Source organism: Mya arenaria, chromosome 8 (assembly GCF_026914265.1).
Source record: "Mya arenaria isolate MELC-2E11 chromosome 8, ASM2691426v1".
Taxonomy (NCBI): domain Eukaryota; kingdom Metazoa; phylum Mollusca; class Bivalvia; order Myida; family Myidae; genus Mya; species Mya arenaria.
In genome coordinates, this window is record NC_069129.1 from 15,615,989 (window position 1) to 15,754,663 (window position 138,675).

General features: G+C 35.2%; 2 protein-coding genes and 1 long non-coding RNA gene across 6 annotated transcripts; 1 reads left to right on the forward strand and 2 right to left on the reverse strand.

Moving 5' to 3' along the window:
- Positions 1-18,195: 18,195 nt before the first annotated feature.
- LOC128243191 (uncharacterized) lies at positions 18,196-99,877 on the reverse strand. The gene is made up of 50 exons (XM_052960795.1): positions 99,793-99,877; positions 94,372-94,459; positions 90,866-91,021; positions 90,091-90,179; positions 89,365-89,412; positions 88,929-89,048; positions 87,472-87,527; positions 82,753-82,896; positions 80,844-82,416; positions 78,581-79,147; positions 78,283-78,339; positions 75,999-76,053; positions 74,955-75,074; positions 73,995-74,186; positions 73,315-73,449; positions 72,019-72,120; positions 67,406-67,535; positions 67,105-67,211; positions 65,710-65,892; positions 65,093-65,192; positions 64,576-64,727; positions 63,823-63,960; positions 62,618-62,679; positions 54,583-54,676; positions 54,097-54,259; positions 53,632-53,686; positions 50,216-50,282; positions 49,672-49,761; positions 49,029-49,091; positions 47,538-47,729; positions 45,726-45,796; positions 40,774-40,893; positions 39,829-39,948; positions 35,780-35,955; positions 35,376-35,605; positions 31,044-31,136; positions 30,736-30,800; positions 30,181-30,315; positions 29,861-29,921; positions 28,660-28,727; positions 28,087-28,162; positions 27,099-27,151; positions 26,670-26,801; positions 26,309-26,384; positions 25,652-25,752; positions 23,008-23,151; positions 22,159-22,284; positions 21,839-21,998; positions 20,990-21,077; positions 18,196-19,517 (listed from the first exon to the last, which is right to left on the reverse strand). The coding sequence occupies exons 2-50, from the start codon at positions 94,402-94,404 to the stop codon at positions 19,348-19,350; spliced, it is 7,308 nt and encodes a 2,435-aa protein (XP_052816755.1). The 5' UTR covers positions 94,405-94,459; positions 99,793-99,877; the 3' UTR covers positions 18,196-19,347.
- On the forward strand, positions 41,683-47,363 carry LOC128243192 (uncharacterized). Its single transcript, XM_052960796.1, has 2 exons — positions 41,683-41,750; positions 43,455-47,363. Exon 2 carries the CDS (start codon positions 43,455-43,457, stop codon positions 45,624-45,626), a length of 2,172 nt encoding a protein of 723 aa, XP_052816756.1. The 5' UTR covers positions 41,683-41,750; the 3' UTR covers positions 45,627-47,363.
- A 7,434-nt stretch (positions 99,878-107,311) lies between the features above and the next one.
- Positions 107,312-114,519, reverse strand: LOC128242744 (uncharacterized). 4 transcript variants are annotated; one of them, XR_008262691.1, is made up of 8 exons: positions 114,290-114,304; positions 114,116-114,182; positions 113,417-113,455; positions 112,966-113,053; positions 111,102-111,184; positions 110,590-110,711; positions 110,093-110,205; positions 107,312-107,479 (listed from the first exon to the last, which is right to left on the reverse strand). It is a non-coding gene; the product is annotated as an uncharacterized LOC128242744 (long non-coding RNA). The 4 variants fall into 4 exon arrangements; XR_008262689.1 differs by lacking the exon at positions 113,417-113,455 and having other exon boundaries at positions 114,290-114,519; XR_008262690.1 differs by lacking the exons at positions 113,417-113,455; positions 114,290-114,304 and adding an exon at positions 114,447-114,461.
- Between the last annotated feature and the right edge of the window lie 24,156 nt (positions 114,520-138,675).

A 138,675-nucleotide genomic window follows, 5' to 3' on the forward strand; every position in this document is an offset into this window, starting at 1 on the left:
GTTGTGTGTGAGAATGCAGTTTGTGTGTGAAAATGCAGTTGTGTGTGAGAATGCAGTTGTGTGTGAGAATGCAGTTGTGTGTAATGATGCAGTTGTGTGTTAGAATGCAGTTTGTGTGTGAGAATGAAGTTTGTGCGTGAGAATGCAGTTGTGAGAGAGAATGAATGCAATAATGTGTGAGAGTGTAGTTGTGTGAGAATGCAGTTGTGTGAGAGAATGCAGTCATGTATGAGAATGCAGTTGAGTGAGAGAATGCAGTGATGTGTGAGAATGCAGTTGTGTGAGAGAATGCAGTCATGTGTGAGAATGCAGTTGTGTGAGAGAATGCAGTCATGTGTGAGAATGCAGTTGTGTGAGAGAATGCAGTCATGTGTGAGAATGCAGTTGTGTGAGAGAATGCGTTGATGTGTGAGAATGCAGTGATGTGTGAGAATGCAGTAGTGTGTGAGAATGCAGTTGTGTGAGAGAATGCAGTTGTGTGAGAGAATGCAGTCGTGTGTGAGAATGCAGTTGTGTGAGAGAATGCAGTGATGTGTGAGAATGCAGTTGAGTGAGAGAATTCAGTGATGTGTGAGAATGCAGTTGTGTGAGAATGCAGTTGAGTGAGAGAATGCAGTGATGTGTGAGAATGCAGTTGAGTGAGAGAATGCAGTAATGTGTGAGAATGCAGTTGAGTGTGAGAATGCAGTAGTATGTGAGAATGCAGTAGTGTGTGAGAATGCAGTTGTTTGTGAGAATGCAGTAGTGTGTGAGAATGCAGTAGTGTGTGGGTATGCAGTTGTGTGTAAGAATGCAATAGTGTGTGAGAATATAGTTGTGTCAGAATGCAGTTGTGTGTGAGAATATAGTGATGTGTAAGAATGCAGTAGTTTGTTTGAATGCAGTTGTGTGTGAGAATGCAGAAGTTATTGAGAATGATGTGATATGTGAGAATGATGTGAGAATGTAGTAGTTTGTATGAATACAGAAGTTTTTGGCAATGCAAAACGTAGTGATGTCTGTGAGAAATCAGAATGCAGATGCATGAAAATTCAATTTTATGTGAGAATGCCATTGTGTTTGAACATGCAGTTATGTATGAGTATCAAGTTTTCTATTCTGCCAGGACAATCATGTACAAACCTTCACTGTCCATTTTATGTCCTTGTCTTTTGGCTTCACTCTTCCAAGAAACACCTCCACAGCCTGGGAAATAGAGTTGTTTGTACATGCTTAATGGATGTGTCATGCAGACGTTCATAACATCTTTAACATTATTATGAAACGTAATAACAATCATAAAAATAAGCATGAGCCTGCAAGCATAACAAGGGTTAATATGCTTTTTGGAATTGCTCAAATGCTAAATTTTACATAGCAGGACTAGTTACACATATTGATGCCAAGGGCTAGTGTAAAAAGTGGAGATTGTTCAGTCAAATTGTGTTATTTGGATGATTGTTGTAATGAGAGTGTTCTCAGAGAGTCACATTAAACTTTCAATTTCTTGTTGGTGGTTGGTTGTCAGACCTTTTAATTTAATGCATTGGATTTTTAAACTAAAGAATATATTTATTCCACGAAACAATATCTAATTACAATATTAAAGTTGGTTCATTTGGGGCAAAAATTTTCAAGACATATATCGATATCCTCTACTACACTTATACAACTTGAAAGCTGGCAAATCAATACATCAAGATCCCCAATTTTCTTACAACTGTTCCATTACCTGAAACGCCATGTATCTCAAGTCAGGGTGCAGCTTATAGAGTTTGGACAAGCATAAAACAACATAAACTTATTTTGGACGTTTCCATTACCTGAATGTTCACAGCTTTCAACTCCTCAGGCAACTTATACAGTTTGATGACCGAAATCTGTTCTACCCTACCACTGTCAATAAACATGATCTGAAACACAAGGAGAGGTTTTGATTTATTTCAATTAAGTCTGTGATGATTATTTCAATACAAACTATTGGAATAAAACATTAATATTTCCAAGGAAATTCAAACAACATACCTCAGCATCAGTGGTTGCAGCCCCTTTTTCATGGCTCCCTTGCTCTATCAACTGTAGAACCTGCACCCTATAGTTCATAAAATGTATAATTTCAATCATGAGGATATTTTGTAAAGTAAATATCTCCCTATTCGCATCATGGCAATATATTTACTATAGACATATGACCTATCCTCTCCATGTGACAAACAGTAAAGGCAGAATATTTAAAATTCCTACAAGCAGTTCAAGAGAAATGGTGCATGGTCATATGACCTTTGACGAGTAAGTGCGATCTTGACCTGAAACTTATCTGGTTGTTAATTGCCCCATACACATTGTTTCAATATGGTAAACATTTCTGGTAGTTTCTTTATCTTTCAAGCAGTTCAATAGATATTGAGTGGACATTAAAAGTATTCATATGACCTTTGACCTATAAGCATGGACTTGATCAACCCAGATGTTTGTAACAAGTTCTAGATGTATGTTGTCTCCATATGGCGAATATTTGTGGCAGGTTATTTTAAAACCAGTCAAGCTGTTTAATACATATTTAGTGTACACAAAATATATGACCTTTAAATATGACATATGACCTTTGACCTGTAAGCATGACCTTGAACCAAGCTGGTTGTAAGCTGGGCTCTGACCACTGCCTCAATATAATGAACAGCATTCAAGCAGGTCAAGAGAATGACCTTCAACTATTTAGTGTGACCTTGACCTTGAATCAAGCTGGTTGTATCATGTACTCTACAGGTCATCTTAATTTTTTTTTGAACACTTATGGGTAGTAATTTTCAAAAATCTTTTAGCAATTCAAGCCATATGGTGTGGACACAGTTTAGGATAGACAGACAGATGGGCCGTTTAAGGGGAAGACTGATTACAAGGGAATATGTAAGTGAATACAGTTGTTGTTTGTCTGTAGGTTACCATAAATGACTGGGTATAATACAGTTGTTGTTTGTCTGTAGGTTACCATAAATGACTGGGTATAAGACAATAGGGGGTATTAGACGCAGGGAAAAAATCTGTGAAAAGTCCAAGAAAAAAACTTTTAATCTATGTTTTTGGTTAAAAGACGCATAGAAAAGATGTCAAATTGTCTGGCATTTTCGGCCACCATGTTTGTTGGTCATGCCCAACTTCCATGTCAAGTTTGATGATCATAGGTTCAGACATTGTTGAGATATCACTGGGAAAAGATTTGTGAACTTTTTTGCATTAAAGATTACTATGACCTTGACCTTGGCCCGATGATCCCCCAAAGTCAAGAAGGGTCATCTACTGGTCAGGCCCAACCTTCATGTCAAGTTTTATGACCATAGGTCAAGGAATTGTCGAGCTTGCTGTCAAGGTCACTGTGACCTTAACCTTTGACCTCTATAATCAAATAGGGGTCATCTACTGGTCAGGCCCAACCTCGAAGTCAAGTTTGATGGCCATGGCTGCAGGCATTGTCGAGTTATCACTTGGACAACCTTTAACCATTCAAGGTGACTGTTACCTTGACCTTTGGCCCTATGACCCCCAAAAACAATAGGGGTCATCTACTGGTCAGGCCAAACCTCTAAGTTAAGTATGAGTGCCATGCGTGCAGGCATTGTCAGAAAAATCAGATTTTTCTTTCTTTGAAAAAGAAAAAAACCCTGACAATCTGTATATTTCTTTTTAAAAACAACAAGTACATGCCGCATGCAAATAATATAAAGAATATATTTGAAGAATTCATAATTTCAGGATGTCATATCTTGGTTTAACAATTATTAACAGAGAATCAGCTAAAGAGATTTAAAAACAAATTGTAAAATTAAGTCTTGTAAATATCTGCATCAGAGTGACTGGTATTTGATAATAAGCAACAAAATTTAATAAACATATACATGGATTTTTGTCCAATGTTCAAAAAACATAGTTCATTTTTGTTTATGATAAGGAACCTCTTACCTAAAGAACATCTCATTTTCCTGATATCCACAAATTTCACCAATCTTGGCATCAGCTGTGGAAAACAAAATATACCAGGTACAAACATATCAAAATATAGGTAAGTTAAAAAATATCTTTGATACAAGTGGGTTTACATTTTGATATAAAATGCTTGAATGACAATGTTAAGGGCATAATATTACATTCCTATGCTGAAGAACTTTCATGTGAAGATAGAAATGAGAAAAACAAGAGCTGTCACAGACACAGCGGGCTCGACTATTCAGCCGCTTTTCAGTGTAAGGATTGAATAGATTTGGCGCAAACAAGCATGGGTCACTGTGAAATTAGATTTCAATGCAATACATGATATTCTTGCTGAGATATTCACTTAAATGTGGTTTCATGCAAAATCTTAACCAAAATTTCTAAGCTGAATAATAAAGGGCAATTATTTTGCATTAAATACAAACTACAGTTATCTTACTTGCTTAATTAAGTAGGTTGGGTGGTTGAGTACCATTGTATATAGTCTCAATGCAATACATCAAGTAGTTGCTGAGATATTAACCTATGTGTGCTTAAATGCAAGACCTTAATCAGAATTTCTAAGTAAAATAATAATTATAATTATTTTCGTATGCAAATAATTTGATTTATTGCGTAATAAATTACTGTGTTACGTTCTATATTTTATCGTGAGTTAACTTCCTAGAAACGCATAAGCAATGACGTAACTAACTTTGCCTGGAACTCTGGGAAGAAGTTATGTCGTAACTTCCACTTCCTTTTTAAGAAATCAGTTAACGAGACATGGCCTACTGAACTTTCTCAACCAATCACCCAACCCCAAATAACCTATATATATATATAGGCGTATACAGTCAAGCATGTTTTGTCGTCACTTTATTAATGATTAATAGTTGTATCGTCATTTCCTCTGTCGAAAATGTATATAGTATAATGTACTGCGGTTTAGTTTTATATACTTTCAGTTATGGCCGGCATTTGCCGCTTACTTTTCCCAGGGCTGTGAGATGAAGCACGTCTGTCACAAGTGTCTGCCAATAGTACCACAGAACAGACCATGAATTGAACTTTGCAATCAACATCTAACTGGGGACAGTTTCACTAATTAAATGTGTTTAAAAGATTTGTGTTATGACAGTCAGTGACAAGCCAGTGTTTATAAAAGCTGATAAAACAAGAGCCGTCGTAAGACTACGCGCGCTCGACTACGCCGCTTTGACTTAGAAGTGAATACAATAAGGATGTAATATTACCAAGTTTGGTCTCTTTATGTCAAACCTAACTAAAATGATTTGATAAAAAAGGTGACTTTGATGCTGCCCTCCAACCAGCCTGCCTGAACAATGATGCAAGTAATTCAAATAACTTTTCCCTTTATGCAAATGTGGTTAAGAATATACAAATATGCCTTTCAGAAGAAATTAAAAAAAAAATCAAATTTGTATTAAGGGTTAAAATTGAGTTATGTTTCTTGTTGTAAGATGGCTGTAAATAATTTTGAATTTTATTAAGTGCATTGAATGAATGGTATAGAAGTTTTTTTTATTAAAATCCCAACTTGCCCTTAACTTTTACTTGCCTAAAACTTTAACCTAAGTCAATCAGGGGCCATCACTTGTATTAACGATATTGAGTTATGTAACCTAATTGGGTGATGGTCCTGAACAATTGTGTGAAGTATAAAGTCAATTGAATGAAGGGTATATAAGTTATTAATAAATATCCCAACCTGCCCTAAAACTTTAACCTAAGTTCCATAGTCAATCAGGGGCCATAATTTGTATAAAGAATATGGAGTTATCTAACCTCATTTTATGATGACTCTGAACAACTGTGTGAAGAATTAAGTCAATTGAATAAATAATATTGGAGTTTTAAAAGAAAATCCCAACTTGCCCTAAAACTTTAACCTGCCCTAAAACCTTAACCTAAGTCAATCAGGGGCCATAATTTGTATTAAGAATAATATGGAGTTATGTAACATCATTGTGTGATGGTCCTGAACAACTGTGTGAAATATAAAGTCAATTGAACAAAGGGTATAGAAGTTATTAACAAGAGATGTTTGTCAAACATTATGCCCCCCCTGAGCGCCATGTTGTCAGGATTATATGGACAATTGAATAAAATATGCATGGACCGAAATGACAGCTGATTTGTTGCCGTTAAGGCAGTTTTAAGATTATGACCATTAAAGTGTGAGGATAGAGTGTGTTATGACCATGACCTTTGACTCTATGAACTCAAAATCCAGAGTCATCAGCTGGTCACCAGAAACCTAAATGTCAAGTTCGAGGGCCATGGGTGCAGGCATTGTCAAGTTATCACACAGACAAGTTTTTTTTTCGTTCAAGGTCACTGTGACCTTGACCTTTGACTTGAATCATAAGGGGTCATTTACAAGTCAGATGCAACTCCAAGTCAAATTTGAAGGCCATGGGTTCAGGCATTGTTGAGTTATCACTCGGACAACCTTTTACCATTCAAGATCACTGTGACCTTGACCTTTGGCTCTATGAATTCTAAAATCAATAAGGGTGATCTACTGGTCAGGCTTAACATCCATGTCAAGTTTAATGATCATAGGTTCAGGCATTGTTGAGATATCAGGAGAAGATTTGTTAACTTTTTTGCGTTAAAGGTTACTGTGAAATTGACCTTGGCCTGATGACCCCCAAAGTCGATAAGGGTCATCTACTGGGCAGGCTAAACCTTCATGTCAAGTTTGATGACCATAGGTCCAGGAATTGGCGAGTTCGCTTTCAAGGTCACTGTGACCTTAACCTTTGACCCCTAAAATCAATAGGGGTCATCTACTGGTCAGGCCCAACCTCCATGTCAAGTTTGAGGGCCATGGGTGCAGGCATTGTTGAGTTATCACTCTGACAACCTTTTATCATTCAAAGTCACTGTGACCTTGACCTTTGGCCCAATGACCCCTAAAATCAATAGGGATCATCTTCTGGCCAGGCCCAACCTCCAAGTCAAGTTTGAGGGCCATGGGTGCAGGCATTGTCGAGTTATAACTCGGATAACCTTTTACCATTCCAGGTCACTGTGACCTTGACCTTTAGCCCAATGACCCCTAAAATCAATAGGGACCATCTTCTGGCCAGGCCCAACCTCCAAGTCAAGTTTGAGGGCCATGGGTGCAGGCATTGTCGAGTTATCACTCGGACAACCTTTTACTATTCCAGGTCACTGTGACCTTGACCTTTGGCCAGATGACCCCCAAAAACCATAGGGGTCATCTCCTGGTCAGGCCAATTCTCCAAGTCGAGTTTAAGGGCCATGGGTGCAGGCATTGTCGAGTTATCACTTGGACAACCTTTTACCATTCAAGGTGACTGTGACCTTGACCTTTGGCCAGATGACCCCCAAAAACAAAAGGGGTCATGTACTAGTCAGGCCCAATTCCAAGTCAAGTTTGAAGGCCATGGGTGCAGGCATTGTCAAGTTATCACACGGAAAACCTTTAACCATTCAAGATGACTGTGACATTGACCTTTGGCCCGATGACCCCCAAAAACAATAGGAGTCTTCTACTGGTCAGGCCCAACCTCCAATTCAATTATGAGGGCCATGGATGCAGGCATTGTCGAATTATCACTCGGACAACCTTTTACCATTCAAGGTCACTGTGACCTTGACCTTTGACCCGATGACACCCAAAAACAATAGGGGTCATCTACTGGTCAGGCCCAACCTCCATGTCAAGTTTGAGGGCCATGGGTGCAGGCATTGTCAAGTTATCACTCGGACAAACTTTTACCATTCAAGGTCACTGTGACCTTGACCTTTAGCCTGATGACCCCCCAAAACAATACGGGTCATCTACTGGTCAGGCCCAGCCTCCATGTCAAGTTTGAGGGCCATGGGTGCAGGCATTGTTGTGTTATCACTCGGACAAACTTTAAAATTATTTTACCATTGAAGGTCACTGTGACCTTAACCTTTGACCCGATGACCCCCAAAATCAATAGGGGTCATCTACTGGTCAGGCCCAACCTTCATGTGAAGTTTGATGACCATACGTCAAGGAATTGTTGAGTTATCACTTGGACAAGCTTTGGTCTACCGACGGACCGACCGACCGACCGACCGACCGTCCGACATACCGACATGCCTGTGCAAAGCAATATACCCCTCTTCTTCGAAGGGGGGCATAATAAATATCCCAACCTGCCCTTAAACTTTAACCTAAGTTCCATAGTCAATCAGGGGCCATAATCTGTGTAAAGAATAATATGGAGTTATCTAACCTCCTCATGTGATGCCCTAAACAACTGTGTGAAGTATTATTTCAATTTAATGAAGAGTATTGGACTTATTAGTGAAAATCCCAACTTGCCCTAAAACTTTAACCTGACGCCGACGCTGGGGCGAGTAGTATAGCCCACCTATTCTTCGAATAGTCGAGCTAAAAAGAAAGAAGAAAATGTTAATCTCTATGGGGATGTACATTTAATTATATGTTATCATTTTGTCCAGGGATGGCTGAAAATTCTTGCAGCAAGCGAACAACAAAACTCAATGCTAAAAAAATCATTAAAAGAAAATTAAATAACATGTACACATAATTCAGGGTCTGCGATTGTTAGCTCCTGTGGGCAGAGGAACCTCCAAAAGGGGTTCAATAAGCACGCTCGCGGATATGGGATCACACACCAATCTGTTCAAGTTTGTGTAATTAGGCCTTGCCGTAAATTGTCTTAACTGTGTTCATACGTAATGTCTGCTAGGCTTACATGCAGGTGCCCGTTCTGTTGTTCACGAGCCAGTCATGTGTTAAGCAGGTCTATATGCAATTTCAGGTGCTCGATCATGCTGGGGTTCATGAGCCAGTACATGTGTACCCAGGCTTGCATGTGGCGGCAAGTGTGTCAGCCCATTCAAAACATGTGTCAAGCATAGGAAAAGTTTTTTCAATGTGTATGTCGTGTTCAGTACCGCATGGCTATACTTTAACGTCGGGCACTTCTTTAACGTGGTACAAAACTAGAAGCGTTCACCTGCCGTAGGGGATTTCCGTCACTTTCGATGTGACCATACGCCAATACATTTTAACAATAATTCTTATATCGTGCTAAGAAGCAATTTAAGACATGGATAATAAATACAAAGAAAACGTGTTTGTTGAATTTATTGTAATTCGTCAATAAAGGCCCAATATTTGCTTTAAATTGAAATGAGTGTGTTCTAACTTCATTAATTGAGTTGGTTACATAGTTGGGAATATGACACGAACGCTTGGTTGAGTAGTATAGCTCTCCTTATTCTCCGAATAGTAAAGCTTAAAATGGAGAAATAGAAAGACTCTGCTAAGGGACTGTACGACAGACTTGAACCAAACAGAAAAAAAACAACCAAGTATCAACTATCATCCATAAATATAGGTAAGAAACAAATTTTGGTCATCAATTACGGTTAAAATTCAATTTTAATCCCTAGCAGTGCAACATCCATGCAGAGCTGATGGTGCATTAGCATGATAAAACAATAGAGAACAATAGCTGTTACATGAGGTAATAAATATCATGCTGGGACATATTTAGACTGAGTTTCTAGAAGATTAGATTAACTCTGTTCAATGAAAGGAATACCAAAAGTCTACTCACAGTGCCGTTTCTGGTGAGCCTGATCACTGTACCAGAGGGCAAGGTTTATCTGTAGCTCAGAAAAGTCAGCCGATAAATCCTGCATCTTGCCCCCCTCCGACCTCCTCACCCCTAGAACTCTCACTCTCTTATTTCTTAATTACAAAAGTGTTACAAGCAGACGCCAAATTTATTCTATTCATAATTGTTCTGGGTCGTTTTCATATATATTCTTATTCTGCCAAGAATTCAATTATTTTAACAACTTTAAACATGGACAAACCAAAGTCTTTCATTTGATGTTCGACTAAAAATTCTTTAGCTTTTTAGATGAAGACATGAAGACATTAATGCTTATAACTGTCATTAAGAATACAAAAATGACAACAAATGTCCAAATCATCTAACAAGCATGCAACAGGAATGGACAATATTATGCACAAAACCATCAACCTTGATATCCCCTTCATTTGGCAACCAGTCTGTACTGGGGTCGACATCCACATCAGGCATCACTGGATGGCGGTATCTGCACCTCCAAACATCCCTGAAGATCAACAAATGTTTTATACTCAGTGATCAAGTTGTCATGTATTAATGGACCGAGTTCTTTGTTTTTCGTTGTTGTGTTATCAAGAACTGAGTTCTTTGTTGTTGTGTTAACATGGAAGGAGTTCTTTGTTGTCGTGTTAACATGGAAGGAGTTCTTTGTTGTCATGTTATCATGGACTGAGGTCTATGTTGTCAAGTAATCATAGACTGAGTTCTTTGTTGCCAAGTAATCGTGAACCAAGTTCTTTGTTGTCAAGTAAACATTGACTGAGGTCTTTGCTGTCAAGTCATCATGGACTGAGGTCTATGTTGTCAAGTAAACATTGACTGAGGTCTATGTTGTCAAGTAATCATGGACTGAGGTCTATGTTGTCAAGTAATCATGGACTGTGGTCTATGTTGTCAAGTAATCATGGACTGAGGTCTATGTTGTCAAGTAGTCATGGACTGAGGTCTATGTTGTCAAGTAAACATGGACTGAGGTCTATGTTGTCAAGTAATCATGGACTGAGGTCTATGTTGTCAAGTAATCATGGACTGAGGTCTATGTTGTCAAGTAATCATGAACTGAGGTCTATGTTGTCAAGTAATCATGGACTGGGGTCTATGTTGTCAAGTAATCATGGACTGAGTTCTTAGTTGTCAAGTAATCATGAACTGAGGTCTATGTTGTCAAGTAATCATGGACTGAGGTCTTTGTTGTCAAGTAAACATTGACTGAGGTCTATGTTGTCAAGTAATCATGGAGTGAGGTCTATGTTGTCAATTAATCATGGACTGAGGTCTTTGTTGTCAAGTAAACATTGACTGAGGTCTATGTTGTCAAGTAATCATGAACTGAGGTCTATGTTGTCAAGTAATCATGAACTGAGGTCTATGTTGTCAAGTAATCATGGACTGAGGTCTTTGTTGTCAAGTAATCATGGACTGAGGTCTATGTTGTCAAGTAATCATGGACTGAGGTCTATGTTGTCAAGTAATCATGGACTGAGGTCTATGTTGTCAAGTAATCATGAACTGAGGTCTATGTTGTCAAGTAATCATGAACTGAGGTCTATGTTGTCAAGTAATCATGAACTGAGGTCTATGTTGTCAAGTAATCATGAACTGAGGTCTATGTTGTCAAGTAATCATGAACTGAGGTCTATGTTGTCAAGTAATCATGAACTGAGGTCTATGTTTTCAAGTAATCATGGACTGAGGTCTATGTTGTCAAGTAATCATGGACTGAGGTCTATGTTGTGAAGTAATCATGGACTGAGGTCTATGTTGTCAATAATCATGGACTGAGGTCTATGTTGTCAAGTAATCATGGACTGAGGTCTATGTTGTCAAGTAATCATGAACTGAGGTCTATGTTGTCAAGTAATCATGGACTGAGGTCTATGTTGTCAAGTAATCATGGACTGAGGTCTATGTTGTCAAGTAATCATGGACTGAGGTCTATGTTGTCAAGTAATCATGAACTGAGGTCTATGTTGTCAAGTAATCATGGACTGGGGTCTATGTTGTCAAGTAATCATGGACTGAGGTCTATGTTGTCAAGTAATCATGGACTGAGGTCTATGTTGTCAAGTAATCATGGACTGAGGTCTATGTTGTCAAGTTATCATGAACTGAGGTCTATGTTGTCAAGTAATCATGAACTGAGGTCTATGTTGTCAAGAAATCATGGACTGAGGTCTATGTTGTCAAGTAATCATGGACTGAGGTCTATGTTGTCAAGTAATCATGGACTGAGGTCTATGTTGTCAAGTAATCATGAACTGAGGTCTATGTTGTCAAGTAATCATGGACTGAGGTCTTTGTTGTCAAGTAAACATTGACTGAGGTCTATGTTGTCAAGTAATCATGGACTGAGGTCTATGTTGTCAAGTAATCATGGACTGAGGTCTATGTTGTCAAGTAAACATGGACTGAGGTCTATGTTGTCAAGTAATCATGGACTGAGGTCTATGTTGTCAAGTAATCATGGACTGAGGTCTATGTTGTCAAGTAATCATGGACTGAGGTCTATGTTGTCAAGTAATCATGGACTGGGGTCTATGTTGTCAAGTAATCATGGACTGAGTTCTTAGTTGTCAAGTAATCATGAACTGAGGTCTATGTTGTCAAGTAATCATGGACTGAGGTCTTTGTTGTCAAGTAAACATTGACTGAGGTCTATGTTGTCAAGTAATCATGGACTGAGGTCTATGTTGTCAATTAATCATGGACTGAGGTCTTTGTTGTCAAGTAAACATTGACTGAGGTCTATGTTGTCAAGTAATCATGAACTGAGGTCTATGTTGTCAAGTAATCATGAACTGAGGTCTATGTTGTCAAGTAATCATGGACTGAGGTCTTTGTTGTCAAGTAATCATGGACTGAGGTCTAGGTTGTCAAGTAATCATGGACTGAGGTCTATGTTGTCAAGTAATCATGGACTGAGGTCTATGTTGTCAAGTAATCATGAACTGAGGTCTATGTTGTCAAGTAATCATGGACTGAGGTCTATGTTGTCAAGTAATCATGAACTGAGGTCTATGTTGTCAATAATCATGAACTGAGGTCTATGTTGTCAAGTAATCATGAACTGAGGTCTATGTTGTCAAGTAATCATGAACTGAGGTCTATGTTGTCAAGTAATCATGGACTGAGGTCTATGTTGTCAAGTAATCATGGACTGAGGTCTATGTTGTGAAGTAATCATGAACTGAGGTCTATGTTGTCAATAATCATGGACTGAGGTCGATGTTGTCAAGTAATCATGGACTGAGGTCTATGTTGTCAAGTAATCATGAACTGAGGTCTATGTTGTCAAGTAATCATGGACTGAGGTCTATGTTGTCAAGTAATCATGGACTGAGGTCTATGTTGTCAAGTAATCATGGACTGAGGTCTATGTTGTGAAGTAATCATGAACTGAGGTCTATGTTGTCAAGTAATCATTGTCTGAGGTCTATGTTGTCAAGTAATCATTGTCTGAGTTCTATGTTGCCAAGTACTGTAATCGTGGCTTGAGTTCTTAGTTGTCAAGTAATCATGGACTGAGTTCTTTGTTATCAAGTAATCATGGACTGAGGTCTATGTTGTCAAGTAATCATGGACTGAGTTCTTTGTTGTCAAGTAATCATTGTCTGAGTTCTATGTTGCCAAGTACTGTAATCGTGGCTTGAGTTCTTACTTGTCAAGCTATCATGGATTGTGTCTGTTGTTGTTATTTGATAATGGACAGTCTTTTTTGTTGTCATATTATTTTAAACTGAATTCTTTGTTGTCAAGTTATTATGTACTGAGCTCTTTGATATCATGTTATGATTGAACGAGTCGTTGATGTCAAATTCTCATGGGTATATCTGTCTTAAAAATTGGATTAATTTACGGTTAAACAGACATCATTATTAGTTAACCCTTTAGCGCATGTATATGAGATAGGCCGACATAGCTCATTAGCAGATGTAAACGCATCTGGCCGACCCTATACACTACTGGATGTATACGCATCTCTTGCATATTTCAATAGGGTCATTTAAATACTTCAATTTTGCATCTTTCTTTTTGTAAACAATATCCCGGATGTTTATAAAGCTGAAGCTTAACCTTTTGTGTATTGATTTTCCCTCGAAAATGTCGTCTGCTAAAACTTGAAGGTTATTATTTATACTGCCAATCACAGGTGTGAGATCCCACTTTGACGTAATAAAAACTTGAGGAATAGCAGTACTGTACAGTATGGAAATTCCCCCAAAACACTGATGCGTAAATCATTGAATATATTATGTCAGTTTAATTTACCATTAAAATCAATAAAGATTATAATTATTTGTAGATAATATTTTGTGTTACAAACAATAGAAACAATAAGTAGCTGAGAAAATAATGAGTAAATTTTCTGCTGAGCTAATCGATGGCCAGCATGGTTCCGGTCGTAAAATAGGTCAAGTAAACAAATTAGTGCAAGCATTTGATGATTTAGCTCATTTTATTCATTACTTAGAAAACATTTATCGGCTTTCTTTTTGTAAAGAATTTTATGAGGGGGTAATAAAGTTAAACAGACACTCTGGACTGGATTTCTCAGATGGATGACACCGGATATTCCTGCCACATTTTTGTGTATTATACACAAGAACATCAATTGTCGGCTTTTGAATCCAGATGGGTTTTTTTATGATAGGGGTAATAAAATTTAGATCGATCCCAGCATTTTATTACCCTTTGATTTAATGCAATTATGACATTTAAAAGAAATGTTACAAATTCCATCTTGGAAATGCATTCACAGATGAAGTAAAATAATTTTATATTTCATCATTGACTCCATTTATTAGATAATTTAATTATCTATAAAAAATGTATTCACATAAAAAAGATTTGGAAACAATTATTTGGAGTAATATTGATTTTAAGGTCATACTGCTGTATTCATTTGCTCATTTTCAAATATCCTGAGAAGTACCTATAGAGATAAGGACTGCTTATCAGTAAAATGGCTATTGACTGGGAGGTGTAATCTGGCTATGTGCTAAAGGGTTAAACTGTTAGAAGCTGAGAGTTTTGGAAATAAACAAAAACATCTAAGTAGCTTTATAACACACATGAACAAACCAGACTTACATGATGTTTGACAGAAGCATTTAAAATTGAAATTCACTAAACATTTGAAATATGTACTCCTTCTGCTTCAGTGGGCTCCTATCACAGGAAAGCGAAATCTATGCTAGAAACCTACCCTGACCTACATGTAATTAAATCTTGGGCTATAACTTATATCATCTAACATAAAGATACCTGCAGACACCAAAGGCAAGTTTTTGGTCACATAGATCACGACTTTCGTCCTCTTCATGTCTCTGGTAAAAGAAAAATATCAAATATTAGAATATACTTCCATTTTTTATCTAAACTAATAACAACAACATTCAAATGAGTAAAAACTACAAAAAAATAAGAGCTATCGTAGAACAGTGCACACAGCTATTAGTCTCTTTGTATTAGAATTGAATGCAATAATGGTGTAATATGTGCTTGTCAAAAGCAATTAAAAAAAGTCAATAACAAACGTAAAGGAGAAGCCCTGCAATGTGTCAAAACCATGTTTTCATTAAATGACAGAAGAACTTCAACCTTTGATGTGGGATTCAGTTTCAACCGTTATTTCTTTGATAAGTAACAGTGACCTTGACCCTAGTGTCACTTCTGTAGCTCTGGAATTTGTTTGGTTTCTGAGCGCACAAGAAGGTCGTGCACGGGTTTGGCCTGCCACCAGATCTCGTCTGTGAAGATCAGGTGAGATATTGCTTGTATGGGGTGGATCTACACGGATGAAAAATGATCCAGTTATATTGAGCTTAAACAAGATAAGACACACTGGCGGCTATGGCCAACTCTCATCTGTCATACTAAGGTCAGATACTCCTTTTACTAGGGCCTACATGATTAGAAAATGATCCAGATAGGCATATTGTGCTAACACCAATACTAACAAATCTGGGCCTGTCGCCAACTCTCCCCTGTCATGCTTAGGTGAGATTCTCCTTTTACTGGGGCCTACATAAGTAGAAAATGATTCAGGTTATCATACTGCCTTGACACAGTATGGCCAGGCTTCTCAAATGACCAAAAATCAAAATGGAAAATAATATTTAATGGGTCAACGTTCAAAAGTTTTTATATCTTAGAATGATTTTTTCAAAATCACAAATAGTTGTGCCCAAGTAATGCCAAAAATATTTCAGGCTCTTAAAGCATTTTATGCCAGTATGGATTTTAAGGCTGCAAAAATATATAGATGATACTTGTTCGTAAAATATTTACTTTAGGTGTGCACGAAGTGATATATATATTATAGTTATAAGTACTGAGTTTGGATCAGGTAGGTTTATTTAACTTATATTATTTCATAATAAATGTCATTTACATGATGCACTATTTTGTTTCATGATGCTATTTAACATTGCGCAATTATACGTGTTATGGCATGATGTCAGCAGTGTCGAATACGTCCAAATTGCACTGGAGTGGATTACAGATTGCCATAGTTTGCGATATGTATTGCGTGTGGATTTATTAAAGGTGTATATTGAATTGCGTTCTTACACTGAAATAGTCCATAAATGGTTATTAAAGTTTATTTAAGGATATAAAAGGACAGTTAATTGTAGTTTGTCAAAGAGAGTTCCTTATTGTATGCGAATGCTACCGGTACATCTTTTTGGAAACGAAGTTGTTGAATTTGTGTCCCTGTCCTGTGTTCGCCTACGATTGATATATTCATTGTTGGTAACAGTCAAATCTCGTTTTCATTTCATTGATAAATCCATATAAACGACAAGAAACAATACACTACACAGATATACCGTTTTACGACAATATTAAAAAGCAAATATAATCCTTGTTGGCAGTTTTATTTAATATTGAATACATGTTATATTGTAATAAGACTGTTTCAAGGTGCAATTGTGTAAATAATGATAACCGCATGTACACGGTCGTGGATGAAAAGGACTTCAAAATACAGATAGGAAACAGTGCTAAATATCGTTTGACTGTTCATGTACATTTGTAAGATAGAAGCGAAAGTTTTGTTCATGGTTTCACTGTTTGGCTAGCATCACAGCGATTTTTCAAATGATTGCAATGTGTTTTGTTTAACTGTATTCATTTTTTTTAAATTGAGGCAATCACATAAACCATTCTCTATTCATTAATAAATATGGTTTTCTGTATTAGTCTTAGAGTTATACACATGTTTATCTAAACAATTATGAATAAAAACGAAGTGTAGGTAAACAGTTTTAAACTGAACAAAACCTAGACGCATAACCATGCTGTTATGCTTACGGTAGGGGTTTCATCAGTCAGTTTGTTCCTTTTCCTATCAGTATGTAAAAGAAAAACGTGTTGATAATGGTGCGAGTTTACCTGAGCTTTCTTTACTTGAGAGGGTTCAGCCCAAGACCATTGCCGAGACAAAACACGATCCAGCCCTCCATTGCTCGACATTGAAGCTTAATATAAACAAATACACTCGCCGGTTTGAAAACAAACATTGAAAGTTTTTTTTTTCAATTTAAGCTCCATTTGGGAAACTGTTAAAAGCGTTATTATCTAAGAAGACAATGGTTCATTCATAAAAGAAAGGATTGTCTTTGACTTTTTAAAATGAATTATTGGCCTTTACAGCAGCAGCAGTAAAACGTCGATATTTTTTTATAATGGAATATAAACTATGACGCACGCACGCATGAACATACACTAAACCATCTTTGTTGCAACCCAAAAGGGATAAAGCACATTAACTTTTGAACTATATGGTGGTTAATTTGGTGTATAGATAATTTGTGAAGATTTACATTGTTTTCCCTTGTATGGTCAATGCCAAAGTTACTTAAAATCAAAGGCTGCTCAATATATTCCTTTATCAATGATGTTTTAACAATATAGTTTGGTATTCTAGTTAAAGCAATCTCATGTCGATATTATAATAATGGTTTAAGGGGCAAGGTCACTGATGCTTATTTTATGAAAGCAGTTTCCCCTCAATACATTTCAAAATTACCCGTGTGTAGTGGGGGGACTTCTTGTTAAACAAAACCACGTGGAGAAGTACCTTGAAATGTCTTTGTGGTAGTTTTGACGATAAATGGTGCGATATTGATGGGGACAATTTTTTACCAAATGCTGATAACTAAATTCTTGTGACATTTTCTTTCCATAAATCGGCTAAAAAAGTTCAGTCAGAAATGATACATAGTGTCGAAAATCAAATTTTATATTAAAGTAACAAGTTCGTAAAGATATGAATATTATGTTTGGAGTGTAAGGTAACATAAAGGTCTTAGTCGCTGCTTACATTTTCAAAAACTCTCAAAAGATTAAGTTGTCACAACAGTCCAATTGCTCAAATAGAAAACCTGGTTTCATTGCATTGCAGCCCATTTAGATTCAGCATTTATTTAAGCAAGAGCTGCGGCACTGCTACAGAGATGTGTACTGTTGCTAGCAACACAAGGGTCATACATGATACATCAACTATTTGTGTTTGAAAAACTGAAACACACAAGCTAAAATGAACATAAAGCAAAAATAATTATTCATGTTTTTTTTTTATTTAAGAAATTAAAAACAATGTTACACTTTTTGTGTTGAGTAACATAAACATAAAAACGTAAAACAATTCCGTTGCAAAATGTATAAAGAAAAATTAAAATCAAAATCAATTACGTTTTTTATGAAAATGACAAGAAAAAACTTCAAACAGGTTGATGAACAAATCCTTGGCTCATTGTTAACGAAAAGTGTCAGTTTCGATTTTAGAGTCAATGATTCCATCATTTTTATTGCATATTTGTTTCAAGCATTGTTAATGTAAAATAATTTACTTTACTTCTCAATACAATTGTTTATCCATTTGTATAAATAGGATCTTTAATATTTTGCGTCCTGAGGTCCCCGAGTCACCTGCAAACAAATTGCGAATTAGGACGGAGAATTCCCGACAGGAAAGCGATACATACTTGATCAGATATTATGTCGAAACATTTTTTTTATGTTCAGAACAACTATGTCCCTTTTGATCCCGCTTCAGGATTGGGACCTGACACAGGCCAATACAATATTTACAGTTGAGAAAAAAACACTATTATACAAACATTTCAGTGTATCATTGACCACAAAAAAACTCCACAGGATGAGAAAAATATTAACAAAGAAAAAAGTTTTCAAACACCTATTCCTAAACCTGGCTAAAACAACTGCCTGAAAACGAACATTGTTTGTTAGTTATCACAAAAACATTTACCGACATGATTTTCAAAGCTATACTGTGATTTTACAGATCATTGTTACAACTTACGATTCATTGCTGATAAAAGTCAAAAGTTTTTTTAAAATGTATAATGTTAACAAAAGTGCAACATAGTGAACGCCAGGCGCATCCGTTGTTTCAAGGCGAAAAGGGGACATAAAATAAAATTGTTAAAGCCAGAACTATAGGCATTGCTGTACATGTTGGAATTGTTTCTGGCAACACTTGTTTTATATGGGTTTTTTTATTTGATAATATTAGAATGTCACTGATATATTGTCAGGGCAATTTTGTTAACACGCAAACTCAATACTTCAAAGTCATGGAACAGAAAAGTTGGTGCAAATGTCTGGTTGGCAATTGGTCAGATTTGCTTTTGTTTTTTTTTTCCAACAAATATCGATCCACAATCTCAGCTAGGTTGTGTAATCAGTGTGCTTATCATAGTCGTTCATGTTTTCAAAGTGGGTTTTGGTAGGCAATGTTGTCAAAATCGAAGTCAGTGCGGTTATTAAAAGGATCCATGTTTTCGAGGCTGTCGCTTGTGTCCGTTTCCGTATCCTCGGGTTCTCCCACCTGAACTGTTGACTGCTTCATCCCGCGGAACATGGATTTCTTCTTCTTTCCCTCTGTAATTGGAAATACTTTTCATTAATAAGATGTATGTCTGGCAAGAAAAAAATCTTCAGTATTCCTTCCATCAGGGATGATTTTTATGTAAATTGACGAAACAAATTGTGTTTTATATTTAGGGGTAAAATACTAATCGTACACCAGAGCGATAAAACTTTCCGTAAAACATGATCATTATAAAAACTTGGATGAATGAGATTGTTCAAACCAATGGCAATAATTTAATTTTAATAAAAAAAATATGACGTAATAAAACTAAGTGCCTAAACTTGTTCGTTGCTGTTTTTCCTGATGCACAAGTTGCAAAACTCGACATTTAGTAGACCAAGAGTTATGTTTCTGGCAATATGTAAACCGTGCTTCTTTTAAACATCTTGGAACAGTTTGTGATTTATTGTAAAGGTTCAAGTGTTTGAAAAACATCGCCGATGACGACGACACCATGACTATTACAATACCTCAACTGAATTCCTTCTAAAATGGTTTTTGTCTTTGAAGAACAGTTAGCTAAAATCAAACTCAATGGTGGTTCAATATATGTTCATATATCCGAATTACGGACACTACGGACCACGGACATTACGGACCAGATTTAGGGACACTATGGACCATCTTCAGAAACTTACGGACCATGTTTTAAACATAGATTTTTTTTTAATTATTCACTCATTAGTTTTTAATTTGTTAATAAATACTTGAATATGAGTGCTCAGTATGACGTTATATCTTCCATATAACTGTGAAAAATCCCGTGAAAATCGAATACATCAATGGTTCAATATAAAATCTTGTGAAATTCCAAAAGGTGTTAAAGACCTATGTATTTATAACAACTATGTTAAAATGATGTTTTAAACACAAGCTATTGGTTAATCAGTTTTAATCATTCCTGGAACTGAAATTTGTCGAAATTTGAAAGCTATGTTAGTTATATGTTTACCAAGTTCATCATCCAATCTTATAAGAAAACTGTTATACCTGTACCACAGCGTAGATGTTGCCAACGTTCACAACGTGTGAAAACGTGTGTTGCAATTCTTGCAAACTGATGTTTAAAACTGGCAATTTCTGGGGATTTTTCAGTTACATTAAAGATAATTGTCTTACTGAGCACTCATATTCAAGTTTTTATTAACAAATTTAAGACCAATGAGTGAATAAATTTAAAAAAAAATGTTTAAAAACATTATAAATCATGGTCCGTAAGTTTCTGAAGATGGTCCGTAATGTCCCTAAATCTGGTCCGTAGTGTCCCTAAATCTGGTCCGTAATCTCTGGTCCGTAATGTCCATGGTTCGTAGTGTCCGTGACCCATATATCCTACCATACTACTAGGGCAAAGCTATATTGCATTAGCGAAAAATAACAATACATGGATTTCTTCCAAACAAAAGGCTTTAGTTTTACTTGTTGAAACGGCTTGTAGAAAATAACAGCAAACTAACGAAACTGAACAACAGCGTTTTACTTGTGAGAAGGAAGGGTCTCTGATCATCTTCCTCTTCTGAGTCGGAACTGTCCAGAATATGCTCGCAATCGGCCACCACATTCCCATGCTGAAGTGAAAACAAATACATACATACATATTATTGTTTGCATTATTGTGGTATCAGTTTTATTTCATGGAGAAGTAATTTGTTAAAAGGAAGCTCAGCTTAATCTGAAATTACATTGATATCTCTCTGAAAATAACAAATTTTCTTATTATTGTACATATGTATGCTGGAGAAAAATAGTGGTTTAAACATTTGTTTATAAACTTTCATGAAAATATATGATTTTTCGACATTTGAGTCACTTGCACACACCTCCAGTTTATGTATAAATTCCTCTAAGAGCATATGTTTTCAATATTAATTAATAGCAGATGATATTGAAATAATTCAAACTATTTCTAAAAAAACTGTAATCATGGCACAAATTTGAGAAACAACAATCTTTCAATTCACAAGATTTTTTCATCCAGTCAGATAAAACTCAAAATATATTTCAACCTAAGCTATTGATCATGACATTCAAAATACCCAGTTTTGTCTTAATGAACATTATAATGAAATTAATGCTACATTTAATGGTTTCCAGTTTACACCAAAACATAAGTTTGGCTTTAGGCTATAAACATCCGTTTTCAAATCTTCTTGAAAAAAATCAAGCTTTAATTTATATAAATCCCTTAAAGCGTTGTGTTCCAAGGAAGGGGCATGGATTTCCAAAATAAATTCTACGAACCTTCACAGTGACAGCAGAAGTCATATTCAGTATTGACAAGAAAGCAAAAACTTCTTTCAAAAATGTTTAACCCTTGTATCACACTAACCTTGATCTTGTCATGAAGAGGTCGACTCCACATGCCCTTTTCCTGTTTCTTGAGTGACACAAGGACCTCCCGTTGTTTAACATGCCACGTACACTTTTCAACACACACTCGGTCATACAGCCGGTAGGTGAACCCGTAGTTGACACCCCTGGATAGGGCCCTGTCAGGGAAATGGAAGTGGAAACACTCTTAGTTACATAGTTGATAGTTAAAGCTGTAGTTGACGCCACTGGATGTGGCTTTGTCAGTGAAATAGAAGTTATATAGTCGGAAGGTAGAGATTTACAAGCAAAAAAGTTATAGAAACGACCTTAACACACCTGAATGAGATCGTATCCTCAGTGAAGGTGACAAGATCATGGGCTGCAGGGATGACATCACACACCTTTATCACCAGCAACATTACGAAAGAGTTTTGATTCCAGCGGACCTCCGGAGCAACCAAACTGAAAAACAAGCTGGTATCAATTTCACGTAACAAAACATTATTTCATTGTAACAATTTTAACCATATCCTATCCTCAAAAACACTCTTCTTTTAATTTATACACCATTATTACCATAGCAGTTTTTCGGCAATTTTACATTCCCATCAGAAATGACCAACATATTACAAATCATGATTATGGCCCACAAAATTTAAAGCAATATTGACTCTAAAACTTTTAATTTTAAATGGACCGCATACTTGAAATTGATAATTACTCTTATAATTTGCGTTTATGTTAATGAGACTCGTAGTGGTTGCTTTTATACTTACACACTGAATTTCGATGCAGAAGCTCAAAATAAAATCATATTTTACCCTAAGAGTTATTTCTTGAAAAACCTATATCTCTGTACATTCAAATACGGGCCCATATTGAATTAAAAAATATATACAACCATAATTACCAACATCCCTTGCTTATTATTTCAAGCAGTTCAAGAATTTACTATATAATTTAAGTCATAATCGTTTGTGATTTTTAAGGTAACTTAATCAATAAAACCTAAGAATCAATAAAGATTAAAACTGAAAACAAAATAAGTAGTTATTAAGAATATCAGGTAACTCTTAGTAACTTTGCGTTACATAAAAACTTTTTAAAGGTTAAAACTGAAAACAAAATTGATAGTTATAAAGAATAGCGGAGTCTTTACCAGAAGTCAAACAAGAAAAGCAATACCTGTCTGACATAGGACCCATATGTTGCATTCCTGGTTTCAAGAGAAGCCCTCTGATCGGCTCAGAAGGGACCTTGAAATCAAGGGAAGTCTTAAGGTCTTTACAAAGCTGTTTTGTTGCAGGAGGCATCTCTAGGTCTAAGATTCTGTAAAATACACACATATTCAAAGTCATTTAAAGTCTTAAGAACTTAAAATGTTGATTTGTGACTAGTGGCAGATCCTCTGAAAAACAACAACAACAACAACAACAACATTTGAAATCAAGGTAAGTTTGAATGATGAAGCTGCTTTATGGCTGGTGGTAACTCTTGGTCGCAGAACATTTGAAATATATACTCATAGACATTAAAAGTCGATGGAAGTATGTGAGCCCCTTAATAGCTGCTTTGTGGCTTGTTGTAGCTCCGTATCTAAGATCATGTAAAAATACTCGGCATTTGAAATCAAGGGAAGTATATGAGCGGATACCAAACTACTGTGGTGGTAGATCATGGTCGGTCTACAAACATTTTAAGTCTATGGAAGTATGCCAACACATACAGGTGCTGTGTCATATAGGGCAGGCCTTTGTCTGAGATCAGGGCAAATATGAGGTTTGCAATCATGTGGTGATCTTGTTGGAGGGTCTTGTGTTAACACAAGGCATGCTACCCTAACCATACAAGAGCAGTGATAAATTGTGCCTTATGAGGAAGGCCATGTGTGTTTACATTATTTGTGTCACCCTAACCTCCTGGGAATACATATAGTGATCATGTGGTGATCAATGAGGAAGGCCTTGTAATTATGTCGGATGTGTTTACTTTACCATTTTGAGAGTGGTGATTATGTGGTGCTCTAGGAGGAATGACTTGTATTCAAACTAGGTGTGTTACCTTGATCTGTTGAGAGTGGCACCTATGTGGTGCTCTAGGAGGAATGACTTGTATTCGAACCAGGTGTGTTACCTTGATCTGTTGAGAGTGGTGATTATGTGATGATCTAGGACAGGGTTGCCAGCACTTTGGTGAAATAAAATTCCCTGACTTTTCCCTGACTTTTCACTGACCAATTCATGTTTTTCACTGACCAAAATCGTCAAACACATAAACGGCCTCCTGACCTCCCCTATAGCCGTCCAATCCTCCCATTATCTTTTTGCATGTAAACTTGTATTTATTTTCCAAAATATAAAACATTTACATTGTACATCAAAGTAATGATTCAAACATAGTGTTCTACTATTCTTAACTATTTCTATTCAAACACAGTGTGACTGTTGGTCAGTGAAACATGTGAAACATTAGCATGAAAACAAGAACATAGGGCTCATTTTGGCATATCATGAAATAATCACTATAAAATTAAAGACTTTGAATGAGTATGGTAAGTAAGTGTGAAAAAAAGTTAGTGTGAAAAACATAGCATTGCATAATTTAACCAGTTTCCATCATGTTTGCAAGACAAATCCTCTTGTACAATTTCTTAGTGTCAAAGCAAAAAGCAAAGCAGGTTATATGCCAATATGGTAGTTTGGTATACATGTATACTGACTAGATTTTGTTAGTAATTAAAAGCCCTTCTAGTTCTACCCAACACTTAAACTCTGTGTCCGTAAGCCAGTTATTATTGAAAGATGTCTGTTTTGAACTCATATTTGTTAATTTGTCATGCTAACAAGGAAGAGCCTGAAACAGAGTAATTTAATTATATTATCTGCCATCAAATCCCTTTATTAGATGATATAAAGAAACCGCAACACCTGAAACAAGGATAATAACCTATAGATTAGAATATAATGTCAGGTAAATTCTCTTTTCTGGTGTTATATTCCTACAATACAACAGAAATTACGTATTAGTCAGCTCTGGAGGCAAGGGTTGCAAAGCCTTTCAGTCTTTAGGCTGAATGATGTTCTAAGGTAAATAATGGGTATTATAATCACTAAGTTAACATATAATGCTTCTTAATATCACAGTTTACTGTTATTTGAATTTAATGCTTAACTGTGAGAGTGATAAAGTCAAATATTAAATGCCTAAAGACTGCCATAGCCAAGAAAGACCTTCAATGCGTATATTTTTCGACCTTTGAAATAATTTTTCCCTGACTTTTCCCTGACTTTTCAGGATTTTCATTTTTCACTGACCAGATTTCAAAATTCCCTGACAATTCCCTGACCTTGAAAAAATACCCAATTTCCCTGACTTTTCAAGTCCGCTGGCAACCCTGTAGGAGGAATGCCTTCTAGGAGGAATGTCTTGTGTTTACACTAAGTGTGATACCTTTACCTGTTCATTGTGGTAACCACATGATGCTATAGCGGAGGGTCTTGTGTTTATACAAAGTATGTCACCCTTACCTGTTGGGAGTGTGTTATCCTGACCTGTTGTGAGTGGTGACCGTATGGTACATAAGGAGGGCAGTTTTGTGTTCACACCAAGTGTGTCACCCTTACCTGTTCAAAGTAATGACCATGTGGTGCTCTAAGAATTAAGGTCTTGCGATTACACAAGGTATGTCACCTTTAACTATTGTGAATGATTATCCTGCTCTAAGAAAAATGTCTTGAGTTCTGACTAGGTGTTGTATCGTGATTTGTTGAGAGTTACATTTTGCTCTTTCAGGAATGTCTTGTGTTTACAGCATGCGTGTTACCCTTACCTGTTGAGAATGGTTATCATGTGGTGCTCTATGAGGAAGGTCTTGTGTTTACGACGGGTTGAGGCAAAGTGGTCACATTGCTGTACACAAAACGCAATACACTGAAATTAAATTAATAGGATTTTATTTGAGTCTTTAATTCAGGTTTGTTTCCTTAAAGCAAAATGTTTGTGCTGGTAGGAAATTCCACAAGAGTACCTTGTAGTGGACGCCAAAGCATGTCTGTTTTTTTCCATTCTAAGAAATGCCATGACCAAAAAATCATTGAAGCCGAAGTTATGCTATGTATGTATGCATGCATTGTCACCGGAAACATGATAACAAGAGTCTTTTGAATATCTAAAGAAGTCTTAAATTATGACCAAAGTTAATGTTTTGCACACCTAAGTCACTTAGTACAGCCCAGCCTATGACCTTGACCTTTTTCTTCGAAAAACAGACATTAGCTAAAAACCTTTGAATAAACATGTGTTATTTCTGTTTTTAGATATTTTAATAAATACTTAGAATATTGGCATATATATAAAAATATATCAAGTATTATGTATTAAAGAAAGGTAATGCATAATTACCACATCATCATCATCATATATAGTCTGACATAATAACAGAGTTTGATAATTTAATCCTTAGGTTTCTCACAATAAACATACCTACCTTAGGACAATCAGTTTTCTGGAGATTCTTAACAATGGCTTCCATTAATGATTCTTTCTTGAAATCATCATGACCACTACAATATTTGACAAAAATAAAGTTGTAACTTGAAGTACAATTCTTGAACAGTAGGCATATACATCAATATACTTGTCTCATTTACATAACATTTGTTTCTTACAGACTAAAATACTTTTTTTCATTACACACAGTCTGCCTTATAAAATAAAAGGTTTAAAACTGTGTGATTATAGAGTTTCATAATAAAAAGCACCATTTAACTAAAACTTTAAAAAAGAAACTCTTGTTAGCCCATAAGTTTTATTAATTTCCTAAAGAAGAACAAGAATAGTTTGCTAACCTATCATGTTGACTAAGAGCTGCAATAAGAGACAGAACTCCTTCAGAAACTGAGTGATCTGAAGCCTTCGACAGGAACGAGACAACCTTTTGTACAAGGCCATGTCCTGGGTACATCAGGTACTTAAACAGTCTGTGAATGTAAAATTTCATTATGTTCCAGTTAATTGAATCAACAAAAACTAAAACATCAACACTAACAGTAATTTGTGTATTTCAAGGCGGCACATGTACAAACGTTTCAAGCAAGAACTCCTGCAAAATATTTTCAATCATGTACTGACCAATAATTAAGCAGGATAAAGTAAGCTTTCACAAAAACAGCAAGGATAGCGTTGGATATGGAACCCACCAACTGTTGTTAAAGAAAGGTGTTATTTAACTCTTTGAAAATATAATCATGTCTTAATCTAAAAGCAATGAACTTTACCCGTCTGATCCTGAGGTCAGAGAAGCAAACGCCTGGCACACAGCTCCCTGCACCTGTAAATATATGGCTTCATACAGATGTGTGCATGGTGATGACATATAAAACAAATGGAAATATGAGACTTACAGGGATCTAGTTTAATTATTTTGCCAGTTTGCTAGTGCCATTTTTACAACAAGCAGAAATGGTGGGTTCCTCTAGCAATTACTTAAAGGTTGTTTTACTTCCAGTAAGTTGACAAATCAATAATTTGATATATTGTTGCATTATGTACAACTGTTTACCATTTGTATACAGCGACAAGCGTCTACACACGGTCACGTTATTGTTGTTTTATAAACAACCTTAAAGGAGTTTTAAAAGAGAAAAGGACAGTTTGAGCCAATACGTCGATTTGCTTCACATTGGTAAAAATATTCGAGTGCCAGGAATTTCAACTCGCATTTTTTTTATTCTACTTGCGTTTTGAAATTAGCAACCGTAAAATTCGATCCCCGACTTATATGTAACAAGCGTGCACAAGTTGATATCAAATAAAGATGAAAATATGCGACTCACATGGTACAATAATGCAAAGTTTTGTGACAAATAATGAATATAGGAGACTAATAAAATTAACTAGACATTTTGAACTTCATACAATGTAATGAATGTTGTGCTTGTTGTGACAAGTAAAGCCCGTAATTTTGATATAATATGTTATATGTTTGCTCCAGTATTCAACTCGTTGTACAGCAACCATATTCGGTGAAAACAATGTAAACATCAAATGACAAGAGCAACTAATATCATAATGCTAGCTTTTTAAATTAAAAAAATCAATTCTACTACTTTTAACTAGTGTTCGGATTGAATGTATCTAAAACAGCTTCCCATATGGCACAAAACAAGACAATTGGTTGACCAATAATGAACAATTTTGTAAAGTTTTGATTGTGTATAGACTCTTGTTAGCACATCTAATGATAATGCTTCTATATTTTCAAACCTTCTGACACATGGTGGATTCCAGTAGTTCAAATAGAACATCAGTTAAGTCCTGACCTCTGAAGGCTTCCTGCAGTCTGAAGCAAAAGATAAAAAAACAATAAAAATAAAAATATTTTTTTTTTTTTAAAACATGTATTCTGAAACTGATTAAACATATAGGCTGAAGTATAAAAAGGTTAACTGGCTTCCAACATCTATGGTGACCTGGGTAAAAATCCCGTCCTGGGCACACATTTAAAATTGGTATGTGGTCATAAAGCTGGACAAGTGGGTTTCCTTTGGGAACTCCGGTTTCAGAGACGCAAAAAACGAAATTCTAGAAACTTAGGGCCCTATCATGCACAAAATTTCGAACTTTGTCCACAACCAACTTACATTGATAATCAGATATTTGCACATGAAAAAAACTAAACCTACCCATTCAATTTAATAAATATGATAATATATAACATCATTATAGGCAGAAAATACAATGTCATGTAGAAAGGGTGAAAAACGTGAATTTGAAATAAGTATCAGAGATGATACTTTTCACCTAGAAATTACACAAGTTCTAGGTTTCATATATTACCTGACTGAGATATTAGCAGCCTGGGTGATAAAGTCTGCAGCCTGGCGCTGGTAAATTGAACAAGAATTCTGGAAACAAACAACAGCATAGTGATTAGTCATTGCATTTTTAAAAATCAAATTCTATACTTGAAAATGAATTTGTACAATAGTATACATGTAGTTTTGCTGTGGACACATCAAATCAATCAGATTTTCAAGGGGAAAATGGGTGAATGAGCTTAAATTATAATTCCATTTCTATTTCAAAGATAAACGTCGGTGGCAAAAGCGATTTTGATGAAATTAAAAAACGCATTCTGAAGTTGTATATACATATTACCATTACATTTTTAATGAATAACACATTTTGCTTTGATGTGTTCAAGTTTTGTGAGCATATTGTCATTATTTATACAGGTTCAGCATGAAATCAAATCACTTGTAATGAAAGGAGTATCGACTACAATCGAAAATTCTTGATGTGTTCATTTTAACAAGGGATGTCACTCTCTTACACAAATGCGGTTAAGTAAACTCTTTTGCTCAGAAAACTTACAAACGCTCACAAAATTACAAATTGTATTTAAAATATTTCATAAAACTTCAATAATCTGTCTCTATAGTGTAGTAGGTCCGGTCTTAACTACAATTATCGGGCATCCTGCTTCGATGCATTCTGTTTTTCAAACCTTTTTGGTATGGTTCGTTATAAACAAATTTACTTTTTTTGTATTATGATATTAATATATTTTAATGAAATCTTCAATATAACAGGTTATTAAATGTAAAGCTGGATAACAAATATTTAATATGCTTTTACATGGATAACATGCTAAGATAACATACTTCATGTGGTGTGCATCTTTTTGCAATTTTGATGTGCAATTATTTTCATGAAGTGTGTGTTTTTGTGCTATTTTTTAATAGACAGACAAAGGTTATGGAAATTAACTTACTGTTGCATAAAGCATGACTATAGCATATAAAGAATGTATTCCTAAATTATATTATGAACTTTTGATTATTGTCCGATAGAAAATTGAAATACTTGGTCCGATTAGATTTCGCATTTCGATAGGAAATGGAGTCCGATTTTCAAACAGTACAAATCGCCATAGCAGTAGCTTAACATGAAATTTGAAACTGAAAGTACAATTTTCTCATGAAACTATTTTGCTGTAGAGTAAGGTGATAAACAAACAAAAATAATGAAACCTCACCATTTCTAGGCAAGAAGTTGAAAGTTGAACAATGTTCTCTTCCAAAAGGATGTCACACATTCTACAATAGAATGAAGATATTGATTGAACAGTTTAGAAACAATCTAACACTAATTTCTAAATAATTCCCGGAGACAAGATATATTTTTGGAAAAACTACAAATAACAATGCTCTTTTCCAACTGCTTAAAAAATGATATTGTACGCATTCATAAGTGCATGTTCTCCACTAACAGGCTAAAAATATAACGTGAAACACAATAGCAAGTACAATTCATACATTGTTTTATGTACTCTGTATGCAATCAACAATGCATTACCTGTCACCCGCTTTGACATAACACAGTAGACACTCAAAGATGGTTTCGTGGATTTCCGGCAGTGTTACCCTGCCCACCATCTTTACCAAGCTCACAAGTCCTTCTTTTGCAACTGACTCCTGAGTGGTGCTTAAACTGAAATACACATGATGTACATAGGTATTTATGAAAGATAATCTACCTCATTGTCTACTTCATTGATTGGATAAACTAACTCTGCAGCTCACTTGGAAGCTGTTGACAATGTAACAAAATATGTATTTCATTTCGTAAAGGTATGGCCAAGTTTAAAGTCTTTGTAAAACATTGCCATTTCAAAATTGATAATGCCACCAGGGCAACCAGATACCTCAAAATATTATCTTCAATCAAACAGACACGCAAAAACTGCTTTATTATTATCACTATATGTTCACAAAATTTCCGCAAAATGGTTGCATCGTTTTAACAAGCTTTTCAACAAACTAACGTTAGAGATCAAACCCAAACGTTTGACACCACAGACAAAGGCTGTTATCCAGACTTAACAGGTGAAACGAAAATTGGAGAACTTACCTTCCAAGACATTCTGAAAGGATGTTGTGAAGCTCTTCGGCAAGTTTGGTAGCCTTACCAAGGTCCTAAAACACACATTTATAGACATACATTAACAAAACTTACTACACTCATATACTTTTCTTGCCTGCATCATATTGCATTTAACTAATTACAGTCTCCAGATGTGATTTAAAACAAAATACTAGCTTTCTTGGGATTCAACAAGTAATGTTTGGTAGAAGATATATAATAAAGTGAAAACTATGAAAGTATATGCAGTACTTCAACTCTTCTTTCTTGAAATTACCCTAAATAACCAGTTTTACCTTTTCCCAATACACAGCAGAACAGAGGCCGGGAATCTTATGGAGTCTTGAAGGGAACACTCTCTTTCCCGGGGTGGACCGGGGTAACAAGAACTGTAGACAAAAAAGAATGTAAACTTTAATAGGGAACAGGGGTTGTGTGTATAACTCAAATTGTAAATTTGAACACAAACATTATTGAGCACTGTAAATTGTACTATTTGGCACAAATTTACCAACAATTCAGAATACATCTTATTTTTTCAGCCAATTAAATTGCATAAAGACAATCATTAAGTACTAGCTAAATCATAAAGGATGTTAACTCTCGCAGGTGTTGGAAGTCCCCCCTTCTGACACTCATACGATGCACCCTAAGTGCAGATAGATTTTTTTTCATTTTTGCAATTAGTACTTTGTAATTAGTAATTGCGAAAAGTTTAGAAACAAGAGCTGTCACAGAGACAGCGCGCTCGACTATTCCGCCGCTTTTCAGTGTAAGGATTGACTTGAAAGTGGTTACATGCAAAACCTTAACCAGAATATCTATGTCAAATAAAAAAGGGGCTATTATTTGAATTTAATGCAAACTAGAGTTATCTTACTTGGTTATCTAAGTAGATTGGATGGTTGAATACCATTTTATAAAGTCTCCATGCAATACATCCAGTAGTTGCTGAGACATTAACCTATGTGTGCTTACATGCAAAACCTTAACCAGAATTTCTAAGTCAAATAATAAAGGCCCATAATTTGCATTATATTCAAAAAGTGTTACCTTACTTCAATAATTTAGTAGGTTATATAGTTGGGAATACATATGTAAAGTTTCAATGCAATACATGATATATTTGCTGAGATATTGACTTAAATGTGGCTACATGCAAAACCTTAACCATAATTTCTAAGTCGAATAATAAAGGGCAATTATTTTGCATTGAATGCAAACTAGAGTTATCTAACTTGATTAATTTAGTATATTGGATGGTTGAGTACCATTGTATAAAGTTTCAATGCAATACCTCAAGTAGTTGCTGAGATATTAACCTATGTGTGCTTACACGCAAAACCTTAACCAGAATTTCTTAGTCGAATAATAAAGGGCAATTATTTGCATTAAATGCAAACTAGAGTTATCTAACCTGGTTAATTAAGTAGGTTGGATGGTTGGGTACCATTATATCGAGAATCAATGCAATACCTCAAGTAGTTGCTGAGATATTAACCAATGTGTGCTTACACTCAAAACCTTAACCAGAATTTCTAAGTCAAATAATAAAGGGCAATTATTTGCATTAAATGCAAACTAGATTTATCTAACTTGGTTAATTAAGTAGGTTGAATGGTTGAGTACCATTGTATCGAGTCTCAATGCAATACCTCAAGCAGTTGCTGAGATATTAACCTATGTGTGCTTGCACGCAAAACCTTAACCAGAATTTCTAAGTCAAATAATAAAGGCCTATTATGCATTAAATGCAAACTAGAGTTATCTTACTTGGTAAATATAGTAGGTTGGATGGTTGAGTACCATTGCATCAAGTCTCATTGCAATACCTCAAGTAGTTGCTGAGATATTAACCTATGTGTGCTTGCACACAAAACCTTAACCAAGGGGTGACGCCGACGCCGACGCTTGGGTGAGTAGTATAGCTCTCCTTATTCTTCGAGTCGAGCTAAAAATCAAATTTGCTTTAAAAGTTTCTCAAAATAGAGCAAAATTTTATTATATATTCCAAGGACGAACACAAAGGCCTACACTACCAGCTTTTAAAACATGAGAAAATAAGCAATGATATTACAAAACAAGAGCTGTCACAGTGACGAGCGCTCGACTATTCCGCCACTTTTCGGTGTATGGATTGAAAAGTTTTGGCAAAACATGCATGGATTACTGTTAGATAAGATTTCAATGCAATACATGATGTGCTGAGATATTTACATAAATTGAATGGAAAATATTTGAGGTGATACGCAAACTTTAACGTCAATTCTAAGTCGAAAAAGGGGCATAATTTTGTCAAAATGCTTGATAGGGTTACCTCCTCTTGTGTACAGATTGGGGGTATGATGGTGAACAAGCACACAAAGTTTCCAAGCCAGATGTCAATGGACTTTGAAAATATATGAGGTGGTACGCAAACTTTAACATAAATTCTAAGTAGAAGAAGGGGCATAATTTTGTCAAAATACTTGATAGAGTTACCTCCTCCTGTGTACAGGTTGGGGGCATGAAGTTGAACAAGTGTGCAAAGTTTCAAAGCCAGATGTTAATGGACTTTGAAAATATTTGAGGTGGTACGCAAACTTTAACATAAATTCTAAGTTGAAAAAGGGGCATAATTTTGTCAAAATGCTTGATAGTGTTACCTCCTCCTGTGTACAGGGTGGGGGCATGATGTTGAACAAGTGTGCAAAGTTTCAAAGCCATATGTCAATATTTGAGGTGGTACACAAACTCTTACAAAAACTTTATCATAACATAAAGCTGACGCCGACACCGACGCCGACACTCGGGTGACTAGGATAGCTTTTGTATTTTGTACATCCTGACATAAGCTTCGACACAATACGTTTCTTCCACTTGACATAAGCTTTCTCTTAGGCCAAAAAAATAAATACCTGTGTTTCCAGTAACATGGCGATTCTATTTTTTTTTTTACATTTTCCATATATCATACAAATTTCTGTTGCATCAGATCAATTATGTTATATCTACGCGTTTCCTAATTTACAAAAAGTCTGATAAAACAGCAATGTCTGAAATCATTTCCTTACCTTCGACTAAAGTATTTTCCCGCCAATTTTGCCCATGAAATCTGGTGCTTTTTTGTATACAATGCTTGTTTATAAGTCGTGATCGGTTTTTAGGAAAAATCCAGCACTTCAATTTCAACAAATCTTTGATAATGTTTTAGTCAAACAGTCAATTATCAACTAAATTTTTAATTTGCTTGAGGAAAATCGCCGATTTTCTTGTCAGCTCGTGCTCTGACGTCACAAATTGTACCGTTTGATCTGCAGCCAACCCATTCCAATAAATGTGTTAACTTTCACAGGTTTTTGTTTGGATTTCAGTTGATGGGAATTAAATAAGGCGAAATAAATAACAATTGATAATTGCGGATAAATTAATATAACGATAAATGAAATGTGTACTGGAACCTGGCAGTTAGCCTGCATGAATTCGCAAAGCCTAATCGTAAGAAGCTTGCATGATATACGCAAAGCCCTATCATAATAATGTAAGTTTTAATTTGGACATGGATATGGATAAATAACACCGCAAACTATAATTCAAAATATTTTCATTAAAAAGACAACAAAATATGTTTCCTGTGATCAATCACGTGTTTTGACCGTAAACATGCGTTTGCCAATTTTAAGATATCGGACAGGGTTCGCCGCTCTCCGCCATTTCGTTTTTCTTTCAGTCTCGGTAATACACAATCAGGAATGAAAGTACATTCTCCGGGGACATTGAAAGACAAACAACGAAAATAATAACGATATATTTGAAGAAATATTACGAAATAATTTAAAAATTCGTTTTTTTTTTTACTTTAATGTCTAAAAAAAGATAAGGGTCGGCGAGGAAAAAAATAGGGGGTCGGTCGGGTCACCGGAAACACAGGTATTTTTTTTTTGGCCTTAGTGTCTTTTGTACATTCTGACATAAGCTTTTTGCTGTGATTTTTGTAGTCTGACGTAAGCTTTCATACTGCGTATTTAGTACATACTAGCATAAGTTTTCCCTCTTTGTAATTTGTAGTCTGACATAAGGTTTCTCACTGTGTATTTGGCAATCTGACATAACCTTTCTCATAGCATTTTTTTTGTAATCTGACATAACTTTCTCATAGCGTTTTTTGTAGTCTGACATTTACTTACTCACTGTGTATTTTTAAGTCTAATATAAGCTTTATCACAATGTGTTTTGTAATCGGACAAAAGCTTCGACTGCATAATTACTACAGCCTGCATAAGCTTTTCACTGTGTTTTTTGCAATCTGACATAACCTTTCTTACTGTGTATTCGGTAGACATTTGCTTTCTCATTGAGTAATTGTAGTCTGCCATTAGCTTTCTCGCTATGTATTTTGAAGTCTGATATAAGCTTTATCACATTTTATTAAGTTTTCTGACATAAGCGTTTTTATTACATATTTAGTACAGCCTAACGTAAGCTTTCTCAGTGTGTATTTTGTAGTTCAACATAAGCTTTCTCCTGTTGTAAACGATTTCTCAAGGTTCATTCTGTGCAGCCTAAAATAAACTTTCTCCTGGTTTATTTTGTAATCTGACAGAAGCTTTCTCACTTAGTTATTCGTAATCTGACATTAATTTTCTTACGGTGTATTTTGTACAGTCTGGTGTATGTTTGGCAAGCTGTCTCCACACTAGTTCCTGACCAAGATCCCTCTGTGTTGTTCTAAGCTCTACCACAAACTTCTGGCGTCCAGCGTATTTGGTCTCTTCTTTGGCCTGTACTACCGTGGCAACAAGCGGTCGAAGGTCCTTTTCATTCACAAAGTGTGACATGTCCCACAATGCATCTCCTGCCCGAATTTCCCAGGTGTCTCCTGTTATAAGTAGTAGTTGATTTATGAAATGTAAGCGAACCACTTCCATGAAAACTTCAAAAATAAACTTGGAAAAGTTAGGAAATATACGCTCACTAGGTAAGTTAAATGCAAGCTGTGTATGTATATTTTAAGCATTCATCCCCTTTCATACATTTTAAGTTCATAACATACCTATTTTCTCTATGTTGGCCAGCTTGCATTCAATTGCCTGTAATGGGAGCTCAAAGAACTTGTCAACTGGAAATTCTCGCACCTTATCCCGTGGGACAAAGTCAAGGTCGCCATAGTCTAGGAAAAATATCTCTACTGTGTCATCCTTCACTGTCTGTATATGGCCCCGGTACCATCTGATACAGAATGATAAAACGTGTAAGTTTTCTAACATATTTCAATAAAACTTGCATCAGTGACAATTGATATAGGAAAGACATGTTCTATTTTCTAATAATTTTCAGAAATTTTCCATATAACTGGCCTTATTGCTATCTGATATAGGTAAGAAGAAAATCATGTAGCTTTTCATGTGACTTTCATAATATTACCATATGAATGGCCACATTGCCATCTGATATAGGTAAGAAAAAACACATGTAGTTGTTCAAAGGACTTTCAGAATATTTCCACATAACTGGCCTCATTGCCATCTGATATAGGTACGACATATGTAGTTCATCATATGCCTTTCAGAACATATTGATTTAAATGGCCTCATTGCCATCTGATATAGGTTAGACATATGTAGTTCATAATATGCCTTTCAGAACATATCTATTTAAATGGCCTCATTGCCATCTATTTAGGTAAGACATATACAGTTCCTATTAATATGACTTTGAAAACATATTATTTGAATGGCCTCATTGCCATCTTCTATCGTAAGACAAAACATATGCATTTTTTACATGAAATTTTCCATATAACTAGCCTCATTGTCATCTGATATAGATAAGACAAAACATATGCAGATTCACATACATCTTACATGCCTAAAATAGTGATATATCTCTACATGCTTACAGTAGTGGCCTTTAATACTTACAATAGTGACCTACCTCTCCATGCTAAAATAGTGACCTACCTCTCCATCCTAACAATTATGACTACCTCTACATGCTTACAATAGAGGCCTACCTCTCCATGTTAACAACTGTGGCCTATCTCTCCATAATACTAACAATAGTGGCCTACCTGTCCATGCTTACAATAGTGACCTACCTCTCTATGCTAAAATAGTGACCTACCTCTCCATCCTAACAATTATGACTACCTCTACATGCTTACAAAAGAGGCCTACCTCTCCATGTTAACAACTGTGGCCTCTCTCTCCATGATACTAACAATAGTGGCCTACCTGTCCATGCTTACAATAGTGACCTACCTCTCCATGCTAACAAAAGTGATCTACCTCCAAATGCTTTCAATTGTATTCTACCTGTTCATGCTTACAATATTAGCCTACCAGGTTATGCTTGCAATCATGACAAACCCCTTAATGCTAACAAAAGTGACCTACCTCTCCAAGATGACAAAAGGAGCCTACCTCTTTATGCTTACAATAGTGACCTACTTCTCCATGCTAACAACAGTGACCTACATCTCCATGCTTACAAGTTTGATCTACCTACCACTCCTTGCTTACAATAGTGACTTACTTCTTCATCCTAACAACAGTGACCTACCTCTCCATGTTAACAATAGAGACATAATACTTCATCCTAACAACAGTGACCTACCTCTCCATGCTAACAATAGAGACATAATACTTCATCCTAACAACAGTGACCTACCTCTCCATGTTAACAATAGAGACATAATACTTCATCCTAACAACAGTGACCTACCTCTCCATGCTAACAACAGTGACCTACATCTCGATGCTTGCAAGTTTGATCTACCTACTTCTCCATGCTAACAATAAAGACATAATTCTTTATCCTTACAATAGTGACCTACCTCTCCATGCTTACAATAGTGACCTACCTCTCCATGCTAACAATAAAGACATAATTCTTCATCCTAACAATAGTGACCTACCTCTCCATGCTTACAATAGTGACCTACCTCTCCATGCTAACAATAGTAATCTACCTCTCCATGCTTACAATGGTGACCTACTTCTCCATGCTAACAATAGTGACCTACCTCTCCATCCTAACAATAGTGATCTACATCTCCATGCTTACAATAGTGAACTACCTCTACGTGCTTAAAATAGTGACCTACCTCTCCATCCTAACAATAGTGAACTACCTCACCATGCTTACAATAGTGAACTACCTCACCATGTTTACAATGACCTACAGCTCCCTGCTTACAATTGTGGCCTACCTATACAAGCTTACAATAGTGACCTACCTCTCCATCCTTACAATGACCTCTTCATGCTTACACTGGTGACCTTCCTCTTTATGCTTACACTGGTGACCTACCCCTTCATGCTTACAATGGTGACCTACCTCTCCTTCCTTACAATACTGACATACCTCTTCATCCTTACAATAGTGGCCTACCACTCAAAGCTTACAATAGTGGCCTACCACTCCATGCTTACAATAGTGGCCTACCACTCCATGCTTACAATGATGCTTACAATGGTGACCTACCACTCCATGCTTACAATGGTGGCCTACCTCTCCATGCTTACATTAGTGACCCACCTCTCCATGCTGAAAATAGTGACCTACCACTCCATGCTGAAAATAGTGACCTACCACTCCATGCTTACAATAGTGGCCTACCTCTCCATGCTTACAACAGTCGCCTACCTCTCCATGCTTACAATAGTGGCCTACCTCTCCATGCTTACAGTGGTAACCTACCTCTCCATGCTTCCAATAATGAACTACCTCTCCATGCTTACAGTGGTAACCTACCTCTCCATGCTTCCAATAGTGACCTACCTCTCCATGCTTCCAATAATGACCTACCTCTCCATGCTTCCAATAGTGACCTACCTCTCCATGCTTACAGTGGTAACCTACCTCTCCATGCTTCCAATAATGAACTACCTCTCCATGCTTACAGTGGTAACCTACCTCTCCATGCTTCCAATAATGAACTACCTCTCCATGCTTACAGTGGTAACCTACCTCTCCATGCTTCCAATAATGAACTACCTCTCCATGCTTACAGTGGTAACCTACCTCTCCATGCTTCCAATAGTGAACTACCACTCCATGCTTACAGTGGTAACCTACCTCTCCATGCTTCCAATAGTGAACTACCTCTCCATGCTTACAGTGGTAACCTACCTCTCCATGCTTCCAATAATGAACTACCTCTCCATGCTTACAGTGGTAACCTACCTCTCCATGCTTCCAATAATGAACTACCTCTCCATGCTTACAGTGGTAACCTACCTCTCCATGCTTACAATAGTGACCTACCTCTCCATGCTTCCAATAATGACCTACCTCTCCATGCTTACAATAGTGACCTACCTCTCCATGCTTCCAATAATGACCTACCTCTCCATGCTTACAATAGTGACCTACCTCTCCATGCTTACAATAGTGACCTACCTCTCCATGCTTACAATAGTGACCTACCTCTCCATGCTTCCAATAATGAACTACCTCTCCATGCTTACAGTGGTAACCTACCTCTCCATGCTTACAATAGTGACCTACCTCTCCATGCTTCCAATAATGACCTACCTCTCCATGCTTACAATAGTGACCTACCTCTCCATGCTTCCAATAATGACCTACCTCTCCATGCTTACAATAGTGACCTACCTCTCCATGCTTACAATAATGACCTACCTCTCCATGCTTCCAATAATGACCTACCTCTCCATGCTTACAATAGTGACCTACCTCTCCATGCTTCCAATAATGACCTACCTCTCCATGCTTCCAATAATGACCTACCTCTCCATGCTTACAATAGTGACCTACCTCTCCATGCTTACAATAGTGACCTACCTCTCCATGCTTCCAATAATGACCTACCTCTCCATGCTTACAATAGTGACCTACCTCTCCATGCTTCCAATAATGACCTACCTCTCCATGCTTACAATAATGACCTACCTCTCCATGCTTACAATAATGACCTACCTCTCCATGCTTCCAATGATGAACTACCTCTCCATGCTTCCAATGGTAACCTACCTCTCCATGCTTACAATAGTGACATACCTCTAACTGCTTATAATGTTGTCGTACCTTTTCATGTTAACAATAGGGACTTACCTACTGGTAACAATCGTGACCTACCTCTCATCGAAGGAGGCATACTGGGCTAGACAGTATTTTCCAACTTGTGGTTCCTGTAGGACATCATCCTCCTCTTGTCTCTCAACATACGCCCCTATCTCGACCATAAGACTTTCTAGCCTGGAATACAATATAATGTCAAGAACTGGGACTCATTTTTAATAAAATACACCAATGCGACAGCTCCGCATTGAAGACGGATGTTTCATTTAAAGATGCAATTTTTCAAACCTAAGATTTGAGCTAGTGTCCTAGTTTTTTTAAACCAAGAAGACCCATATTAATACTTATCACAGATATACAACACATATAAATAACCTGATCAGATTTCAACAGAAACTATTCCATTTGTGTATGGAAAAAATCACAAAAGGGCAAATTATAAAGATCCTGAAAATGCAATAATTGACTTTGATGCTGATGTGTCAATAGTGTTTGTGCTAGGGTGAAAGCATGCGTGCGTGTGTGTATATATGAATGTAAAATAACCAAATGTAATGAAAATTGGAGGTTTTTTTGAATATCCTGCAGAGAAAAAACTGCATTTGTTTCTTGAGATTTGTGATTAGTGACCTAGTTTTTGACCAGGCACACACACACAAACATACACACACACACGCACGCACACACACAAAGACAACAATGATAGTATGTGTTCAACTACATTTACAAATGTTCAAGACTACGTGTACAGAAGTATTCTAACAAAGTTTAAGAACACTTGGATAAAAACTATTGAATTTATGACAGGTGAAAATATTTCAGAAGATTTTTGTGACCTTATTTTTGACTAATTTGATGTATATTCACAAATGTTCATAACAGCATGTTGACAAGTATGTTGAGAAATTTATATCCATTGGATATGACTGTTGACTTTATGGCATTGAATTAAAACTTATAACGCGGAAATGTTAACACTATTTCATTAGTCAATGTGCTTACTCTTCCAATTTCTCATGTCTCTGTATATAAAGATGATCTGGGGTGTGGACAGATGAGATCACTACCTTATGGGAGGGCCTGCAGGCTGGTAACACATCAGTCAACAGCTCCTGGCTCATCCTGTGTATGGAAAATGGTATCATCATCATCATCATCATCATCATCATCATCATCATCACTATCATCATCATCATGATAATCATCATCATCATCATCATCATCATCATCATCATAACCACCACCACCATGAAGTATCACCACCACAACCACCACCACCACCACCATCAGTATCAACACCACCAATACTGCCACCGTCATCATCATCCTCATCATAATCACCACCACCATAAAGTATCACCACCACCACCACCACCACCACCATCATCATCATTACCACCACCACCACCACCACCATAAAGTATCACCACCACCACCATCAGTATCACCACCACCAATACTGCCACCATCATCAGAAAGATCATCATGGTCACCACCACCACCATCATCATCATCATCATCATCATCATCATCATGATCCTCATCATCCTCATCATCATCATCATCATCATCATCCTCATCCTCATTATCATCATCCTCATAATCATCATCAATTACACCAATACACTTAAATCTTAAAACAACCTGAAGTTTTGTAAGTGTATATTAAGCGTGTTTAAAATTGGATGTGAAAAGCAGTTTTGGAAAATATATACAGTAAATGAATTTGAAGCATATAATACTATACATTATACATATTATATATATATATATAAAGTAAATTGCTTGATCAAAGCCACAGTTCATTGTCACTAGACATAATACATACATGAACCAAATGTCATATTGCATGGATCTATTTAAAGAATGATAAACCTGATATCACTGCTTATTTTTAAAACAGGAAGTTAGATCAGTGTTATATTCACCACAAAATGGCTGAGAGAAAAATATCTTGAAAGGATTTTTTGTTAAGACAGGTAACAAGATACTTGTGTTTATATTCACTTAAGTGCATGTTATTTAACTAAAGTAAATATTATGGAGCAATTTTGTGTCAAATTGCCTTCGTAATATTTGTTATCTTTAAATTACATTTTTTAATGGTTCAGTCCCATAAGTCAGATGTACATCTTGTCTCTTCTGTTTTTCAGATGTAAATCTTTAATTAATATAAAATATATAATATTTGGTATGAAAACAATTGTCATTTTATAAGGAATTCATTTATATTCTTTATAATATAGAACCTTTAAATTATATGCAATATTTCATACATTTTATTTATTTCCTTTTACATCTGAAGAGTTTCATAAAGGTTCCTTATTCTTAAACGAACTGTTATGTCTTGTGGCTACATGTTGTCTATGATATTAGCACCTTTTTTATGTTCTGGATAATCTTTAAGCAACAGGCTTTGCTAGACAAAATTTGATAAGCCTGAGTGAGACATTTCAAAGATTCCTGTTATTTTTTAACCTTTTAAAACAACAATATGCTGGATATAAAAGCCTATAAGAGTCACTTTAATTCAGGACTTTGAATTGTATGGTGTTCCATTACATTAGTTTAGACTTTGTGTTACAAAAATTATTTTATACTTTGTGTGGGTTACCAAAGTAAGGACATTGTGTTACAAATATATATTTTTAGGAACAGTTTAGTAAGTGTGTTTAATAATTTGTGTTACAAATTTAAAATACTTAAACACTTATGCTACAAGAATTATTGATGACACTGTATAAATTATTTCTATGGGTGTTCCATAGAACTGTATACATGTGTTTATATTGTGGAGATAATTAAAAATTTAGAACATTCATTGTGAGTTATGTCAGGAATTTTATCCACACATTCACCTCATAATATAAACACCAGACTTACTATGCAAATGACATGTTAAGGTTACTAAATGTAAAGCATTTTTAACATGTATGTATATTAAACTTCTAACATGTTTCTTTTGTAAAAATGTTGCTCCTAATATTGTTAACATATAATGTTTAATTTGAATTATAAGTTAAATCAACCAATTAATAATAATAATAATAATAATGATTGTGTTTTATTAATATTATTATATATTTACATTCTCCTAGTTCTTTGTGTAGATTATACTTGATTTTCATATTGTACAACACACAAAGAGTTATGATGTCTGTGTTTATTTCAATGTTGCACTCCGATTGGATAAGCATGACATCATTTAACCAATGATATATGACGTTACAAAAATCAGCTTTTCTTTAATACAAACATATGTTGTCAGTTACACTTTTTAAAGAACAAATACTCAGAGCATACGGCTTATTTCTAATAGCAATGAAAATATTTTGTACATGAAAAAATAAGTATTGATCACATTTATTCTTCTTATGCTGAATAAACGCAGTAATGCAAGCGAGCAAATGACCAAAAAGCGCTGGTGCGTTCATACAGCATAAACTCAAGAAAAAATGTGATCAATCGTTAATTAATAATAATAGTTAATGTATTTATTGAAACACATTAAACATGGCAGTTCGAGCCAACAGGGTTCGACTCTACTTGACTTTTGAACACATACATGCAATGAAATGTAAACATACACATACTAAAAAGTTAATGTATGTTAATATTAAAAGAAGCACACATCAATAATTATATCAAACAATATTAGTTTATTATAAATTTTGGTTTTTAAGATGGAGCAACAAGCGGAACAAGTGCTGTCTCTACGTTTGTCCCGTGTTTTGGACGACATCGGGGTGAACAGGTACATGATCGCCAGGAGGAGGAGGGCGTGGCTGAAGAGGGAGACAAGCGGGACAATCGGTGCAACATTAAAGGGTATAAACCATAAATTCTATCACTTTGGCAGCCAGAGTGAGGGAACTACAACACTTGGCATGCAATCAGACATTGATACATTGTTCTGCACTGATTTCCCCGTCATATTGGACTGGGATGAGTGGCAGCAGAGAAAGTATCAACTCCTTGTTGTCAAGACAGACCAGTTCCCACCCCAGCACTGTTGGCTTCAACAGCTGAGACCTGACATTCCATTACCAGAGACACAGGTCACACTCCCCAGTGATGTGATAGACAATGAAGGCAGAGTGCTGCATACAAACTCTCTGATGGAAGCCCATGACATTATCAGAAAATATAGCTCAACAGGTGAAATAGTGCAACATGGTCCATCTAGAAGCAATGATGAAAATGATTATGTTCTTGCCTATCACTGTTGCAGTCTCCCAAACGATTGTCAGTTCCTGTTCCACAGACCCCGGCCTGGACACTGGCCCAGAGCTGACACACTTGCCAGGGCCAGACAAGTTGGAGTGTTTCTGGTGCCACAGGGATATTCGGAGTCTCCTTCAAGGCCAATCAGGTGTCGCTCTTCTGCACTCCATGTCATCCCACATGACCCCTGTTATCCACAATCAAACTGGGAATGGAGGTTTTCTACATCAATGATGGAAAGATTACTGATGTTTGACATGAACACTGTGCAGTACAAGACATATGTATTCATTAAAATATTAAGAAAAACTTTCTTAAAGCCTGTTGTTGGAGACCGTCTCAGTACGTTTCACATGAAGACTGCAATGCTGTTCACAATAGAGACATATCCACCAGAGATATGGAGAGAAGAAAACCTTGTACATTGTGTGATCTACTGTCTGACCACACTTCGCAGGTGGCTGAAGTTGAAACACTGCCCACACTACACTATAGCTAGAGTGAATCTTTTAACAGGGAAACTATTCAAACATGAACTCCCAATATTGTCTGCAATGCTTTCCTCCTTAATGGAATCCAATATGCCCTACATTCCACAGATAGACATGGATTTACTTGGAGACAAGATGTTGGGTATAACCAGAAGCCTTGTTTGTGAAAGTTACGAAAGGAAGAAAAACAATCAACTGATCCTAACAAAGCTGAATAAAGTATGCAATAATTCAATAGTAGCAGAGCATAAAGATGTCATAACTGAATTTTCTATGTACACATGGGACGAGCTCAATGCACTCATTATAGAATATCTTCACACTTTACAACAAATATCCCAAAATGGGACAGCCTTGGAACAAGAAACAGCTACAATGATCATGCCTCTGTTGTATAGTTCATTTGCTTCCCTCATAGCCTCTATGTGTATTCACATAGGCCAATCAATAACACAGGACATTCTCCACCTGTACCACCTGTCCTTTGACTCTGATCTTCTTTCCAGTAGACTTAAGTTTGCCTCCATGTTGTACTGCAATGGGCAGTATGATGCAGCAGCAAACTGCCTGGTCTACTGTGAGGGACTGCTGGGACCAGAAGTGTGGCAATCATGCAATTGTATTGGAAGACTTCAAATCAAACCAAGCAGTAAGTTCCTAGACAAGACTGAACATTCATCAAATAAAGACATACTACAGAAGTTTACTGCCATATGTGTATTTTTCATGCCTCAAGAAATGTGCTGTGTACCAGAACACCTGGTGTATGAAATGTTCAGAACTGTAGGAGATGAAGACAGGCAACAGAGACGCCCAGCAACAAATTATAAGTGGATGGACCTAGCCGTGATTGACTGTATCCCTTTCCTCTACTACCTGCAGTACCTCACATACAGGCAACTGAATATGCATCATAGGAAAGATGCAGTACGAGCAAAGCTTCACCACTATATACATACGGACAGTCAAGGCCATGGTCACATAGAGACAGCCTTAAACATGATGGGCAACTGCTATGAACTTGAAAACAGACTGGATGTTGCATGGATGTGCTACTCCACATCTTTAGAAATCTACCCCAGAAACAATGCAGCCAATTGGCATGTGGCCAGAATACTGCATCAGCTAGTTAACAGCTAAATACTTCTGTAAATAAAATTGAAGTATTCAAGTATTGGTGATATCCTCACCAATGAGGATGTGCAACATATAAAATTGAAAAAATAAAATGAGACTTACTTAGTTTTGATCATGAGTGCCCTGGGAATGTAGACCTTCCCTTGAATCATCTTGAACAGTCGCTCCAAGTGCTGAAACACGAGGCATAAACAACTGTCTGAGCATAAAGAGAAAAGAAAACTTTCTTGAATCAATTTTAATACTACAAATGTAATCAAGAATCATAAATTGTACAAAATATTATTAAGAATGTTTTTTCTTAACTGTTTATGTATATTTTCTAGCTATGATGGAAATATTGTCAAAGAATTTTCACGGTAATACTAACATCACAATGAATATATCAATGATAATGAATTGTAATACAATTTGTTGATAAACTGTATTACCATAAAAACTGTATTACCATAAATGACTGTGTATAGCATGCATCCATAAAAGCAGGCAAATAATACATAAAGAACAGGAAAAAAGACCTAAATCGTCTACACTAAAATTATCTTATATCATAAATTAAAAAATCCATAATGTTTGCTTACAATGCCAATATTTATCATAACAAGAGCTGTCACAGAGACAGCGTGCTCGACTATTTTGCCGCTTTTCAGGATTGGCGAAACTTGCATAGATCACTGTAGTGTAAGATAAGAATGTTGCCTGCAAAGATTTGTGTAAAATTCAAATATATTTAGCCTTTAATGAAATAAAAACATGATGGAAATAGCATGTAATACATTAAAGGATTATAGCTTGTATATAATGATATTCTAAGTCCAATAATAAAGGGCCATTATTTGCAAAATACAAATATCTAACTTGGTTATTCAAGTAGGTTGGGTGGTTGAGTACCATTGTATAAAGTCTCAATGCAATACATCAAGTAGTTGATGAGATAGTAACATATGTGTGTTTACATGCCAAACCTTAACCAGATTTTCTATGTTGAATAATAAAGAGCAATTATTTGCATTAAATGCAAACTAGAGTTATTTTACTTGGTTTTTAAAGTAGGTTGGGTGGTTATATAGCATTGTATAAAGTCTCAATGCAATACATGAAGTAGTTGCTGAGATATTAACCTATGTGTGCTAACATGCAAGACCTTAACCAGATTTTCTATGTTGAATAATAAAGAGCAATTATTTGCATTAAATGCAAACTAGAGTTATTTTACTTGGTTTTTAAAGTAGGTTAGGTGGTTAAATAGCATTGTATAAAGTCTCAATGCAAAACATGAAGTAGTTGCTGAGATATTAACCTATGTGTGCTAACATGCAAGACCTTAACCAGAATTTCTAAGTCGCATAAAAAAGGGGCAAAAATTATATAATATGCAAGATTATAAGTATCTTCCATGGCCGAGAGTGTAAGATAGGTTCATTCCGACCCGAGCGTAGGGTGTTTTGCTGAAACGAGGTTTACCTATCTTACACCAGCGGCTATGGTAGATGCTTCGTCTCCCACCTGATTTTTTGCTGGAACTCTTTTGCGGAACTCTTTTGTGATTAGTGAAAAAAAATGCGTACGGATATGCAATAATTCGTGGTTGTCATGGATATTTGCGCAGTGATTCACAGTATGTAAATGGTTTGATCGGTCTTTAAATATGCATGTTTATTTATCATTTAAATACAATATGGTCAAAAATCAAAAACCATAAGTAAGACACAGCCATTTTTTTCTCAGGAAAAAAGTGAGTCCTATACACAGTCAACCTGGTACAATTCAGAAAATAAAATTTCCTGTTTTTGGGTTATAGTGCCTTTCACATGTACTTCTTTATCTAAGCCTTTATGAACAAAAAAGACTGGTTAGTGCTTAAATTAAATCTGAACCAAACCTAGACACATAAAACCTTATTGTCATACTTACTGAAGGATTTTCATCAGCCAGTCCGTTCCTAATCAGTTCTGTATGTACAGAAAACTTGTTAATGATGGTGCGTGTTTCCCCAAGCTTTAATCGCATCACGAGAGGGTCCAGCCAGAGGCGATGACCGAGACGTAACACAATCTTGCCCTCCATTTCTCGACCATGAAGTTCCGTATGCACAAACACACTTGCCTGTTGGAAAAGGAACAATGAAAGAATATGGAATACAGGAAACACAAGCTGATTGCTCATGATGTTTAAATTTATGAAGTTATGTGTTTAAATGCAGTGATTTGTGAGAATGCAGTGATTTGTGAGAATGCAATTGTGTGTGAGAAATGCAGTTTTATGTGAGAATGCAGCTGTGTGTTTGAATGCAATTGTGTGTGAAAATGCAGTGATTTGTGAGAAAGCAGTTTTATGTAAGAATGCAGCTGTGTGTGAGAATGCAATTTTATGTGAGAATGCAGCTGTGTGTGAGAAAGCAGTTGTGGTTGAGAATGCAGTTGTGTGTGAGAATGCAGTTTTATGTGAGAATGCAGCTGTGTGTGAGAATGCAATTGTGTGTGGGATTGCAGTTTTATGTGAAAATGCAGCTGTGTGTGAGAATGCAGTTTTATATAAGAATGCAGCTGTGTTTGAGAATGCAGTTGTGGTTGAGAATGCAGTTTTATGTGAGAATGCAGCTGTGTGTGGGAATGCAGTTTTATGTGAGAATGCAGTTGTGTGTGAGAATGCAGTTTTATGTGAGAATGCAGCTGTGTGTTTGAATGCAGTAGTGTGTGAAAATGCAGTGATTTGTGAGAATGCAGCTGTGTGTGAGAATGCAATTGTGAGTGGGAATGCAGTTTTATGTGAGAATGCAGTTGTGGTTGAGAATGCAGTTGTGTGTGAAAATGCAGTGATTTGTGAGAATGCAGCTGTGTGTGAGAATGCAATTGTGTGTGGGAATGCAGTTTTATGTGAGAATGCAGCTGTGTGTGAGAATGCAATTGTGTGTGGGAATGCAGTTTTATGTGAGAATGCAGCTGTGTGTGAGAATGCAGCTGGTGTGAGAATGTAGTTGTGTGTTAGAGTGCAGTTTTATGTGAGAATGCAGTTGTGTGTGAGAATGCAGTTTTATGTGAGAATGCAGTTGTGGTTGAGAATGCAGTTGTGGTTGAGAATGCAGTTTTATGTGAGAATACAGCTGTGTGTGGGAATGCAGTTTTATGTGAGAATGCAGCTGTGTGTGAGAATGCAGTTTTGTGTGAAAATGCAGTGATGTGTGCGTATGCAGATGTGTGTGAGAATCAAGAAGTATGTGAGAATGAAGTGATATGCAAGAATGCAGTAGTTTAAGAGAAAACAGTAGTTTATGAGGATGCAGAATGTATTGATGTGTGTGAGAAAACCAGAATGCAGTGAGGTGTGAGAATGCAATCATGTGTTAACATGAAGTAATGTCTGAAAATCTAGTTATCCATTCAGAGAGCACAATTATGTTCAAACCTTGACTGTCCATTTAATGTCCTTGTCTTTCGGCTTCACTCTTCCTAGAAACACCTCCACTGCCTTGGAAATAGAGATGTATGTACATGTTTATGGATGTATCATGCAGTTCATAACATCTATAACATTATTATGAAACGTAATCACAATCATTAAAATAAACACAACCCTGCAAGACATACAATGGTTACCGGTAATATGCTTTTTGAAATTGCTCAAATTCTAAAGTTTACAGCAGGACTAGTTACACATCTTCATGTCAGGCACTAGTGTAAGAAGTGGGGATTGTTCAGTCAAATTGTCATATTTAGACATGGTATGAATGGTGTGAGAGTCCTCTCAGAGATTCACTTCATGCTTTAACTCATCTCTTGGAGGTTGTCAGACCTGCTAATTTAAAGCATTGAATTTTGAAACTTTAGGATAATCATATTTATTCCACGAAAGACATTTCCGAAGTAAAGTAATTATTGTTGATTTATGTATATCACAGTAGGAAATCTGGGAAAGATCCCTAAATTACTCAGAACTGTCCCATTACTGGATAAGCCACGACTCTCATGTCAAGGTACAGCTTATACAGGTTGTAGGCTGACCAATCAACACAACAACATCCCCAACTTATTCAGAACTGTTCCATTACCTGAAAGGCAACAGCTCTCAAATCCCCAGGCAGCTTATACAGTTTGAAGACCGGAATCTGTTCTAACCTACCACTGTCAATAAACATGATCTGAAACACACATAGCAATCCTGATTAAGTATGGCCTACAGTCTCTTCCAACATTTGTTATCAATTTTTAATCGAATACCTTGAACAGTTTTTGAGTCATGGCCAAGGTTTATGTTTTTGAAAGTGGAAGTTAATGATGCCACTCCCTCGACACTGCCTACAAGAATGACACCAAGGCTATGACATAACATATATTTTCATTCCTAGGAAGTTAATATGTAGCAACACAGATAAGGCGATGTTGCAGCCCTACAGGATTTTAAAACACATTTTAGAACACATTTTATAGTCAAAAAACATCTTTTTATTAATTGTATTCATCAGTTTTGCAAATGTTTTTATCAATTTTTCAAACTTAAATGCAATTTATTTAAATTAAGTCTGTGATGATCACTTTTAATTAAAGCATACACATACAAACTAATGTAATAGAAATTGAATATTTCCATCATACCACGGCATCAGTGGTTGCAGCCCCTTTTTCATGGCTCCCTTGCTCTTTCAACTGTAGAACCTGCACCCTATAGTTCATCAAACATTATTTCAATCAGGAGGATATTTGTAAAGTAAATCAGGGTTCGAATTTAACTTTGAGGAGCACTCGCAAAATGAAAAATCAACTTGCCATTTTATTTGTTTTATTTATTCCCTTATAATATTGTCTAATTTAAGTAGATATTAACACCTAAGACATATTATGAATATAAAAAAGTATCAATCTTGAGTGACTCGACTACTAGAACTTGTTGATGGCTTAAATTATTTTTGGGGGGTACGGATGACTCATCGGATGCTGGCCGCTTTTTGATAACAAAGCTGTCCAATAATTTGACATTGTTAACTTTGAGGGGGGTATATTTACCTTCGCCATCGGGTAATACCCATTCGGCGAACACGCTACAGATTTCATTAACTGATTATTAAAAACAATAACACTATAAATTTAGAATAAATAAAAGCAACAGTAAATGTAGCGTGGATGCTTTGGACTATAAAATATATCAAAGTCTATTCACTTTGGCAGTTGAGTGGATATATTCAAAGGTTGATGGGGTTTACATATAGTGCGCGAAAGCGCTATTTTTAGCCAATGATTAAGCTAGGTGATAACGTCATTTGTATTCACTTTGTATTATGCACGCCTCGGAGCATCCCGGACAGATTCAAGATAAAACTCGGCCTTTTCCGTATTTGTCCTATTTTTGAAAACTTACTTGAGCGTGACTCCGTACTGTCTTCTCTTTACTGGTAGTGTAAACATGCCACTTATAGGTTGTTTACACTTGACTATGTAGCGAAGTTAAGTTCATGTTTATTCTACTTTCCTTTTAACATTTAGTGGTCTAGAAAAAGCCACTTACAGAATTTTGCGAGCTTGAAAAAAAGTCACTCGCAATTTGCAAATGTCGCTCGCATTTTGTGAGTATGCGAGTCTAAATTCTAACCCTGTAAATATCCCCCTATTCACATCATGGCAATATGTTTAATCTCCATGTGTTGAACAGTAATGGTGAGTTCAAAATCCTATTAGCGGTTGAAGAGAAATGGAGCATAGTCATATGAACTTTTATGAGTAAGTGTGATCTTGACCTTAAACTTAGCTGGTAGTAAAATGCCTATGCACATTGTTTCAATATGGTGAACATTTCTGGTAATTTTTTTTTATCTTTAAAGCAGTTCAATAGATATGGAGTGGACATGAAAATTATTCATATGACCTTTGACTTCTTAGCATGGACTTTATCAACCCAGATGGTAACGTAACAAGTGCTCTGCATATTTACTTAATATGGCAAACATTTGTGGTGAGTTATTTCAAAATCCATCAAGCTGTTCAATTCATACCGAGCGTACACAAAATATGACATCTAAATATGACATATGACCTTTGACCTGTAAGCATAACCTTGACCTTGAACTACTGGTTGAAACATTCACTTTGAACATTGTCTCAATATGATGAACAAGCAAGTCAAGAGATTGACCTTCGACTTCTAAGTGTGACCTTGACATTAAACGGACCCAGTTGTAACATGCGTTCTACAGGTCATCTCAATATGTGAAACAGTTCAAATTTCAAAATCCTTTTAATGGTTCAAGCAATATGGAGTGGACACAATTTGAGACAGACAGACAGATGGACAGACAACTCAAGTAAAATCAAAATATGTTGCCTGATTTAAGGAGAAGACACAATTACGTAAGTGAGTGTGTAAGTGAATAGAGTTGTTGTTTGTCTGAAGGTTAGATAATGCACATTGTCACCTTAATGCAAAACTCACTATCTGCTTCTTTATATATACATGTATGTACTTATTGAGTGTTTGCCCTAAGGTGACGAGGATGTTAGCTCTTGACTACCTGCCTAGTTGTAAATGTTCCAACTTTAATGTCAATGTTTCGACAAAAAAAAAAGAAAACACATTGTTTTCTGCATGTTCATAAACAAATTACAAATTTACTAGTTGAAATTGATGTGTATAGTAATTGAAAATAAAAAGAATTTTTTTTTTTTTTTATCAATTAGGAAATGCTCAAAAACTGACAATCTGAATATTTCTTTTAACAAGAGCTGACGTAAGACAGCACACTCGACTACGCCGCTTTGACTTAGAAGTGAATACAATAATGATGTAATATTACCAAGTTTGGTCTCTTTTCGTCAAACGTAACTAAATTATTCAACACATAAGGTGACTTTGATGCTGCCCTGCCCTGAAAATGTGATTAAGAATATACAAATATGCCTTTTAAAAGAAATCCAATGAAATTAAATAAAAAAATTCATAATTATTAAGGGTTAAAATGGAGTAATATTTCTTGTTGTAAGATGGTCGTAAATAATTATTAATTTTATTAAGGGTACATTGAATGAAATGTATAGAAGTTTTTTTTATTAAAATCCCAACTTGTCCTTAAATTTAACTTGCCCTAAAACTTTAACCTAAGTCAATCAGGGGCCATAAGATGTATTAAGGATAATATTGTGTCATGTAACGTCATTTGGTGATGGTCCTAAACAATAATGTTAAGTATTAAGTCAATTGAATGAAGGGTATAGAAGTTATTAATAAATATCCCAACTTGCCCTAAAACTTTAACCTAAGTTTCATAGTCAATCAGGGGCCCTAATTTGTATAAAAGATAATATGGAGTTATCTAACCTCTTTATGTGATGGATCTGAACATCTGTGTGAAGTATTAAGTCAATTGAATGAATGGTATTGGAGTTTTAAGTGAAAATCCCAACTTGCCCTAAATCTTGAACCTGCCCTAAAACTTTAACCTTAGTCAATCAGGGGCCATAACTTGTATTAAGGATAATATGGAGTTATGTAACGTCATTGTGGGATGGTCCTGAACAATTGTGTGAAGTATTAATTCAATTGAACAAAGGGTATAGAAGTTATTATAAATATCCCACCTGCCCTAAAACTTTATCCTTGGTTCCATAGTCAATCAGGGGCCATAATCTGTGTAAAGGATAATATGGAGTTATCTAACCTCATCATGTGATGGCCTTGAACAACTGTGTGAAGTATCAAGTCAATTGAATGAAGGGTATGGGACTTATAAGTGAAAATCCCAACTTGCCCTAAAACTTTAACAGGAAGTCGATGCCTACGCTGGGGCGAGTAGTATAGCCCCCCTGATTCTTCGAATAGTCAAGCTAAAAACAATATTAACTGAGCAATTTGTGCTCAGGTGAGCTAATAAATAATAAAATTATGTCTTGTAAATATCTTCATCCGAGAAACTGGTATTTGATAGTAAACAACAATTTATTTTTTTTAAAGTTATATATCTATTTTGTCCTATGTTCAAAATACATAATACATTCTTGTTTATGATATTAAAGGAACCTCTTACCTAAAGAACATTTCATTTTCCTGATATCCACAAATTTCACCAATCCTGGCACCAGCTGTGTAAAATAAAATGTACGAGGTACTAACGTACCATAATATATGTACCTGGTAAGTTAAAAATATCTGTGATACAAGTTGGATTGCATTTTGATATAAAATACTTGAATGACTATGTTTTGGGCATGAGAATACATTCTTACGCTGAAAACCCAATAATTAAGTATCATTCATCAATATAGGTTAGAAACAAATTTTGGTCATTAATTATGGTTTTAATCCAATTTCCAATCCCTAGCAGTGCAACACCCATGCAGAGCTGATGGTGCTTTAGCATGATAAAAGAATAGAGAATAATAGCTGTTACAAAAGGCAACAAATATTGTGCTGGGACATATTCAGACTGAGTTTCAGTTTCTAGAAGATTGGATTAACTCTGTTCAATGAAAGGAATACCAAGTCTACTCACAGTGCCGTTTCTGGTGAGCCTGATCACTGTACCAGAGGGCAAGGTTCATCTGTAGCTCAGAGAAGTCAGCCGATAAATCCTCCATCTTGCCCCCCTCCAACCTCCTCACCCCTAGAACTCTCACAAAGTAGTGGCTAGCATCTATTACATGGGTCACCAGAACCTGCAGACAACTATCATATTATTATTTCGTGATTATAAAAGTGTTACAGACGCCAAATTTATTCTATTCAAAATTGTTCCGCGTCGTTTTCATATCTACTCTTGTTCTGGCAAGAATTCTATTATTTTAACAACTTTTATCATGGCCCAACCAAGAGTATTTCATTTAATTTTCGACTAAAAATTATATAACTTTTTTTGGAGAAGACATGAAAACATAAATGTTCATAACAGTAATCAAGAATACAAAATTAACAACACATGTCCTAATCATCTAACAAGCATGCAACAGGAATGGACAATATTATGCACAAAATCATCAACCTTGATCTCCCCTTCATTTGGCAGCCAGTCTGTACTTGGGTGGACATCCACATCAGGCATCACTGAATGGCGGTATCTGCACCTCCAAACATCCCTGAAGATCAACCAATGTTTTATACTCAGTGATCAAGTTGTCATGTCTTAATGGACCAAGTTCTTTATTGTCATGTTATCATGGACCAAGTTCTTTGTTGTCATGTTACCATGGACCAAGTTCTTTGTTGTCATGCTATCATGGGCAGAGTTCTTTGTTGTCATGTTATCATGGACAGAGTTCTTCGTTGTCATGTTATCATTTACAGAGTTCTTTATTGTCATGTTAACATGGACCGAGTTCTTTGTTGTCATGTTATCATGGACTGAGTTCTTTATTGTCATGTTAACATGGACCGAGTTCTTTGTTGTCATTCTAACATGGACCGAGTTTTTTGTTGTCATGTTATCAAGGACTGAGTTCTTCGTTGTTGTGTTATCAAGGACTGAGTTCTTTGTTGTTGTGTTATCATGGACAGAGTTCTTTGTTGTTGTGTTATCATGGACAGAGTTCTTTGTTGTTGTGTTATCATGGACAGAGTTCTTTGTTGTCATGTTAATATTGACAGAGTTCTTTGTTGTTATGTTATCATGGACGGGGTTCTTTGTTGTTATGTTATCATGGATGCAGTTCTTTGTTGTTATGTTATCATGGACAGAGTTCTTTGTTGTTATGTTATCATTGACAGAGTTCTTTGTTGTTATGTTATCATGGACGGGGTTCTTTGTTGTTATGTTATCATTGACAGAGTTCTTTGTTGTTATGTTATCATGCACGGGGTTCTTTGTTGTTATGTTATCATGGACGGAGTTCTTTGTTGTTATGTTATCATTGACAGAGTTCTTTGTTGTTATGTTATCATGGACGGGGTTCTTTGTTGTTATGTTATTATTGACAGAGTTCTTTGTTGTTATGTTATCATGGATGGGGTTCTTTGTTGTTATGTATCATGGACAGAGTTCTTTGTTGGTGTGTTATCATGGACGGAGTTCTTTGTTGTTGTGTTATCATTGACAGAGCTCTTCATTGTTGTGTTATCATGGACAGAGTTCTTCGTTGTTATCTTGGACTGAGTTCTTTGTTGTCATGTTATCATGGACTGAGTTCTTTGTTGTCATGCTATCATGGGCAGAGTTCTTTGTTGTCATGTTATCATGGACAGAGTTCTTCGTTGTCATGTTATCATTTACAGAGTTCTTTATTGTCATGTTAACATGGACCGAGTTCTTTGTTGTCATGTTATCATGGACTGAGTTCTTTATTGTCATGTTAACATGGACCGAGTTCTTTGTTGTCATTCTAACATGGACCGAGTTTTTTGTTGTCATGTTATCAAGGACTGAGTTCTTCGTTGTTGTGTTATCAAGGACTGAGTTCTTCGTTGTTGTGTTATCATGGACAGAGTTCTTTGTTGTTGTGTTATCATGGACAGAGTTCTTTGTTGTTGTGTTATCATGGACAGAGTTCTTTGTTGTCATGTTAATATTGACAGAGTTCTTTGTTGTTATGTTATCATGGACGGGGTTCTTTGTTGTTATGTTATCATGGATGCAGTTCTTTGTTGTTATGTTATCATGGACAGAGTTCTTTGTTGTTATGTTATCATTGACAGAGTTCTTTGTTGTTATGTTATCATGGACGGGGTTCTTTGTTGTTATGTTATCATTGACAGAGTTCTTTGTTGTTATGTTATCATGCACGGGGTTCTTTGTTGTTATGTTATCATGGACGGAGTTCTTTGTTGTTATGTTATCATTGACAGAGTTCTTTGTTGTTATGTTATCATGGACGGGGTTCTTTGTTGTTATGTTATTATTGACAGAGTTCTTTGTTGTTATGTTATCATGGATGGGGTTCTTTGTTGTTATGTATCATGGACAGAGTTCTTTGTTGGTGTGTTATCATGGACGGAGTTCTTTGTTGTTGTGTTATCATTGACAGAGCTCTTCATTGTTGTGTTATCATGGACAGAGTTCTTCGTTGTTATCTTGGACTGAGTTCTTTGTTGTCATGTTATCATGGACAGAGTTCTTTGTTGTTGTGTTATCATGGACAGAGTTTTTCGTTGTTATGTTATCTTGGACAGAATTCTTTGTTGTTATGTATCATGGACAGAGTTCTTTGTTGTTATGTATCATGGACAGAGTTCTTTGTTGTTATGTTATCATGGACTGAGTTCTTTGTTGTTGTGTTATCATGGACAGAGTTCTTTATTGTTGTGTTATCATGGACAGAGCTCTTTGTTGATGTGTTATCATGGACAGAGTTCTTTCTTGTTATGTATCATGGACGGAGTTCTTTGTTGTTATGTATCATGGACGGAGTTCTTTGTTGTTTTGTTATCATGGACGGAGTTCTTTTTTGTTGTGTTATCATGGACAGAGTTCTTTATTGTTGTGTTATCATTAACAGAGCTCTTTGTTGTTGTGTTATCATGGACAGAGTTCTTTGTTGTTGTGTTATCATGGACAGGGTTCTTTGTTGTTGTGTTATCATGGACAGGGTTCTTTGTTGTTGTGTTATCATGGACAGAGTTCTTTGTTGTTGTGTTATCATGGACAGAGTTCTTTGTTGTCATGTTATCATGGACAGAGTTCTTTGTTGTTGTGTTATCATGGACAGAGTTCTTTGTTGTTGTGTTATCATGGACAGAGTTCTTTGTTGTTGTGTTATCATGGACAGAATTCTTTGTTGTTGTGTTATCATGGACAGAGCTCTTTGTTGTTGTGTTATCATGGACAGAGTTCTTTGTTGTTGTGTTATCATGGACAGAGTTCTTTGTTGTTGTGTTATCATGGACAGAGTTCTTTGTTGTTGTGTTATAATGGACAAATTCTTTGTTGTTGTGTTATCATGGACAGAGTTCTTTGTTGTTGTGTTATCATGGACAGAGTTCTTTGTTGTTGTGTTATCATGGACAGAGCTCTTTGTTGTTGTGTTATCATGGACAGAGTTCTTTGTTGTTGTGTTATCATGGACAGGGTTCTTTGTTGTTGTGTTATCATGGACAGAGTTCTTTGTTGTTGTGTTATCATGGACAGAGTTCTTTGTTGTCATGTTATCATGGACAGAGTTCTTTGTTGTTGTGTTATCATGGACAGAGTTCTTTGTTGTTGTGTTATCATGGACAGAGTTCTTTGTTGTTGTGTTATCATGGACAGAGTTCTTTGTTGTTGTGTTATCATGGACAGAGCTCTTTGTTGTTGTGTTATCATGGACAGAGTTCTTTGTTGTTGTGTTATCATGGACAGAGTTCTTTGTTGTTGTGTTATCATGGACAGAGTTCTTTGTTGTTGTGTTATCATGGACAGAGTTCTTTGTTGTTGTGTTATCATGGACAGAGTTCTTTGTTGTTGTGTTATCATGGACAGAGTTCTTTGTTGTTGTGTTATCATGGACAGAGTTCTTTGTTGTTATGTTATCATGGACAGAGTTCTTTGTTGTTGTGTTATCATGGACAGAGTTCTTTGTTGTTGTGTTATCATGGACAGAGCTCTTTGTTGTTGTGTTATCATGGACAGAGTTCTTTGTTGTTGTGTTATCATGGACAGAGCTCTTTGTTGTTATGTATCATGGACGGAGTTCTTTGTTGTTGTGTTATCATTGACAGAGTTCTTTGTTGTTGTGTTATCATGGACAGAGTTCTTTGTTGTTATGTATCATGGACAGAGTTCTATGTTGTTGTGTTATCATGGACAGAGTTCTTTGTTGTTATGTATCATGGACAGAGTTCTTTGTTGTGTTATCATTGACAGAGTTCTTTGTTGTTGTGTTATCATTGACAGAGTTCTTTGTTGTTATGTATCATGGACAGAGTTCTTTGTTGTTGTGTTATCATGGACAGAGTTCTTTGTTGTTGTGTTATCATTGACAGAGTTCTTTGTTGTTGTGTTATCATGGACAGAGTTCTTTGTTGTTGTGTTATCATTGACAGAGTTCTTTGTTGTTGTGTTATCATGGACAGAGCTCTTTGTTGTTATGTATCATGGACAGAGTTCTTTGTTGTTGTGTTATCATTGACAGAGTTCTTTGTTGTTGTGTTATCATGGACAGAGTTCTTTGTTGTTATGTGTCATGGACAGAGTTCTTTGTTGTTGTGTTATCATTGACAGAGTTCTTTGTTGTTGTGTTATCATGGACAGAGTTCTTTGTTGTTATGTATCATGGACAGAATTCTTTGTTGTTGTGTATTCATGGACAGAGTTCTTTGTTGTTGTGTTATCATGGACAGAGTTCTTTGTTGTTGTGTTATCATGGACAGAGTTCTTTGTTGTTGTGTTATCATGGACAGAGTTCTTTGTTGTTGTGTTATCATGGACAGAGTTCTTTGTTGTCATGTTATCATGGACTGTGTACTTTGTTGTCAAGTTGTCACTGTCTGAGTTCTTTGTTTTGAGTTGTTGAGTTATCATGGACTTATCATGAATTAAGGCTATATAAGTAAGTAATCATGGACAGAGATCTTTGTTGTTAAAAAATCATGGACTTAGACTTTCTTTATTATCAAGTTATCGTGGACTGAAGTCTATGTTGTCAAGTAACCACTGTCTGAGTTCTATGTTGCCAATTACGGTAATCATGGTCTGAGTTCTTAGTTGTCAAGTTATCATGGACCGAGTCTGTTGCTGTTATGTTAAAATAGACAGACTTTTTAGTAGTCAAATTATTCTAAACTGAATTCTTTGTTGACAAGTTACTATGTACTCAGCCTTTAGATATCATGGTATGATGGACTGTGTCGTTGATATCAAATTTTTATGGGTAAAAATTTATTATAACAAGAGCTGTCACAGAGACAGCGCGCTCGACTATTCCGCCGCTTTTCGGTGTAAGGATTAAAAAGTTTTGGCAAAACATGCATGGATCACTGTTATATTAGATTTCAATGCAATACATGGTGTGCTGAGATATTAACATATATGTGGTTATATGCAAAATTGTAATAATAAAGGGCCATTGTTTGCAAAAAACAGTTATCTAACTTGGTTATTTAATTAGGTTAGGTGGTTGAATACCATTGTATAAAGTCTCAATGCAATACATCAAGTAGTTGCTGAGATATTGTCCTATGTGTGCTAACATGCAAGACCTTAACCAGAATTTCTAAGTCACATAATAAAGGTGCAAAAATTATATAATATGAAAGATAGAGTTATCTTACTTGATTAAATGAGAAGGTAAAATGGTTGGGAGCCTGTGTGTAAAGTTTCAATGCAATACATGATGTATTTGCTGAGGTATTGATTTAAAAGTGGTAACATGCAAAACCTTAACCAGAATTTCTATGTCGAATAAAAAAGGGGCCATTATTTGAATTAAATGCAAACTAGAGTTATCTTACTTGGTTATTTAAGTAGATTGAATGGTTGAGTACCATTTTATAAAGTCTCAATGCAATACCTCAAGCAGTTGCTGAGATATTAACCTATGTGTGCTTGCACGCAAAACCTTAACCAGAATTTCTAAGTCAAATAATAAAGGCCTATTATTTGCATTAAATGCAAACTATAGTTATCTAACTTGGTTAATTAACAGGGATGATAACAGGGCCAAGTTGCCAATCCTGAAAATGTCTGCGTGGGGTTCAGGGGGCCGCTAAAGGCCCCGGATGGGTCCAGGGCAAAGCCCTGGTGGGGGACAAGGGGGGCGAAGCCCCCCAAAGCGTTCAGTATTTCAGGGTTTCTAATACCCTAATACCCTTAGAATAGTGTTCAAGGAGTACACCTTTCGGTTTGGTAGATATAATTATATCCAACAGGAGACTTCCGCAATCAGAACAATTATCAGGAATCTGAGCAGTAAAGTTTAACACCTTTGTCTTTGAACAAAGTTAAATTTACTTTTTTACCTGAAGTCACAGGCATGAGACATTTTGGTTCAGTTGTCCACTTCCCATAAAACTCAACTGGCTATGATCAAATGCCTGTGTATGAATAGTCTACACTGTGGGATATTTGATAAATAATGATGAACAACATATCAATTATCAAGCTTGCAAATGTTTATTGTAAAAGTGTTATGTATTCAATTTTTACATATCATAAGAGTATTTATTCCATTATCTGCACATTTGATGAAAATAAAATATTATTATATATACTATTCCAAGTAATATCCAAATGGGACTGTTAATGCTTTGGCAGGGTAACCGTTGTGGACATGGTGGGCTGTGTCACCATCAAAGTCTATGAGGTGAGGGACAAGTTGATGTATTCTGGTCTCCAAGCCAGATTTTTCCCCTCATGTTGTTACAGGTGTCCAGTAGCACACAAACTTTGTCCCACAGCATTTTAAGTCTCTCAAACAGGCTTTCAAATTCCTTGAAAACTGATTCAGAATCAGCCCTTGTCATTTTTAAGGAGGACAAATGTCTCAACACTATTTCTTTCTCTATAGCACAAAAATACCTGCAGCAGTTTTCTCATTGTTTGTGTTTGTTGACTCGTCTAAGTTCAAACAAAACTGAGTTTCACGTAACTCCTCCACAAATTCATCATTGAAATGGCTTGCCACTCCGTAAGTCATCTTATATGAAGCTGTACACCTTTGAAGTTTTAATTCGCTGAGAGCTTTTGTATAGATCTTTGGCAAGTGTCTTAAGTAAGACTCACTACATGTGGTGCCAGGGAGTATGGGAGGTCATGTTCAGCCATAAATCCAAGAATCATGGCTTCTGTATTGAATTGTCGGAACAACCGGATGCAATGAAATCGTAAACTTCAATCGGCCAAATAAAATTTGTTAAATAAAAATCGTTTATTTTAACAAAATCCGAATCGGGAAATATTGCTACTTGCGCAAAAGACATTTTCAGTTTTAACACATTCTATTAACTTTAAAAGAAACGTTTCGGGAAGTTCTCTTAAAAATAAAGCGATTTCCATGACTATCGAACTTGATCAAGATATTATGGTCACAAACATGTGTTTAAAGTTTGGTGAGGATTGGACAAACAGTTTTCAAGAATTAGATCGGAAACAATCTTCGGGACGTATTTTTCAAGTCTTTTTTTGCAAATAAAGGGCCGTAACTCCTAAATGACAAAAGCGATTTCCATGGCTAAGGAACTTGATCAAGATATTATGGTCACAAACATGTGTTTAAAGTTTGGTGAGGATTGGACAAACGGTTTTCAAGAATTAGAAACAATCTTCGGGACGTACGTACGTACAGACAAACGTACGTACGGACAAGGGCAACCCTATATGCCGCCACTTTGTGGGGGCATAATAAATAGCAAATATACCTTTAAATCGACGAATCAATGTTTTTAGAAGTTGGTGGTGGTCGTGTTTTTCCAATACTCGTTTATTCGTCTTCGTTGGCAAGACGTAAATAGGTTCGCTAATTTCCGGCTTTACACTTCCGGAAAACTCACCTTTCGTACCCATATTGTTCGAACTGAGCTCGAATCGCTCCCTGTACCCCTCCCTCCCTAGAAAAAACTCAACGGATTTACATATATCTCAAAATCGATCCGTGAGGCCTTAAATCCGGAATTCCGGATTAATCCGGAATTTTATCATCCCTGATTAAGTAGGTTGGATGGTTGAGTACCATTGTATCAAGTCTAAATGCAATACCTCAAGTAGTTGCTGAGATATTAACCTGTGTGCTTGCACGCAAAACCTTAACCAAGGGGTGACGCCAACGCCGACGCTTGGGTGAGTAGTATAGCTCTCCTTATTCTTCAAATAGTCGAGCTTAAAACTTGGATCAATATACCATTAAACAGACAGCATTATTAGTTAAACTGTTAAAAGCTGAGGGTTTTGGAAATTAAAATATACATCCAGGTATCTTTATACCATACATGAACAAACCTGACTTACATGATAGTTGACAGAAGCATTCATAATTAAAATTCACTAAACATTTGAAATGTGTACTCCTTCAGTGGATTCTATCACATGAAAGCGAATTTAGTGCTATAAACCTACCCTGACGTACATGTAATGTAAATTTTGTGTTTTAACTTTAAATAAGCCAACATAAAGATACCTGCAGACACCAAAAGCAAGTTGTTGGTCACATAGATCACGACTTTCATCCTCTTCATGTCTCTGATAAAAGAAAAATATAAAATATTAGACTTTGCTTCCACTTTTTATCTAAACTACAAACAGCAACATTCAAATGAGCTTAAACTACAGATAAGAGCTGTCTTGGACAGTGCATACAGCTATAGGTCTCTTTGTATTAAAATTGAATGCAATAATGGTGTAATATGTGCCTTACAAAAGCAATTAAAAAAGTCAATAACAAACGTAAAGGAGAAGCCCTGCAAAGTGCCAAAACCATGTTTTCATTAAATGACAGAAGAACTTCAACCTTTGATGTGGGATTCAGTTTCAACCGTTATTTCTTTCATAAGTAACAGTGACCTTGACCCTAGTGTCATCAAATGCAATCCAATGGTTAGTCCACAGTAAACTCTTCCTATAAACTAAGTTTGGTCACAATATGTCAACCCTTACTTAAGTTATTCAGTACCAAACAGTTATCTATTTTAAGTAACAGTGTCCTTGAACCTAGGGGCCCAAGTTGCAATCCCATGGCAGTCTCCATAAATTAGGTTATTTAACCTGATTGTCTGATGGTGCTCACTCCTGAACAGTTGTCTGAAGTATTAAGTGAATAGTATGAAGGGTATTTGAGCAAAAAGTGAAAATGCCAACTTACCCTTAAACCTTAATCTTACGACGATGTCTGGGCAAGAAGTAAAGCCTCCATATTCTAACAAAAGTCAAGTTAAAAACTATATGTCTAGTTAGCACAATAACTATCATGATCGCTGCAGAGAGATGCCAAACGCTAGTCAGTATTTTAGTTGAAAAAGGGATAAAATTTTACAATTTAAGTAAGTTTTGGTCTTTAAGTACATGTACATATTGCCACTGGCAACATATGTACCAAGTTGAATTTGAATATCGTAAATGCCTTCAATACCTCGACTTTTTTCCTAAAGAAAACCCAGACAAACTAAAAACTATGAAGCAGCTCATTGTAATAAAAATGACAGTACACATCGATGGTCACTTGCTACAAAATGCAGTCAGATCATTATGTTAGATATCTTTTCTACAACAATTTCATGACAGGAAGGAAGTCACTACTGCAGTGTCATAGGCCATAAAGAAATAATTCATAAATGTGGAAAATAGCTTTACAGCATTACGACCCTTATGGTTATAAACCCAACAAACCTGCTCAATCCCTCCCATAAACTTCTGTAGCTCTGGAGTTTGTTTGGTTCCTGAGCGCACAAGAAGGTCGTGCACGGGTTTGGCCTGCCGCCAGCTCTCTTCTGTGATGATCAGGTGAGATATTGCTTGTATGGGGGGCTACGGATGGAAAATAATCCAGTTATTTTAGGCTCAAACAAGATAAGACACACTGGCGGCTATGTGCATGTGCTAAGGAAACAAATCTGGGCCTGTCGCCAACTCTCCTCTGTCTTGGTAAGGTGAGATACTCCTTTTACTGGGGTCTTCATGAGTCGAGAATAATTTGGGCTTTCATGTTGCCCCAACACCAACACTAGCAAATATGGGCCTGCTGCCAACACACCTCTGTCATGCTAAGGAGAGACATTCCTTTTACTGTGTGTGTAGGCACATGAGTAGAAAATGATCCAGGTTATTATACTGCTATAACATCAACACCAACAAATCTAGGCCTGCTGCCAACTCTCCTAAGTTATTACAAGGCCAGATACTCCACATTCTGGCAGCTCTTGCACTAAAATGGATCAAATTAAATATATCTATCTTATATATTTACAAGTTTGGCATACCTGCAAATTTCTCCGTTTAAATGTTAGATAAGATACACTGAACTGGTTGCCAAAGAAATACTGTTTACACTTGATGTGTTCAAATCTATACAAACAAAGCTGCTTTTCCTGCTCAGAAGTTTAAAGCTGTTAACAATAAGCAACAACACAGATATTCAGTCACCTGTTCATTCTCAGGCTTTGAGAAGTCACGAAAGTACTGCCTCAAGCAACCCATCCTGTTACTGAACTCGGTCTTTGACCTGGGAATGTCGAAGTGGATGATGACAGTGGCATCCCTGATCCGCATCTCTGAGACATACTTGTCATCACATACTGAAAATACAGTAATGGGGTCAATGCAGACACCTCATTAAAGCCAAATTTTTCATCTTGACAAATGCAATTTCACAGCAGGATGTACGTTAATAGAAGAAAAGGTTAATACGGCTGAGAGCTGAGCATTTTTACAATGGCCCGACTTAAACCCTAGAGGACCCATATTCCCACTGGTCTAAATATCATATTGACAAAAAAATTAACATGATTTCCATGATTGTACAGAAATATAAATGTTATCGAAAACCACATTTTACACTAAATGCGAAAGTTTACAACCTTAGGTTACTTACATTTCCCAGCCCAGCTAAATTACAGAAACTAACATACATGTCTATTATGCATGAAGAAAAGTTTCTCACCAAGCAAGGGCAGTTCAGTCTCCTTAGCAACATCTAGTGCCTGGTACAGGTCCATGTCACTGTGAACCATCATACAGTAGATAGAGTACTGGCGAAGGGTCTGCAATGGGAATATGTCTTCATACACTATCAATTTTATAAAGTTTAAAACATCACCAGCACTTCTTTCAGCCAAAGTTTGGATATATTCACAATATGCATATACAACATAACAAAAAATCCCTTTTTAATAAAAATCCTAATAATTCTTAGAAAAAAATGGTCCAAAGTGACAAAAAAAATTTCAGAGCTAAGAGGCTTAACAAGTATGCTTACAGTCAACATATAAAAAACTTAAAGTAAATAATTGGTCACTTTGACCCCCACTTGTATTCCTTAAGTTTGGCACAATGTTTTGACCCTCTTAATTTCCACATGATTACAAAAAGATCAACATTTTGACAAGTTTGAGATTGCTTTTTGCAGGAAAAAGCACAATGTATTATGATCATACAGAATATGGATTGTTCAGTTCTATATAGTTAGAGAGAAAACAGATATCTGTCAGACCTTAGTACACTAGGCCACTAATTAATAGCGTGGACATTTATAAATTCGCTGGAATAAAGAAAACAAACCTGATGTAAAAGTCCAACATCACTTTTCTGAGAACAGAAGATGATGGTCTTTGCTCTGACCTCCTTCCCATTCTTCAACCTAGCCCTGCTGCTGCTGCTGCTGCTGCTGTTGTAGCTGGGCAAATTTTGCACAATGCACAGAACTGTGTCCAGTCTGTTGTTATGGCGACACATATGTGGCACCTGAAGCACGATTGAAAGCTCTGTTCTGTACATATATTCTTAACAAATACATGTACCCCTAATACTCTACTACACTATGCTTCCTTGTGTTCCTGCGGCAATTTGGCTTGGAAATTCTTGTAATCATAAATGGTTCATGAGGCAGTTTCATTAATTCACCAAGGCACCAAATGCAGAAATATGCACAAATGGTCATACTAATGTTTTTCCATAGAAAAAGTACTCTGGCAAAAGATGGAATCCAATCAGATCCACCTTTTCTGTACAATAGTTAGTGACAGCAGTCTAGAGCACTTGCCTAAAGTGGCTTCTGACAATAAAGGGTTATCGAAGGGTATGCAATTGTAACAAACAAATTCATCTGAAGAAGAGTTGTTTCCCTTGCCTCATGCATATTCTTTCAACAAGATTTTGTCAGTCAATTTCCACAAGGAATTTATGTAGTGTACCTACCTGTCTCACTGCCCATATATTTGACCTTCGACATACCTGTCTCACTCCCCCATATATGTGACCTTCCACCTACCTGTCTCACTCCCCATATATGTGACCTTCCTCCTACCTGTTCACTCCCCCATATATGTGACCTTCCACCTACCTGTCTCACTCCCCCATATATGTGACCTTCCACCTACCTGTCTCACTCCCCATATATGTGACCTTCCACCTACCTGTCTCACTCCCCCATATATGTGACCTTCCTCCTACCTGTTCACTCCCCCATATATGTGACCTTCCACTTACCTGTCTCACTCCCCCATATATGTGACCTTCCTCCTACCTGTTCACTCCCCCATATATGTGACCTTCCACCTACCTGTCTCACTCCCCCATATATGTGACCTTCCTCCTACCTGTTCACTCCCCCATATATGTGACCTTCCATCTACCTGTCTCACTCCCCCATATATGTGACCTTCCACCTTCCTGTCTCACTCCCCATATATGGAACCTTCCAACTACCTCTCTCACTCCCCCATATGTGTTGACCTTCCATTTTCCTGTCTCACTCCCCATATATGGAATTCCACCTACCTGTCTCACTCCCCATATATGGAATTCCACCTACCTGTCTCACTCCCCATATATGGAATTCCACCTACCTGTCTCACTCCCCCATATATGGAACCTTCCAACTACCTCTCTCACTCCCCCATATGTGTTGACCTTCCACTTTCCTGTCTCACTCCCGATATATGGAATTCCACCTACCTGTCTCACTCCCCCATATATAGAGGCCTCCAGGTGTGACGTTATCACCAACATTGGCTCATTCATTGTAGCCATGAATTTGTCCACCCCTTGATTCCACATGGAGCCTGAAAAATAAATGGTAAAATCAATAAATCATTAATCCTCATTTATGCTGATTTGCATTCTGGTAATCTATAGTAAAAACTGTATATTAAACACTATTCTAATAGTCTTTAGAGTCCCTGTTGACCCTCAAGCAATTTTATGTCTTTTTTTTGGACAGGGGAAATCACTGTGTATAATGCAACACCCATCTTACCAAAGACCAAGATCTGCCTTGGGCATTCGTAGTGTTTCATCTCATTGTTTATCAACAGGTCATACTCCTTAATGATGTAGTTCATCTCGGGGATAAACTTTTCCAGGACCACGTCGGCATCATCAACAACCTGTAAAATATTGGACACATCAACAACCTGTAAAATATTGGACACATCAACAACCTGTAAAATCAACAACCTGTAAAATATTGGACACATCAACAACCTGTAAAATCAACAACCTGTAAAATATTGGACACATCAACAACCTGTAAAATATTGGACACATCAACAACCTGTAAAATCAACAACCTGTAAAATATTGGACACATCAAAAACCTGTAAAATATTGGACACATCAACAACCTGTAAAATCAACAACCTGTAAAATCAACAACCTGTAAAATATTGGACACATCAACAACCTGTAAAATCAACAACCTGTAAAATATTGGACACATCAACAACCTGTAAAATATTGGACACATCAACAACCTGTAAAATATTGGACACAACAACCTGTAAAATATTGGACACAACAACAACCTGTAAAATATTGGACACATCAACAACCTGTAAAATATTGGACACATCAACAACCTGTAAAATATTGGACACATCAACCTGTAAAATATTGGACACATCAACCTGTAAAATATTGGACACATCAACAACCTGTAAAATATTGGACACAACAACAACCTGTAAAATATTGGACACATCAACCTGTAAAATATTGGACACATCAACAACCTGTAAAATATTGGGCACAACAACCTGTAAAATATTGGACACATCAACCTGTAAAATATTGGACACATCAACAACCTGTAAAATATTGGACACATCAACAACCTGTAAAATATTGGACACAACAACAACCTGTAAAATATTGGACACATCAACAACCTGTAAAATATTGGGCACAACAACAACCTGTAAAATATTGGACACAACAACAACCTGTAAAATATTGGACACATCAACCTGTAAAATATTGGACACATCAACAACCTGTAAAATATTGGGCACAACAACAACCTGTAAAATATTGGGCACAACAACAACCTGTAAAATATTGGACACATAACAACCTGTAAAATATTGGACACATCAACAACCTGTAAAATATTGGGCACAACAACAACCTGTAAAATATTGGACACAACAACAACCTGTAAAATATTGGACACAACAACAACCTGTAAAATATTGGACACATCAACAACCTGTAAAATATTGGACACAACAACAACCTGTAAAATATTGGGCACAACAACAACCTGTAAAATATTGGACACATCAACAACCTGTAAAATATTGGACACATCAACAACCTGTAAAATATTGGACACAACAACAACCTGTAAAATATTGGACACATCAACAACCTGTAAAATATTGGACACAACAACAACCTGTAAAATATTGGACACAACAACAACCTGTAAAATATTGGACACAACAACAACCTGTAAAATATTGGACACATCAACAACCTGTAAAATATTGGACACAACAACAACCTGTAAAATATTGGACACATCAACAACCTGTAAAATATTGGACACAACAACAACCTGTAAAATATTGGACACAACAACAACCTGTAAAATATTGGACACATCAACAACCTGTAAAATATTGGACACATCAACAACCTGTAAAATATTGGACACATCAACAACCTGTAAAATATTGGACACAACAACAACCTGTAAAATATTGGACACATCAACAACCTGTAAAATATTGGGCACAACAACAACCTGTAAAATATTGGACACATCAACAACCTGTAAAATATTGGACACATCAACAACCTGTAAAATATTGGGCACAACAACAACCTGTAAAATATTGGACACAACAACAACCTGTAAAATATTGGGCACATCAACCTGTAAAATATTGGACACAACAACCTGTAAAATATTGGGCACAACAACAACCTGTAAAATATTGGACACAACAACCTGTAAAATATTGGACACATCAACAACCTGTAAAATATTGGGCACAACAACAACCTGTAAAATATTGGGCACAACAACAACCTGTAAAATATTGGACACAACAACAACCTGTAAAATATTGGGCACATCAACAACCTGTAAAATATTGGACACATCAACAACCTGTAAAATATTGGACACATCAACCTGTAAAATATTGGACACATCAACCTGTAAAATATTGGACACAACAACCTGTAAAATATTGGGCACAACAACCTGTAAAATATTGGGCACAACAACAACCTGTAAAATATTGGGCACATCAACAACCTGTAAAATATTGGACACATCAACCTGTAAAATATTGGACACATCAACAACCTGTAAAATATTGGACACATCAACAACCTGTAAAATATTGGACACATCAACCTGTAAAATATTGGGCACAACAACCTGTAAAATATTGGGCACAACAACAACCTGTAAAATATTGGACACAACAACCTGTAAAATATTGGACACATCAACAACCTGTAAAATATTGGGCACATCAACAACCTGTAAAATATTGGGCACAACAACAACCTGTAAAATATTGGACACATCAACAACCTGTAAAATATTGGACACAACAACCTGTAAAATATTGGACACATCAACAACCTGTAAAATATTGGACACATCAACAACCTGTAAAATATTGGACACATCAACCTGTAAAATATTGGACACAACAACAACCTGTAAAATATTGGACACAACAACAACCTGTAAAATATTGGACACATCAACAACCTGTAAAATATTGGACACATCAACAACCTGTAAAATATTGGACACAACAACAACCTGTAAAATATTGGACACATCAACAACCTGTAAAATATTGGGCACAACAACCTGTAAAATATTGGACACAACAACAACCTGTAAAATATTGGGCACAACAACAACCTGTAAAATATTGGACACATCAACAACCTGTAAAATATTGGACACATCAACAACCTGTAAAATATTGGGCACAACAACAACCTGTAAAATATTGGACACAACAACAACCTGTAAAATATTGGACACATCAACAACCTGTAAAATATTGGACACATCAACAACCTGTAAAATATTGGACACATCAACAACCTGTAAAATATTGGACACAACAACAACCTGTAAAATATTGGACACATCAACAACCTGTAAAATATTGGACACATCAACAACCTGTAAAATATTGGACACAACAACAACCTGTAAAATATTGGACACATCAACAACCTGTAAAATATTGGACACAACAACAACCTGTAAAATATTGGACACATCAACAACCTGTAAAATATTGGACACAACAACCTGTAAAATATTGGACACATCAACAACCTGTAAAATATTGGACACATCAACAACCTGTAAAATATTGGACACATCAACCTGTAAAATATTGGACACATCAACAACCTGTAAAATATTGGACACATCAACAACCTGTAAAATATTGGACACATCAACAACCTGTAAAATATTGGACACATCAACAACCTGTAAAATATTGGACACAACAACCTGTAAAATATTGGACACATCAACAACCTGTAAAATCAACAACCTGTAAAATATTGGACACATCAACAACCTGTAAAATATTGGACACAACAACAACCTGTAAAATATTGGACACATCAACAACCTGTAAAATATTGGACACATCAACAACCTGTAAAATATTGGACACATCAACAACCTGTAAAATATTGGACACATCAACAACCTGTAAAATATTGGACACATCAACAACCTGTAAAATATTGGACACAACAACAACCTGTAAAATATTGGACACAACAACCTGTAAAATATTGGACACATCAACAACCTGTAAAATATTGGACACATCAACAACCTGTAAAATATTGGACACATCAACCTGTAAAATATTGGACACATCAACAACCTGTACAATAAAGGACATACTCAATAGTGTGTTTTTTGTGTTTTTTTCCCATAGTAATGAAAGACCACTAATAATCACCAGTGCAAACCATTCATGTTCAACAAAAGGTACCAAAAATCTTTTTAATGTGCTATATATATAAATTTGACCTTAAAAAACAACAAAGATATTGAAATTGGAGAACCATCAAACATTTAATGGACCTTTCATACTATGCAGTCCTCATAACATGGTGACTATCATACTCTCAATGCATTAAACTAAGCTTTTCGATACATTTAACATGCATCAATAAAATACTCATACCTTCAAAAGTGTTTCAAGGTATTTCAAAGATTGCCATATAAACATCAGAACTGACGTTTCATCAGAGGTGCTACAGCAAAAAAATATCCATTATTTTCTGTATCCAAAAGGATCAATATCTAAGATTTCCTTTACCGGTATATTACCACAAACAAGAGCACAACACAACAAAGTCAACACTTGTATGATATTGCTGTTTTTCTTTTCAAAAAAATGAGGCATAAACTGCACAATAATTCAATCCAGAGTTACGGGCCTTGCTATACATGTGTGTTTTGTTTCAGGCAACATGTTAACCAAGTTTCATTCAAATATCTACTTTGTGTTATGGCCGAGTCTCAAGTTTTTGCACTATGACCTGGATGGCCATGCCTCATACAAAAACACTTACCAGATGACAAAGGCGTCTTAGGTCGGTGTAGCCATTCTGGAGAATCCGCTGCATGCTGGGGGGAGTAGCAACCAGCACATCACAACCATTGATCAACTCATACTGAAAATTCAAATTTATTCGGGGAAAGTTAAAAATATGATTGTGTTCAGACTTTGGCTAAAATAACACTTGCTTCAATTTGAAGGTTCAAATACTCTGAATCATTCCAAAGTGGAAAATATTTCAATCAAGTTTTTTCTGGAATTTTTAAACCCAATCCAAATGTTGATTTTTTTAAATTATTACTGTAGGCTGAATTCTCAAATGCCAAACTGCTAAGCAGAAGGCCTGATTGTAAAGTTTGCTTTAATGTTGAATTTTACGGGTCTTCAATGCTGGGTTAGCTTAATTGCCATGGATTAATGCTGCTGTAAGAAACAAAAGGTCTTAGGTTCGATTCATGATGCAAGATAAAAAATGAATTCTTCATGAAGTAATTTCAAAGCAACATTTGTAAAGATTGCCATTCACACTGCTAGTTCAGAACAAAAGGATGACAATATCTAAACAATTTTTCTCTAAAAACAGCTAAGCTATTTAATAATTTGCACATCTTAAAGGGACTAGACACCAGATGATTTAATTGCAAAAAAAAAATGAAAATTGTTAAAAAACTTATAATTTGTTTATTGTGCACTACTTACTAGCGTACCACATCACTTATGAAACCTTCATCTTTCCCGGACTTTGCTTATTTTTCAAATTAAAAATCTCTGTTTGTTTACCCAGTGGATTTTTAAAAAACACGACAGAATTATGTGACTTTCACATTCTAAATTTACACACAACATGGCTCTCCAAATGGATGGACAGTGCAATAAATCGGAAAACTGCTGTGAAAACACGTAAACACAAAGCCCAATTAATATCATTAATCTCCGTGATGGAAATTGATCGATGGAAACTTTTGAAGATATTACCAGTTGCTGAAAATGACAGCGCATTAGCTAAAATGTGACTGGTTAGGACAATGACTTGTTAGTATGTGAAACAATCACGTGACTTGCAAGGTGTTTGGAAAAAACATTCCACGCTATTTATAAAGAGGGAAACTCAGCTGAGACAGCGTGTAAGACAATGACTGTTTGTGTATATTCTTTAAATCATGTAAAATAATGTATAATCAGCCACACTCTAGCCTGTATCGCCAATTTTATGCTTGTTTTAAGGAGTTATTGTATTGGCCGAGTTTGGGACTATCTGGTGTCCGGTCCCTTTAACCAAAATAGCCCCATAATGTCTAGCCCAACACACTGTTTTGGTTTCCTCCAACCCTCCTCCGTGTATAAGCAGGGCCCTAAGACTCCTGTTGCTGCCCTGAAGCTGGGTGAAAGTGTCGTAGACCACCTGGGCGCGTTCCCATGTCCAAGTCAGTATCACAACAAAAGCCTGGAAAAATTTGTACATAAAAATGTTATCAAAAAATCCATGAATCTGTTATATAAAAAAAATATGTTAACTACAAGAGTAGAAGTAAAGAACCAGTATGGTCTGTTTGACTTAATGAATAATTCATTTTCAATCCTCATTTGCTAATCTATCAGCCAAAAGAACGATATGAACATTGAAAAAAATTGTATTTCTGACTTAAGACTTAAACTAAGACTCCAAAGAATGGTGGATATTGCCCAAGGTCAGGACATACCACCCAAACATGAATAGTTTCAACAGTTAGATCTCGACAGTTTTGATGGCTTTGACTTTGTATTTGAAATCAACACATTACGTTGTCTTTCACAGGAATGCGAATCAAATTATTGGTTTTACCAAATATCTTAATATATAAGCTGGTTGGTAATTCTTACAGATCCATCACTGACAGTATCATGATGATCTTGGATTAGGGCAGAGTTATAACACCGCCACTTTTTGATGTTTTGAAAGCAAGAAACCTTAGATTTCTATTACACTTGTAATAGAAAGGTGCTACTCACTCCAGACCCATTTTTCCTGATCTCATCATAGTGGCTTGTCACAGTAAGAGCGCTGAGTAGAGGAAAGAGGTAGGCAAGGGTTTTCCCTGTACTGGGTGGGGACAATGCCACCAGGTGACGCCCTCGCACAATGATTGGCCAGCTGTAAGACTGAACCAGCTGTGGTGATCTGAAATCTTGGTCCTCAAACGACTGCAAAGGAAAGAATATAGTACAATGTTATAAAAATTGACGGTCTTCAATACCTTTTGGGACTAATTATGGTAATAACTATGTATTCATATTCAGTGGAGTTTTGTTATCCAGCTAGGCCTAAATAACAGGGAGGATGCCCCTTAGTATTGAAATTAGTTACTACACATAGTATTTACACAATATGAATAGAAAATTGACCCTTGAGAGTTCCCCATAAAGGCCCATTCAATGCACATAAAACATGCCCTTTCTGTCCTAGCACCCTGTTGTTTTCAATTCCTGGCTGGAGCACAAAAAAATCAAGAGAATAAATAAGTTTTTGTTGGATTTTTAGAAAGTAACAAATAGCCATTAACAATATTTCATTAATCTATAAATGAAAATCAATGATAATAACAATTTTATATTCTAATTCATTTCTTAGTAGGCAGTACATGTGAAAAACAATAATGAATCATCTTGAAAAACCTGCTGCTGAAGATTATTAATAATCTACACAAATATGATATTTTAAATGCTCAACCTACAATTTTACACACATTAATCCTGACTGAACCCTATAGGAGCGGCCCTGAAACTAAATCCTATCTTGTCATTATCATCCGCAGACAACACAAACTCAAACAACTCAGTAACCTGCCAGTACTTACCGTCAATCCAAACCTAACAATAGGTAACAAGGGATGCTGCAAAGAGCCTCCTTGAACTATGACTGAAACTTACCTCCTAAATAGCACAATAATTAGGGCCTTTATCGAAACCCACCTTGGTGATGGTGGGAGCAAAGCGTGTATCCTGTATAGAAAACCAGGGATGTCTCAGAGATCCTCCATGAACCAAAACTCTGTCTGTTGACTGGAACTTGACGCTTTCTGCGCCATCCCCCTGAAAACATACTGACACATTAACGAAGATGAGGATTGATTTCTATGCTTTGCAATATCTCTAGCATTAATTTATACACTGTTTCACCAGAGGGCAGCTTTAATACCTTTTATTCGTGCAAGATCCAGCTTTAATACCTTTCATTTGTGCAAGATCCAGCTTTAATACCTTTCATTTGTGCAAGATCCAGCTTTAATACCTTTCATTTGTGCAAGATCCAGCTTTAATGCATTTCATTTGTGCAAGATCCAGCTTTAATACCTTTTATTCATGCAAAGATCAAGATCAGTGTGATATATTCGCTATATTGGTTACCATAGCAACCAAAAACAAAGCGCCACGGTATGAGCGCCAAACGTTCGTCCGTTTGTTTTCAAAACAGGTACATAACAGGGCAATGATTAATGTCAAGATTTACATGCTGTGCTATTAATGCGCATATTGTTTTTGGCAACATGTTTACCAAGTTTCATTTGAATTTCTCCAATGATTTTGGATATAAGGCTGAAGATTTTCGTTTATTTGGTCAAAAAAGGGGCATATTTCAACAAATTTAAGGCAGAGTTATAGGCCTGGCTAAATATATGTGTATTGTCACTAGAAACATGTACCAAATTTCAATTGATTACTTTAAATGATTTTGGGGTTGTGGCAAAGGAGTTTTGCAAGATGCTGCTGTCAACGACAACACCAACACCATCTCATTACCACATTTTTTTATATCATGAAATAGACGATATAGAATATTTTAAATATAATTAAATGATATGCAAATGGCTCTCTATCCACATACCAAGTTTCATAATAAAAATAGCTTGCACACTTCATGACATACTGAATGACCTATTTTGATGATCATATAAACCATTATTTGTACCCTACAGCGAAACCAGTAAAACACTTAAATTCAATGACAAAATTTACCTGCATGGCTTGTTTTTTGGACACCCCTGCCCCTTGGGTCAGTCTTTCTAGAATCCTGCAAATGTGTCATATGGCTATAAGATAATTATTTGATATGCTTGTTTTTTAAAAATCTACTTCTATTTCCTTACTACTAATATGCATGTATAAAGTAGTTATTTATATCTTCCATACTTTCTCTTTCCATATAGTTAACATTGTTAAAATTCTACTTTTGTTTTCCATGTACATAGTACAGGGATTATACTACTTTCATTTTCTATTTTTAGAATATTGTTATAACTAAAAATTACTAGAGATTGCTTTTTTGAAAAAGTGCTAGTCTCCCCTATAGTGTGGTCGTAGCTGAGAAAAGATAAATGATTGACATGAAATTTATAATTTTGGACTGGAGGCGAACCAACAGTGAAGTTTGGTTTATTCACCCGTATTAAATAGTTAACATCTACTGCATAAGATCAGTGATCCTATCAATATAAAGACAATGTTATAGATGGATGTAAGAAGTGCTATTTTGTTTTATTTCAATCTTGAGTATGAAATCATCACTGATGGTTTTGTGGAAAGCTGACTAATGCATATGTGATGTCATGGTAGCTGTAATGAATTAGAATTACACCAGATTCTTTGCAGTTCACATTTTTAATATATATATATATGATCAAGAAGGGTCCTCTGTGTAGTTGTAAGCTGTTGGATGATCTGTGAGTAATTGCACAAGCATGTGTTCAAGTCAGAATGAGATGTTTTAAGGAGTGATTAAAATCAGCAACAACAAAACCTCTTCTTATGTAGGAGTTTGGTGACCAACTTGCATACCAAGTATGAAGTTCCTGGATGCAAGCGTTCTTTAGTTACTGAGCGGTAACCGTTTCTTCACATCAAGGCCACAGTGACCTTGACCTTTGACCTACTGATCTCAACATCAATAGGGATCATCTACTAGTCATGACCAACTAGCATACCAAGTATGAAGTTCCTGGATGCAAGCGTTCTTTAGTTACTGAGCGGTAACCGTTTCTTCACATCAAGGCCACAGTGACCTTGACCTTTGACCTACTGATCTCAACATCAATAGGGGTCATCTACTAGTCATGACCAACTAGCATTCCAAGTATGAAGTTCCTGGGTGCAAGCATTCCTTATTTTTTAAGCGGAAACGAAGTGTGACGTACAGACTGACGGCTGGACTGACTGACGGACTGATCACAAAATCAATAGGGGTCATCTACTAGTCATGACCAACTTGCATACCAAGTATGAAGTTCCTGGGTGAAAGCGTTCTTTAGTTACTGAGCGGTAACTGTTTCTTCACCTCAAGGTCATGGCGACCTTAAACTTTGACCTACTGATCTCAAAATCAATAGGGTTCATCTACTAGTCATGACCAACTAGCATATCAAGTATGAAGTTCCTGGGTGCAAGCTTTCTTTAGTTATTGAGCGGAAACCATTTCTTTACCTCAAGGTCACAGACCTTTGACCTACTGATCTCAAAATCAATAGGAGTCATCTACTAGTCATGACCAACTAGCATACCAAGTATGAAGTTCTGGGGTACAAGTGCTCTTTAGTTTTGAGCAGAAACCATTTTTAAGCTTAAGGTCAACGCCAACATATTGTTTTATACCTGATGGTAACCACGACATTGACCTTTTAATCTCAAAATCAATAGGGGTCATCTACTAGTCATGAACAACTACCATACCAAGTATGAAGTTCCTGGACCAAAAGAATCTTTAGTGATTGTGCTAGTGATTGTGCGGGAACCGTTTTTTTTCACCTCAAGTTTACTGAATAACCTAGACCGTTGACCTACTAAACTCAAAATCAAAAGGGTCATCTACTAGTCATGAACAACTAGCATACCAAGAATCTTTAGTTATTGAGCGAAAACCATTTTTTCAACTCAAGTTTACCGCGACATTGACCTTTGACCAACTGATCACAAAATCAATAGGTGTCATCTACTAGTCATAAACAACTAGCATACCTAGTATGCAGTTCCTGGATCCAAGAATCTTTAGTTATTGAGCAGAAACTGTTCTTTCACCTCAAGTTTACCGCAACCTTGATCTTTGACCAACTGATCACAAAATCAAAGGTGTCATCTACTAGACATGACCAATCAGCATACCAAGTATGCAGTTCCTGGGTCTAAGTGTTCTAAACTTATTGAGCGGAAACAAAGTGTGATGTACAGACTGACTGATGGACTGACTGACTGACTGACTGACAGGGCTAAAACAATATGTCTCCCCATGAATGGGGGAGACATAACTAACCTTTGACCCTGCATTTTTCCTAACACAGCATCAGCCACAGTTTTTGTGGAATCTGTCCTGGAACAAAGAATCAGACATGAAAATTGCTTTGCAAACTGATGTAAAAAGACAATAATTGTTGTTTTTTTTATATCAAGGAGCTTATAACCACTATACAGTTTGGCATATGAACATTTTACATAGGAAACAAGAGCCATAAAACAGCAGAACGAAGCCCTTATCAAAGAGTTAAAGTACTTTTGTGCTATGTCAGCTTTATTTACAGAAAATGTGAGGCATAACGCAAAGTTTCTTGTACCTCCTATCCACTTTATTGGCGAAAGGAGGTGAGATGTCTACAAAGTCTCTAGCTGTCTTCCCCTTAGCCTCTTCACGGGCCTGCTTTCTGCTTACAGGGGCAGCAGAGATGTTTCCCTCAACATTGGTTGTAACTGGACTTCCATGCTTTAAGTTTGCGTCTTTAAGTACAGACTCACTTTTGACATCAGTAGCTTTTGACTTATTTAATTGTGGAGGAAGCAATTTCTTTAAATCTACAAGTTCTGTCTTCTCTTTTAAACCTGCATCAGCTGAAATTGTTTCCGGAGGTATTGTTAAAGGAAGCCTACTATTTAATGTATTGGGCAATTGCTGCGATACAGCCACCTTTCTCTGCTCAACGTCACTATTTATCGTCTCACTACAATCCCCCTGTCCAGAATGCTGGGTTGCGAGGGGTCTGTTGCCCCTGGAAACAGGGCTGGTTTCCACACTTCTGAACTTCACCCTTGTTGACATGGCAACCTGGCCTGGGTTCTGGGGCTCAGAGAGAATGGAAGAGGTTTGGGAGATGTTAAGCTGCCGATCACTGTCATCGCTGTCTGATCTGATTAAAAAATAGATCATTTAATATAATCATCATAGAGAATAATACAGCGAGTACCATAGCCATTCAAAATGGACTATTTCATGCAATACAAACTTTTAAAAAAAATAAATGTTTTTTTATCAAACTGGTTAAAACAAGTCTTCAGTCTTGACTGACTGACTTTAACATAAATTGAGATTTATCAGTTTTAGTTAAAAATTCAATTTAAGGTTTGAGGACAAATACGGTATTCATTTTATGATCTTGTTACACAATGATTTTGAGTGCTAAATACATGAATATTAAGCACACATCTTCGACATTACTATTTTATTAATGATGTTACATTATTTTGGGGTTGTGGCAAAGGAGTTTTGCAAAATGCTGTTGTCAACGACAACACCAACACCATCACATCACCACAATTTTTTTTATCATCAAATAGATGATCTAGAATATTTTAAATAAAATTCACTGATGAGCAAATGGATCTATATCCACATCAAGTTTCATAAAAATAGCTTGCACACTTCATTACATCTTTTTTGATGATCTTATAAACCATTATTTATATCCCACAGTGAAATCAGTAAAACACTTATGTTTAATGACAAAGTTTACCTGCATCATGTTACATCAAAAGTTAGCACACTAAATGCATTTAGTAAAAAAACATACTTGCACAAGCACGAAAGCCTTTCATATGTAAAATGCTTTCAGGCTTGCTCGAATTTGGTATTTTACTAAACAAGGCTTATAGAATTTTGTTTTATGCAAAGCACTTGTGTAAGATAGCAGGCCTGTTCATCCAAAAGTCTTATTTCAATGACTGCAATATATATGTTTTGACCAATGTTAAGGCCTAAAAAAAATTTGTTTGGTTAGGGTTACATCCTTTTCAAAAATAGGTAGGGTAGGTAGGCTTTTAAAAAAAAAAAAAAATATTTTTATATTAGGCTTTACATAAGAATGTCATTTTCATCATTGGAGAATGGTGTTAAAGTTATCTTCTGTATAAGCATTTAAGGTTTAAAACTTTATATTGAAAAGCAAAAAAAAAATAAACATTTTTTTTTTTTTCAAACTGACTATAAAAACGGTAGGGTCGGCACCTATTCCGTAGGTAGGGTCGGGTAACCCGAACCAAATGTATTTTTTTTTTAGGCCTAAGAGGTTTTGTAGTCAAAATACAACTTAAAGGGACTGAACACTAGATTGGCACCAAATTTTTTTTATTTCCTGTAACGAATCTCAGGACAATTGTTTAATAAAATGTTTTACTCTTTGATATCATAATTGTAAAAAAAATTGCAAAATGAGTAGGAGACCGGGTCATAACCAGTGGCGCCAAAATTACAGTCCAGTGTTGTATCCACTATGCTACGAAGGCTTACCCTAAACAGTTGGAATATTCAAGCTATATACCTAACTCAATTACATCACGTGATAACATCGACTAGCCAATCAGGCATAAGGAATGAATTCTACTAAGGTACATAGAAATTATTTTTTTGAAAAAATACGAAAAACTGCGAAAAATGAATTAACTGTAAACTATGTGGTACTTCAGTTAGTAAGTTTCAATGCATTGTACACATCGATACCAAGTTAATGTCAATTTTCGACAATTTCCTTCTTTATCGCTATTTCATCATACAGAGTACAGCCCCTTTAAAAGGAATGTCCCATAATATTAAAAGCTATCAATACATACGGCCTGCTTATGCTCCGGTGAACAATGCCCCTAGGTTTCACGCTGGTTTCCTTGGGAATTCTGGCCTTCCTGAAGCCAGCTTGTCCCATCATCTGTGCTGACACAATCGAAGTAGACGACTCAGATCCCGACAGTACTTCACCTCTACCATAGCTTTCCTCTCGGGAGATAGTTTTCATTTGATGTGAGGTATTTAGCTTTGTATCGCTCCCATAGCTATCAACTTGAGACTGAGCTCTTAAAGAATTTAAGGCATTTAAATTTGAGTCAGTTTTTAGTGTTTGTGGGTTGATGACCATTTCTGAATGTATGGCACTTCTGATAGATAAATGCTGATACTGGTTGAACACATCTGAAGGAATTTGTTTTGATTTTGGCAAACTTATTGCAATATGAGTATCAGATTTACCCTCCGCATCAAGAGCATTTTCAAACTTTTCATTCTCACTCTGAGAATCATAGTTTGTCAAACTCTGAAGATTTTGAGATCTGTACAAAAGAACACCTTTTGGACTTTGGGGCAGTTTAGGATCGACCCCTCTCCCATACAATGGCAACCTGTAGCCACCTTCATCGGCAGACAGAGCACTTGAATTAGCACCATCGCTCTCTCTTCCCGATGATCTCCCCCTGCCTGGACTATTGGCTCGGCCAATCCCTGAGGTCAACAGTGAGCTCAGTCCACTACCCACAGTAAGTTGAGAGTCCATGACTTTTGTCAATGGTGATAAAGACTTCCTACTCCTGGTAGAATTATTACCATCATCACTCACTGAGGTCAATGGGGACTTTGCACCTCGACCTCTCGGTAACCCTTCAATGTCACTCTGAGCACCAGAGTCAGGTAGGCCTCTGAACTGTGGGGACATTAACCCACGGCCAAGTCTCTGTACCCCTCCTTCTCCACTGGTATCACTCAGCGACCCAACGGAACCTCTGCCTCTGAATAATCCAGCATGGAGACTGGCGCCTTCAACACTTTTTCTTGAAGTCATAGCCTCTTCAGTTGTTGAATAGTCTCCACTGAAACTTCTACTAGGTCCTTCTACCTTTCCAGCATCATAACCCTTACTATTCATATTATGGTCATCCAAGTCACTCTGCTCCTGTTCCAGTCTCTGCATCATAGCCCTTGGCCTACTCATCAATCTCATGGCCTCTTTATCATAAGATCCTTCACTCACATGCTGCACATGAGAACCAAGCTTGACTCCAATTGGACCCTGTGGGTCCCCCTTGGATTCATGCTTAATAGCAAAACCTGATGGCACTTCCCTCAGCCTTTCTTCTTGAACATACACAACTCGCTCCTTTTGTCGTTTCTCATTAGCAAGCATTTCATCTGTTGAAATGGGGCTCGTTTTTCTCGCCACCAAGTCATTATACTGACCATCTGTCCTATACCCTCTATCGACTGGTGAAAAGCGACCAGTTGGTCTCCCAGGATGACATGCAAACTCGTGGTCAGATCGTGATGACAAATCTTCGCGTAACCTTCTATCTTCTCTTTGTTTTCTGAATCTTTCTCTAATCAGATCTTCTTTGGTTTTGACAATTGGTACTTCAACATCCTCTGAAAAAAGAAGGTCATGATGTTATTAGGTTAGTAATATGTCAGAAGTCTGCAATTACATAAAGGTTAAGGAAGAATACAGTAACATTGCCGGATTTATATATAATTACACCTGAACCATCAGAAATTCACTGTAAATGTTATAACCATAAGTTGAAATATGCACAGTAAGGATTTTGAATGCAATTGCAACATTAAAAGCAAGTTGATGGTAAATGATAAAGTATTTTTGATGCATCTTGACATTTTTCTGTTGCGTTCAGGCAAATTGTTGATCCATTATTCCATACATTAACCATAATCGAATAAGTACAAAATTAGATAATACAAGTATACCCGAGAAATCAGTGGCATATTCAAGGTTCTTCAGTGTTTCATTGAGGAAAACCCAGGGACCGGACCTTGTCTTAAGATACATGAGAACATACAAGGCCCCACCAGAGCCCTCATTCACTACTTTGCAGCGAACTTCCTTCGCAGCTGAAAAAAAGTATGTAGCATGTTTATTGCATCATTTAACAAGTGCTTACAGGGCCCTGTCAACCTAAATATCTATGCTTTCTATTTCCACCTAAGGCTATTCCCTTTAAACATATAACAACCAGGGGAAAGGCACTTTAAAATTATGCTACCCCCCTACAGAAGCAAATTTACCCTTGTGGGGTCCAAACAAGGAAAACAAGACACACACCTATATACTACTTAAATAATTGCCTTCCCCCGGGGGTTATATGTTTTACTTGAATAGTCCTTAAATGGTTCTTCAAGTTAACTATTTAGATTCCCAATCAAGAGGCATAAGACAGAAAAAAAAACATACATGACAAAATTGTATCACCAGCATCCATCCTTAGCGTGCTATCTATATGAATAACTTTTTTGCAAAATTGAAATGTGTTGATACATTTATAAAAATTTGTTTTATTTTGGCAAATACAGAATTCTGTGTGATACCCATGTTCATTAAATGGGCACCTTATGTCACGTAACAGAATAGAATGTGACGTAATACGTTATATTTAAGATATAATTAAGATTTAATTAAATGGATATGTGTCTACATACTGTATGTTTAGTAATGTAGGGCATATTTGATTGACATTTGAATATGAAAATGGTTGACAGCCGACCTGGTACAAATGTACAAAATGGTCATGTTAATTACAAAAACGTGTATTCCTTGGGTTGTAAAGCTGTCATATTCAGACCACAAATTAGTATAAGAGAAATGATTTTGGATGTAAAAGCACAGTTGGCTTAGGCCAGGCAAGCAACGCGGCCTTGGGTCCTTAATGGACGGCAGTTAGGATGTGGGATTACCTTAAATGTCATGCTGTATTATATACTGATTATTATACTTAGAAAGAACGTTGAACAATAAAGACTTAGAACACTTGAACAGTTGTTGGTTGGTTACTGAACGAACTATCAAGAAAGTTAAGTGAACAGTAGCATTACGTGACACGTAAAAGTTTGGTGCCGTGCTGACCGAAGATATTCAAGAACAGGGTTGACGTGGAAAACAACGGCGAAGTACTTATGACTATTGGATCACATTTGATATGAAGATGAAAAAGGTACATGATGACAACTGCGGTTCGAGTGACTATGGACATTGCAGCGCGACCAGGCCACGGGACAAAAGTTAGTGACATTTTATTACTTTGTATTTCTTGCCTAGATATGACATGTGTTGCTATAATTTTGGGATATTTAACGGGGCAAAATTTTAAAGTTTTGGATAATAAATGCAATCAGAGCAAAGCTTTACTTTTGAAAGAACCCCTAAGCAATCTAATTTCTGACTAAACAACGTTCCATATTATTTAGTACAATAAAAACATTTGATTTAAATAAGAATAAACTGAAGAATGAGTATTTAAGGTAACAAAGATAAAGATATTGAGAAATTCGATAAAAAAAGTAAAACAGGTGTGAAAAAAGAAACGTTAAATGCAAACGAAGAGCTTGTCATGTATTGAACTAAATCATTTAAGTACATTATTAAATAACTATGAAAAAGAATACTAAGTCATTTAAGGACATTAATTGAACAATTCACATGGAAAGAAATGTTATTAAAAGAAGTCTGAGTAAACTAATTTAGCAGGTCTAACATTAATGAAAGTTGCATAAATACAAAAAAATAATGACTTATACTCAGGGTTTAGTGCAAACACTGAAGATACTAAAATATGTGATGTTTTTATGTCAAAGAAGGAGAAAAATGGCAGGTTTTATTACTTCATTTGTCATGTAACTGTAAATAATTGTCAAACACATCAGATAGGTAAATGAGTGCAATGTTACCTGTAATTAACTTGACATTAATGATATGAAATCATTAAAATTAAGTAAGTTTATAGTCTTGTAAATAATTGTAGTATTTTGTCAATATATCATTTTATATAATTTTGAGTAAATTGGTGATGGTTTTAAAGTTGTAAAAATCATATAAATAAATCATTGTTTGGATCATAGTAAGGTCTGAGAGAGAAAGCGTGCAAAACGAAAAGTAATTTCTTAGATGTCATTATATAAGTGTATCGCCTGAATACGGCAAGTAATTTTCAATTTCGAAATAACTAATTAAATTGTTTGTTAGGTAGTAAGTAATCTAATTAAATTATTTAAGTAACTCACAGATTAGTTTGGTAAAACTAATGAATCAATTATAAAGTTGTAAGTTATCAGATGATAAGCATGATGGTAACATGTTAAGCTAGAGTTTAGCTTTCTTATAACTATGAAGATGTACAAAGTTGTACAAAGATAAACAAAGATAGTGGTCAAGAAAGACCAGGTTTCTTAACAGTGATTGGAGATGATACGTTCAAGATATTGAATTTCAACAAAATTGTTGGACTCCTGTGAAGTCACATTAGGGTGTGAGTTATTTAATAAATTAATTGAATCACTTATGTATTAGTTTTCTTAAAATAATGGAATAATTAGGAGATTAAAAGTTGTCAAATGATAAACATACCGAATCTTCAATCTTGTTCGAAATATCTGTTAGATATCTGCTGATAAGCAGGACAGAACGGAAGTAATGCACATGTTGAATAAATGGGTGTTTTAGTGTGGTAAAGCTAACATATAAGCTTTGTAAAATATTGCATAAAAAATGTTCTTAATAAACTAAAATGTTGTTCATGAAAACAAAACGTTTCACAAAAAACCCAACTTAGGTCAAACATTCATTAAATCAAACATACGAACACTTACACGCAGATACAGTAATTAATTATAAATGGGGCCACTTTCAAAATATAAGCTTGCTTGAAAATATCAACACAAAATTTCATGGTAATAGCAACACCTATGTCAATGAAAGGTAAAAGTACAGGTAATATGTCACGTGATACGAACAGTCAATATCAACATTATTCTTCAGCGGATATCGAGATAATATACCTAGTGGCGATATTGTGTTAAGTGGTCATCGGTGTTTCATAAAGGATCGAACTATATTCTGGTATTGCGTATGTGATGTGCTAACCAATTGGTTACACTTCGGAATATCCAGAGGGGCTAAGCACACATTCTCGTATGACCTGTGCTCGGCTTGACGTCACATGATCAAGTCTTTAGGACCGTGATGATTCCTGTGTGATGGACAACACCAACTTGAGATCGTTAGCATCTTCAATAACATGAACACTTGCACACATCTATCTAAGTACACTTCAAGAATTAGCAGTCGTATAATGACAGAACATTTTGAGTCGGTGGGGACATTCTACAATCAAACAACCCCTTGGCTATAAACTCTACATCTACAACAACACGGCAGCAGCAACAACAACAACGATGATTCCCTGTCTTCAGAATGATAACATGAAAAGCAGCGCTACATAAAACATTGACTAAATACCAAATTTGACAACAGTACTGTCAGGGTTAATTACTTGTACTCAATCTGCAGTGTTATTTTCTAATTGTTAACTATGTTTATTAATTACCTGAGGGCTAATTACCAATTAGTCTATATTATGTCCGACATTTTGACAAATAACGTGTCAGTTTACTTTCTATTGCTTACGAAAAGAAAATCTTGCATTAAAAAGGGACGGTATCTATACGTATCTATACAATTTGATATCATTGTTTGGGATTTAGGCACAGATTTTCTTTTGCGTATTTTTTGTCGAAAATACAACTTGATCATCATTGTTTGGGATTTAGGCACAGATTTTCTTTTGCGTATCTTTTTTTGTCGGAATTACTTTTTTATTTTTTTATTATTTACCTGTTTGGGGTTGAGAAACATATTTACTTACGATTTTATTTATCTATTCAATTATAACCATTGTTTGGGGTTGACGCAAAGATTTTCTTAAAAATCTTGAAAAAAAAAAAGGACGAATGTCACGTAACAGAATAGAATGTGACGTAATACGTTATATTTAAGATATAATTAAGATTTAATTAAATGGATATGTGTCTACATACTGTATGTTTAGTAATGTAGGGCATATTTGATTGACATTTGAATATGAAAATGGTTGACAGCCGACCTGGTACAAATGTACAAAATGGTCATGTTAATTACAAAAACGTGTATTCCTTGGGTTGTAAAGCTGTCATATTCAGACCACAAATTAGTATAAGAGAAATGATTTTGGATGTAAAAGCACAGTTGGCTTAGGCCAGGCAAGCAACGCGGCCTTGGGTCCTTAATGGACGGCAGTTAGGATGTGGGATTACCTTAAATGTCATGCTGTATTATATACTGATTATTATACTTAGAAAGAACGTTGAACAATAAAGACTTAGAACACTTGAACAGTTGTTGGTTGGTTACTGAACGAACTATCAAGAAAGTTAAGTGAACAGTAGCATTACGTGACACGTATAAACATTGTTTTATTATATATTTTAACCATTTCTATGTAATTAAAGAAGGTAACAATTATAACATTAATATGGGTTAGAATCCAGATTGAGTACTAAGAAAAAGTGATCTTTTCAGACTGATGTCGTCAATAATTGAATGCACATTTTCAGAATCTTTAAGTGATGTTGACGTTTTCTCTTAAGCAAAAATATTACCTTTGATGTTGTCATGGATGTACTTTACTGCTGCTTCATCCCAATGAGGTCTGACTCTGCAAACAAATAAAAAGTGTCCTATCTTTGCTGTGATTCATTTTGAAACTGGCCACACCGCTACCAAATGACTCACATAACTTTATCACCATAGTTCCTGCCCAGGAATCTGAGTCCCAAGTCATGTTGTGTGCACATATTTCTTCAAAACAATGCATTCTCTGCTTATTATAAGAATAATGGGGTCATCTAATGAATAATGCACCAGTCAATTGTAACCACGGCCCCCCCAGGTCCGGGGGTATACCGGGGATAGCCGGGGAAATGGACCATGTTTTTACTTTCCAGGTGGCCCCACAGTGCCAGGTGAATGCGGTGGTTTTGCCTCTGCACCTAAAACATTGGGGATTGGGCCTTACCTAGGGTCCCTGGGGTGCAGGGGCATTTGGCTCGGATTTTACCAGCAAATCTTCCTGCAGGGCGGGGTCTTACCCGGGCTTGGCTGGACCGAAAGTCAAAGTTCCGCTATTCCCCGGACCTGGGAGGGCCATGGTTACATTTGACTGGTGTATAAGTGAACAAGGGAACGACAAAATATCGTAGAATCAAGAATTTCAATTATATAATGATTTAGTGTGGGTCACAAATCAAATTAAAAGTTTGACTCGCAAATTAAAATTAACTGTCCCGAAACTGACTAACTTCATTATGGTAATTAAAAAAGCGAATGTGCGATAAGAACTTTAAAAAGATGGGCCCCTATGTGTCCTAAGGAAAAGGAATAAGCATTGGGCTAAGACTGCAGAATAATTGAGCGAAATGAAACACTGCCTTCAGATGTGGTTAATATGTCAAATAGGCACCATTAAGGGGGAAATAAGAGTGTTAGTGGTCCAGTGGTATAGGTGTCACCTCTAACCCAAAGGCTGTGAGTTTGAGCCCAAACAGGGGTATTTCATCATGGCCGTTTAAAATGGACACCAGAACTGGATTCTACCAAGGAAAAAGACTCATGAGTGATTCTTAAGCTTATAGATTTCATCAAAATTAGAAACCAAGGGGACAATAATGGTGTCTTTCTTCTTTTTCAATCTCTTGGAGACTCAAACAACCAACCAACAGTAACCAGCACTACAACTGATACAAGTATGCTTGCACAAGCTAAAGGTATTTAATTTAATGAGTTCACTGCAGGCAAATGTTGGGGCCAGAAATCTGTATGCTTCTTGTGCCATATCATCAAAGCCAGGTGCGAGAATGGTCTTGTGGTAAGGATGTCAACCTTTCACCCAACTGGTCCTGGGTTCTATCCCCACCAGAAGAACTTTCTCCTTACTTCTCAAGAAAGATATCATTAATGGTTCTTACCGAGGAAAGAAACGTGGGTGTTAGTTAATTTATCAGCTTTTGTAACAATTGAGCTAAGAGAAATCAGAATAAACTTCAGCCAGTATACATACCCAGGATAAACCATGAGGTCTTCCTCTGAGATTACCAGGGAAAAAGGCTGGATGCCGTGAAGGATGATTGGATGGACCTGGTATGGGAGCTGTTGAAATTTGGCAGGAAGGTGGCGCAAACTGGATAATACAAAACAGTGAAGTTGTGCTTATATAAAATATTAAGTAGTGTTCAGGAAGAAAGACTATGCTGGGGTTTTGAAATTATGCAGGGAGGTGTCGCAAACTGAAAGCATTACTGATTTACCTTCAAACAATATTTGTACAAAAAAAATCAGTAGAAATAATTAATGATTAGCACAGACAATTGAGTAACATGTGACAAGTACATGTATGGCTCAACTTACTTAAAAATCAAACCTTATCTGATATAAATTTTACTTTATTTTTCTCTACGATTCAAAACAAAATGTACCAAAACTTGACCAATACTTACTGTGCCACGGGTATCGTCAATGTGTCGCCTTCATCCACCCTGTAACACCTATCAAAAAGAAGCATAAATGTCAATTTGAATGGTATTTGACATTAATGTAGCTGCTGCAAGTGGCTAAAGCCGTTAAAACCAAAACAATTTTGTATTGCAAAGCATATCAATAATCTAGCCAGCAAATATCCTTAACATAGACATGAAATGTTTAAATGTTGATTATAATTAAAAAAAAATCTATTTGCACATCATTATAACGCATGCCACTGATAAATCAATAGAAAGCTACAGAAAACAGCAGTGCTACAGTCTCTGTAAAATGAATTCTGAAGGCCCAAGGTGTTTAAAATCTCATCTTGGTCTAATAGAAACTGCAGAACAACAGCCTCAAGTGCTTTTTTGGCATTTTACATTACCAAACTGTAACCAAATATTGGTCACCGAAATTAGACTCCCAAATCCTTATCCTTGGGCTTTCCATCAATTTCTTTTTACAAGTACTGCTATATTAAAAAAAGAATTTGAGCCACTCAGAAACCATTGAACTAGTGCAAGGCTTGTGCTAAGTTTGACCACTGCTATGAACTGGAATGTTTCATGGCTTTGCTTCAAAAATGTTTGAGAACAGCTTGTAACTTCATTTATATATGTGACATCACCAACAACACACTACACACGTTTGCCCCGGGGAGACAGATGCTTTGACAGTCTTCTTATTCATGTCATACTTACGTGCCATGAGGCCCACTTTTTCTTGACAGAACGTTTTTCACTTCTACCCGAAACCATATTGACTCCACTTTTCCAGCACAAAGCTCATTCTGTAAATGAACAGGTGATTTAACTCTATGGTGTACAGAAACCTGATTTCATTCAAAACAATGTACTTCTGTATTAAATTGTAAACAAAATGTTCCCCAGCTTAAACCATTTACAAAATTTTTAACACAATGGCATATCGGTAATGCACATTCCAATGACAAGTATGAACAAGAACGCTGGTAAAGGAAAAATTCAACACTTGTCTTAGGTCTTTGACAGTCCGAAAAGGATCATAGCTAAAAAAAAAATAACATCTCGATTATTTGCTTGCTGTAAATGTGCTATTGTCCCTTTTCCTTACAACTGACATGACAAAAAGGTCAATATCATTGTATACAAAGTTTGAATTTCGGTCAAAAAAGCAATTCTGATGACTTCTCTAAAGCTGTTGGCAATAAGTGTTTCAAGCTGTTGTTTAACAAATGTTTTACTTTATTTCTTTCTCATGATCAAAAGCTAAACTACATGCCTTTACCAAAACTCTAATTGATGCACCCTACATCTTTGCCTAACTTAGAAGGTGGGGGGGGGGGGGGGCAGCTTAATCTTGCCACAGACTTTTTTATTTTGGAATTTCCTTCATTTGCTGGACTCCTAAGTGGGTAGTTAAAAGGACTCTTCAGCTAGGCTAGGGTAGTATCCAAAACTAGATATTGCGACTATGCTGACATGCCCACAATCCTACCTCAGTGGGGTGATACGGCAGGCTGGAAGCCATCTGTTTGTTGTCCAGCAGCGAATTCAGTTGCAGTAGCATCTCCTCATAATCCTTAAACACTCCATCTCCATCCTGCTCCGCCTCCTTGACGACTTTGGCCAAAATCTGACCATGACTGTCAACCTAGGAAGGATATTTTAAATTATTTTACTGTATGTTTGTTTGAAATTATGGTTTCCTGCAGGTAACTTCTGGTATATGAACTCTTTTTTTCTTCTAAATGTTATAAACATTACATGTATTTTCTTTTTTTCAGACGCCATCTGAGTGTTAAGACTATGCAGACAATGCAATTTAAGAAATTTGGATTTTCAATACTGTAAAATACCAAACCAGATGCTAGCTTGACTCTAAATAAATCATAGGAATAGTCAACTTTAACTCTTCCAAACAGTTTCATAACTTTTCAACCGGCAAGTTAGCTTGAATTTTGATCACTATCTAAGCTTGTTTCAATTTCCATTCAGTTACAATTGATGGTTACAAACAAAGGTTACCATCATTTTTTTTATTACAATCAATATGGAATACCAGTATGGGACAGACAGATAATAATAGTACCTGACTGTGACAGTGCAAATGCTATGATGAGCTTAATTCAACATACCAAATAAAATTATAAATAATTTAAGTATGATTAGACCAAATAATTAAAGTGACTCTTATTCAAAATCAAAACATACATATGTAAAACAAACCTAAATTTTAAGTGGTAAACCCTCAAAAACTTACTTAACAAGAGATGTTTGTCAAACATTATGCCCCCCTCCCTGAGCGCCATGTTGTCAGGATTATATGGACAATTGAATGAAATATGCATAGACCAAAATGACAGCTGATTTGTTCCTGACATTGGATGCCATGGAGGCAGTTTTAAGATTATGACCATTCAAAGTGTGAGGGTAGTGTGTGTTATGACCATGACCTTTGACCTCAAAATCCATAGGAGTCATCAGCTGGTCACCAAAAACCTAAATGTCAAGTTTGAGGGCCATGGGTGCAGGCATTGACAAGTTATCACACAAACAAACTTTTTTCGTTCAAGGTCACTGTGACCTTGACCTTTGACCCAATGACCCCAAAAATCATAAGGGGTTATCTACAGGTCAGACTTAACTCCAGGTCAAGTTTGAGGGCCATGGGTGTGGGCATTGTCGAGTTATCACTCAAAACATTTTTGCATTCAAGGTCACTGTGAACTTGACCTTTGACCCAATGACTCCTAAAATCAATAGGGGTCATCTACTGGTCAGCTCAACTTCCAAGTCAAGTTTGAGGGCCATGGGTGCAGGCATTGTTGAGTTATCACTCGGACAACCTTTCATCATTCAAGGTCACTGTGACCTTGACCTTTGGCCCAATGACCCCTAAACCAATAGGGGCCATCTACAGGTCAGGCCCAACCTCCAAGTCAAGATTGAGGACCATGGGTGCAGGCATTGTCGAGTTATCACACGGGCAACCTTTTACCATTCAAGGTCACTGTGACCTTGACCTTTGGCCCGATGACCCCCAAAAACAATAGGGGTCATCTACTGGTCAGGCCCAACCTCCATGTCAAGTATGAGAGCCATGGGTGCAGGCATTGTCGAGTTATCACATGGATTCAAGGTCACTGTGACCTTGACCTTTGGCCCAATGACCCCTAAAAACAATAGGGGTCATCTTCTGGTCAGGCCCAACCTTCATGTCAAGTATGAGGGCCATGGGTACAGGCATTGTCCAGTTATCACACGGACAACATTTTACCATTCAAGGTCACTGTGACCTTGACCTTTGGCCTGATGACCCCTAAAAAAATAAGGGTCATCTACTGGTCAGGCCCAACCTCCATGTCAAGTATGAGGGCCATTGGTGCAGGCATTGTCGAGTAATGACACAGCCAACCTTTTACCATTCAAGGTCACTGTGACCTTGACCTTTGGCCTGATGACCCCCAAAAACAATAGGGGTCATCTACTGGTCAGGCCCAACCTCCATGTCAAGTATGAGAGCCATGGGTGCAGGCATTGTCGAGTTATCACACGGACAACCTTTTACCATTCAAGGTCACTGTGACCTTGACCTTTGGCCTGATGACCCCAAAAAAATAAGGGTCATCTACTGGTCAGGCCCAACCTCCATGTCAAGTATGAGGGCCATTGGTGCAGGCATTGTCGAGTAATGACACAGCCAACCTTTTACCATTTAAGGTCACTGTGACCTTGACCTTTGGCCCAATGACCCCCAAAAACAATAGGGGTCATCTACTGGTCAGGCCCAACTTCCATATCAAGTTTGATGACCATAGGTCTAGGCATTGTGAGTTATCACTCAGACAAGCTTTAAAGTAATTTTACCATTAAAGGTCACTGTGACCTTGACCTTTGACCGGATGAGCCCTAAAATCAATAGGTGTCATCTACTGGTCAGGACCAACTTTCATGTCAAGTTTGATGACCATATGTCCAGGAATTGTTGAGTTATCACTCTGACAAGCTTTGCTCTACCGACAGACATGTGCAAAGCAATATACCCCTCTTCTTCGAAGGGGGGGCAAAATAATGCATTTATGGAAAATATTAATTATTATTAACAATATTATAACTGTGTATTTAATAGCAGAAAGCTCAAAAATATTAAATGATTGATGAATGTTAAAAGATTTACTGAAATCTACTATGATCTCATAAGATAGCAATACCGTGTTTTCTACACATTTCTTTCAAATTGAACTTGGTACCTCCATAAAAACTTTTGTTTTCAACATTATTTCATCCCTTTTGGTGTATTAAAACAAATGTATTATATATGTTAAATCTTATTTTCTAATAATAGTGCATCTTTAAACCAAACATTACAGACCATATAATAACATACTCTAAAATCACAGATTACTGACATCAACTTGCTTTAGAACCACATTTTACTGACCATTTAATAACATGTTCCAAAATCACCAATTAATGACTTCACGCAATTTATACAAAACCACATATACCGGCCATAACTTGCTCTAGAACCACTGTTTACTGACCACAACTCTAGAACAATGAAATTATTTTATTGATTACTGACCACAACTTACTCTAGAACAATTGATTACTGACCACAACTGGCCTTAGAACAACTGATTACTGACCACAACTGGCTCTATAACAATTGATTACTTACCACAACTTGCTCTAGAACAATTGATTACTGACCACAACTGGCTCTATAACAATTGATTACTTACCACAACTTGCTCTAGAACAATTGATTACTGACCACAACTTGCTCTTGAACAATTGATTACTTACCACAACTTGCTCTAGAACAATTGATTACTGACCACAACTTGCTCTAGAACAATTGATTACTTACCACAACTTGCTCTAGAACAATTGATTACTGTCCACAACTTGCTCTAGAACGACTGATTACTTACCATTACTTGCTCTAGAACGACTGATTACTTACCACAACTTGCTCTAGAACCACTGATTACTTACCATTACTTGTTCTAGAACCACTTCTTCCTCCATGTTTGATGAAACTGGTGTACAGTACTTTTAACTGATCGACATTGACAATGTGCACCTAAAACAGCAAAATAAAATGATATGTCATGTTTAGTAAAAATAATCAACAAAACCATACTTTCAGTTGATTAAAATGGCCAAAAATATTTTTATGTATTTATCTTGCCAGAAGAGAGCGATGACCACTTAACTTATTTTAAAACATCATATGTCTTTTTCTTTCTGAATCTATTTTGTCTATGAAGAAATAACATGTGTGTTAATATTCTAAACAGCATCTATATACCTTTACATTAGGGTTGCATACCGTTCAGGACAAAACGGTGCAATACCGATACCAATGAAACAAAACTGTATTTTAACGATACCAATACTGGTACCAAACAAATCATTTAATGGTTTCTACCTATGTACTGCAAGGTTCAAGTATTGATCAACTTATTAAATTACATTCACTGTAATTAAGTACTGATATACACCAATAGTAAAAGTGGTGTACTTAAGTTTAAACTTGATAATCTACCAACACTACACCAGTACTGTTTTGTGTTTTCAGAATTTGGATTTTGAGGGATTACTGTTACTAAAATTAAATAAAGCTGAGCAATCAAACTAAATTAATTTGATATAAATAAAGTTAATGTTTATAACAGAACACATATGCCTGAAATATTTTTTTTATTCCAACAGTAAACAATGAGATGAACAAACAAGGAAGTAAATCCTACAGTAGACTAAGTAGACTGACTAGTTAAACACTTCGAATTAATATAAGACAACATACGGGTAACCATAATATTTACTTTTAAGGTCAACAAACAAGTTAACAATGAAAGACAACCAATGATAACTTACAAATTGACACAGTTTGAGTTATCCTATATAAGAGCTCCAGATAAAGGAGTATCTGTGTACATTTAGGGGCTCAATTATTCATTTATATTGAAACATATATTATACAAGAGCTGTTGTAAGACAGGGCGCTCGACTTCACCCCTTTGACTTAGAAGTGAATACGATAATGATGTATGTGCCTGTCAAAAGCAATAACAAAATCAAATTAAAAAATAAACAGTGACCATAACTCTTGGGGGCCCAAAACACAATCTCATGAAAGGTCCCTATACACTCCTTATATATACCAAGTTTGGTCGCAATCTGTCAACCCTTACCTAAATTATTCAATACCGTAACTTTGAACTTGACCTTGATCCTGGGGGCCTCAAATGCAATCCCATGAAAAGCCTCCATAAACTTTTCCTATATACCAAGTTTGGTCACTATATGTCAAACCTAGCTAAAATTATACAATACATAAGGTGACTTTGTCGCTGCCCTCCCACCAGCCCGCCCGAACAATGACCAGGTCATTCTAATAACTTGTTTTCTCTTTGTGAAAACCTGGTTAAGAATATAAAAATGTGCCTGTCAAAAGAAAATTTAAAAAAAATCAATCAAGGGTCATAATTTGTACTTAGGGTTAAAATGGAGTTATGTAACCTTATTGTAAGATGGTCGTCATTAATTGTGCGAAGAATTAAGTTAATTGAATAAAGGGATAAAATATTTTTATTAAAATCCAAACTTGCCCTAAATCTTTAACCTGCCCTAAAACTTTAACTTTAGTTCCTAAGTCCATCAGGGGCCTTAACTTGTATTAATTGATAATGTGGAATAGTGTTACCTCATTGTGTGATAAACAACTGCATTAAGTATTTAGTCTCATGTATAAAGGGTATAGAAGTTATTAATAAAAATCCCAACCTGCCCTAAAACTTTAACCTAAGTTCCAAGGTCAGTCAGCGGCCATAACTTGTATTAAGGATAATATGGAGTTATCTAACCTCATTATGTGATGGCCCTGAACAACTGTGTGAAGTATTAAGTCAATTGAATGAAGGGTATAGAAGATATCAATAAGTATCCCAACCTGCCCCAAAACTTTAACTTAAGTTCTATAGTCAGTCAGGGGCCATAACTTATAATATGGAGTTATGTAACCTCATTGTGTGATGGTCCTGAACAACTGTGTGAAGTATTAAGTCAATTGAATGAAGGGTATAAAAGTATTTATAAATATCCCAACCTGCCCTAAAACTTTAACCTAAGTTCCATAGTCAATCAGGAGCCATAACATGTGTGAACGATGTGGAGTTATGTAACCTCATTATGTGATGGTCCTGAGCAACTTAGTGAAGTATTAAGACAATTAAATGAAGGGTAAAGAAGTAATTAATTAATATGCCAACCTGCCCTAAAACTTCCTAAGTTAATCAGGGGCAATAATTTAATTAAGTGAATTGAATGAAAGGTTTTGACTTTTAAGTGAAAATGTGAAAATCCCAACTTGCCCTTAACCAACTCTGGGGCGAGTAGTATAGTATTCTATGAATTGTCGAGCTGAAAATCAAGCCCTATATCACTAACAAGTTGAACACACAGGGGTTTCTCTCAATTTTTTCACCCTACATACTGATAATATGCTATAGATTATATGCAGGATAAATAAATCGAGACAAAACCCTGTGGTTGAACAATGAGCTAAAAGACGTATAATAAATTGTTCCTGCTAAGCAAAAAACATTTTCAATAGCGCACATGTATGCATTAAAATTGTGTTACCATTATACATAACTAACAGGAAGAAAGTATTTGGAGTACTGATAGAGTTGTATATTGAAATTGAATATTGTGCAAAATATCCTGAGCCCTGTAGGCAATACCAAAGGTGCTCCGATTGCCCTTGTTGCCATAAATTTACTTTCGTATCATTTGATCAATCTACATTATTTATACAGAATTGAATAGGACAGAACAAAATAATAGAAAATTATTATCGTTGTTTTATTATTGTTGTTTAGTTGTCAAGCTCTTTAGCGTCCAAAAAAACAGATAAGCAAATATTTATGACAAAATTTGCAACTAAAAAACAAGGCTCACTTAATGTTTACAAATTAGTTTCGTATTATTTAAATCATTTATTCGTTCGTTATATATACACTGGTTAGCGACCCCTTTTCGGCCGGAAATGGAGGTTTTTCCTACGTTACTTTTGACACAAGATAGCTATTACGATAAAACTTTACCCTCAGATAGGTTGGCTCTTCCCACAAAAACTGTGTAATTTGTTTTTGAAAATAGCTAGGGATTCCGAATATTCCCACGCGCAAAGTACCCCTATAATTTCGCTAAAATAAGCACCCTACTGTACCAATTATTCGCCCACCCCATTAATTCGCTATTCTTACGATGTTTTTCATATATTTCTCTTTAAACTATATCTTCAAACATTTTTATTTTATTTGACCAGTCTAGCCACCGTTTAAAACGACAATTGATCAATAAATATATAACATGTTTACTATTACATACTGTTAATGTATGTGTAAAATGATACAACACCTACTCGGTAATTCTTCTTTTAGCAGAAAATTTAAGAAGCCACTGGGATTCCTTCTTGAAACATGACCTTACATAATGTATGCATATTAATAGACTTCCGAAGAGGGACAACGCTTGTTGGTACAACAATGTAATGATTAATTGAAATTTGAGTTGCTTCCCTTAGAAGAAAAATTTGGCGATTACTTCACCGTTTTGAGGTTTTACCATTTGCCTTTTCGAAAATAGAACTTAAAAACAGCAATTCATGTTATTTGAATAATTTATACTTTATAATGACAAATCAATATTGTCGTCTGATAGTGCAAGGTATAAGGAAAATTAAATAATCATTACAGGGCCTCATGCAAGTGAGCGCGCGCGTGATGACGTCATCCCCGCGTGCAACTAACAAGGTTAGAAGTGTAAACAATGTTTATTTAGGTCGAATTCCACACATTATTTACATTTTAACGCAGAAAACAGCTGATATCTGTCAAAAAATATGCCGCAATAAAACGCCATACTAATTTGTGTAAAATATTTCGTTTTGACTGGTTTAAACTGGGTGGGCGAAAAAGTGGTATGGGCGAATAATAGGTCGCTAACCAGTATAAATAGTGTATAAAACACATTTTGTTTTCAATGGATTCATCTATATTGACAGGAAGAACAACACTCGGAAAATATATGTAATAGAGCAAAACTTAGGTTAGTCCAAATAATTGTACGTTGGCGGATGTTTTTTAGATTTTTGATATGGCAAATCCTTCACGTACAAATTGTTTAGTATCATAAGTGGGTAGTTGTTCCGATCAGGATTCCGGGTTAAAGCATACAGAGTCTATAAAATATCATAAAAACAAGAAATATTACCAGATAATGTTATTTTATATTAGTTCCGTACACAAAAAATAAATATCCAACTTATAATTATGAGTTTGACGGCTTTTTTTCATTTCATTCTGCCAAAACATAATGATATATACATGAAGGGCACCTGCAAGGCTTCAGGGCACAGTTTTAAATCGCTCGGAACATTTCGGCTATGGCCGAGTTGTTACGATTGTATAACGAGGTCTATCTCCAAGCTTTGTCGGAGGAGGCCGAGGTATTACGATTGTATCGAGTTGTTCCCCTTCCCATAATTGTTTTCTGTGTCAGTCAACTTTCGTTTTATTGGAAAGGTAAACAACTTGTTTTAATGCATTAAATGCTTGTTTAGTGCAAAATAACATTTCACTTACATGTTAAAATATGAATATAACTCTTTATGATCAATTTCAACCATAAAATACTTCATTTAAAACAATTTCAATATTTTTAAAACACCCCCGTTTTTTGCACATTCCCGTTTAGACGTTAGGGATTGGAAGAATCCCGTATAACACGTCTATTATTTTAGACTAAACTTAGGTTAATTAGTTCACGGTGTTTAAACCGTAAAATGTCACCCGTAATTTTTATTTCAGGTAAGTACGTAATTTTTTTCACTTTTATCGTTATTATGTGTTCATTAAGGATGGGATTTGAATAGAATTTGTATTTTTAATGTGAGAAGTATTGATATGGGAAATGTTTTTTACAAAACAGTATATACAAAACAGTACTAGTATATACCGGTACTTGAATCGACTATTTGGTACTGTACCGATACCGGGTACCGGTGTGCAACTAGGCCGAACAGGACTATAAGGTGTAATTGGGCCGAGTTGACCCGGATTTTTTTTTAAATAACTTTTGACTCGAAAAAGTCAATATCATTCTAAATGAAACTACACTTGTTAGACAACAGGTATTGATAACTGTAAAAAGCAAAACAGCAATTAATAATCTAAAAATTCGACCATATCCAAAAAGGGACATCCGAAACACTGTGTCTGTGATCCGAAATAAGTATTTCTCAACCTAAACAAGTTATAGATTTCGGCTTACATTTGGTCATACTACGATTGTGCAAAATGCAAACCACTAGTCAAACATTTAAAAGGCAGTATTAAGTGTACTTACTTTGCCTTGCGGCGAGATAATATATATGTTATTATAAAATTGCAGCAGAAGTTTCAGTTGTTGTTGCAGCTGCAGACATCTCGTGGGTCCGGTATGACTAAAATGCGAAAACAGCCCTTTCGCGAATATGGTTATTTTCGCGAAAATAGTATTTTTGACTAAAATCCGAAAAAAACGTTATTTTTGATATGAAATTCAGATGACTCACTCTCCATACTCTGATTAACTAAAGATCTGTTGATGATAACAATCCATTCCACTGTGTCTTTTTACTTCATATTTTTCACTGATGTTGTTAATTAAAGTTTCTTTTTTGTGTGTTTGACATGTTTGTTCACTGTTTTATTTGATGTAAATGAATACTGTATGTGTTTCATTGTGTTGTTATATCACATGCATATTATATGCCTTGATAAATAAAAACTTACAACTTGATAATAATAAAGTTATTTTCGCGAAAATAAGATTATTATAGAAATCTGAAAATAGGGTTAGTTTTGGCGAAAAGAACATTTTAACAAAAATAAAGTTATTTTGGTTTTTCGCGAATAAAACCGTTTTGATAAGAACTATTTTTTCGAAAATAACATTTCTGACAAAAACAAAGTTATTTTGGCGAAAATAAGACTTTGATAAAATCTGAAAATACTGTAAGTTTTGGCGAAAAAAAAGTTATTTTCGCAATAACCTTTTTGACCAAAATATAGCTAGTTTTGGGGCGATCTAATTCTTTTTTGGCGAAAATAAGACTGATAAAACCGATAAGTTTTAGAGAAAAAAAATATATTATAAATAACTTATGATGCAATTTGGATAAAAGGTTATGGAAGTAAAAACATCATGTTGCTTTATCAGTAATGGGTCTGAGTGACAGAAAAGTGAACGGCGCAAAAATTGAAAATAAATAATTGCAACAAACATGTGGTGACTTAAAAAATCGAAAAGATTAAATGAATGACAAACTCTTAGACTTAAAATCAAGATCAATTAGGGATAACTTGATTTTCTACGGAATACAAGAACATGGTCCCAAGGAAAACTCTGACACTCTCGTAAAGGATCGAATAACCACTAGACTCGGCAATGAAACAAAATTCTTGTTATTTGACCGAATACATAGCTTAGGCTCGAATAAGGCACCAAAACCCCGACCAATAGTCGGTAAGTTTCACTATTACGCCGACATAGAAAAGGTACGACAAAATTGTACGACGAAGACGTCAAAAACACTCAAAGAGGCCAACGGCAGGGGGTCTTGGTCCAGACACCGCAATATACCAGAATTGCCAGGAAAGCGTTATTTGATATAATCAAAGCCGAGGAATAATGGTAAAACCGCAAGGCTTGCTGGTGATAAACTTTACGTAAACGGCAACCTCTTCAAGACGGCGTACGTCAACGGGAAAGTATGCGATCCTTCACGTGACAACGCACAGGGCCAGAACTAGGGATGTCAGGATTTAAAGATCATGCCAAGAACTATTAATGGACAATCACGAAAATTTGCAGACCCAGACTTTCTTAATACATAATTTAAACATTAAAGGATATTTAAGTGGACATTTATATGATAATAAATCATTAAATACAAGAAAAGGTCGATGTAGCGGTGGTATTTCAATTTACTATAAAGATTGTTTAAGGAGTAAAATAAATATTGTGATGAAACAGCAATGCGGTATAATATAGGTTTGATTATGCAGTTCATTGTTTAAGTTTGATCATAATGTATACATACTTCTGTAATACATAAATTTTACCACAAGGTTCCACTGTTTTAAACCAAAATGATATAGATTTTTCCGAGATTATTGAATCCGATATTGAAAGAATTAAATCTCTTGGCAAAATATTTATTTCAGGTGATATGAACTCAAAGACAGCGGATTTATCCGACATAAAATATTTTGACAGATACATTGATAATGATGACAGCTTTATGTCAAATATTGTTGAGATTAGCTAGACCACTCGTCAATAGGGATCAAGTGATCGATTCGCACGGGCAACGCTTGATCGAGCTTTGTAAATCTACCTCGCTTCTTATTGGTAATGGCCGAAACGTCCTGTTCTCAGAAAAAAATGTGTACGTTGCTATAAAAACATAACTTGGGGCATATTGATAGATGTACGGTCAATGTTTATGAATAGTTATGTAAACGAAGTTGCGTATATTACGTGCGAAATTTTGAAAAAATGGACAGTTAATGCTTGGGTCAAAGATTTCCGCAGCACATTTCGCCTCGATTGAAAACTTGTGACACGCATTTCAACTAAACTACAGAACTGTCTGACAAAATGAAGGTACCATATCACAGGGAAAATTGGGCGCTGGAACATGGTTGATGTTAGGAAATTTAATTGTTTAATTATGGAGAGAAAATAAACAAAAATATATACCGTCTCACTGGGCGCAGCATTTTTTAGTGCTTGGTATCAAAACAATGTACCACGTGATTACCGCCTCTGACTTCTTTTTTTCCATTGATAATCTACCCCAGACATGTTTTCGTTTCGCGCTATGGTCACCGCTTATAATTTGTTTTAAATGCATTTCCATAGAGATCATAATGGGTAAAGAAAAAACGAAAGATATAATGGCTTGGGGAATGACTATAGGCTTTCACTACAGGGCGCTTGTTATTAAAAAGCAATCACGTATATATTTTACACTTCTGATCATTATTCTAGATTTTTTCGTATGTGCTATACTTTCATTCCATGTTCTTAATGCATGGTTATTCAAATATAAGCATTTGTATGCTATGAAAGTGTTGTTTTTTTCAACCTTTTATCAACTCATAAAGCGGTACTTACATTGCCAATTGTATTCATTTTGAATTTCTACACAATTTACAATTTCCAATAGAACAACAGCTACTGTTATTGTGTGGTGATATTGAAAGTAACCCGGGTCCATCTTACATTACTAATGGATGTCTTTCAATCGTGCATCAAAATATTGTACGCAATAAAATACAATATATCCAAGACAATTACTCTGACTACGATATTTTGTATTTTACCGAATCACATCTTACAAACGCTATAGGCGACGATGACGTGTCTATTGGTGAAGGCTTTGAAAGTATATTTCGAAACGACGATTCAGCTCATGTTGGTGTTGCCGTATATTGAAGTGCACAGATATGTCCAAAATTAATTCGCGATTATGAAAATTTACTACCAGAGCCGCTATGTTTGAATGTAAGCGATAAATCAGAATTATTCTTTATATGCGTTGTATATAGACCTATATAGCTATATTGAATCTACATTAAATATCGATCTTATAAAGATTTCAAATATGGCAAAACAATGGCTTGTACAGTTCAATCTCCTAAACACTGTCACTGAAGTTATGATTTTTACGCTGTGCAATCAGATTCTACCAAATGTCGTGTTCGAGGGCAACTTGTTTAACTTTATTCAAAACCATAAACACGTAGGGCTTTGGTTTACAGCTAATGGAACATGCCATGAACATATAAGCCAAATTATTAAACCAGTCTCTTAAGCGCTTGGGTCATTGAGGTTGTTAAGATATAAACTTGGTAGAAAAATGCTTAATCAAATATACATCTCGTTTATGCGCCCTTTGCTTGAATATTCATCTTTAGTTTGGGATAATTGTGCCGTCTATGAGAAGAAATGTTTAGAAAAACTGGGTTAACCCGCGTCATAGGCAAACAAAAGCAGATATAATTTAGCAGCGATAATAATATTATGATAAATATTTGATAATATATCGTTAACGAAGAATAAAAACATCAAACTTGAACTGGGGTCTCCCTGTTTTACGCTGATATTTGATGTAAAGAAGTGAGATAGGTTTGTTTTATATCGTACACATGCCTTGACGGTACCATACATCGCCTCGATAGCCTTTACGAAACGGGTGCTTATATTTTCAGTTATTAACTTATTATCTTATAGAATAGATGAGATCTTGTAATATTATCAAAACACTTCTCATAGTCAATGAAATAACAATACAATTGCATCTTCGAAGAAAGTGTTTTTGCAACAATTAATTGAATGTAAAATATACACACTATCAATCGTAGACTTTCCTTTTTGAAATCCAGGTTGATTTTTAATAATTTTATTATTAATACTGCTCCACATCGTTAGTCTATTAAGTAATATATGAGAATAAATTTTCGAAATAATATTAATGATAGTTATTTCTCTATAATTCTCGTCTACATTGCCCCCTTTAAAAGCAGGTACTGGTATACCTTTCCCAAAGGATTTGGAAACGATGCTATTGAAAAGTTTCAATAGAACGGTGATATATTTGTAATAATGGTTTTATAAATTTCCGCGACTATTCCATTTAAACCGTTACGTTTTGTTATTGTTTTGGGAAAATACAGCTTCCTTGATCTCTGGCAATGTTATTTCTTTACCAAGATACTCATCGCTAATGTTTGCTCTTAATTCTGTTTTGTTAATATAATCTGAGTACTATATAGTGTTGTGAAAAGATCATGTAAATCCAACGCATTTAATTTCTCAGATTTGGGTTGTCTTTCTTATATTGGCTTTGATTTTTTTTCAAAAATTCCTTGGGTTTTGATTTACTCAGGTTTGCCAAAAATTCTTTTTCTTTCAAATTAAATTTATTTTATGTTTTTCGTTTCAAATTAATGTAGTAGGACTTTGCTACATTGAATTCATGTCGTAAGTTGGCACATGTTTTATTACGAACAAATTTATTTCTAGCCATTTAGCGAATGTCCGTCGACCGTCGTTTGTCGTCCGTCGGTCGTCAACAGTTAGTTTGAATATGGATCGTCTGGGATGAAACACTAGGTCACATAACCCAAGAATATAAAATATTGTAAACACTCTAGAGGCTACCTTTTCAGTCCAAATATCCTGAAAATTTGTCAGAGGGGTTGTTAAATTGATTTCAAGTTGAAATTCGAATATGGGTCATCTGGGGTCAAAAACTAAGTCACAGAGCCCAAATACTTTCGAGTATCATACTAATCTGTCTGCTGCAATTGTTATGCGTTGTTATGTTGTCTATTTGAGGGTCTTTAACAGTATAAAAATCTCCCCTGTTAAAATAGGTTTATTCTTGTAGAGGTCGATATGTTTTATCAATGATTGTATGAATTCTAAATAATCTTAATTAGGACCATACACAATACTATCTATAGCATACTCCTATCATTTAGGGGGATTAAATATGGCGGACAGTACACATCGGAAATTTTACCTGTAGTGAAAAATGGATTTTCAATGATTGATTAATTTAATAAGTGGATCTAAACCAAGTGGATTGAAAGTGAAATAGAATCTAAGGCAATGGAATTCAGTGAATTACTATCAGATTTGACACAAGACCAGGAGAACCAGGATTTATTTTCAAGCGCGGGAGAAAGAGCAGGAGAACAATGGCGAGTCGTCGGCGGCAAGAGGGATCCGAAGCGTAAACGTGCAGATACAGGTAGTGTCGAACTGGACTCTTTCCAAACCATGAGCACGGACAGTAAGTTAAATGTTCTATTTACAAAAATCGACACAGTGGAAAAAGCTCAAAGCTCTGTGATACAGGTAGAGGCCAGCCTTGAGCAGGTGAAACATAAAATTGAGGAGCATGACGATAAAATAACAACTTTAACATATAAGCTCATAGACCTACAAGCAAGGGAGAAACGTTGTAATGTGATTATTTATGGGCTAGACGATGATCAGAGGAAAGAAATTTACGATCTAGTCAGTGATTTTCTCTATGACATGAACTTAGACCCTGACGAGTTTTATATAGAACATGCAGAAAGGTTGGGTTCCTCACAGCGCCCCGGTCAGCGTAGAGCTCGTCCGCTTATAGTGACGTTCCGTTCACAAACGGAAGTCGACGCGGTCATGCGCAATGCAAGATATTTGGCTGGGTCGAGATGCGCCGTGGATAGGGACTATCCAATAGAGATACGAAATGCAAGGAAAAGATTATGGCCAAAGTTTAAGGAATGCAAATCAAATCGTGCCAACAGAGTGCAACTAAAATATCCCGCCGAACTCGTTGTAAATAACCGAACGATTATAAATGAATTCCCGAACTGGCATACTTTACTAGCAAAACCCATACCCCGACGTTCTACGCCATATGTAACTAGTGAAGCCGCGCCGACACGAGATCCGTCGGCGTTTCAAGCGGTGAGTGGCGTTTTGGGTTCGACATCAGTAGTATAATAATTGGTATTTCGCGGCCATTTTGTTTGGTGGTTTGGTGGTTTTGTCGGTGGTTTCATTGTTTGCGCATGCGCAAGTTTGAAATTGACTTTCGCGGCCATTTTGTTTGGTGGTGCGGTGGTTCTGTCGGTGGTTCCATTGTCTACGCATGCGTACGTATATGTTTTGGCGGACAATTTTCAAAGTTTAACTCAACCAACATTGAGCGGGAAGACAATGGTATCGATTTCGCGCGTTAGCGTTCATATTTGGCGATTTTCCGCTTTTAGCGGTTATGTTTAACCATTGTTTAAAATCCAAGACAAAGGGTCATTGTTTAACTGGGTCTCCATTGATTATCAGTATTAATCTTTTTGCGATTGAAGTTGGCAGCCATTGTTTTACCGGCTAATATGAGTTATAATTTGACACCATATGACTCAAACAGGAGAATGTTTGATTCCTTTTGGGATGAGAATGGTAATATGTTACCCTGGAACGATAGTGAAGCTCGTTGTATATATTTGTGGGTTAAGGAGAGTCATCAGAAAATGGTACCTCTTTTAAGACAAACTAACAATTTTCAAACCATAGTTGATCAGTACAATAGCCATCAAGAGATTGAAGAATATCCGGATAGATGTAAATTCATTCCCTTTTTAACCGCATATACAGGACTTAAAGACGAGTCCATAGTACGAGAATAATCAACGTCCAAGACATTTTTTTTTTTGATTGTCAATAGTGGTATATAACAAACCGAACAAATTGGATATTGTAAGTCTGTGCTTTAACAGTTGTCTAAAGTGTTTAAAAAATACAAAAAATGGCTCAAGCTCAGATACGTTTTTCTAACGAGTTGCAGACATATTTGAGAGGTTTTGGTTTTGAAAATGTCTCTTGGTCACCAATAAGAAGGGAAATTACATGCACACTTGGTGACAAATTTGTCATAGTTGTAAAAGAGAGACAGCGACGCATTAAAATAATATTTAAAAAGGGTCACCAAAGTTTTCAATTACCATTTGATATTTTTGAAACTCTCTGTGATATGAAGGAAAGTGTTCAGTTATTGGCTTCATTCTTACACGGACAGTCGAAATGACAACTTCAAAACTATTAGAGTTTGAATATAGTTCTCCAAGCATGCTATTCTTTCAAGACAGACTTAAAACGTTCGACATGTGGCCACCTCAAATAGAACCAAATAAGTTCCAATTATCTTCAGCAGGATTTTATTATACTGGCAGAAATGACACAGTAGAGTGTTTTTCTTGCGGTTTGCGATTACATCAGTGGCAGAAAGGAGACGAGTCGTTGTTAGAACATAAAACACATTCTCCAAGTTGTTTATTTTTGAACATAATTGGACATCATAAAAACGACATTTCATGGCAGCATAAGGACACCCGATCTTCGTCCTCCAATGACTCATCCCGAGCACCATGGACGTGGACCGAACCTCTGGCGGGTTTTCAATATGGCGATATCCCCGGATGATCTGAAAATTCAAATTTTTCCGTTACCATATGTAACTATAAAAGACATACAACACAGCACAAACATTCAGTGTTTCATCGACATTTGGTGTGATCATATCGCAGCAGAAAAACTTAACATGGATTGCAGTGAACTATCTCAAGATATTTATGAAAATGAACATTGTGACTCCAAAACGAATGTTATGGACACTACAGAGATTTATACTCCAGTTTCTACAAGTGTCGCGCTAATGAATTCATACTTTGACTTTGTATATGCGAAGGCACTGTGTGAGGTTATGGGTATGGTGACTAAACAACTTTGCTATGGTTGCCAGATGGATCTCCCATCTCAAAAAGATCACGATTGTATCATGGATACAGACCCTGATGATGATGAGTATAAAATAGAACGTTACTTTAGTGACATGCTAAACGCAGTTAATGAAAAAAATATACTACAAAGTTGGGAAGAAATTGTGCGCATTTCAAACATTTCCTCTGAAATGATTGATTTACACAAACATTTGCTAGAGAGCAATGACTATCTGCAGATAATGAAAACCGAGCGGTGGTGTGAAAAAATGAAAAGAATGGTGTTGACAATCAATCGCATTGAAGATCGACTGTTTCGTCCATCACGTTGAGCAAAAGAATATTTACAACACAACAAAATGGACATATTATGCAATGTTGTATGTGTTTTACTGCATTTTTCTTCAAAAAAAGAATTCATGAGAAATTAAGAACTCTGGCATTGTGTGGCGTAAAATGATTTGTTATATTTATTACTTCACGAATTTCCTTTTTTGCATGTTTCAAATAAATATTTAATTCACTTTATGTACATGTATGTCATTGTATGTATATGCTTGTATGATCATATGCTGACTTATTTTATACATGTTTAGTTTCAAATAAATGTATTTATATCTATACATGTTTTCATTTCCTTGCTTTAGTTTAATTAACAACCCATGTGTCCCATAATATAAACTACTAACAACGATGATCATGTTTAATCATGGATAAAACGCAGAAGGAACATATCCTATCACAATATTATTTCGATTCTAAAAACGCAGGCAGCTTTTTGGGTGCAAAAAAGTTACACAGGATATTAAACCAAAACTATCCAAGAGTATTTACTACTTATTTCATACAGAAATGGCTCAACAATCAAGATTCGTATGCCATTCAACGTCAGGCGAGACATACATATAAAAGACCACGTGTTGAAGTGGCGGGTATGAACGATCAGGGTGATATGGATTTAATGGCAGTTGATAACATTGCTAAATACAATGATGGAGTTAAATACCTACTCATTGTTATAGATATATTTTCACGTTTTCTATCCGTTCGACCCTTAGTTAATAAAAAATCTAACACGGTATTGTTAGCAATCAAGGATATTCTTAGTGTTCATAACTTTAAAAAGTTAAGAACGGACCGAGGTTCTGAATTTATCAATCGTGAATTAAAAGCGTTTATGCAAAAGAAGAGAGTTTACTTGTTTAATACACAAAGCACCGCTAAAGCAAACTATGCAGAGCGAGTCATTCGTACCCTTCGTGGTATGATATTTAGAATGTTAAGATATCAGCGAAATTATAGATATATAGATCACCTTCAAGATATTGTAAATAGTTACAATAATTCCCCTCATCGGAGTTTGGATGGATTAGCACCAAGTGATGTTACAAAGAAAAACGAGACACAACTTTGGAGTAAAATGTATCTAAAACCTAAAAAATTCCCCAAAACGCCTCCTCGCTTTAAATATAAAATTGGTGATTTGGTTAGATTAAGTTACACGAAACATCCCTTTAGAAGAGCTTATCAACAACAATATACTACAGAAGTTTTTAAAATAAAGAGCAAGATTTTCAAACAAGGTTTTCCATTATATAAGATCATAGACTTGAATAAAGAACCAATATCAGGTTATGTGAATCAAAATGAAATAATTCCTGTTGATAAAGATGCAGACAGTCTTTGGTATGTTGATAAAGTTTTAAAAAAGAGAAAAGTCAAAGGGAAATTAGAGTATTTTGTTCGATGGGAAGGATTTCCAAAATCATTTGATAGCTGGATTGATGCAGATCAAGTTCAAGAACAATAATAATGGAACGATATGTGTTTGTGAGAGACAGTGAAAGTAATCACATCTTCACCGAGAACAAACCCTATAACTTCAAAGTGCAGTTAAAATTACCTCTATCTTTTAATGGTTACTGGAAGGTTGCTTTGTGTGAAATAAGTATAAAAACTGATCCTAAAGCAAGAAGAAAAACTGTAGATAATACCTTATTTATTTACTCAAACGTTTGCAAAGAAAGCGTTGTTGACGGAGGTGAACGTCCCTTATTGAGAAGAATAGAGAAAAACGAAGAAAATGGTTGGAATTATGTGTTAGAATCTCCTTTTTATTTACCCTTAAACCGATCAGAATTCCAAGAGATTGATTTCAGTATAAAAACTGTGGAAAACGAGTATGCTTCATTCGTAAGTTCACCAGTGCATCTCACACTTCATTTTAAGCGATATCCATTTTACCCCAAATATGAATCAATCTAAGTTGTATGTACCGAACCCACAAATGTGGATAGACTATTTCAAAAATAACAAACCTCAAGTTGGGAGGGGATTTGCCATTCCACACAAGTCGAAGATGGGAAGTAATGGTATGACAATCAGCACAGTTTCCCCATCGGAACAGACAGTAAACCAGGCGAAAAGTGAGCTGAAACGAGATGGTTTAAATACTTCAGAAATGTCAACCCTTGTTCATAAATTATCCAAACCTTCAGAAGTAACACATCGTGTAAACAGCGCGAGAAAAAAACAGTTCAGAAACAGGAGTAAACAAACTAAACCGAAAAAAGGACAGAAGTCTACAAGAAAAAATAAACAAACTGAAAATAAACCTGTAAAAAACAATCAAAAATCAAGAAAAGGTGTAAAAGCAAGCAAAAAAGTGGACAATAAATGGAAAATTGATAAGAAAGCGAGAAATAATTCGAAGAAATCTATAACAACGTGGGATATATTTGGTTCATAAAATGTCTTATTTCACAAGACGGATTTTCTGAAGGTGTTCCGAATGAATTACTACTATTTGACTTACCTCCTACACAAGTTGCGGTGAATGATGTCCATTATCAAGAGATTCGTCCAATATCCCAAGTGTCGGATGATACTCCCATTGAGTTTCAAATCAGTGGTCAGAATTCGATGGACTATCTCGATCTGAAAGATACACAGTTATGTGTGAAACTAAAAGTAACTAATCCAGATGGATCTAACTTAAAATCGGGTGAGAAGGTGGGACCTGTGAATTTGTTCTTGCAGGCATTATTTTCAATTATAGAAGTGACTCTACAAAACAAGGCGGTTATATCATCTAATTACAATCCATATATAGCCATGTTTAATACTTTACTATGTAATGGAAAAGATGCTTCATTTTCTCAATTGTCTTCTCAACTATTCATAAAAGATGACAATGATCACCCAGAAGACTGTGATCCTAGTGGAGCAAACAATGGATTGTTTTTACGGGCAAAATATATAACAAAATCAAAAACTTTAGAGTTGCAAGGGCCTATATATCACAGTTTATTTACTATTAAACGGTACCTGTTAAACCAAGTGGATGTTAATGTGAAGTTGTATCGTAGTTCTCCAGCATTCTGTCTAAGTTCTGGCGAGACATCCCCAAGCTATAAAGTAAACATTACAGATAGTTATCTTTTAGTAAAAAAAGTTAGAGTCAATCCAGCTCTCATTGTTGCTCACTCTGAGATGTTAAAGATCAACACAGCAAAGTATCCATTTGATAGACTTGAATGTCGGTTACAAACCATTGCTGTAGGTAGTACGGTGTTTACGTGGGATAACTTATTTCAAGGACAAAAACCAAATACAATTGTCGTAGCCTTTGTCAGATCAGCAGCAATTTCGGGAGATTATAAATCAAATCCATTTCATTTCCTAAACTGTGACATTAGGAGTATTTGCCTTTATGCTGATGGGGTTCCAGTGTGGGGTAATCCACTAAAAACAAATTTTAATAATTTAAATGGAGAAAGTTTTATGAGAGTATACGCAAATATGTTTCTAACAAATGGAATGTGGAATAAAGATGCTGGACTTGATATAAACAGAGAAGACTTTGCACGCACATCCTGTATTTTTACATTTCAATTAGAGCCAAAGTTTTCTGATGAAGCATTTCTATCTCTAATAAAAACAGGAAATGTGCGATTAGAGGTTCAATTTGGAACGGCTTTATCTACCGCAACAAGCTGTATTGTGTATAATAGTTCTCCTGGATTTTTTCAAATTAACGCTCAGAGAGACATAATAACAGAATGAATACATCACAGCTTCAGTGTTGTATAGACTGTGATCCAATGTTGCAAAAAACAATTTTGGGGGTGTTTGCGGCTGATCAACTACCAAACGACTTGGTATTTCCATGTGGTTTTATTGCCAATACAGACAATCATTTCATGGAAGGAAGACATTGGTGTACATTTTACTTCCCAAATTCAACCACTATCGAATATTTTGACAGTTATGGGAAACCAATTGACTATTTTAACACTTATTTTCTGAAATATGCTTCTTATTTTTCAACTGTTATCACAAATTCGAGACAGCTACAAAGTAATTACAGTGATGTTTGTGGGATGTATTGTTTGTTTTTCTTACTACAACGAACAAATGGTGTATCTTTTTATGACATTGTACATAGTTTTTTCAATGATTATGACTGTAATGATTTACTTGTATATAACTTCGTTAGAAATATGTTTCCATATTGTTCGCAAAATGGTTGTTTCAAAAACCAAACATGTAGATCACTAATAAAGTAGTGTATTTAAATGGTTTTTGTTTGTATTCTATTTATTGTGTTCTCTGTTATCAACAAGTGTAGATCATGTTGGATGCATTAATTAAATTTGAATGCCCTGCCACTTGTATTGTGGCAGGAACAAGTGGAAGTGGAAAGTCAACCTTTCTATTTGAGTTGTTTAAAAATGCAAACTCTATGTTTACCATGATTCCGAAAAAGATTATATATTGTTATTCTACCTATCAATCCTTATTTGATGATATGAAAGAACATGTGGAAAATATTGAATTTTTTGAAGGTTTACCAACTAAAGACGATATGGACATGTGGACTATGGAAACTGACTTCAAAATATTAGTGATTGATGATTTAGCACAAAAAGCTTCACAAAGTGTAGATATTGTCAACTTATTCACCATTTATAGTCATCACCATAATTTTTCAGTCTTTTTCGTAGTGCAAAATTTATTTACAGGAGGAAAATATTTTCGAACTATTAGTCTAAACAGTCATTATTTTGTGTTGTTTAACAATCAGAGAGATAAATTACAAATTCAAGCATTAGCCAAACAAATGTTTCCCGGTGAAACGCATTATTTTATGGATGCCTATAGAAAAGCCACAAACAAGAAATATAGTTACCTTCTGGTGGATGTAAGTCCACATTCTAACCCGTTATATAAACTTCGTACAGACATCTTTCCACATCAAACCCCCATTGTATTTCTACCTGAAAAGGAGAAAAATGGAAGATAAACTACAGAAGGAGAGACATTTTTTAAAATTTATGATCAACACCAATGAAAAACAACAAAAAATGTTGATAAAAAACTTAACAAAATCTCAATTGGCTGCACTTATAGAGGTGATTTACAATGCTATCAGGGGAAATCTTGTCATTCCAGAAAAGGATAAAAAGAACTTGAAACGATATAGACATGTCATACGTAAAGTAATATCCAAAAGACTCTCTCAAAAAAGGAGGAAAGCCATTCTGTTAAAATATTTCAAACAGTTTTTAGCGTTAATTAAACCCAGTGAATCATGGCTCAAGAATTAGTGTTAATTCCTAAATCAAAGTGTGAATACTTACTCTCTAAATGTGATGGAAGTTTACAAAACAGTCAACCTTCTAAAAACAATAACATGGTATTACAACAAAATGGTAAGAATTCACAGAAAAGGTTGACTCAAAATGGCGGGAAGATACAGAAAAAATCAATTCAAAATGACGGAAATTTACAGAAAAGACTAGTCGTGAAACGTTTAAACAAGTTTTTTGAAAAACCTAAAAAAAATAAGAAAAAAAATGAGAATCTCAAAGAAATAAAGTCAAAACAAAACAAAAGGGGAAAAACAAAGATAATTAACAAATTGAAATGGATTCCCTATAGTATTTGAAATTCAAATGTTTAAAATTCAAATGTTTGGCGAACTTTTTTACCGCCAAATTCACATTTTGGTGGAATATTTTCCCACCAAAACATTTGACAAACTAGTTCATTTACTATTGAGTTTCCGAGTTAGTAACATTCTTTAAGTTTTTACAGAAGGAAGAAATTGATACTTTTGAACCTGAAAAAATACCAGAGGATGGATCTAAGGGGTATATTCTAGAAGTAGATCTAGAATATCCAAAACATTTACATGACAGTCATAACGACTACCCATTAGCTCCGGAACGTAAATTCACACCCAATGAAAAATTATCTCCTTATGCTCAACATGTGTTGAAACATTTACACAACAGTGAGGAACTTCAACCCAGAGCAAAGGTGGAAAAATTACTCACCACTTTAGAAAACAAACAGAATTATGTACTTCACTATCGCAACCTGCAACTGTATCTCCAGCTCGGTCTAAAATTGAAAAAATACATAAAGTATTAGAGTTCCAACAAGAGGCTTTCATGAAACCCTACGTTGAGTTCAACACCAAAATGCGACAACAAGCCAAGACTGCTTACGAGAAGAACTTCTTCAAACTCATGAACAACTCGGTCTTCGGTAAGGTTGTTGTTGTTGTTTTTTTTTGGGGTTCGTGTTAATTTATAACATTGTTATCATTTTTGTATGATCTGCCCGTATGTAATTTATACAATTTATTTATTGTCACTTCCATACCACTAATACTTATCTACAAAAACAACTGTTCAATAATTGTCAGGCGTAGTTTCACTTTTTGGTATTTCATGGGTGCGGGGTGATACAGGAATCCAGTGGATTTCACGTGAAATCCACTCAAAACGTGAAATCCACTCAGAACTCAGTTATTTTAATTAATAATTTAATTTTTTGTATACATATTAGAAAGTGCCTCATGAAGGGTTTATATTTCAAATTTTATTGAAATTGGTCAAAAAATAAAGAAGTTAGAGCAATTTTTCATTTTTTTCCAAAAATAGATCGGAAATCGAGGTGAAATCCAGATTCCGATAGGTGAAATCCACTCATAACTCATTGATTTTAATAAATAATTTTCTGTTTTTGTATAATTATTAGAAAGTGCCTCATAAAGGGTTTATATTTCAAATTTTATTGAAATTGGTCAAAAAATGAAGAAGTTAGAGCAATTTTTCATTTTTTTCCAAAAATAGATCGGAAATCGAGGTGAAATCCAGATTCCGATAAGTGAAATCCACTCATAACTCATTAATTTTAATAAATAATTTTCTGTTTTTGTATAATTATTAGAAAGTGCCTCATAAAGGGTTTATATTTCAAATTTTATTGAAATTGGTCAAAAAATGAAGAAGTTAGAGCAATTTTTCGAAAATAGATCGGAAATCGAGGTGAAATCCAGTTTTCGAGAAGTGAAATCCACTCCTAACTCAGTTTATCAATTAGTAATTTTTATTTTTTGAATACGTTTTGGAAAGTGCCTAATAAAGAGCTTACATTTCAAATTTTATTGAAATATATCAATAAATGAAGAAGTTAGAGCAATTTTTCGGAAATCGAAATGAAATCCACATTTTGACAAGTGAAATCCACTTTTTCAGACGTGAAATCCACTCATAACTCATTGATTTTTAACAAATTAATTTTTTTGTTGAACAAATAATTGATAAGGCTTTATCATGTGTTTATATTTCAAAAATTATTCAAATTGATCCAAAAATAAGAAAGTTGTAGACCTATTTTGAAAAAAAGATCAGAAATCGAAGTGAAATCCACATTTTGACAAGTGAAATCCACTTTTTCAGACGTGAAATCCACTCATAACTCATTTATTTTTAACAAATTAATTTTTGTGTTGAGCAAATAATTGAAAGGGCTTCATAATGGGTTTATATTTCAAATTTTATTCAAATTGATCCAAAAACAAGAAAGTTGAAGTTATATTGTGAGGGCGTTTTGTTGTGTATGTATAATTGTTTATTTTTTTTCATGATAAACACAATATCCATACACATCCAGGCCATACCACGTGGAGGCGCCCTCAATCATGGCCCTTTTTTACTTTCGAATTTTGAAAATCTTAAAAATTTAATAAATAATCCGAATATTGTTTTGTATTATTTGTTTATGCCAGACATTTATTTATGGTTATTTATACATGTACATTGGTTGATATACGTAATCATAAAAATAAATAAAAAAAGAAACAAACAAATACAACAGAACAAAGTTACACCAAGTGAAATCATATGTCTAACTTGGTTTACAATAATGAGAGATAATGAAAAGGTATGTTCACAACATTACACAAAATAAACAATAGCAAAATATGAAAAAATATACACAGGTAAACTTTGAACATAGCCCCATGTGAACAATTTAAAATGATAATTCGTGAGGGTGTGCACTGCCACCCGTGCTGGGCTTCAATAGTGATTCTCGGCGTGTGCACACCCATCACCGGACACCCTAAGAGAAATATATGCACAAAATGAAAAATGTACAGATAAACTTTGAACATAGCCCCATGTGAACAATTTAAAATGTAATAATTCGTGAGGGTGTGCACTGCCACCCGTGCTGGGCTTCAATAGTGATTCTCGGCGTGTGCACACCCAACACCGGACACCCTAAGAGAAATTTATACAGACAGGCTATTTTCAGGGTTTGGGCCGTTTTGTCTTTGGCAACGTTGTCGTCTTTACATTTACTTTGCGCTTCCTTGAACCTGGTTTTTTACCATTTGTTCGTGGTTCAACCACGGTCGATTGTCCGTCGCTGGAGGTAACCAAATTGGGGCGTTTAAGTTTGTGCTGTCGAAACCGCTTATAATGGTTTGACCGCTGGACCAATGTCATATTAAGCCATTCTTGTTTTGAGACCAAGAATTGGGAATGGCTGTCAGACAACCGGAACTCACCAGACCCAATGAGTGCAGCTCTGAGGTCTGACGACTGTCCTTTGACTAGGTCTTCGGCTAATTTAGCAAAGACAGTTAGGCCTTTTGCTTTCCATTCAACCGATTGCTTGAGAACATGGTTCATGGATTCACAATTGTTGCTGCTGTGTAGTTGTACTCATCCCCGACACAAGCACACTTTATACACGCAAACTTGAGATGACGTTGGTCCCAAGACTTAAGCTCAAGCTTGCCCATTTGACAACATGTACGATGGCACCACAACTTACAATTATCACAATAAATTGAGTCAAGTGCACATGCCTCAAGGCAGACACTACACGGAAAGGTTCCCATTTTATGAACAAATACAGCAGAAATATACAGAAACAATTAATTATCCTTTTAAATATCCAAATATAATAACACAAAATACACAGAAACAATTAATTATCCGTTTAAATATCAAATAATACGTATATCCAACACTACATGTTCATAGCATAAAAAATAAAAACATAGCAATGACAATTGCCATTTCTGATACATTTTATACTTACCATATCTTCTCAAATTCTTTTTCGGCATAAAATAATTACTGCCATTGTACTAAACTTCTTTAATATTACCGCCGAGTATGTTATGTCAACTTTCTCGGATATTTGATGTATCACCTTAACCGCTAAGTGCGAAAGGCGCGAAAGTAACGGCACGTGAGAGTCGTGATCCTCGTCTTTGATAGATATAGATCAAAGACAAGAGTAATTATTAAACGATATTATAGAACTAATATATTGGGTAGTGGTTACTTACAGAAAAAAACAAACCAAAATATTGCATCTCAACTGATTCAGATATTAGATCTAATGTTATATAAGATATCACGACTAAAACGGATTAAATGATACTAATGTAAGTAAATAAAACAAAAAAACAACATTAAAATATAATCATCGGACACAAACTACTACTGTATAAATATTAAGATACTTGAAAGAATTTATTTCTTTACACTTAGTAGATTTCTTTACCAAATATTGGATTTCACTTGTCAAAATGTGGATTTCACTTAGCTTTCAGATCTATTTTCAACATATTTATCTAACTTTTTCATTTTTGGGCCAATTCCATTTAAATTTTAAATATAAACCGATGATAATGCCTTTTCAATTATTTGTTCAACAAAAAAAATAATTTGTTAAAAATAAATGAGTTATGAGTGGATTTCACGTCTGAAAAAGTGGATTTCACTTGTCAAAATGTGGATTTCACTTCGATTTCCGATCTTTTTTTCAAAATAGGTCTACAACTTTCTTATTTTTGGATCAATTTGAATAATTTTTGAAATATAAACACATGATAAAGCCTTATCAATTATTTGTTCAACAAAAAAATTAATTTGTTAAAAATCAATGAGTTATGAGTGGATTTCACGTCTGAAAAAGTGGATTTCACTTGTCAAAATGTGGATTTCATTTCGATTTCCGAAAAATTGCTCTAACTTCTTCATTTATTGATATATTTCAATAAAATTTGAAATGTAAGCTCTTTATTAGGCACTTTCCAAAATGTATACAAAAAATAAAAATTACTAATTAATAAAACTGAGTAAGGAGTGGACTTCACTTCTCGAAAACTGGATTTCACCTCGATTTCCGATCTATTTTCGAAAAATTGCTCTAACTTCTTCATTTTTTGACCAATTTCAATAAAATTTGAAATATAAACCCTTCATGAGGCACTTTCTAATAATTATACAAAAACAGAAAATTATTTATTAAAATTATTGAGTTATGAGTGGATTTCACTTCTCGAAAACTGGATTTCACCTCGATTTCCGATCTATTTTCGAAAAATTGCTCTAACTTCTTCATTTTTTGACCAATTTCAATAAAATTTGAAATATAAACCCTTTATGAGGCACTTTCTAATAATTATACAAAAACAGAAAATTATTTATTAAAATTAATGAGTTATGAGTGGATTTCACCTATCGGAATCTGGATTTCACCTCGATTTCCGATCTATTTTTGGAAAAAAATGAAAAATTGCTCTAACTTCTTTATTTTTTGATCAATTTCAATAAAATTTGAAATATAAACCCTTCATGAGGCACTTTCTAATATGTATACAAAAAAAAATAAATTATTAATTAAAATAACTGAGTTCTGAGTGGATTTCACGTTTTGAGTGGATTTCACGTGAAATCCACTGGATTCCTGTATCACCTCGCACCGGTATTTCATTCATCTTCAATCAAACGCTTACAAGTGCTCATGTACAATTAGGAACCTAAAGTAAAACTGACCAAAACTAACTACCGGCAAGTAAAAAGTGTATTTTTCGGTCCCATTTTCATATCCCTCATCCAAAACACAGGTATCTAAGATAACGACGGATACCATCATAAAAACATATATTGAGCAGTTCAGAGTAAAGATTAACATGATGAAAAGTTACTTACCAAAAATTTTGTTTACTTTCAGGAAAAACCATGGAAAATCTTCGGAAGCATCGGTCCGTAGAACTTGTTCATACAGAAAAACGACTACAGAAGGTGTCATCCAAACCCACTTATAAGATGCACCGGATTTTTTCTGAAGACCTTGTTGGTGTTGAATTAAGTCGCAAAAATTAAATAAAATTAAATTAAATAAACCAATTTTTGTTGGAATGAGTATCCTTGATTTGTCAAAATATACCATGTACGATTTTTATTATAATCATTTGAAAAATGTGTATGGTAGCAACGTTGAGCTAGAATTAACGGACACAGATTCATTTTTAGTATCATGTACAACACCGGACATTTTCCAAGATATGTTGGCCTATTCACATTTGTTTGACACTTCAGATTTCCCTAAAGATCATTTTTTATATAGTGACTTCAACAAAAAAGTAATGGGAAAAATGAAAAGTGAAACAAATGAGAAATGTATTAGTGAATATTGCGGTTTGCGATCGAAAATGTATGCATTTAAGTGTGATGATATAGACGAGAAAAGAGCAAAAGGGATATCAAAAGCGGTTGTTAAAAAATCATTGACTCTTAATGATTATAAACATGTATTATTTAATAATTCTCAAATGCACTCAACAATGCATTCATTAAGTCATAACCATAAAATTTATCTGGAAACAATCAGCAAAGTAGGATTATCTAGTTTTGATGACAAAAGATTTTTATTAGAAGATGGAATTAAATCATATGCTTATGGACATTATAAGATACAAGAGATATAATTTCTATGTTTTATACCAAATTACATCTAATTTCATGTAATTTCATGTGATGTTATCTACTGCTCTACTGTTAAAATGTAACCTAAAATAAATAAAAAAAAATAAATAAAAATGTATGATCTTTGTTAAACAAATTGTTTGAATTAAATTATAATCAACTTTATTTGTATTTGCATTGTATTGTATTTATAAGAAAATAAATATTAAAATCTTGTCTGATATTTTATTTATTGATACAACATACCGGAATGGTATAAAATAGCTCGTCAGACATGTCCTCAACTTATAAATCTCAATTTGGTCTTGTTAAATTTTAAAATATTGTATTAATGGAATGAAATAGTTATACACAAAAATAAATAATAAAAAACATTCACGTTTTCATTACAATAAGATCGAACACATTTTAACATTTCTGTAGGGTTGATTTAATGAAATGTAAACGATACATCATACCTTTAAGGTATGAGGTTATTTGATAAAGAAATTGTGTGAATCCTTTACCGATTTAATAAAAATAGTGAAACTCAAAAGAAGCTAAGAGAGGACAAAACTGTTATATCTTCAAAACCTACTTTTGGTGGTCAAAATAAAAGATTATTTAGTAAGTTGTTTGAAAAACTTTCATGTCATTGTAAGGTTCAACGGAGGTGTTCATAATGATAAACAGAGTCCAGTGAATCGAGCGCTGGCATTTGACAATGGTTTAATAAGTGATTTATTGTGATAGCTCACCACAGTGGAAGAGCTTTAGTCACCCTGAATGATAAACTAGATATATGATAACGACAATCTCGTCTTTTGAGCCATCAGCAGCTCATTTAACTGTCTTCACTTTTAAGTTATTACAATGGGTACGTCGGAGAGTAATTGAGTGGCTATTAGATATGGTGTTGTTGTACGAATTGACACTAAACGGTCAGGTTTTAGTCATTCAATTTCTTGAAATCACTTTCGATCACGCGATGGCTGGGTTCTGATGAACTTTTGTTTGTCAATGACCTGTGATCTTACATATAAAAGAATCCGTTTGATCACATATAAAGATGGTGGAGGTTATGATAAGTCCATCGTCTGATGAGGGAAAACAATACCATTAAATAGATCCTAGGTCGATGACCCTATGTTAGAAACGTTGGATGAGTTGTCCTTTGACATACAATACACTGATGTGGTTAGTGTGACAATGCTATTGTTTATATCCCTTCTATTGAAATGAATACTGTTAATCAATGGAGACCCAGTTAAACAATGACCCTTTGTCTTGGATTTCAAACAATGGTTAAATATGGCCGCTAACGCGGGAAACCGCCAAAGATGGCCGCGAGAGTCAATTTCAAACGCACATCCAATCAAAAGACACATGCTAAATTTATAAGTTTAATGATGTATATTAATGTGTGATCAGTTCGTCCTCCACCTCCTTGTCTGTCTGGAGCGTACATCTGACAGGTTCCAATTGCCCTATCCACCTTATGTACAGTAGCAATACTGAATTTTATCACCACACTTGCTAAAATGTATAACAATGTTGTTAAATTAGATGAGTTTGACTTGTAATTGCTGAAAGTATAGCTTTCATATCAAATATCTGCTGTATGTTTTAAATTAGAGTATGTCTTGCTATACCTATTTCAGGGACTAGAATTTGTCATCAATGCCATCGCGGATAAAATCATTTGCAAGTGAATAATTGCTTTTTTTTCTAGAACGGGCATAAGTACAATTTTCAATGTTCGTTGAATGCACAAGACTATAGGTACTCACATTACAATAACATAGTTGTTAAATGTTTTTCTCAAGAAGCAAATATTACATGGAACAATTTGAACACCTGCTGAAGGAAAGTCATTTCCCCCTTTCTCCTCTTTAGCCAATATATCATTCGTCATAAATCTGTCAAAACCAGGGTACAAAATCAAGTACTAGTAATACGAAGGTTATTAAGGTACCTCTTTGTAAATTATTGGATCAACCAATCATGATTACAAGTAAACATTTAATATAAAGTATATAATACTGCAAAAGTTTCATGAAATCAAACCTGTGAAAAAGATGATGTTATAAATCTGTTTAATATCAATATGTACAGGATTGCTTGGTGACAGTTAATTAAACTATGTACAATAACAATGATTAATTACAAACTAGTTTAATAACATACAAAACAAAATATCGCATGGGGCTTTCTGATTCTAACCAAAGATTAAAACAACACAGTAATGACTAATATTGATCTCAAAAAGATATTTTTAAAGAGGAAAATTATCATTATCTTCTCACACAAAGGAGTGTGTAATAAATCGAGCGTTGGACAACGGTTTAATTAGTGACCTACTGTGATAGATCACCTCATTGTACTAGATTTAGTTAGCCTGGATGATAAACTAAATGTATGATAACGATAATAGTGACAGTCCCGTCTTTTGGACTTTCAACACATCATTTAACCGACTTTTCACTTTAATGGTATTACAATGCGTCAATGACATGTGCTTTTTCACCTTAAATAATCAGAAGTTTGATCACTTAAAAAGATAGAGAGGGTTATAATTAGTACATCGTGTGATAAGGGGATAACAATTAAAGGCAATACTATTAAACAAATGATGCGTTAATCATTGTTAGAAACTTTGGAGCGTTGTCCTTTGGCATACATAACCCTGATCTGATAAAGACGATAGTGCTATCTTCGTGTCGTACCATAAACTACATTGAAATGAATACTCTCAATCAAACAATGCACCCGTCAACATTCCGCGGACCTGCCTGTGATGGGACCCGCCAGATTCGTCAAAGATGACCGCGAGTTACCTTCTTTTACCCTATAACCTAGTGATAACTATGGGTTTTTTCCTTTGTAAAAATGGAAAACATTATTATTCTTTTGAACAGAGACATTATAAATCTTTGTGGTAATGAAAAAACTGTATCTGCTGATGAACAAGGACAACAAACGTCTTTTCAAAGTTTTAAAATGAACATTTTGAAACCTTTGTCTTAAACTTTCTTCCAAAACATTCGTGTATGAATCGTTATTCTTTGAAACAAAGAAATCATATAAAATCATTAAAGGGAAAAAAAAACGTTGTAATTTTCCTAACTAGTGAGATCAAATTTTGTTTATTACTTGTAAAAGGGATTGAAAAAAAAACTTTTGAAAAATTTGATGATTGTAGAAAACAATAGTTATTATCATAACCTCTCAACTGTTAGGTCAGCTCAATATAACCTTTATCAATATTTTATGTAAAATGATCATGAGCCCCTTTTAAAAGGTATCAAGTACAATCATTATAACAATCGTGACCATTTCTATGATAAATGTTATTGTTAACATGTTAAGATTGTTCTCCCTATCGCTCCTTTTGGGAGTTGAATTGATATATAAAAATATTGTATTGATGGTGATAACGGAACTCATCTTGGCTAATGTTATGTTAACGGAAAAATGAGTATGGTTTTGCAAGGTGAAAAGTTCATATCACCGTTCATTAAATTTGAATGTCTTTCACTGTTAACAATGACCCTTTGTCTTGGATTTTAAACAATGGTTAAACATAACCGCTAAAAGCGGAAAATCGCCAAATATGAACGCTAACGCGCGAAATCGATACCATTGTCTTCCCGCTCAATGTTGGTTGAGTTAAACTTTGAAAATTGTCCGCCAAAACATATACGTACGCATGCGTAGACAATGGAACCACCGACAGAACCACCGCACCACCAAACAAAATGGCCGCGAAAGTCAATTTCAAACTTGCGCATGCGCAAACAATGAAACCACCGACAAAACCACCAAACCACTAAACAAAATGGCCGCGAAATACCAATTATTATACTACTGACATCCAGTGGTAAAGTTGTGTCAGGTGAGGACGTGTCCCTTAGCACGACGGGATCTGCCGAGCCAGCGCTTACACAGCAACAGACCAGTAGCAGGCCTTTTCCGGAACATGTGCCACTTACGCAAACGGCTGGTGACATCAGTAATCTGACATATTCGCAGACATTATCGCAGTCATTGATTTCAGGTACTCCGATTAACAGTGCTATTGTTGATAAACAAAGTGCACGTGGTCGACCCCGATCACGTGGCCAGTCATCAACTAATCGGAGCAGACCGAGATCAGCCAGCGCTAAGCCAGCGATTACCACGTCACGAAAGAAGACACAGCTGACCAATCAGAGCGTGGTTTCAAATAGTGAACCGCCTACTGGGGTTAATACCTAGGACGGTTGTAGTACTACCGGTGTATACATAAACAATGTAAATAGTACAGTTAAATTTGCTTTATTGAACATTCAGGGATTAAAACTTAAGCGTATAAACAAACTTGAAAGTAATGATTTACGATTGATATTTGATAAGAATGATATTATATGTTTAACTGAGACTTGGGGAAGTGATGATTTAGATTTTACAGTTAGTGGATTTCAACATGTAGTCTTAAATAGAAAAGAGAAACTTAAAGGCAGTACTCGAAATTCAGGTGGAATAATTTTATATATTAGAGATAAGCTAGCAAGTACAGATATGTGTGTTATGCAACAAAATGATTCTCATTTTTGGGTTAAATTAGATGGAAAACATTTTAATCTTATGACTGACTTGCTGATTTGTGTATGTTATATCATACCGGCTAACTCCAGCAGAAGTGCACTTGTAGAAAATAGTACTTTTGACAATATTTTAGACAATATCGCCCATTTTCAGAGCGCAGGGGGAGATAATAAATATACGTTTATGATTCTAGGCGATTTTAATTCACGCATAGGAAATTTACATGATTTTGTCGAGGATGATAATGTTGAATTATCAAATCTAAATATTTTACCTGATGATTACATTGCAGATCGATTTTTAGCCAGAAATAATAAAGATTTAAATGTTAATTCGAATGGACGACTGTTGATTGATTTTTTAAAACAGTCCGGGATGAGAATAGCTAACGGGCGTGTATGCGGTGATTGTGGTGATTTTACTTATGTTGGCAGTAATGGGTCAAGTGTGGTAGATTACTGTATTGTGAGCGAACATTTATTAAATGTGTTTCAGTGTTTTGTCAATCATGGACCAAATATTTTATCGGATCACTGTCTAATAGAATTTTCATTGTTGAATAATGTTAAGCAAAACGATTATAATATAGATTGCGAACAAAATGAAAGTTATGCGCCTGGGTTAAATATGAATGCATATTATAAGTGGAACACAGAACATAGAGATGTCTATATGAAAAGTATTAATGATATTGATTTTATAAACCATGTACAACAACTAAATAGTGATATAAGTAATATTGCTTCAAATAGTGACATAGACTTATGTATAGAGACATTGTTATATCATATTGATAGTGTTTGTAAACCATTATTTGAGAAACATTCTAAAACATTTTCTGACTGTCATGATTTGCATAGAAATGCAAAAGGTGGTGACGCCTTATTTACAGATATATGTATTGAAAGTAGAAAATACTTTTATAACAAATTAAATATGTATAGGCGTGAGAAAACTGCAGAGAATAGAATAAGTATGATACAAGCAAGAAGTGTGTATAAGAAAAATGTAAGATCTTTTAATTACAATAGAAGTAGAATAAAAACCCAAGATTTGTTAAAGGCACGTTTTAAAAATGCTAAGTTGTATTGGAATATGTTAAAAGAGACTGTCACACATAAATCACCAAAGAATATCTCATTAGAAACATTTACTGAATACTTTAAAGCTATAAATAATCCTGGGAGTAGATTTTTTCAGGCTGATGAAGATGTATTATTTTTTAATAATCAACTATTAGGGAGTGAAATGAAAACTATGTTTGCAGAATTAGACATACCATTTACTATTGTTGATATAGATAAAGGCATATCAGAATTGAATCTGGGGAAAAGTGGAGGCCCTGATAGAATTATTAATGAATTCTTGTATTATGGTAAAAATATATTTACTTTAGTATTAACAAACCTTTTTAATAAAATATTAGAAGTAGGCTATTTTCCTAAATCATGGGGAGAAGGCTATATAGTGCCTATACACAAGAAAGGAAGTGTTAGTGAAGTAAGCAATTTTAGAGGAGTAACTTTATTAAGTGTTATAGGAAAACTGTTCACCAAAATTATTAATACTCGCCTAACAAGATGGGCTGAGAATTATTATGTGTACGTCGAAGCTCAAGCGGGTTTTAGAGCAAAGATGGGCACTGTTGACAATGTTTTTGTTCTAAACGCATTAATAAATCATTGTTTAAATAATAATGACAAGCTATATTGTTTATTTGTGGATTATTCCAAGGCATTCGATTATATTGTTAGGCCAAATATTTGGCAAAAGATATATAGACTAGGTATAAGAGGTAAATTATTTAATATTATAAAGTCAATGTATAATACTGTTTGCTCACGTGTTAAGTTACTGGGTAAAACAGGTGATGCCTTTGAATGTTTACTCGGTGTCAGGCAAGGTGAAAGTTTGAGTCCATTTTTATTTGCAATGTATCTAAACGATTTAGAGGAAGAGCTTATGACAAAAGGTGCAAATGGCATTGATGTAAATACACTAAAAATATTCCTGTTGATGTACGCAGACGATATTGTTATTTTTGCAACTACACCAGCAGATATGCAATCAAATTTAGATATTCTGGAGCAATACTGTAAACGCTGGAAATTAATTGTTAATAGAGATAAAACAAAGATAGTTGTGTTTAGAAAAGGCGGTAGACTGCCTAATGATTTGAACTTCCGTTATGAGGGTGGGAATATTGAGATTGTTAACAAATATTGTTATCTGGGTATTGTTTTCACGCCTGGTGGTTCGTTTCAAAATACATGCAAGACATTAGCTGGCCAAGCGCTAAAAGCTATTTTCAAGTTGAAGAGATACTTATTTCATTTCACTAATATTTCCGTAGAACATATCTTAGATCTTTTTGATAAGCTGGTGAAGCCTATCTTATTTTATGGATGTGAGGTTTGGGGATTTACAGATGCATTGTGTGTAGAACGCATACATACTTTATTTTGCAAATCAATACTGAAAGTTAAGACATCAACGCAAAACGATTTTGTATATAACGAGCTGGGACGCTTAGACTTTGTTCATCTACGTTATGTATCTATTCTTAAATACTGGTTTAAAGTGATAGAGTGCTCGGATAGAAAATTTATTAACAATGTGTATAAAATGATGTTAAGAGACATTGATATTAGACCAAGAAAAAAGAACTGGGCCGCTAGTGTCAGAGACATGCTGTGTAATTTTGGGTTCAATGAGGTATGGTTAACACAAGGTGTTGGTGATATAAATGTATTTATCAGTTTGTTTAAGCAAAGAGTCAAAGATAACTTTATTCAAAATCTTAATAGTCGGATAAATGAATCATCTAGAGCAACGTTTTATATATCTCTCGGTAATTTTGAATACCAAGCATACTTGAATATTGTTAATGTAGAAAAATATAGAATTGCTATGTCACGGTTAAGACTTAGTTCTCATCGTTTACTTATAGAAACTGGACGATGGTCAAATGTACCAAGAGAAAATAGGATCTGTAATTTATGCCAAGTACTTGAAGATGAAAACCATTTTTTGATGGAATGTAATCTTTATAATACTATTAGAGATAAATATATAAAACGATATTATAGACTTAGGCCTAGTATGTATAAGACTGTACAACTTTTGCAGTCCGAAAACGTTAATACTGTAAGAAACTTATCAGCATACATATATCATGCTTTTGAATTAAGAAAATTAAGAATGAGTGTAAACACGACTTAGTGTACGGTTACATTGTATTTGAATAACGGTACTCTTTATGCTAGACGTAGAATGTATATATGAAATACAACAGATTAATAAATTATTCGAAATTTGTTGACACACATTAACCGGTATCGATGACAACCATACATATTTGTACGTACAAGCCTGATTTTTGTATTCCATAGCCTATCTTTCTGTTAAAAACTTAGTCCAAACTAGCAAAACATTATTGAAGTTATTTGTAGATAATGAGTACAGTAGTAACGAGAATTGCTTATCAAAATTCATGGTATCATTGTAGTGTTGTGCATAAGTCATACGGTTGATAGATATGTATTTAAGTTATAACTCATAACCGATAAAGACAATTATATTAAATTATATGAATATAGTTGTTAAATCTGTGAATATATAAATAGAGTCAATCAATCTGTTCCGCCATACATGTATATATAAGTCATTGTATTACATTGATTTGATCACGGGTCATGTTGGCCTATTTCAAATATGTACTGTGTGATATATTTCTTTGAATAAACTTTCTTCTTTATACTGATATTTAGAAGCTGTAATCGACCTGGTATTATTTCTTTAACTTCTTCAACTTATAGATATTTGTATTTAGGAAGATTTCCACGTATGACAATGGTATTTTGGAATGACATTGATGTAAATATGTTCTGAATTATGGGCCGGTGGTCGTAAATTACTTAATTAATAAAACTTGGAAGTGTGGTGTACATTTAATGTAAAAATGTCATACATTTAATGTATGTATTATTTCAAAGATGTAAGATTTAGACATAAACGTATTCAGGTAAAAAATACCATGAACAAACTGCATATAAACATAAACAGCATTACAAGTATTTAAGTATTTTTTTAGCCTCTTAAGAGCGCGGTGTGCTAAAACATGTATCGAAAAAAAATGTATCAATTATGTTCAACAATGTGTTGGATCCTAAAAATCTCTAACTACAGATAATTATGTTTGTATATTGAATGTTTTCAATGTGTTATTGCACCATGACAATGTTTATCAGTATATCTTTTATATATCTGAATTTTGATACGCTGGCTTTATATTTACTTTTAGTTTAAATCGTTAATTATAAAAGTTTGCTTTGGTGAAAATTTTCGTAAAAATCGTTCAGTTATCTGCCCAAGTATTGTTGTAATACAAATTGTCTTGTTTGTTTTTTAAATATGTGTTGGTTCACACTATATTTTCTTGTGAATTATCAACTTCTGTTAATATTCTTAGCTACTGAAAACAAAGAAAAAGAGAAAAACAACATTAATATTTGAGCTACTGGATGATTCGAACCTCTACCTTTAAACCCTCAAAGGAATTTCAGTCATGTACTAGACAACAATTAAAGCATTGAAAATTTTCAAGTGGAGGTTTTCATAAGGGATGTCCTTTCTTATATTAACAGATTTTCAAATTGGTTTATTTACAAAATGTAGAAAACGCTTGATCATATCGTACATCCTATTGGTACCAGGCACCATATTTAAAATATTATTTACGACAATTTTCCCCAAGCTGAATCTGTCAAATTTTACTCCAGATATATTTACGCATTCAAAAATATGGCATTGGGAAATAATGGCAAACAATCAAGAAAGGAATGGGACGAGCTGCAGTACTTTTCTTTTTTAAAAAAAAATTCTATGGACTGGACTTTAATGGGAATGGAAGAGGAAAGATTGCACAATATTGCATAGCGATTGTGATAACAAAAATGTCTCATACGCTTGGCTTTGTACACAGCTAGGTACCGATACAAATTGTTTGTCTATATGTCTTTATTTGTATAAACACGGACCAAGGAGAAGGATTTTTGTTATTGACCCCAGCATGGACCTATAGTCCATTTTGTGCGAAATATATTGTTAGTCAAACCTATATGATTTCAACTGCAATTTGTTTTGCAAAAAAGGTTAATAATCTTACATAAATTACATAGATAAACATGAATATTTTGTAAAAAGCTATTCGAAGGTTGGCGTGTGCATAAGTTTTAATCGATATTGTGAAAATAATTATATAAATGCGATTTTTTAAGATGAATAAATAATCTGCAGGCTTATGATTCTAAGGCAACGAGCGTTAACTCTCGCTAGGAGATTTGCAAATATTGTTGTGTGCTACTTTTAAGGGACTAGCTTTTAAACATATTAATATAACAATGTAATTAACACCCTGTACTTTTTATATGAATATATTAATATTGTGTTTATCATTTGAATACAAATTAGTTTCATCTTAAATAATTATCGATTGAATATGTTGATATATCGAAATATCACAGCAAATACATCGCAAAATAATTGCTTATCCCGACATGGGCGAAATGCATCAAAACGTTGTTGCCCAAAACGTTTCTTTAAAAATATTCTGCATCTGTATCTGCTCAAATACGTAGAAGGCCATACTTCTGGCATAAATCTACGAAATAATTCTACATTTGTTTCTTTTAATTATAGCCCCAACATATCAACATGGCTAGGGACGAATCGAAAACCAGTCTTTCTGGGAATGTTCTGCAGATGAAGGCAAGTATCTTGGACTTTTTCTTAGCCCATTAGCCAGCTAATTTATGACCCCACCCCTCCCATCTCCCAAATTTTTGGGTTTTACTAGCCACAATAATGCCCGTATAGGTAACTTTTTTATTAACATCTGGATATTCATTCTGTCCCCTAAAGGCCACAAGTCAACTGATCCATATACCAATGTAAAATATATTCTTCAATTGAAACTCCACAAAACTTAACACTCCATTGATTAATTATGTTTTGCCAATACCTTTCTCTTATTACACTTAAGTGTTCATGAAACACAAATTCAGAACGACTTCTGTCAACAAAGCATCGCCATTTTAGCAATATCTAGCAGATGCCCGTTATCTTTCCGCTCAATATACTTAGCACTGGGATCTGTCATTCTTGGCTAGGAAAACAACAAGTGGGATATGGACGCGTAGAGTTCCCAAATAAAAAATTGGAAAAGACTCTGAAGCGGCTGTTTATATGGGTTTTAGAAGCAATGGTTTAACCATTGCCAGACATGGGCCATCACAAGTTGCTTGTCATCTAGCTTTTGCCTGCATTTATGTGAAAAAGTTTGATAATTGAAGAAATGTAGGTAAATATTAACAAGGCAACAAACACATTACGTGTGCTGATAATTGAAGAAATGTAGGTAAATATTAACAAGGCGACAAACACATTACGTGTGCATTAAAGTATTGTAATGCTTTTAAGATCTGAAACATTGTGCCACTTTTTCAGGACTTTGTTAAAGTTAACAACATAATTAAAGACATGATTGCTTACTTTTAAAAATGAAATTTTTAAACAAGTACAGCTGAATAGTCTTTCACAAATCTTTTAAGAAATACAGCACATCCCAAGTATATCGTTCTAATTCCAAAGTTGTAACAATTAAAATTTTGAAAGTTATCAATGATTGATGACGTTAACCAGGTTGTAAATTTAAACACAAAATTCTGAACAATTGGCCCATTGATTGATTTAATGATGATAATCACATTCACACACAAAAACAGCTTATTCAAAATTGCATGTTAATGTCACATCTAGCTACTTGATATTTCATATGTATCCCTGTAGCTCAAGTATGCCATAGTAAAAAAAATCATCAAAAGACTCATTGACGGCCATTTAGGTGGGCTAATGTCACATCATTATGAATGTAGACATTGAAATAGGTGTCAAAAATAAACCTTGAAAGCTTAAGTTTTTAAAGAGTTTCTATTAATAAATAGCTAACAGATCAATGATTGACTTGTCCTTGTAGTTTCATTTGCTTTTAATTGACTAATAAGCCCGTTAATTGATCACCTGTACTGTATTTCTATCAGACTATGAGTATGTCATTGATACAACATTTACTAATAAAAATCTTATCATGGCTTTTAGTTACAAAGATCTGTTCTATTTCCTAGTTTATGAAGAGAAGTGCTCTAAGGATTGAAAAAGAGAAGAGTGAAGAAGAACGCAAGCTGATAATTGATGACGAACACTGGGTCCTAGACCTGCCGAAAATTGAGGGCAAGGAGTAGGTTACATGATACTAACTTGTGTTCATGCAAATTATCAAATGTACCGGTAGAAAAGCACTAATTACAATTATAAATTTGTATCACATTTTATGAATAAACTGTTTTTCAGTTGAACTTAAAGGCCTGGAATTTTATTCAATAAATTAATATCACATTTTATACATGAAATGGTTTTCAACTGAAATCAAAGGCCAGGAAAAAATGCAAGATTCACTATTGATTCTAAGAGGAGAATGTGGTGCATGAGCAGATTTGGTTGTTGTTTATACTATTATTATGTTATTTAATACATGTAGCTATACCACTTGAAATGCTGTTTTCATTTTCCTGAATTTTGACCACTCTTTACTATAAAGGCTATTTTTGTAACTTATAAAAAGTGGTGAGGATGGAGGTCTCTGATGGGCAGGCAAAGATTAAACCTGAGAAAAAAAAACTCTGTGTATTTATATCATTTTTATCAATCTATATCCATTCCCAATTTCAGAAGCAAATATGTGATAGAGTCAAGCATAGCAAGATGTGAAAACCTGCTGTTTGGAAGGATGTCTTTTCAAGGTTGTAATCCAGAAGTTGAGGTACGATATTTCTTTAAAAATAAAAATAAAAATTCTGATTTTACTGTAATAAGTATGACATGATCAATTTATCTTAACTTATTTCTTAAGCATTAAGCTATGGCTATAAAAGTTAAGTAACACATGACAGTTTTGCTCTACTCATTCCCGTACACCAGAGTGATGATGCTATGTGTACAACATAGATTTAGATTTAACATTATCAAACCTCTGGTGAATGAGAATGGCCCAACTCTGTTCGAAATACTCCTGCCAATGATAATTGATTTTATATAAGACAAGCATGTACAAGACATACATTTGTATAAGACATACATTTTGTTAATTGAAATGCACATATTTATAATATGATGATATTTTCAATGTTCATCGTGTACTTTCGTGAATGCAAGATGTTAAATTAATTTCCTAACAAAGCATTAGGCCATTCTTTCATCATTCTGATTATCACTTTATTTGCAGAAACTCATGAAACTTCACAACAACCAGTTAGCCCTTGATGAAGCTGAGAGGAAAGAAAATGAGAACAGCGTCAATGACCAGGAAATGGCTGAAAGGTGAGACATTGTGTACTTTATAAATATAAAAACTACAGATTAAAAACAATTTAGATTAGATAATTAGAATGTTTACCTAAAAAATGTTGCCTAAAACCAGTATTTACCCATAGCCACATTTAGTATAAAAGATTGTTTGGCAATTGATTCCATACCAATGTTGGGAAGTTAGTTTCTTCTTTTTGTTTTTTTGTTTTAACTTCCTAGCCCTTTTTCCATAATATGAAGGAAGCACAAAAAACATGACCACTAGAGAGGCATAAAAATAGAATGTCTCGCAGCTATTTTTGTGCCTTGGCCACAAATAGTCAAACTATTTATGAATTTTTGCTTAATCATGTATATAGTAAAGATTTAAAGAGAAGTCAGAAGACCTATGGATCTTTTACCTTTAGCACAAACTGTACTAAATATTTAATACCTTTATGCTTATTTCTCCTCATTTAGGATTTGGGCCAGGCTTTTCTGATTGGGAAAAATGCATTCATTTGACTATAATTGGAACAGATAGAAAACTTCAAAGAAGAATCTAAATGCGATATATGCTTGTTTTCTTTTTGAACACTCCAACTCTTCCATTCAAAAACAGTTTAGTGGCCCAATTTCTTTTATAGTGTGTGTTTTTCCTAAACATATATGAACAAATATTTTCACATTACAATGATTTGGGGAATAAAGTATACGTTTTGGCATGAGGAATTTATAATCGGGCTAAATTTCAGCCCCAAATAGTCAGAAGAAAGAACACTGTAGAAAGCCTATTGAAATTGTCTGCTGTTGTCACTTAATGAATCAAGCACACTGATTGATATTGTCACAATCACAAAATCTTAAAGCTGCACTCTCACAGATTATTTGATTTGGCAACTTCATTAATTGTTTTGTTTTGGAATGAGCCAATTTTTTACATAAATGTCAGAAAACCAAGTGGTATAAGACTGCTGACAAAAGAACAGATCAGAGTTTTAGTATTTATGTTTGAACATTTATGTCTTATGTCTAAAAGCGTTACTAATGGTTAAGAATGAAATTTTAGACAATTTACCAAATAATTTGAGATGTTCTATAATTAGTTATCTTACATGATTTGAAGGCACTAATGCTAAAATGAGCTTATTCTGAGACCAAAAAATAAAAAGGTCAAAACTGTCAATTTGTGAGAGTGAAGCTTTAAACTCGGATATAAAATCTAGAAAAAATGTCTATAAAACTAAATTCAGGAAATAACAGTTAAAAATGGTTAAATCTTGAAATGCTCTAAAGCTGCACTCTCACAGACTTACCATTTTTACAACTTTTTTATATTTTGTCTTGGAAAGGGCAAATTTTGGGGTAAATATCTGCAAACCAGTGATATATGATTGCTGACAAAAAATCAGATCAAAGATTTCCATATTTCTGTTCGAAAACTAATGTTTTATGGCTTAAACCGGTTTAAGAAAAATGCATGAAATGTCAAGTTTTGAACTTAAATATAAAAATCTGTGATCTATCTTTTTGTCAGCAGTCTTATATAACTGGTTTCATTGGATTTTCGCAAAAATTGGCTCGTTCCAAGACAAAAAATAAAAAAGTTGTCAAAACGTTCAATCTGTGAGAGTGCAGCTTTAACACAGTTAGTTGAATGTGGGTTTTTATGTAAAGAAGAATAAGAAAATGGCATCATTTATGCATTATTTAATGCGGAAGAAAATTGTTATGCCATTTGAATAGGAACATACTTTATTGGTTAAATGTAATTGGGGCTTTTCTCTGTTTTTTAGGTACAGCACGCTAGTCGGAACAATGGCCAAGAAGTTTTCAAAGAAGCGAGACCGCACATCAGTTGAAATGTCCCAGCAAGAGGCTCCTACATCCAGTAAAAAATCTAAGAAACAGTTCATGAAACCAGCGGATGATTGATGTTCAAATAATTTTCTTAGGAGAACATTTACTGAATGAATCATCATAAATGAATGTAGCGAAAGCTATGATTGTTATTAGAATATTGAGGGCAATGAAGAAAAATTGCTCTGAATGAATTTGAAAGGATACATGCATTTCAAGAAATGGTCTAAATAGTGCTGATCATCAGCTATGCCTTTTGAATTTCAATTTTCACATTTTTTAGCGAAGCAATACAGAAGCAAGTAAACGGGGTAACTGGTAATTTTAAAGTGATAGCATGTTTAGCTTACTAATGCAATAAGACCACTATTTAAAAAAGATCTTTAGGCGTACCCAAATCACATTTTGTGTTTTGTTTTTACCTCGTGAATTCAGAAATGAACCTAGGCCTAACTGACACTGAATATTGGTGTTACATTTAAAATCATTTGTTTGTATACTTTTAATGATTATTTATTAAGTGATAAGGCATGTTTTTGAAGATGAATTTTAAATTTTTACACCTTTTTAATAAATAATGTTACCAAATATCAGAACTGTGTATGTGTAATAATTTATATTATTGATTATTATATTACATATATATAGGTATACATAATGAAATTTAGTACTGCAATGTACAGTACAGTACTTGGTGATTGTTGACCTACAGAACTGTGTATGTGTAATAAATTATATTATTTATTATTTTATTACATATATATAGGTATACATAATGAAATTTAGTACTGCAATGTACTGTACAGTACTTGGTGATTGTTGACCTACAGAACTGTGTATGTGTAATAATTTATATTATTAATTATTATATTACAGATATATAGGTAAACATAATCATTAATGAAATTAAGTACTGCAATGTGCAGTACAGTAGTGATTGTTTACCTAAGCATATTATTGCCATGTTATTGTGTTAAAGTTAACAAGTTACAATATACATTGTATGTTTATTGTTGTTGTACTGTTTTAAACTGCCATTATGATTAATGTACTGCATGAATTTTAATTACATAAGAGTATGTTTATATGGTTAAAATAAAAAAACTCCAACTTTTAACTTCGTTATGAAATGATTTCATTACTTCAAATGACCAACTCCGTTGGACATGACATACTTGCCGATGGATTATTATTATTCTTCAGCGGATGGGCTATAAAACCGATCATGTGCAGATGAATACACAAGAATATAAACGTTCCTGGGCATCGATTTTCTTCTCTTTTTTAGCTTGACTATTCGTAGAATAAGGAGGTCTTTACTACAGGCGTCGGCGTTCAGGACCATCACACAATGAGGTTACATAACTCCATATTATTCATAATACTTCGGTTTCAGGGGAGGTTAACGTTTTAGTGCAAGATGGGATTTTCACTTATAACTTCAATACTCTTCATTCAATTCACTTAATACTTCCTATAGTTTTTCAGGGCCATCACAAAATGAGGTTAGATAACTTCATATAACCATTTAAACAAAGTATGGCCCCTTATTGACTATCGAACTTAGGTTGAAGTTTTAGGGCAGGTTGGGATATTTATTAATAACTTCTATACCCTTCATTCAATAGACATAATACTTCAAAAAAGTGTTTAGGACCATCACGCAATGGGGTTACGTAACTCCATATTATCCTTAGTACAAGTTCTTGCCTCTGATTGACTTAGGAACTTTGGTGGAAGTTTTGCGGAAGGTTAAAGTTTTAGGGCAAGTTGGGATTTTAATATATAAATTATAAACCCTTCATTCAATTCACTAAATACTTCGCACAATTAATGAAAACCATCTTACAATAAGGTCACACACTCCATTTTAACCCTATACACAAAGTATGTCCCTTGGGCGGGGGGGGGGGGGGCGGCAGTGTCAAAGGTCACCTTACATGTATGTGTTTATGGAGACCTTTCATTGGAATATGTTTGAGGCCCTTAGGATTAAAGGTGCATTCTCACAAATATACCGTTTTTACAACTTTTTATTTTTTGTCTTGGAAAGATTTGCTCTTTTTTGCGTAAATATCTGCAAACCAATGATAAAAGATTGCCGACAAAAGATCAGATCGCAGATTTTCATATTTCCGTTCGAAAATTACTGTTTTATTGTTTAAACCGTTACTAACGGTTTAAGAAAAAACGAATACAATATCAATTTTTGAACATAAAAATCAAAATGTGCGATCTAATTTTTGCCAGCAGTCTGATATACTAGTTACTGGTTTCAATGCATTTTCGCAAAAATTGGCTCGTTCCAAGACAAAAAATAAAAAAAAGTTGGCAAAACGTTCTGTGAGACTGCAGCTTTAAGGTAAAGGTCAAAGATACTATTAATAGAAAAATGGTTGGTATTAAATAACTTAAGTAAGGGTCAACATATGGTGACCAAACTTAAATGGTTTCTAGGAAGAGTTTATAGAGCCCTTTCCCGGGCTTGTGTTTTGGGCCCCGAGAATTATGGTCTAGGTCATGGTCACTGTTGCTAAAAATAGAAGTATGGTTAGTACTGAATAACTTGAAAGGGTTGACATAGTGTGACAAAACTTGGTATATAGGGCATGTATTTGCAGAGCTTTCATTGGATTGCTTTTTGGCCCCACAGGGTCAAGGTCATTGTTAATAAAAATAGATTACTGTTCGGTATTGAATAACTTTAGTTATGGTTGACATAATGTCACCAAATTTATGACGTAGGAAGAGTTTATGGAGGACTTCCATACGATTGAGTTTGGGGCCCCTATGATCAAGGTCACTGTTACAAAAAATAGTTGAAACTGATCTCTTCTGTCAGTCATTAAAAACCCGATTTTGTCACATTAAGATTCTTGTTTACTTAATTTAATTTGGGTTTTTTTATTGCTTATGACAGGCACATATTACATCATTATTGTTTTTAGTTCTAAGTCAAAGCGGCGTTGTCGAACAACTCTTGTTACATAAATGTTAACAAAAGACCAACATACAATTTTGATTCATATTTTTCTCATAGTGCATTTGAAAGAATGAGAAATCTACACCGTAATCCGCTAGAAGCTAAGCGATCGGATGTCTATAAATAACTAAAAAGAAACAAAACAAATTTTTACTCCTTCCAAAGTTATTGTAACTGGGTGACCAACAAAACCCTGAAAAAGGACCAAATGTTATAATCATAAAATTATAACAAAAACGATCTTGAAGGACCAGATTTATCCTAACATATATGTAAGAAGTAAGTTGATCGGTTGAAAGACATATTCGTGAGAACTGTTTTACCACTTCCTCTATATAGTTCTACGGGCACTTTCGCTACACTGGACTTCTCCAAAGTTGGCAATTTGAAAACTATGAAATACAATATAACTCCAGGATGTTTTAAAAATAATAACTTCTAAAGTTCAATGCATACTGAATGGATTGCGGTAGCTTAATTTTTACTTATTTCATTTTCGACTCTACACTTCGTATTGATTTTGATATACTAGCCTCAACTGAGATTCAATACAGTCAAAACCCGTTGGCTCGAACTCGCTTGGCTCGAAGTCCTCGTTGGCTCGAACTTGATTTAGAGGACCGATTTCTCTATACTGAAGGTTAACAATCTCGCTTGGCTCGATTTTTCCGAAGCTCGAAGTATTTTTGCCGGTCCCTAGGAGTTCGAGCCAACGGGGTTCGACTGTAGCTAAAGTCCAAGCGAATCAATTACTTTTAGAAACATTTTGCAAAGTTTTTAAGACGACAGTTTGATAAAAAAAATGTGTATTAAAAACAAGTTCTGCCTATGAGTTTGTTATAATGATGAATATTTACTGACATTAAAATTACCTCTGTCAAAATTGAAATACCACGTCAGGTTTTGCGTTTATAAAACATGAACTACCCATGAGAGGAAATTCAACCCACCTCCAGACATGCGGCAAATTCGCCACCGAAGGTTAATTTGCCCAAGTAGG

Coding starts and splice junctions, on each gene's coding strand:
- LOC128243192 (XM_052960796.1), top strand. CDS start 43,455: ATGGAGCAACAAGCGGAACAAGTGCTGTCTCTACGTTTGTCCCGTGTT.
- LOC128243191 (XM_052960795.1), bottom strand. CDS start 94,404: ATGGAGGAAGAAGTGGTTCTAGAACAAGTAATG. Junction 82,897..87,471: donor CATCCATGACAACATCAAAG/GTAATATTTTTG, acceptor ACTTTTTTTCAG/CTGCGAAGGAAGTTCGCTGC. Junction 76,054..78,282: donor GGAAAAATGCAGGGTCAAAG/GTTAGTTATGTC, acceptor ACACATTTGCAG/GATTCTAGAAAGACTGACCC.